Source organism: Spinacia oleracea, chromosome 2, assembly GCF_020520425.1.
Source record: "Spinacia oleracea cultivar Varoflay chromosome 2, BTI_SOV_V1, whole genome shotgun sequence".
Classification (NCBI taxonomy): Eukaryota; Viridiplantae; Streptophyta; class Magnoliopsida; order Caryophyllales; family Amaranthaceae; genus Spinacia; species Spinacia oleracea.
This window is the reverse complement of record NC_079488.1, coordinates 72,836,987-72,954,059: the sequence shown is the minus strand read 5'-3', so window position 1 is coordinate 72,954,059 and position 117,073 is coordinate 72,836,987. Positions and strand designations below refer to the sequence as shown.

Here is a 117,073-nt window from a genome sequence, read left to right as displayed (position 1 = left end):
TACTTGAGACCAAATATGATCATCAATGATTGTGTGTTGTAATTTCACAATCTAGGTCCATAAGATATGGCATATCTTAGTTGGAATAATCGAAGTCAATTAGTACTTGATTCGATCCATGATGGATCATAAAGACTTTTCCTATAATTTCTAAAACAAAATGCTCAACTACCACCAAACTAAACCAAATTCGTCAAAGCTATTGAAAAGTAATTTCAGAATAACTTTTCATAAAATATATCTAGAGAGTTGCAAAACTCAGTGGGAGCTTAGTGTTTGTCATTCGACAAACTAAGGCTCAAGTATAGATATATGTTTCATTATGATTTATTCAAATGAAACACAAGGGTATTGTTTCTACCACGAATTTTTGAGAACATAATGTTTGTTTGCTCGAAACAATGTCCTTTTTGGAAATTCGTTTCCAAAATGACAAGTGGGAGAAAATAGACCTCGAAAGTCTTCGAGGCGAACAACAAACATAAACGGACATTCCGGAGGCTTTTCGAAGTGCTTCAGAAAATCCGAACTTATTCTTTAAGGACTTTAGAAGTGGCTTTAAAGAATAGACATCTCTTAGAAGACTTTACAAGTGCTTCAAGGAGAACAGAATATTCAAAGGACTTTCAAGTGGCTATTGATATTCTATTGTTTGATGTTCTATACCCTAGTAGTCATAGAGTTCAAGTCACTGGAACTATGAGTTTTTGAGAGCAAAATTCAGTCATACAATTGCCTATAAAGTGCCGAAAATTCTAAGTACCTTAAGGGCGATTCTAGTTGGTCAATCTTAAGGCGGATCCGGACGTGCTGTGGACTATCTACGGAGGGACGACACTTGGAGTCCTAAAGACTTGTTCTTTTTCGGTTCGGGCGCAGCTAGGGAGGGCACGCAACAAAGAGTATGCATCTAAACTATGCTAAATGATTATGTGTAAATAATATGTTTTCCTGGCTTTATGATTTTTCCGCATGATTTATGAATTGTCATATGTATCATAACCTAACAGTGGTATCACGAGCCTCTTATTATTTTCATAATCTAAATTGCATGAACATGGTTAAATATTACAAATTTGCAAGAATTAAAAGGGGTGATTAATTTTCGTAATTGTTAATTAATTGCAAATTGCGTTTATTTAATTATACGTACGCAGTTTTTTCGGCAGTTTCTTCGTTACTCATCCAAATCGAGTGATTTTTGTGTCAATTCCGCATGTAAAAGGCATTCTAAAATTCGAAGCCTAACTATGATTTTTCGGAGGTTTTAGTTTTTCGAATGCAAAATTTCGTAAATTTAAGATGTTAAATTAAATATTTGCGATTCTTGTTGATAAATCTTGAATTTTTTATTGACCTACTGTATATGTTTAACAAGTTTGAATGCCTAGCCTTGTTAATTATGCAATCTAATTTGTAATTATGATTAATTTGTTGAAAATTAGAATAATTTAGAATTAATTTGATTTTCATAATTAATTATAATTTAATTAGATACCTATGATTAAAAACCACCATAAAAATTGTAAATTTATGTTAAATTTTAAATTTTTATGACCTAGACTTGAATCCATGTTAATCGGAAATCAATTGAATAATAAATTTTCAATTTTTCGCCCTAAAATTATGAAATTAATATTATTTATTAATTTGTCATTAATTTTAAATATAAATTTTTTAAATTTTATGCGATTCGCTCATATAACTTGCACGCACAAAGCAATGGACGCTACGTGTTACCCTTAAGGGGTGTTGTATAGTGCGGGCATGTGACGACGAGCAAGGGAGCTCGTCGCCCATGCGGCACGAATGCAATGAGCAAGGCCACGGTGCACGAGCACAAGGCAGCAGCCCTGCCTTGTGTCGTGGGCTGTGAGCAATGGACGAATGGGCGAGGGCGAAAGCAAGGCACAGCAGTCGCGTGTGGGCAGCAAGCGAGCTGCGCCACAGCGCGCACTGCCTCGCGCAAGCGTGCGGAGCCTCGCGCGCAGCGAGCGCAAGCTCGCGTGCCACGAGTGCTACGCCCAGCGTCGATGCCTCGCGCAGCGAGCGATGGCTCGCAGGATCGAGCGCTGGCAAGCGCGCGCAGCGAGCAATGGCCCGCATAAAGCGAGCGCTGGCTCGCATGAAGCGAGCGCTGGCGAGCGAGCGCTGGCGAGCGAGCGCAGCGAGCGATGGCTCCCGTGCATCGAGTGCTGGCGCGCGCAGCGAGCACCAGCTCGCGTGATGCCTTGCGAAGGAGAGCAGCAGCAGCGATGCGACGCAGCGCATGGGTTGCGCGCACATGGCCAGCGATGGCTGTGTGCGTGTGGCCCATGGGCGTGCGTTGCGTGGGGTTGTTGCGTTGCGATTGGATCGTTTTGAAATTTTAATTTGAAATTTTCAGTTTACGTAATTTTAATTAATTTTAAAATTAATAATTTAAATTATTTTCTTGGATTTTAATTTTGAATATTGTAATTATAATAAATTTTATTTATTCTAATTATTTTAGTAAAATTAAAATCATGAATTAATTTAAATACGACTGAAATTAAATTAAATTTTTTGGATTCAATTATAAATTTATATGAGCTTTAAATTTTAATTAAATTTGTATGTTTCCGGTTAGACTAGAAATACATTTTTATTTTTAAAATTAGTAAAGCATATGAATTTATTGGTTTAAGTGGGAGCCTTTTTAGTCATAAACTCTTGATTAGGTCTACAAATCCTTAAGGTTAAAACAACTTGATTAGAATTAATAAGGACTGAATAATTGGTAGATTATTGGTGCCCTTGATTAATTGCTGCAAATGTTTACGTGATGCATAATGTGTTTTACTAACCAGCTATGTGGGCCATTCATGATAATGAATGGGTGAATGGTATATATTGTATATGTACTGTTTTGCAGGTTATGAAGTGACTAGTATGGCCCAAATAGGATAGAAAATATGGTCTGCGTACCATTAATTTGAATGTAATTGGTCTAAAGTACCAAAGTTGTTTTTCAATTCAAATATGGTCTGCGTACCATCAAATAGTTGTAATTAGTTTTGATTATAGCTTATCCTATTTGAAGAAAATGGTGCCTCCCACGGAGATTTTCAAGACGGACTTTGAAGTTAAAGCTTCAAGATGAAGTCGGGCCATACTAGATCACATTTATCTTATGCATGTTTTAAGTTATTTATTGCCTTTAAATATGTCTTAAAATGCATGAGATCAAAAGCTTGATTATGTTGCATGATTAAGGATTTTAGTTCACTTAAAATCTAACCAACATAGTAAGAGCCTTAAGTTCCAAACTTAAAAATTGAGTTAAAAGGTGCCATGCCAAAATATACACTTGCTTGGATATCATTTACATCAATCTAGTAATAGTTTTCGCTCAGCGAGGTGTTACTTATTGGTCCTAAAGGGGCAAGGTACACAAATAATTGTGAGTACATGTTAGTTTTGGTGAAACTCAACGATATAAGTAAGGAGTCCTTTTATGTCGTGGCAAAATCGATAGGTTTACCTAATAAGTTCTTAGACGTACCTATCAACCAAGAATAGTTTCTAGACTATTAGCAAAAGGCTTTTGCTTACCTAAGATATTTTAGGATTAAGTCGACAAACTGTGCTTAGTTCTTCAATGATTTTAGGGTCTTGGAATCATTTTATTCACACCTGCCGGAACACATAATTCGAATAAAATGCTAATGACTTGTTTAAATTGCATGATTGCTTTCATTTTCAAGTTATTATTCATGATAAATGTTTAGACTTTGCATGCTTCAATGTATGTTTTAATTATTGTTTATAATTAAATATCTTGCACTGCAATAAATCCTTTTAGAAAGGTAACAGTAAATTTCCTCGATTGGTAGTGAATCCAAGAACGATTCACGGAAATGAGAGAGAATGAGCGATTTAAAATGTACGTTTCTTTTAGCGACTTTTATGGTTGTTTTCGAGTATCAAAGTCGAATGGCGAACCGATTGGTGCTTGTGAATTCAAAATACAATGTAGTTTTGAGATCATAAAGCATTGAGTTTAAACGCTCAGCTTTACCAATGGTTAACAACCTAATATCTTTGTCCATTTAATTCTCGAATGAGTCTAGTTCCTAGACATTCGAATAGATCGATACTTAGAGAACTTTAGAAGCTTCTGGTAAGATCATCTAGTTGAAACAGAATGTTCAACATAAATTAAATGGAAAGAACCTTGTTGGTGACATTGGACATGTCTAACAAAGTATAAAAGTCAACACTGAAGAATTCAATTCTTAAGACTATAAGAAAGGGTACAAGAAATAGGAAAACGAGGAACATATGAAAGGAATTTACGATTCCGTTTCTACCTATAAGTTTATGTTTAAAGAGAAGTGACCTAGCAATCAAACTTCCTTGGTATCATATACCGCTTGAGGTTCTTACTTCGGTAATAACTCAAACAATGGAAGCTAGGATACACTAATGACCTACAAGTGGGAAATGAAGCATGGCAATGCTACATTAGTTGTAGGGTCATCTAGTTTGTTTTAAGTCCTTTCAAAGGCTGGAACTTAATGGCTATTTTGTTCCATAATCAACATACCTAAATTTCTGTTTTCAAACACAGAAAGACTCACTTTCAAGAAAAACAAAAACAATGTTTGTTTGTTTATTTGAATGAAATGGTCAATTACAGGTTGAGTCAATATGCTTGATTAAAACAAACAACTCTTTAAAGAACTTTACTAGGTTCAAATCAACCCCTTGATTTGAGTTCCACTAATCTTTGGCATTGTTGCTTAGACCATATCAATAAGTTAAACTTCAAAAGCTCTATTTTGATGGACTTTTGAAAGTTCATTGATTTCTAGATCAATTTAAGACGACTAGTCTTACTTGTTGAAAGTAACAAAAGATATGAACTATTGTTAGAACGCCTAGACAATAGAGTTCAAAGCTAAAGAAAGATTTTATGACTTTATTATTTCACATGGATTTGAGTGAATATAGGTTTATTTACTCAAATGTGATATAAGTTGAATCTGTTTGTGAAGGAAATAATGCCCTTGGTCCAAGTATGCATTCTATGTTAAGTCTAATAAATGCGGTTCAGTATTAATTAACAAGTTAATAATTCAGTGAGATCAAGTGAGCTGAATGCCTAGCTAGAGGCCGCTTCAGTTCAAGTGGAATTAATGATATTAATCCACAGCTTACTCTTGACTGAACCCGTAGGGTCACACAAATAGTACGTAAACGGATCAAGTATTTAATGGCATTAAATACTCCATCTATGAATATTCGGAACCGACGGATCTTGGTTTCAGTGGGAGCTAAGATCGTCACAGGCAAGAAATGAATACTCCGGAAACGATGATATTGCCGGAAACGGAAATATGGATCGTATCGGAAATATGAATATTATCCAAGTCGTAGATGTTACCGGAAACGGAAACATGGTACGTATCGGAAAATATTATTGGAAATGGAAATATTACCAGAATCGGAAATATTGCCGGAAACGGAAATATTGTCAGAATCGGAAATATTGCCGGAATCGGAAAATAATTCCGAAAACGGAAATATTAAATATTTGTTCGAAACGGAAATTAATTCCGGAATCGGAAATATTAAATATTGTTCGTATCGGAAATAGATTCCGGAAATGGAAATTTAATCGGAAGCGTATCGTACGAATTAGCATCGGACGAGGCCTGCCGGACGAAGGCCCAGCACGAAGCCAGGCCATCGCCCAGCAAGCACGCACGCCACAGCCCAGCGCGCACAAGGCCACGCATGCGTGGGCCGCGCTGCGTGGGCTGCTGCTCGCATGCGTGGGCAGCCCTTGTGGCTGCCGTGTGTGTGTGAGTTTGAGCTCATGCGAGATTCCTGAATCTGCAAGAGTCAGTGTATGATTAAATGTCTATTCCTATTGGATAAATTGATTAAGTAGAATTCATGTAGAATTCTAATTCCAATTAATTCGCATCCTACTAGGATTACGATTCCTTTTCCATAACTCTATAAATAAAGGCCTAGGGGTCATAATTTATACATAAGTTTCAAAGTATTCAAAAGTGAGGTTTTTGAGAGAAAATTCAAACACCCATCTTGCCCCAAAAGTGCCGAATTTTCTGAGTACCTTAAGGGCGATTCTAGTTGGTCAATCTTAAGGCGGATCCGGACGTGCTGTGGACTTTCTACGGAGGGACGACACTTGGAGTCCTAAAAGACTTGTTCTTGTTCGGTTCGGGCGCAGCTAGGGAAGGCACGCAACAAAGAGTATGCATCTAATTATGCTATATGATTATGTGTAAATAATATGTTTCCTGGGTTAATGGTTGTTTCCGCATGATCTATGTAAATGTCATATGTATCATAACCTAACAGTGGTATCACGAGCCCCTTATTATTTTCATAATCTAAATTGCATGAACATGGTTAAATATTACAAATTTGCAAGAATTAAAAGGGGTGATTAATTTTCGTAATTGTTAATTAATTGCAAATTGCGTTTATTTAAATATATGTACGCAGTTTTTCGGCAGTTTCTTCATTACTCATCCGAATTGAGTGATTTTTGTGTCAATTCCGTATGTAAAAGGCATTCTAAAATTTTGACAAAAATAGTATTTTTCTGCCGAACCCAGAATTCTCAAATTCGAAGCCTAACTATGACTTTTCGAAGGTTTTAGTTTTTCGGATGCAAAATTTCGTAAATTTAAGATGTTAAATTAAATATTTGCGATTCCTGTTGATAAATCTTGAATTTTTGATTGACCTACTGCATATGTTTAACAAGTTTGAATGCCTAGTCTTGTTAATTATGCAATCTAATTTGTAATTATGATTAATTTGTTGAAAATTAGAATAATTTAGAATTAATTTGATTTTCATAATTAATTGTAATTTAATTAGAAACCTATGATTAAAAACCACCATAAAAATTGTAAATTTACGATAAATTTTAAATTTTTATGACCTAGACTTGAATCCATATCAATCGGAAATCAATTGGATAATAAATTTTCGATTTTTTCGCCCTAAGATTATGAAATTAATAATATTTATTAATTTGTCATTAATTTTAAATATAAATTTTAAATTTTATGCGATTCGTTCAAATAACTTGCACGCACGAAGCAATGGACGCTTCGTGTTACCCTTAAGGGGTGTTGTATAATGCGGGCATGCGACGACGAGCAAGGGAGCTCGTCGCCCGTGCGGCACGAATGCAATGAGCAAGGGCGTAGTGCACGAGCACAAGGCAGCAGCCCTGCCTTGTGTCGTGTGCCACGAGCAATGAACGGATGGGCATGGGCGAGGGGCGAGCCAAGGCAGTCGCGTGTGGGCAGCAAGCGAGCTGCGCCACAGCGCGCGCTGCCTCGCACAACAGCGCGCAGCCTCGTGCGCAGCGAGCGCAAGCTCGCGTGCCACGAGCGCTGCGCACAGCATCACTCGCGCGCACAGCGCGCGACGTCGCCCGCCCAGCGAGCGATGTCGCGCACCAGCGAGCGATGGCTCGCGCGCGCGCAGCGAGCGATGGCTCGCGCGCACCAGCGAGCGATCTCGCGCGCCAGCGAGCGATCTCGCGCGCCAGCGAGCGAACCAGCGCGCCCAGCGAGCGATCTCGCGCGCGCACTGCGAGCGATAGCTCGCGTGCGATGGGGCGCTGTGCGGAGGCTTGCGTATGGGACAGCAGCAGCTATGCAACGAGCGCATGGGCTGCGCGCACATGGCCAGCAATGGCTGTGTGCGTACAGCCCATGGGCGTGCAACGCGTAGGGTGTTTGCGTTTCGATTAGATCGTTTTGAATGTTTAAATTTGAAAATTTCAGTTCACGTAATTTTAATTAATTTTAAAATTAATAATTTGAATTAATTTCTTGGATTTTAATTTTGAATATTATAATTATAATAAATGGAATTTATTCTAATTATTTTACTAAAATTAAAATCATGAATTAATTTAAATGCGACTGAAATTAAATTAAATTTTGGATTCAATTATAAATTTATATGAGCTTTAAATTTTAATTAAATTTGTATGTTTCCGGTTAGACTAGAAATACAATTTTATGTTTAAAATTAGTAAAGCATATGAATTTATTGGTTTGAGTGGGAGCACTTTTTAGTCATAAACTCTTGATTAGGTCTACAAATCCTTAAGGTTAAAACAACTCGATTAGAATTAATAAGGACTGAATAATTGGTAGATTATTGGTGCCCTTGATTAATTGCTGCAAATGTTTACGTGATGCATAATGTGTTTAACTAACCAGCTATGTGGGCCATTCATGATAATGAATGGGTGAATGGTATATATTTTATATGTACTGTTTTGCAGGTTATGAAGTGACTAGTATGGCCCAAATAGGATAGAAAATATGGTCTGCGTACCATTAATTTGAATGTAATTGGTCTAAAGTACCAAAGTTGTTTTTCAATTCAAATATGGTCTGCGTACCATCAAATAGTTGTAATTAGTTATAACTTATCCTATTTGAAGAAAATGGTGCCTCCCACGGAGATTTTCAAGACGGACTTTGAAGTCAAAGCTTCAAGATGAAGTCGGGCCATACTAGATCACAAATATCTTATGCATGTTTTAAGTTATTTATTGCTTTAAATATGTCTTAAAATGCATGAGATCAAAAGCTTGATTATGTTGCATGATTAAGGATTTTAGTTCACTTAAAATCTAACCAACATAGTAAGAGCCTTAAGTTCCAAACTTAAAAATTGAGTTAAAAGGTGCCATGCCAAAATATACACTTGCTTGGATATCCTTTACATCAATCTAGTAATAGTTTTCGCTCAGCGAGGTGTTACTTATTGGTCCTAAAGGGGCAAGGTACACAAATAATTGTGAGTACATGTTAGTTTTGGTGAAACTCAACGATATAAGTAAGGAGTCCTTTTATGTCGTGGCAAATTCGATAGGTTTACCTAATAAGTTCTTAGACGTACCTATCAACCAAGAATAGTTTCTAGACTATTAGCAAAAGGCTTTTGCTTACCTAAGATGTTCTAGGATTAAGTCGACAAACTGTGCTTAGTTCTTCAATGATTTTAGGATCTTGGAATCATTTTATTCACACCTGCCGGAACACATAACTTGAATAAAATTCTTAATAAACATTGAATTATGCATGAATGCTAGAATTTAAGTTTATTAAGAGAAACTGTGAATGGTTATTTATTTGTTTATTCTTTTCAATTGTAGTTTTTAATATGGCAAACAACAATTCATTCAACATTCGATCAATTCTCGAAAAGGAGAAGTTGAACGGGAAAAACTTCCTTGACTGGCAAAGGAACTTGCAAATAGTTCTTATGCAGGAAGAAAAGGAGTATGTCCTAGATGAGGCGATGCCCGAAGCTCCAGGCGACGGGATCACTCAGGCAGCCCTCAATCGTTGGATTGATGCCAACAAGGATGTGAAATGTCTAATGCTCGCCACCATGAGTGCGGATCTGCAGAAAACGTTCATCAACTCAGATGCTTTCACAATCATCAGTGAGTTGAAGAACATGTTCCAAGATCTGGCTCGAGTCGAAAGATTCGAGACTCATAGGCAAATTCTTGAGACCAAGCTTAAGAAAGGCGAGCCCGTAAGTCCACATGTTCTCAAAATGATTGGACTCATTGAGAATATGAGTCGGCTGGATCAGCAATTTTCTCAGGAAATGGCTATAGACACCATCCTCCATTCTCTTCATAGCGGGTATGATCAGTTCAAACTGAACTACAGTATGAATAGTCTGGACAAAACGCTCACTGAGCTTCACGGTATGCTGAAGACCGCTGAAAAGACGCTCAAAAGTGATAAGCAAGATGTGCTTATGGTGCGTGGGGGCAAGTTCAAGAAATCTGGAAAGAAGAGGAATGCTAAGAAAGGTGGCAACAAGGCCAGCCCAACTAAGCAAACTGGCGCCAAATCTGCAAAGAGGAAGGTCAGTCAACCCACTTCTGAATCCGAATGCTTCTACTGCAAGAAGAAGGGGCATTGGAAGAGAGATTGCTTGAAGCTAAAGGAAGATCAGAAGAACGGAACAGTCGTTCCATCTTCAGGTATTTTCGTTATAGACTGTATACTTGCTAATTCAACTTCTTGGGTATTAGATACAGGTTGTGGCTCACACTTATGTTCCAATCCACAGGGACTAAGAAGAAGTAGAAAGTTAAGCAAAGGTGAAGTCGACCTACGAGTGGGAAATGGAGCACGGATTGCTGCATTAGCTGTAGGAACTTACTATTTGTCGTTGCCCTCCGGGCTAGTTTTGGAACTGGAAGAATGTTTCCATGTTCCAAGTCTTACTAAAAACATCATTTCAGTTTCTTGCTTAGATGCTAAGGGATTTTCCTTTATAATAAAAGACAATAGTTGTTCGTTTTATTTTAAAGAGATGTTTTATGGATCTGCTAGATTAGTCAATGGACTCTATTTATTAGATCACGACAAACAAGTATATAACATAAATACCAAAAAGGCCAAAAAGGATGATTCAGATCTCACCTATCTGTGGCATTGCCGATTAGGCCATATAAACTTGAAACGCTTAGAAAGACTTCAAAGGGAAGGAATTCTAGAACCATTTGACTTAGAGGATTATGGTAAATGCGAATCATGTTTACTTGGCAAAATGACAAAGCAACCTTTCTCTAAAGTTGGAGAAAGAGCAAATGAACTATTGGGTTTAATCCATACAGATGTATGTGGACCAATGAGTACAAATGCTAGAGGTGGTTTCAGCTACTTTATCACTTTCACTGATGACTTCAGTAGGTATGGTTATGTCTACCTAATGAAGCATAAGTCTGAATCCTTTGACAAATTCAAGGAATTTCAGAGTGAAGTAGAGAATCAATTAGGCAAGAAGATCAAGGCACTGCGGTCTGATAGAGGCGGTGAATATCTGAGCCATGAATTTGATGACCATCTGAAAGAATGTGGAATTCTATCAGAATTGACTCCTCCTGGAACACCACAATGGAACGGTGTGTCAGAACGGAGGAACAGAACCTTGCTAGACATGGTCAGGTCAATGATGGGTCAGGCCGAACTTCCATTAGAATTTTGGGGACATGCACTAAATACAGCTGCACTCACTATAAACAGAGCTCCGTCTAAAGCTGTCGAAAAGACTCCATACGAATTATGGTTTGGAAAGCCTCCAAATGTGTCTTTTCTTAAGATTTGGGGATGTGAAGTATACGTCAAACGATTAATTTCAGACAAACTTCATCCAAAATCTGACAAATGTATCCTTGTGGGCTATCCAAAGGAAACAAAGGGGTATTACTTCTACAATACATCTGAGAACAAAGTGTTTGTTGCTCGAGATGGTGTCTTTTTGGAGAAAGATCACATTTCCAAAATGACAAGTGGGAGAAAAGTAGACCTCGAAGAAATTCGAGTCGAACAACAAACTCTAGAGAATGCTCAAGATGACATTCAGGATGAAACTCAGAGATCTTTAGAAGAATCTGGTGAGAATCATGGTCAATCTAGAAATGTTACCCCGCGTAGATCGCAAAGATATAGATCTCAACCGGAAAGGTACTTAGGTATTTTGACGAACGAGAGCTATGACGTTCTATTACTTGAAAGTGATGAACCTGCGACTTACAAGCAAGCTATGACGAGCCCTAGCTCCAAGCAATGGCAAGAAGCCATGCAATCTGAATTAGACTCCATGTCTGAAAACCAAGTATGGGATTTGGTCGATTTGCCAGATGGCTACCAAGCCATTGGAAGCAAATGGGTTTTCAAACTGAAAAAGGACAAGGATGGGAAACTTGAAGTATTCAAAGCTAGATTGGTTGCGAAAGGTTACAGGCAAGTCCACGGTGTGGATTACGATGAAACCTTTTCACCAGTTGCAATGCTAAAGTCTATTCGGATAATGTTAGCAATCGCTGCATATTACGATTACGAAATATGGCAGATGGATGTCAAAACTGCTTTCTTAAACGGCGTTTTAACAGAAACTGTGTTTATGACACAGCCTGAAGGTTTTGAGGATCCAAAGAATGCTAAAAAGGTATGCAAGCTAAAGAAGTCAATCTACGGATTGAAGCAGGCATCCAGGAGCTGGAATATACGTTTTGATGAAGCAGTCAGTGACTTTGGTTTCATCAAGAACGCGGACGAATCTTGTGTATACAAGAAGGTCAGTGGGAGCAAAATTGCTTTCCTAGTATTATATGTCGACGACATATTGCTTATCGGAAATGACATTCCTATGTTGAACTCTGTCAAGATTTGGCTTGGGAAATGTTTTTCGATGAAGGATCTAGGGGAAGCACAGTACATATTGGGCATCAAGATTTACAGAGATAGATCTAAAAAGATGATTGGACTTAGTCAAAGCACTTATATCAATAAGGTGCTTGATAGGTTCAAGATGGCGGACTCCAAGCGAGGCTACCTACCCATGTCTCATGGAATGACTCTAAGCAAGACTCAGTGCCCAAAAACACTTGATGAGCGTAGACGAATGAATGGGATTCCATATGCATCATTGATTGGTTCAATAATGTATGCTATGATATGTACACGCCCGGATGTTGCGTACGCACTCAGTGCTACGAGCAGATACCAGTCAGACCCAGGAGAGGCGCATTGGACTGCTGCCAAGAACATTCTGAAGTACCTGAAAAGGCACAAAGATGACTTCCTGGTCTATGGTGGAGATGATGAATTAATTGTTAAAGGCTATACGGACGCAAGTTTCCAAACCGACAAAGATGATTTCAGATCACAGTCTGGGTTTGTCTTCTGCCTCAACGGAGGAGCAGTAAGCTGGAAAAGTGCTAAGCAAAGCACCATTGCGGATTCTACAACTGAAGCGGAGTACATTGCTGCACATGAAGCAGCAAAGGAAGCTATATGGCTAAGGAAGTTCATAGGAGAACTTGGTGTAGTCCCCTCCATTAAAGGACCAATAGCCCTGTATTGTGATAATAACGGAGCTATTGCACAGGCAAAAGAGCCTAGACACCACCAGAGAGTCAAGCATGTACTTCGTAGATTTCACCTTCTACGAGAGTTCGTTGAAAGAAAAGAAGTCGAGATAAGCAAAATTGGAACTGATGACAACATATCAGATCCATTAACTAAACCTCTGCCGCAAGCGAAGCACAACTCGCACACTGCAGCTATGGGAATCAAGCATATTGGAGAATGGCTTTGATGTCTCTGTTTAATGTTTTAAAGTTTTAGAGTTTAAATCTTTGTAAAACATTATTGGTTAATCATTCACAATAAATGAAAGAAATTCATTTTTCCATTTAATTTGTGGTTTATTAAATGATGAGTCCCTTCAACTTGACGATATATTCAAGATAGACTGTCAGGACCAGTCCTGTGACTAAGAAATGTCTATCAAGTGAACTTGAATGTCAAAGGTTGAAAATGGTCCCTAGTCGGAGTTTTCTATAAAATTGGACGCATAGAAAACGTTAGACGATTAGAATGCAAGATGACTAGTAGTTCTGTTTCTTGAACTATGTGGACATGGCAATGTCATAATCATTTGCATAGATACTTACTTTGGGAAGACTAGTATCGGACAAGACCTATGAAACTTTACTGTAAGAGATGAAAGTCTGTCATAAGTAAATTTCATTAAATTATTAGACACTAAATCCTCAATACCTGAGTGATTTGAGATTACTTGTTTGAGAACTGGTTGCTTTGACGTTGACCAACCGTCGCACCGTAAAAGGAGGCTATAAAGGCAACGCTCAGGTAATCACCTATCAAACGAAGTCTAATCTCAAGATCGCAAGATTGGGATTGTCCTCCCATAAATCGGGATGAGATGCTTAAAAGTTGTACAAGGCCACTCGGAGAGCTAGAAACTGTGAAATGCATGGCCGTGCTCGGATGAATCATAGGCTATGATTATCTGTTTATTTGATCAGTTGAACTCTGAAACCGAGGAACACCTCTGGACATAATAAGGATGACAACTCTTACCTTATGTTCAAGAGCAAGCATCGAGCGACAAAGGAATTAGGAAATGCACACTTGTCCCTAAGGACAAGTGGGAGACTGAAGGAAATAATGCCCTTGGTCCAAGTATGCATTCTATGTTAAGTCTAATAAATGCGGTTCAGTATTAATTAACAAGTTAATAATTCAGTGAGATCAAGTGAGCTGAATGCCTAGCTAGAGGCCGCTTCAGTTCAAGTGGAATTAATGATATTAATCCACAGCTTACTCTTGACTGAACCCGTAGGGTCACACAAATAGTACGTAAACGGATCAAGTATTTAATGGCATTAAATACTCCATCTATGAATATTCGGAACCGACGGATCTTGGTTTCAGTGGGAGCTAAGATCGTCACAGGCAAGAAATGAATACTCCGGAAACGATGATATTGCCGGAAACGGAAATATGGATCGTATCGGAAATATGAATATTATCCAAGTCGTAGATGTTACCGGAAACGGAAACATGGTACGTATCGGAAAATATTATTGGAAATGGAAATATTACCAGAATCGGAAATATTGCCGGAAACGGAAATATTGTCAGAATCGGAAATATTGCCGGAATCGGAAAATAATTCCGAAAACGGAAATATTAAATATTTGTTCGAAACGGAAATTAATTCCGGAATCGGAAATATTAAATATTGTTCGTATCGGAAATAGATTCCGGAAATGGAAATTTAATCGGAAGCGTATCGTACGAATTAGCATCGGACGAGGCCTGCCGGACGAAGGCCCAGCACGAAGCCAGGCCATCGCCCAGCAAGCACGCACGCCACAGCCCAGCGCGCACAAGGCCACGCATGCGTGGGCCGCGCTGCGTGGGCTGCTGCTCGCATGCGTGGGCAGCCCTTGTGGCTGCCGTGTGTGTGTGAGTTTGAGCTCATGCGAGATTCCTGAATCTGCAAGAGTCAGTGTATGATTAAATGTCTATTCCTATTGGATAAATTGATTAAGTAGAATTCATGTAGAATTCTAATTCCAATTAATTCGCATCCTACTAGGATTACGATTCCTTTTCCATAACTCTATAAATAAAGGCCTAGGGGTCATAATTTATACATAAGTTTCAAAGTATTCAAAAGTGAGGTTTTTGAGAGAAAATTCAAACACCCATCTTGCCCCAAAAGTGCCGAATTTTCTGAGTACCTTAAGGGCGATTCTAGTTGGTCAATCTTAAGGCGGATCCGGACGTGCTGTGGACTTTCTACGGAGGGACGACACTTGGAGTCCTAAAAGACTTGTTCTTGTTCGGTTCGGGCGCAGCTAGGGAAGGCACGCAACAAAGAGTATGCATCTAATTATGCTATATGATTATGTGTAAATAATATGTTTCCTGGGTTAATGGTTGTTTCCGCATGATCTATGTAAATGTCATATGTATCATAACCTAACAGTTTGGCTAGTTCAAAGATTCAGAAGTATAAAATCCACTTAGCAAGAAATCATAAAGATCTAGGTTAGATCATGTTGATGATTACTTGAGACCAAATATGATCATCAATGATTGTGTGTTGTAATTTCACAATCTAGCTCTATAAGATATGGCATATCTACGTTGGAATGATCGAAGTCAATTAGTACTTGATTCGATCAATGATGAATCATAAAGACTTTTCCTATAATTTCTAAAACAAAATGCTCAACTACCACCAAACTAAACCAAATTCGTCAAAGCTATTGAAAAGTAATTTCAGAATATCTTTTCATAATATATCTAAAGAGTTCCTAAACTCAGTGGGAGCTTAGTGTTTGTTATTCAACAAACTAAGGCCCAAGTATAGATATACGTTTCATTGTGATTTATTCAAATGAGACACAAGGGTATTGTTTCTACCACGAATTTTTGAGAACATAATGTTTGTTTGCTCGAAATAATGTCCTTTTGGAGATTCGTTTCCAAAATGACAAGTGGGAGAAAATAGACCTCGAAAGTCTTCGAGGCGAACAACAAACATAAATGGACATTCCGGAGGCTTTTCGAAGTGCTTCACAAAATCCGAACTTATTCTTTAAGGACTTTAGAAGTGGCTTTAAAGAATAGACATCTCTTAGAAGACTTTACAAGTGCTTCAAGGAGAACAGAATATTCAAAGGACTTTCAAGTGGCTATTGATATTCTATTGTTTGATGTTCTATACCCTAGTAGGCATAGAGTTCAAGTCACTGGAACTATGAGATTCTTCTATTAGATAGTGAAGAAACATGGAGTTCAGGTCATTGAAGCTATGCGATTCTTCCATTAGATAGTGAAGATACCTACAACTTGCAGTCAAACTATTATCATGTAGATTAATGAGTTTGTGACCTGTAAGAAAGCTATGACGAAACCCAGATTCCCTAAAATGGTTAGAGGCCATATATAGACTCAAATGTTTTAGATGGTTAAAGGCCATAAAACATAACCAATGTTTTGATGACAAAATTGAAATTTTGTTGATTTGCAAGAATAGTTTCACACCTATTGGTTGCAAGTTTGTTTTAAGGATAAAAACCGTCAAACATGGAATTGTGTTCACACACAAAGCTACACAAAGCTAGATTAGTTGCTAAAGGTTACAAGCAAATTCACGACGTGGATTGTGTTAAAACCTCATGCATAATCGTAATGCTCAAGTCTATAATTCAAGCAATGATTGCATATTGGTACATATGGCAATTGGATGACAAAACGTATTCCTCAATCAAATGTTGGAATAAACTATGTACATGGCATGTCATAGGATTTGTGGATCCAAATAATGCTTGAAAAGGAAAGCTAGCTTATGAAATCTAAGTACAGATTTAAGCAAGCAATTGGGAATAAGAAATGTATTTTAGTGAAGCTATTAAGTATTATAGTTTCATAAAATATACATGATTCTTATAGATATATAAGAAGTTTAGTGGGAGTACATAAAAACTTAATTGGTCCTACGTGTATCACACACATATCTCTCTATTGTAAATTAACATTCAAATGCTAATGACTTAGATTTGAGATTATTCATCAATGATAGACCATGGCGAAACTTAGTACATACTGGGTATTAAGATCTATTTACAAAGATCTTATGATATTGTTTTGGATTAAGTAATGGCATTTACTAAATCAAACACGAAATACTCCATTGGAGACATTCGACCCATATGAATAAATCTAAGTAAAGAATGTTTGAACTATGTATAAGCATTTACTAAGTTAAAACATCAGAGGATCTAAGTGAGATTCTTAACCTATATTATATGTCAAAGAATTTAGCTGGATTCAGTATCTACTGAAATTGAATGAGCTAAAGTTACATGAATAGAATTCAATTGGGAATTATTCTGCAAAAGAATTTATCATGTATGATATAATATGAGGATCGCCAAAAACGTATCGTATGGCTTTAGGCATGACGAAAATATACCAGTCTCTATTGATCTAAGTAAAGATCAACTAGATTGAGATCAAGAAAAACTTATGGTACTTAAAAAGGTACATAGGAATAGTTCTTGATTCAAGGAAATAAAGATATGCTAAATATTGATGCTACACGCATAAAACACTGGCAAAGGATCAAGCAAGATCCCCTTGGAGTTATCCATTGACAAGGACGAGCTAAAGAGCATCGTGTTTCGAAATGGCAACATGGATTGGAGACCATGAGTTGTTGCGTGGGAAATTAAAATATTAATTTCTATGTTCTAAGATACAGCTGGAAAGTCTTCCACATGTCTGTGAACTGTTTGGATAAGTAAATCCAAACAAAGCATCACTAGCAACTTAAACAGTTGAAGTAAAAGTACTTATTGCCTAAGAAGCAATAAAACAGAGTTGTTTATATTAATGAGTTCTTCATTGAACTTGGCTGGATCACATGTCTGCTGACTTGATGGTTCTTCATTGCAAAATGCGTAGAACCACTATTTAAGTAAGAAAGACTAGATCACAAAATAAACATACTCAAAAGATCTTATCATCATATCTCGAAGAACATTCGATGAAAAGGATATTAAGATTGGCAAAGCGTGATAACTAAACCTATGCAACAAGTGAGAAGCAACACTCACATTGTAGCACTGGAAATCAAGCATAGCTTTGAACTCCAGGAAATGTTTTAAAGATGGGTTAGAGGCCCATGGTTGTAAAACGTTGGGGTTGAACATTTATCATATATGAAATGTATTATTCATATTCCATTTAATCTTGGTTTAGTATTAAATGATGAGTCCCTTCAATTTGACAATATATTCAAGATAGACTGTCAGGACCAGTCCTGTGACTAAGAAATGTCTATCAAGTGAACTTGAATGTCAAAGGTTGAAAATGGTCCCTAGTCGGAGTTTTCTATAAAATTGGACGCATAGAAAACGTTAGACGATTAGAATGCAAGATGACTAGTAGTTCTGTTTCTTGAACTATGTGGACATGGCAATGTCATAATCATTTGCATAGATACTTACTTTGGGAAGACTAGTATCGGACAAGACCTATGAAACTTTGCTGTAAAAGATGAAAATCTGTCATAAGTAAATTTCATTAAAATTATTAGACACTAAATCCTCAATACCTGAGTGATTTGAGATTACTTGTTTGAGAACTGGTTACTTTGACGTTGACCAACCGTCGCACCGTAAAAGGAGGCTATAAAGGCAATGCTCAGGTAATCACCTATCAAACGAAGTCTAATCTCAAGATCACAAGATTGGGATTGTCCTCCCATAAATCGGGATGAGATGCTTAAAAGTTGTACAAGGCCACTCGGAGAGCTAGAAACTGTGAAATGCATGGCCGTGCTCGGATGAATCATAGGCTATGATTATCTGTTTATTTGATCAGTTGAACTCTGAAACCGAGGAACACCTTTGGACATAATAAGGATGACGACTCTTACCTTATGTTCAAGAGCAAGCATCGAGCGACAAAGGAATTAGGAAATGCACACTTGTCCCTAAGGACAAGTGGGAGACTGAAGGAAATAATGCCCTTGGTCCAAGTATGCATTCTATGTTAAGTCTAATAAATGTGGTTCAGTATTAATTAACAAGTTAATAATTCAGTGAGATCAAGTGAGCTGAATGCCTAGCTAGAGGCCGCTTCAGTTCAAGTGGAATTAATGATATTAATCCACAGCTTACTCTTGACTGAACCCGTAGGGTCACACAAATAGTACGTAAACGGATCAAGTATTTAATGGCATTAGATACTCCATCTATGGATATTCGGAATCGACGGATCTTGGTTTCAGTGGGAGCTGAGATCGTCACAGGCAAGAAATGAATACTCCGGAAACGATGATATTGCCGGAAACGGAAATATGGATCGTATCGGAAATATAAATATTATCCAAGTCGTAGATGTTGCCGGAAACGGAAACATGGTACGTATCGGAAAATATTATCGGAAATGGAAATATTGCCAGAATCGGAAATATTGCCGGAAACGGAAATATTGTCAGAATCGGAAATATTATCGGAATCGGAAAATAATTCCGGAAACGAAAATATTAAATATTTGTTCGAAACGGAAATTGATTCCGGAATCGGAAATATTAAATATTGTTCGTATCGGAAATGAATTCCGGAACCGGGAATTTAATCGGAAGCGTATCGTACGAATTAGCATCGGACGAGGCCTGCCGGACGAAGGCCCAGCACGAAGTCGGGCCATCGCCCAGCAAGCCAAACGCGCGCCACAAGCCCAGCCAAGGCAGCGCCCAGGCCCACCGCAAGGCAGGCCCAGCGCGCGCCAAGGCCACGCCAGCGTGTGGGCTTGCGGCAGTGGGCTGCGAGCTCGCGGGCTGCGAGCTCGCGGGCTGCGCGCGCGCGCATGGCGCCCCTCGTGGGCTGCGCGCGCGAGCATGGCACCCACATGCCGCTTGATATCGCCCGCATCCGGGAACAATCCGCATCGAGTTTCGGAAAATATTACCACACCAAAGCCAAAAGGGACAAGAGGACCACATCAAAGCCAAAAGCTCCCATCAACAATAGTACCCGTTCCTGGTTTGCTCGAAGGAACGACGACGAGATTTAGTATGCGCCTGTGTGCTGCTTAGTCCGTTGCCCGCACACTAGAACACACCGAATCCGATCATCGATTCCCAAGCTCCCCTACAATACCTACGAGGTTTGTTCGAAAGACGACGTCAACTAGATTTTAGTCCGCGCTCGTAGGCTGCTTTGTCCGCTGCCCGCAAAAACAGACCGCATCCGGTCGACAAGTCCCAAACTCCCCTCCGCTAAATTCCCTCAATGCATACCCGGATTTTGTTTCCGATCAACGAAAACTCGAGGTCAAGTCGGTACTATGGCCGTGCCGCAGGCCAATTCCACTACCGTCATCCCCCGAAACACTCCGTCAAACGAGCCGTAAAAACTCGTGGTCAAGTCGGGATTTCTTCCGTATAGCGGGCCGAATCCACCACCGTCATCCCACGAATTCTTAAAGCCAACAACAAAATCCGTCACAATTCCTACGAGGTTTGTTCGAAGGACGACGTCAACTAGATTTTAGTCCGCGCTCGTAGGCTGCTCGTTCCGCTGCCCGCAAGAACAGACCGCATCCGGTCGACAAGTCCCAAACTCCCCTCCGCTAACCCATCCGAGAGACGACCGTGGGACCATTGCAGCACACGAAAAACCGAGGTCAAGTCGGGACGTTAGCCGTATTGCGGGCCAAATCCACCACCGTCATCCCCCGAATTTACGGAGCCGAAAAATTCCCTCAATGCATCGTTGGATTTTGTTTCCGACCAACGAAAACTCGAGGTCAAGTCGGTACTATGGCCGTGTCGCAGGCCAATTCCACTACCGTCATCCCCCGAAAACTCCGTCAATCGAGCCGTAAAAACTCGTGGTCAAGTCGGGCCTTTTTCCGTATAGCGGGCCGAATCCACCACCGTCATCCCACAAATTCTTATAGCCAACAACAAAATCCGTCAATGCTTTGTGGGTATTTTTTATCAAAAAAAAAAATCCGGGTCAAGTCGGGTCTCGGGCCATATCTCGGGCACCCGGTCCACCACCGTCATCCCCGAAAAATTTTCCATCCCTCGAATAATCCCACCGTCGTCCCTCGAATGCGATGGGCATGTGTAGTGTCGTAGGGGGCCGACCATGCCCATCGCTGCCCACAAGAGAGTGCCCAAGCGTACCAGCGCCCAGCCATCCTTCCACTCTCACCCTCCCCCTATAGAGGTTTCATTCCTCATCAAAAAATGGATCCTCTCTTCCATTTCAACAACAATGAGGACTCCTTTTTTGAGGAGAGAGAGTGCTAAGAGGAGGGTGAATCCTCTTTGTTATTCATGCTCTGATGGGAGTGGTCTCACACCTTTTTTTTTCGTCCATCCCAGATTAGTACTTCTCAGGGGCGGACCCATGTAGACCTCAAGAGATCCACAGGGGCCCCCATTATTTTAAAATAAAAAACAGAAAGTAAAGACAAAATTAAAATCGCAGCTAAATATCTGGAATTCTGAAGTAATACTACTTAGTATTGTATTGTGTATAGGGAAAAGGTAAAGTAGGAACCAACCCAAGAAGCATATTGCACGTGAAACTGTAAAAGTGGGAAGAATAAATAAAATATACGGTAAATAAATAAATAAAAGTAAAAGGCTAAAAGTGAAAAACTGTCATTTCTCTCTCTTCCATACATGTTCGTCGGATCCGCCATTGCTAAGTTGCTGCAACCTTGGAAGCTTGTCGCTACTGAAGTACCGATTTGTGCCTCCATCACCTCTTTAGTCTTTAATGTTCAAGTAAACAATTGAATCAAAATTTTTAATTGAAATTTGGGTGATTTCAATTTCCAGATAACATCATTGAGTTTTGTGGTGTTTGAGTTCAAATAATATACAGAGTAATTGATTTATTCTTTTAATGTTTGAGTCAATGAGTCATTGAGTGGTTGCCTGATTTGATTTGTATTTTTTTTTGTACATACGATTTCTAGTTGTTGCAAAAAGTTTCTATTGATTTAATTTTTTTTATCATACGTAGTATGATTTATGGTTTATGTCCCTTTGTGGTAAAACGTCTTTGTGTTGTTGTTTTGATCCTAGTTAGCTTGTCAAAACTTTCAATTTCGAATGAACTCATGACTACAGTGATTTTCTACATTTTAATTAGTCCGTCGTATCTTTGAACACATGAACAGTTAGTTATTTTAGTTTTGGGAATTAGAAACGGAAGAAACATTTAAGATCGTTTTTTTAGCAAGGTGGTACAGAATATATCATCAAATATTCAATATGATTTCACAAGATCTAGTTTTGTTCAAATAACGGATTCTAGGCAATTGATAAAATCTTCTGTTCAATCTAGAGATTGTTCGGATTCTATTATTACAAGGCTGTTAACAAGGAGAGCCTACTCACAGTTCAACAAAGCTCGGTCAATTTATTTCTAACATGTTTCTTAATTTAAACTTCATTAATCAAGTTCGTACTCGAGGCCATTTCCCAAGCTCGACAAGTTTAAAGCTAAAGCCTTTATAGGCTCGGTACCGTTCATTAACACCCCAAATAGTACTCAATACAATCAAACAATACAGTAAACAACAAGTTCTTTCCCTCTTACTTAGAGAAGAAAACCAGACAGTTCTTCACCACGAACTGATTGGCAGATCCCTAAACAGATTCAACGTGACCGAACAGATTGACTCTTGTAGAGCCAACGAACCAGTTACCCAATCCAATGGACCAACTCACAATCCCTAAACAGATTCTCTAGAGATCCCTCCCCATTGCTGCAACACTTACACATATCATCCAACTCCACTCCTATTGATTTGAGGTCCTTCCAAACCGAACTACTCATGGGTTGTACCCCTTGGAGAAAAGAATACGTACATGACAGTGAGGGATACCAGTAGATTATGGTATCAAAATTTCTCCACACTATTAAAAGGAATGCCATTGGTAAGGTAGGTTTAGTACCATTTGTGTTTCCACGTACCGAGCCACAGCTTCAAATGTTTTACTCTTCGTTAAATGCACTGTTTGAAAGTCCTCTTGATAAGCAACCCCGTAACAGTTTAAGATCTTTAATCAAGAAGCGACTTTGGTACAACAAATTAACAAACTTTGACACACTCAGTCTACACAAACGATGAGCCAAAGTACACAAAATAGTTTGAAAAGCCAATTTCAAACACTGTGTTAGATATTAAAATTAATTTGTACTTGAGCGTTACTAGAACTGCGTCATTAACAAAATCTCAGCAGGTCTCAAGAGCCAAAGAATTTATCTACGGGTAGAATAACACCTCCCTTATCAATTATTTTTTGCTAGGGGGCTGCCTGAATAACTACTCGATGTTACAAACAATGTTAATCAAAACCAATTAAAAACAAATTAAGGCTCAGAATATTGCATAATCTGCTCAGCGAACCACCTATATTCAATTTAAGCACTTCTCATACAAGAGGTGTCAGAAATAAAGCGAACCAAATTGATCAAAAAGTTGTAAAAATTATTGGAAATTGAAGAAATGAGGTCATCAGATAGGAGCGAAAGACTATTTGATTAACGTTAATCATTGATTTATTCATATCAACTATGCAATTTAAAATCATCCTACGACCTCTTAAAATTTGTTAATTTCAAAATCTAAGTTAGTAACGTTTATGTAATCTCAGAAGGAAGGCAGTAATGTTTATGTAATCATTTGGTTCTTCATACACTGACACATCATCACATATCGTCATAGACAAATTCCGATTAAATAATAACAGCTAATTTGAAGAAAGTCTCAAAGAGAAGATTAGGTGTTCAACATGTATAATTCAGACATAATTATCTGTTTTATTTATAATATAAGCATTGGCCAAAAATAAAAATAAAAATCAAACATCGTACATCGTACATATCGAAGAACAATTGAAAAAAATGAACCTAAAACTAGAGAAGAGGACTCGGCTTATGGGTGGTGATATAAGAATGGTCATCAAGGCAAATTGAATTGCTCTTATGACGAACGAGACCAATACATCTTCGTCATCGCCCTCGTTATTTGACTGAATCACAAGCAAGACGCCAAATGCAGTTTCGATTTGTTATCAATGTCAAAATCAAGTCACAGTTCAGTTTTAATGATCAGGTCAGACTTAATTAGTTAGTTTAGGTCACATCAGTTAATGTCATGCCAATAACAAATTCTATCGAATTAGATATCGGTTTCAGAAACTGACGGGCAAATTACAAAATGGAGATTCAACCCGGCTAAATAGAGTATACTTGAGCGTTACTAGAGCTGCGTCATTACACATATCAGCAGATCTGAAGAGCCAAAGAAACAATTTACGAGTAGAATAACACCTCCCTTATCAATTGGTTTTTGATAGGGGGCTGCCTGAATAACTACTCATAATTCCATAAATAATCAATTTAAATTATTAGTAGATGAGATCATCAGATAGGAGCGAAAGACTATTTGAATTACGTTAATCATAGATACAATCATATGAACTATGCATTTAAAATCATCACACGACCTCATCTGAATACATTTAAATTAGTAATAACTTTTATTATTACCAAGTAACAATTAAATTGTGTGTTTCTATAAGGCCTCATAGAATAGATTGTCAACATTTTAAGATTCGGACATATGCTTGTCTTTATTCAATTAAAATTAATCATAGGCCAGTATATAAAATCGATTACTCATAAATACACAAATTACTCAATTACTTCGTATCAACAACTAAATAAATTAGACAAAAATTAAGCAGCCATTAAAGTACGAAACTAATTTAAGCCTCACAGAATAAATTGTCAACAAAATTTGATTCGGACATATGCTTGTCTTTATCCAATGAAATTAATCATAGGCCATTAAATATCCAACGTAATAATAAAAAGAGCTAAAATTGGTTAAAACATTTAAAGTTTTAAAGTGCAGTGAAAAGGACTCGGAAATGGTTAAAATTATCGGCAAGGCGAAATTATCGCTCTTACGACGAACGAGACCTTAATATTTCATTCGTCATTGTCCTCTTCAATCAGCTGAACTATTCAGATTTATATAAAACTACACTAGCCACCCAGTAATCTACTCTATTGTGTAGTGTAACACCAAATCACATCCAACCTATCTCAATAGAACTATTGTAGAATTGAAATTAAAATCAATGTACTTTAGCGTTACTAGAACTGCGTCATTAACAAAATCTCAGCAGGTCTGAAGAGCCAAAGAATTCATCTACGAGTAGAATAACACCTCCCTTATCAATTGCTTTTTGCTAGGGGGCTGCCTGAAAGACTACTCGATATCATAACGAATATTAATCTAAACTAATTACAATCAATTGTTAAAATTAACACAAATTAAGGCTCAGAATGTTGCATAATCTGCTCAGTGAAGTACCTAAGTACTTCTCATACAAGAGGTGTCAGAAATAAAGCGTTAATCATCTTGGCCAATTAACTCAAATGGATTCAAAATTGTTAAAAAAAAATTGGAAATTTTTGAAAGCTTGGAAATTGAGGTCATCAGATAGGAGCGAAAGACTATTTGGTTAACGTTAATCACAGATTTATTCATATGAACTATGCATTTAAAATCATCATACGACCTCTTTGCTCTTTGAAAATGTTGATTTTCAAAAATAAAATTTTAAAATAGTCTCAGAAGGAAGGCAGTAATGTTTATGTAATCATTTAATTGTTCATACATTGACACATCATTACATATCATCACTGACAAATAAAGAAGATTAGGTATTTAAGCCAAAAACTAACGATTAATTTGACAAAAAATAAGTTTTGATTAGGAAAAAAAATTGGCCTCATAGAGAAGATTAGGTATTCAACATGTATGATTCAGACATATGCTTGTCTATTTTTTAAAATTTAATCATCGGCCAAAAACCAAAATCAAACAACAAAAATTGAAGAACAATCAGAAGGGGGGGGAAAATAACCTATAAATTGGAGATTGGGGAAGAGGACTCGGCTTATGGGTGGTGATATAAGAATGGTCATCAAGGCGAATTGAATCGCTCTTATGACGAACGAGACCAATATATCTTCGTCATCGCCCTCTTATTTATTCGATTGAACCGACGAACAAATTGAAAATCTGATGAGAGACAAAAACCCTAGATGAGACTGAATTGGGGATATGGGGGAATAGGAGGAGGAGGAGGAGGAGATTGTGACTGATGAGAAATGGATTGTGGCGGGTTTGTTTATAAGGGGGTGAGGAAAGAGGGGTTTGTTAGGGTTTTGTGTTTTAAACGGGCTTTTTATGTGATTAGCTTGTATTTTGAGAAGTATTTGGCCCATATGTAATTCAGCAAAGGTTTGAGTTCTTCCGTAGGCTAAAAGCTCTCTTGTGTTCGATCTACTTTGAGTACGAGGGTTTCAGATAAAATAAGTTTAGATAAATTCAGATAAGTTCACTTACCTGTTCGGCAAAATTAGCGGTAGCGGGTAGCGGTTAGCGGTTAAGTAGCGGGTAGCGGTTAAAGTAACGAGTAGCGGTGAATAGTAGCGGGTAACGGTTAGCTGTCAAAGTAGCGGTAACTAATATGAGTGTTCGGTAAAAATAGCGGTTGATATTATAAAAATAAAAATAAAAGCAAGAATATTATTTAAAACTTTATTATAAATTTGTCAAACGCTACCCGCTACCTTAAACGCTACTAATTTTAACGTTTGATAAAAGCTACCCAACCGCTACCTCAACCGCTAACCGCTACCTAAATCGCTACTTTACCAAACACTTACAAATTTTACAAGTAGCGTCTTGACTAGGTCAAAACGCTACCCGCTACCTCAAACGCTACCGCCGAACACGCCCTTAATGTAAGTTTAGGAAAAAAAAAATTAAGTCGAATATAACGGAACATGAACCAAATCTATCTATTTATGTACTTCCTCCGTTTTTTTTATACTCACAATGTTTGAAGTTTTACCACTATTCACATTTTTTACTTTGACTATTGTCGGTGATTTATATGAAAGATAAAATATAGTAATGTCTGATAGATTCGTCTCAATGTTTATTTTCAAAGTATCAACGTTCTATACTTTTTCTTAAATATAATTGAAGATATTAATGATCAAACTTGTGCATTAGCATGCGTGAAATAGACCAATCTTGCGAGTAAAAATGAACGTTTGAAGTACTATACAGCACTATTGCGTTAAAAAAAAAATCAATGTGGTAATAACAAATGTCACTTTATGATTAGCCTCTTTTTTAATCTATTTATTACATTATATTAAAACGGACACCGAAAATGACACATGTCACTTCATAGTGTGAAATTTTCTCGCCAATAACCCTTTTCCTAAAAATAACATATTTACTTTTTATTCTTTTATTCTCTCTCCTTTTATATAAACTGTTTATGTATGTATGACAAAAGAAAGAGGCTAATTATAAAATATGACAAAAATTAGATGATTTTGTTAATATTTTAGTCAATCATCATATCAATAATATAAAAAATATCTACTCAATATTTTGGTCAATTTAACTTAGTAACTAGTCATATCGGATATTTTAGTCAAATATTATATTAAAACATATGTAGTACTACGTATAAAATATATAATACTACGTATGTAGTAAGGAGGAAATTGCATATCTATACTAAATTGCATATCTATACTAATACATTAAAAAAACGTACATATGTAGTACTATGTATATATTAAAGCCCTTACTGCTGGTATGGGGGAGTTCTTGGAGACGGAGGATGATGTTATGGGTCTTGATCGATATCGGCGAATTAGAAGAATTATTGATATTAGCAAAACGTTGAGGAGAAAACAACGTGCAAAAGACAAACGTGTAACGAGATAAAAGTCCAATATAAGTATGAACGGTTACGTTACTTTTGTCTAGCGTGTGGAATTATTGGTCACTCTGAACGTGATTGTGTGAATGTCTCGGAGGAAGATGAGAAGAAGTTGGGATGGGGGTTATGTCTACGGGCGTCACCACGTAAAGGGATGGCTAAGGAGGCAGAGGAATTGGCAGCCATTACCTCAAGTCGTAGACAACTGTTTGTAACAAAAGGTGAGTGCTTAAGCGGAAGTATTGGGCACAAAGTGGATGTGAATATGCGCATCAATGGTACGAAGAAGGCTGTGAAGGTGGGTGGGGTTGCGGGCATAAGGGAGGAGGAAAATGTGCTGACTGGAGAGATGGTTACTGGGGTTAATAGTGTGAGGGGGGAGTTAATTGATGGAGAGATGAATACGGGTGCAGGGAGTAAATGGTGGGTGAGGAGAAGGTTGTGAGAGTGGGGAAGGAGCAAGGGGACTTGGCATATGATAAAGGTGTGAATATAAATGGGGCACATAAGGGGCTTATGGAGAATGGAGGTGGGGATGGGTTTGAACTGGTAGGGCTGGCCAGGGGGGTGGACTCAGAAGTTAATGCAATGCCCTTTTTATTTAATATAGGGGTAAATCACCAAGTTCCTCCTAATAAAGGTGTGAAGAAATTTAGGAGAGTAAGAAGGGAAGGGGCGAATGTGGAGGGTAATACTGATGCTGGCCAGGAGGATGCAACATGTGGAAAGAGGAAGGATAAGATGGATATTGACGGCGAGGAAGATGGGGGAAAGAGAACGAAGCAGACAAGTTGTGTAAGGAGCGTACAAGTAGCGGAGGTTGGTGTTGCCCAACCCCGCGAACAACAATGAAAATCATAACCTGGAACTGTTATGGGCTTGGCAACCCACTAACAGTTAAAGCCGTCCAGGACTGGTGATGGAGGGATAGGCCAGACATTGTTTTCGTCATGGAAACAAAAATTGATGCGGGGAGACTTGAATTGATTCGTAATCGATGTGGTTTTTTACAAGGAATGTGTTTGAATAGTTATGGGAGATCGGGTGGTCTAGGCTTTTGGTGGAGGGAGGACCTTAATGTGAGTGTGTGTTCTTTTTCCACGCACCACGTTATGGAAGAGGTTAGTGATGGTGTAGATGCGCCTAAATGGAGAGCAGTTGGGATTTATGGGTGGCCTGAAGTGGAAAATAAATACCATACTTGGAGTCAACGCTTTCTGGGATCTTCGATGTTCACTTTGTGTTCCAAGCTTTCGTTAATTTGGAAATTCCTTTTCTCTTGGTGTATTCATAATCGCCGCTTGTGGGGGATAAATTGGAGGGAGGTTTTCTCGGTGGTTGCTACTGCTGCTGCTTCAATTGCACCAGGGTCGTCTGTTTCCCTCTTTATTACTACTAAGAATGAATGTGTGGCCCGGACTCAGGCCATGTTTTTGTATTGGCGTCAACGATGTAAGGTTAAATGGGATGCATTTGGTGATACTCATTCTAAGCTTCTTTTTGCTTCGGTTCAGTCTAGGAAGAGGAGGAATTATATTCATAGCCTGCAAGATAGTGCAGGTCTCACTGTACGTGATGGTCCTCAGCTTTGCCACCTTATTTCGGAGTTCTATCTTGATCTTTTTGAAGTTCACAAACCTCCATATGATCCTCTTGTGTATTACTGGAGTTCTCTTCACTTGCCTTCTTTGTCATTTGTGAATCAGACCCTTATTATGGTTCCTTTTTCGGCTGAGGATATTCGCCATGCCATGTTTCATATTTTTGATAACAAGTCCCCGGGCCCTGATGGGTTCTTTGCCGCTTTTTTTAAACTTCATTGGAATGTTGTTGGTAGCCATGTGGTCCATGCAATTCAGTTTTCTTCTCTCCTAAGTGGGATAGGTTTTATGCTTAGGGATTGGAACCGCACCTTCCTGATTCTCCTTCCAAAAGTGCTTCATCCGAAGTTCGTCTCTCAATTTCGTCCGATTTGACTTTGTAATGTCATTTATAAGTGCATTGCCAAATGTATCACCTATAGGATGCGTCTGGTTTTTCCTTCCTTGATTAGCGATATGCAGAATGCCTTTGTTCCAGGTCGTTTAATGTCAGATGAATGTCTTGTATCCCATGAACTCATGTCTTTCGTGAATAGGGCTAAAGCGAGGAAGAAGTTCTTTGCTGCGGTGAAGCTGGACATGAATAAGGCATATGACAGAGTTCGTTGGGATTTTCTGTTCCAAGCGTTGCATGAATTTGGTTTTCCTCCTTACTGGGTTAACATTATCCGCCAGTGTGTTACAACGGTTTCCTATCAAGTCTTGGTCGATGGGGAGCCCACTCGGGCCTTCCTTCCCAAGTGTGGCTTGCGGCAAGGGGATCTTTTGTCTCCTTTTTTATTCGTCTTATGCATGGAAGTTTTTTCGGCTTTATTGCGTCGTGCTGGGCACCAACGCCTTATTCAGGGTATCTCGGTATGCAGGGGTGCTCCCGCGATTTCTCATTTGTTCTTCGCTGATGATTCTCTCCTTTTCTTTCGGGTTTCTCCGGAGGTTTGTGACCAGGTTATTTTGATCCTTGAAGAGTTCAGCTCTTTATCAGGCCAAGTGATCAATTATCATAAGTCCTTTGTCAAGTTTAGTCCCAACACTCCTCAGGATTATCGTGACTATTTGGCGGCCACTTTGCGTCTTGGCCAACGCCCTTCCCTTGGTTCTTATTTGGGTGTTCCGGTTGACTTGGGTCGTTCGAAGTGCTCTGCGTTCTTTGGCCCGGTGGATACTATAGCTCGTAAATTGGAGAACTTTTCGTCGCTTCACTTATCGGCGGCGGCAAAGTTGGTGGTCATCGACTCTGTGTTGATCTTCTTCTTTAGTTTTAGTTAACAACATTTGATTTACCTTGGCCTCAAAATAAGTAATAGTAGCATCCGTCACGCATACATTGGCAACAAGTACCAAAGAACATTCCTTTGTCGAACTAACTTGATCATTAACGGTAAAAACTCTTCAAATAACAACATATTTCACGGGCTAAATCTTGAGCAACCTCGAATGCAATTTTGGAATCAAGAGCATCCACAACTTTGGAACCCATGTAATTTTCCATACTTTTGTTTACGTCATCGTAAAAGACAAGGGATGGCTTGAAGTCAACCTTAAATCTATGGTTGAATTGTTGGATTAACTCGGTTAGGGTTCCGGGTTCACCCGTGTGGAAGGTGCTCTGTATTTTTAACAAGAACAGTTCATTTTCTTCATCGCACTTGAATAATCTTACATTTTTAAGACCAGTTAGTTTCTCTTACTATTTTCTCTTCCTTCATCCTTAATCTACTTGAAAAATTATACGGAGTACCAAGTAACTTTTTTGTGCAAATTGAAGTATAATCGGTAATTTTTTTTTGATGCAATTATAATCTGTAATTTAATTGTATTTATTTATAATCGCTAAAACAAAACCTAATATGTTTAGAACTAGGGAATTAATCCGCCGCCTACCAATTACTACGTGTAATATTGTTAAAACTTTCCTTAAAAAAACCCAAATAAAATTGATAAAACTTTCCCAAAAAATAAACAACTAAATTTTGATAAAACTTACCAAAAATAAAATCCCAAAAATTTGTTGATAAAACTTTACTTGAAAGAAACCCAAATAAAATTTGATAAAACTTTCCTAATTATAATTATTCAAATTAAACCGACTAGAAATTTAACTTAAAAGAAGCAGGCTGTCTTTAAATACCAACACAATCAGACATAAACCTTCATATATAATTCTTGCAAAAATCCTCAGAAAAAGTACAAGTATTTTTTCACAACTTTCATATTTTGTTCTGAAATACAAACGTAACTAATAGAGTCTATAAGTTGTCATAATTTCGAACAACCTTCATATACTAAGGATATTTAACACCAATGTCTATAAGTTGTCATAATTTCGAACAACTCCATCAACCAAATTACTTGTTATCCTGGTGTTATTCCTATACCTCTTATTCCTGCACCCATTCTCGTACATCCGTATAATAATTATAGTCCTACCATGGTGCAGCCGTACTATCATAATATGCTCCCATATTGTCCTATTCCTCAGCCTCTAATCGTCGACAACAACGGCGTTAAGTATTACAGTCAAGATAGTGATCAATTCATGACCAAGATGCCGCCTTGTTGAAGAAGAAGAAGAAGAAGAAGAAGAAGAAAGAACCTAAGAAAAAGGTTACTCGAGGTTTAATTACTTAAACTAGATTAAATGTCAAGATCACGATTTAGTTTAACTGATGCATGCAGATGCAGTATTAGAAATCTGTTTATGGTATCATTAGTGCAACTGCACAAGCTGTTAGCTGTGATGTGGATATTTTTTTGTAACGTAGATTTTCCTGTTTAGTTCATCAAGTACTTTCTTTGCCAGTTTCGTTAATATATTTTCGTATCTGTTTCTAATGCACATATTTAATCATCAATGTCTTACATCACTGTAAAAATTACTCCGTATAAAAAAGTTGATTTTTTGAAATTAAACCCTATACTATCACGTATCTAACATGATCTCATGTGATGCTACAAAAATAAACAAAGTTAACCAATGTCAAAAACAGAACAGTGGTAATAAGCTGCACAAAGATATGGATCGTTTTGGCAACTTCTGTACGTAGTATCTGATATCATTAACTTCACTCTCCCTAATACGGTAATGTTAGAAAAACTACCCGTAGAACATATGCTAATTTAACAAGTCATTTGATAAGAGTCTTGCCTTAAACCCTAGATGCTTAATTAGGGGTAGGTTTCCCTTAAGTGATACGTAGTACTCCGTAGCTTATAATACCCCGGAAGAGTACCAGAAAAGCTACCAAGCTTCACTGACAAAACACAAGCCACACCAGAACTAGACTTACTACTTCAAAACTCATACCCTTGACTTTCAACAAGGGATCCAAACAGACGCGCTATTTAACAAGAATTATATTGTACGGAGTAGTTCTGTGCTCTTTCAGTCCCTCTGTAACTAAATAATGCCAACTACTTTCTCATGTACTGAGGATAAATGGGTCAAACTGTTACTGCAAGTTACGAGTAATTCTCAAGGGAACAGGGGAAAAGTTGGTGATAAACATACTGGACATAAACAGAAACCTGTATTCATGTAACATCGTGCTTCTGATTTTGAACAACGCTACTACATCTACATTGTACAAGAAATTCCATAATATATATCGTAACCAAAAAAAAGAAGCAAACAACTTCAAAAATAATTAACACTAATGATTGGTCTTGACAAAGATGAATATAAACAGGTTGCATTGCGTAGTACTTTTCTCCACAAATTGAGACTTCTGGTTAACTATATCTACTTAACAGCCAATCTATAACCTAAAATTACCATCAGTCTCAGCTTCTGTTGGATCTTATTCTGTCAATATGTCCGATACGTGTATCCAACGTTGAGAGGATCTGTGGCATAGACATGCCACCAGACACTACGATTTCTGCAAGAACAAAACCCATAAACAACATATGTCGTTATGGTGAATCACATTCACAGCTCAAACCTTTCAAAGGTTAAATCATACTCCCTCCTGTCTGTAAATAATAGCCTGTGTTATTGGAGGTCCTTTTTTCAGTTATCCTTCATCATTTTTTCATCTCCACTGTACTAATGTAGTTTTTCTTACGTATGATTAATTTGTTAAGAGTATCATTAAGGGTGATTGGAAATATTTAAAGTTCAACTAACAAATTTAGAAATTAGTCAACTTATTTGAGACGGCCTAAAACAAAATGTGACCTACGGATTTTTTTTATTTTATTTTTAAGGACAGAGGGGGGAATACTTTGTGCAGAGAAAGTTCTCAATAGTAAATCCATAGTGATAAGGTGTTGCAATTCCAATTTAGAGAATAACAGAACTAATATACGTCATTCTACTGAAAACTGATCCTTTTTTTTCTTCATTATTGCTACAGAAAATCATCTCCAGAAAAAGCTAGAATTGGAAATTACGCAAAAGCACTCACCAATTCCTTCACGAACTGACAGGTTTGGTCTGATTACATCATTTGAGTTGACCAGAAAGATATCACCAATATACAGATGGTTGGTGGGAACATAAACACAGCATAGATCCTCCTCCCCTGAATAATTCTGCCATATTTACACAAGAGAAACCATACATCAACATGCAAGAACCATTATAACTCTTTAACTTTTCAAATAGGAGTGTAATGGCGACAGATAGCACAGCAAATTGGTAATCAAACATCAAAATTCTAATCCCCGAGGTTAACATGACTCGTATTAATCAAGTATTCTTTTGTCAGCAGAACCGAATAATCATCATCCCTATGTAATGGAAAATGTTTCTCTATCATTGTGCAATGGAAAATGTGCTAAAAGAAAAGAGAAAGGGACTCCAGAACAGGCACAAGCAATGCCTGTATCCAGCTATGCCTTGGCCCGTGGCTCTTGAGTAAGTTCGAGCATATGACACGTTAAACCATATATAGTAGCATATTCATCACTCATAGGTCATACCCAAAAGAAAGCAACTTTTCAAATACACACTACATCACTTGCAGACAGACTTCATCATTCAGCTTACAAGAAACACGAAGTTTTTGGCATATATATACATTCTGCGGAACAATAACTCTCGCGCTTCCAACTCCACGCACAGATTGTGGCTTAAGCAACAGAGAGTAAGGACTATAAAGTGAACATTGCAAGTGGCATGGAGAAGATTGTTTTTTATTATTTGAGGGGAAGGAGAAGATTATTTAAAGCAATGAGCTCCTTTTATTTTTTTAACTTGTGTACCTGCAGGGTAACAGACGATGTGATGAACCCAAAAGCATATTCCCCAATTCTCGGATGTCTAATGATGGCAACTTCTTTAAAGGCCTGTGTGTTCTGGTCTGAATAAAGACGAGAATCTTCATCAGTGTGCTTACTGAAATAATTTACACATAAATGAAAAAAGGAATTCAATAAGAAGTGTACCTGGTGATATTGCAGAACTAATTTGCTTTGAGGCATTGTAGATGTGACGGACAAAAGGCATCCTCTTAATAAACCATTCACCAAGGCCTAAAACTGATGCTCCCAACCATGACGACATGAACACACCCACCAAGAATATGAATGCTATTGAAGTTATGAATCCCAGGCCTAGTAAGAGGCAAAAAAAAAAAAGCATAAGAAAATTAGAATTCAAGTGTTTGATCTGACCAAGTGTGTCCAAACATCCTTATCGTTCATGTATTGACGCTGAAACATTGTGAAGCATATTGACATCAAGCAATACAATTGAACTGCAAAGTCGAGCAATCCAGAAGGCATAATCTGATAGTATTATCTTAAAATGCAAAATTTACAAAAACCTTCATGTATTGTGAGCCAACAAACTTCACTAACGATGCTTCCTAGTAATGGCAGAATGTACTCAACATACAGGGAATTCTGCAGCATTTTACTCTGAAGTTGTGCAAATGCAAATAGTACAGACTTGCAAAAAAACAAATGAAGCTTTTGCAAAGACAAAAATGAACTAGAAGCAACAAACAATTGGATTTCATGTTAAAATCGAATGAAAATTGTATAGAGAGGTCCTATAGAAACTGGCAAGTGACTTAATTCAATCTTCTGAAACCACTGGGATCGAGAAAGTGTGGCCTTTGTCACCAAGACACACCCTTTTCTCATACATACAGACAATCTTATGGAGTTACAAACATACAGAGTAGATAGATAGAGGGATGTTGGATTATGTGCAAAGGTAGCTTAATGAGCAAAGAAGGAATGAAAGCCACTGGATCAACACAATCCAAGGGCAATAGTTTTCAACCATGGATAAAAGTATGTGCATTAGTAGTGAAATGAGCATTTTGATGAGCATATTTAAGTAGTGAAAGTAAACCTGTGCACGAAAGTAAATGAACATTTATTCGCAGTCCGATAAGCATATGTAAACACGCATCGAGAAACAAAGCGAGATTCAGATCATGTAAAAAGGAACCTTAACGTACAAAGTAGGAACAAATAAGAACCAGAATCAACACAATCCAGATATTAGAGTTCGAATCATGATTTAATGGGAACCCATAGGTAGTGAAATGAGCATTTATTAATTAGCAGATCAAAGTAGTGAAACGTAACTGATCATTTCAGAAGAAGTGCAATAAGTAGAAGTGAATGTGAATCAAGTATCAAGTATCAAGTATCAAGTATCAAGTATCAAGTGTGCATTTACAAGCACTGAAATGAACTTTTCAATGAACAAAGAAGCAATGAGAAATCAGGTGCGTTTCTTAATCATAGGATAGAACTTCTTCCTCTGTGTGTTAAAAATCCTTCTTCGAACCCTTCCGTTTTATGGTGTGTATGGATACGTATGTATGTATGCACACACATGCTCACTCATGCGCACACACATGCACATGCACATGCACACATACATGTATAAGTTTGTTTATCAACTTATATACGAAGTATATTATATAATTATTATATGTAAATATGCACGTCAGGGGATAGATAACGTGGTTTTGAAAGAATGATATTAATCTATTACAGATGATCTAAAACATAACATCAATGCAAAAACACAGACCTATGACATCACTTGAACAGTTGAATTGAAACTCAACATGGCAAGAAACATTTAATAGAGGGCCAAGTGAAGGGTAACTAGACTAATATAAAAAGCAATCCTGCATCCCAGTCGTAAATGCGAAACCTAGCTTTCAATAAGAGAATTATTTACCACAGACCCAACGTCATTTTCACTTCAGAAACAGAAAATTGTGAAACAGAGGCTATAACTAAGGTCAAACGGTTGCAATTGCAGTTTCCGAAGATTAAGACAAAGGAATAGTGCGAAACAAGCATAAAAACTCACCAAAAATGTCAATTCCAAGTTGAGCATAGATAGGAGAAAAAAATCCGTCAACAAAATGTATGAACCACCAGGTTACGTAGAAAGTGACAGCTATTGGAAAAAGGATGACACTGCAAGTAAGAGAAACAAGTAATAACATAAATACTAGAAGACAGCAAGAAGCAGGGTCAATGAGATTCAACTAACTACACATACAAATACTTTAAAGAGATAATGAGACAAACATTATGCTAAATATTTTCTGCAAATAGTCACCGGCTTGAAATTTTGAAATCACAGCTATTCAAAAATTGTATAGTTAAACAACGTATGTGACAGAATTCTTCCAGAGCTAGTGACATGCAACAAGGTTCTACTCCACACAAGGCATAGTTTGACAATCCAATGCTCAAGTGTATGGCTCAGAAATCATAAGAAAAAAAATCACAATACACAAGGGCTCATGGATTGCATAGGTGTTTATGCATAATTTCTTCACTTGAGCATCCTATTCAACATTCTTAGAAATCATCGACTGCGGAATATCCATTAGCAAGTCCTATGTCTCTGTCTCCTCTCAGAATTCAATCTATGTCAAAGCAGACACATCCAAGAGTTCCAACTCGCCCAAGGTTTTAAGAAGCATGAAATTCCAGAGCCCTAAAGCCAACGCATATGTCTTCTTACATTCATAAAAAGGGCCACCATTTTAACTCTATATTCACACGGAATCTTGGAGCCAAACAACATCAACACAACTCCAATTCCTAACCCTAACAAGCTAAGAGGGACAGCCTTAGCAATGAAGTAAACAAACTACAATCAAGAATAAGGCTAGGAAAGTAAGCTATAGGTATCCAGCAAGAAATAAAGACTTAATCCAAAGAATATCCTTGGTGATGAGTTATGATTTTAACGCCTTTTAGATAATAACTAAAAGATCTACATAAAATGATTGAACAAGAAACAACGCAGGTAACTTCATTCCAGTTGAGTATAATAGTATTTATTGAGATAAGGCAGGACAACTTACCATCCAGTCATAAACTTCTTTGAAGCCCAACTTCGGATTATTTTAGAAAAAGTCTGTGAAATTAAAATCATAAGGTGTTAATTTTATAAGATCGATAAGAAGATCATGTGACCCTATGGAATCAGACAGAAGACAACAAAGGTAAGAAGGTTAGTACATCAGCAGACCTATTCTCATATGCACTAAGTCCAATAACAACTTCATTATAACATAAAGGAAAACTAGACATAGAATAGGTTTACAGAATGTTAAGTATACCCCTTAAACCAAAACATTTTACCATAAAGCAGCACTGTCAATATTACACAGTAACTCACTGATTCCTACTATCACCTTCTCCCAACAACCGTAACTCAAGATGAAACCATCAAGTTCTTTCAATATGAGCTTACAACAATAACTAGCTTCCTAAACCAACCACTGGGTCACAGCCCTTTTATATATACACATAAGTCATGGCCATAGGTGATCATCATTTAATCCACCAATCCTGGTGTGCATTTCCATAACTGTGACTTGTGAGGAACCAAAAGACTGTTTTTAGTCCCAAAAACCGTCAATTACAGTCAATAAACAACACCGTCTCCAAGCAAAAAAAAAAAAGCTGTGAATGTGAAGCAAAGACAAACCACGAACTATTACCCAAATAATTAAGCTATTAGATAGAGAGTGCAGGCACCCTTGCAAATTTCTTTCTATATTCACCCCTTCTCAAACACAGGTGGGAATCCAAACATTATCGACTTGAAAATTCCATCTCTCTCTCCTATGCGGCTCTACGTCCATTTGCTTCCCCTTTCTCTCCAAACATACCTAATAATGTATCTATATCACAAGCAATTATCTGCGCTAATTTGGCTATAGCAGCCAAAGGAAAAGTATGACAGAAAGGAATTAGAGGGAATAAATGGGAGTAGAAATAAACACCACGTCCCTAATAAATGGTGAAGTAAGTCAAATAGCAGAAAGTATTAGAATTGGAGAACACTTCCCATGGTAGCTCTTATCAAAATTCAAGGTAGCAAAAGTGGAGCTCTTATCAAAATTCAAGGTAGCAAAAGTGAAGCTCTTATCAAAATTCAAAGTAGTAAAAGTCAAGCTCTTATCAAAATTCAAGATAGTAAAAGCCGAGCTCTTATCAAAATTCAAGATAGTAAAAGCCGAGCTCTTATCAAAAGTCAAGGTAGTAAAAGTCGAGGTAGCAACAAAAGTCACCACGAGGACTCTGAACAGCTAAATGCCATTATATGCCTATACGATGATGAAATCTTGAAACTACTTAACCACCACACTGTAAGCCAAGGTTGTACAATATTTGAAATATGGTTTAAGTCAAGTCAAGATTTCACCATTGGTTCCCTTTAACAAATGTCAGTATGCCACTATATGGTGATGAAATCACTACACTTCAAAGAGCTCATACATTCTAACTGATGTTTGTACAAATCCCACATTTACCCTATATTGTTTCCCTTTAGTACCGCTTTAACGAATGTCATTCACTCTACCGGTATCCTAACCAATTGCACCAGTTTCAATGAAAACTAGCTAAGATAACCCAATTATAAGCAGAAATTCCCTATCAGTGATTGTATTAAAGATCAAACGCACCTTGTAAGTTAACTATACCAACAGAACAAACCATATAGTATATCAATCAATCAAAGAAAGAAAGCAAAAAGGAAAACAACAGTCAGATCAAAATTTATTCTCCAATATAGTATCCTTCCTTATATAATACTACTATGACGGTTTAATCCCACAATCTAATAATCCCCAAATCAACAAACTAGCAGCAGAAATCCAAGAACAACCAATAGCAAGTTTAAATAATAATAAAATACTAATTAAATATAAAAAAAAAATCAAAATACACCAAAATTCCCAAAGGCAAATGACAAATTGAAAGAAACCCAGAAAAATTAAAGAATACCCCAGATAGATCGAACAAGAAAGAGAGAGAAAGAATGACCTCTCGCCCAGAATGGTGGGAAGAAGAAACAGAAGGGCTAGGTTTAGCAGAATCGTCATGGCTACCGGAAGAGTCAGCGACTGGTATGAGAAGTTCCCGATCTCTTTCTCTACTGCTATTTCCCATCACCATCGCCGTTGATTTATCATCTCCCATCATCAAATTTGCAGAGTTCTGCAGCAACTGCAAGGTCTGCAACCCCCACCTCAATTGGAGCTGTTCTTATTGTTCTTCTTCAATGAATTGACTGAGTTGAGGAGAGAGAAAGTGATGAAATGAGAGAGATGGGTGCTTCAATTTAGCAAAGTCAGTTCCTAATCTCCTTGTCGCTTTTCCTTTTCTTTCTTTTTTTTTTTAAAAAATAAACTTTATTTATTTTGGGTTGTTCTTGTTTCTTGTGTGGCTACATAGTCTACGGAGGGAGGCTACATCGCTGGTAACCAGCGGCACAATTACCTCATACCCGGGGTAAAATGGTAATTTCGTCTCATGAGTTGAAAAGCCAAACAAAGTACTACATATGGACAACAATGACAGTAATTAGTACAACAATGACAGTATTTTAATACAACAATGACAGTATTTATGCAAACGATGACAATACTTATATAACACTTGTATACATACTTTTATCCATTCATTTAATATGCAACACTTTTATCCATTCATTTAAGTGGTCTCTTTACTTTTTATATTTCATTACAGTTGTATACATAATTTTCTTTTTTTGGGTGATTGTGACAGTATTTTAATACAACAATGACAGTATATATACAACAATGACAATACTTATATTAGAAATGACGGTATATAACAAGTTAACAACACTTATACACATTTATTTAAAGGTGGGCCATGTTTCCAATTTTTTTTATTTTTTAAAGTGGGTATGGAGTCCTTATTTCGCTGGTTACCAGCGATGTAGACAACCTCCTACGTGCCTTGTTGCCTTAGCAACAAAATAAAATAATCTTTTTTATGTATTGTTTCATGACTATAATCTAAAATGATGAAATTAAGGATTATGACATTATGATAAGCCAAAAATAATGGGCTTGTTTGGTAATTGATTTTTTGGTAGCTTTTTTATTGGCTTTTGGATTTTTATGTGGTCAAACAACCAATATACTGTTTGGTAAGTGGTTTTTTTTCTTGGTTAACAAATCGTCTTTTCCTCCAAAAATCCAAAAGTAGTAAGAATAGCTTTTTTACATTGGTCGTTGATTTTTCCTTTTACTAATTACATTTTGTATCAAACAACTAGTAGCTATTGAGAATAACATGTCATTTATAGTAACATCTACACCTAGGATAGTTGTTAGGGGGGAAAATACCCTCTTGGTGACGTGGACAGAAATGGCAAGTGGAGCTTATGTGGCTGCCAACAAGGCATGTTGTAGCGACCTTCGAACTTGCTCTCAACGGCTAAGAGGAATGTAGCGGTTACAAACCGATGATAAGCAAGCCATCATTACTCATTTAATGTCTAAATTATGTACAATTAAGTGTAGACGTTACACTCTTATTGCGGAAAGCCTATAAAATGGCTTAGTTATGTTAGTTTGTATATACGATATATCAAGCAATAACAATACTCTCATTCCATGCTCTTACAACTTGCTCTCGTTACCTTAAATTATCTAGCTCAATCGATTGTTAGCACCATCATCAAGGCAAGTTCGTCTCTAAGTAGAATTTGCCCAAAACAATTTGGAGCCCACCATGGGGCTGACAATCAAAAACATCTTGATAATACCATTTCAATCACCATGGCCGGAAATGCTAGCTCATCCGATGATATCACTCGTCGCTTTGAAGCCATGGAGCAGCGCATCAACATCCTTCAAAACGAAAACGAAGCGTTTCACTCCCAGGTCAGATCCAACGCCTCCATCGCCACCGGATCTAGGTTCCAGTACCGGCGAGATACCTCTGGTCTGAGCCGCCGCTTAGATCTTGACGTCGCCCCGGATCATCCCCTCCATGTACCCTTTGGCGAACCTGGAGGCCCAATCCTCGAACAGATCCGCGAGTTCGAGCCGCTGCCAAGTCAGCCCCGTTCTAATCCGAGTTGGCTCCCTCCCCCTCCAACTCAAACATCTTCTGCAGGTACATCAGCGATCGCCGCCGCCGCAACGGCTGCTCAAGTCGCTTCATCCCGAGTCGGCGCGACGACATCCACCATGATGTCGGCTCCCGCCTCCAACCCGGTATCTCGTCCGTTACCACCCCAATGGTAACCATGTCGATGCCTTTACCCGTCTCGGTCCCGGCGCAAAGACCAACACCGACGACTCAAATGCCATGGGATCAACTCTTCTCTCAGCAAGTTGTTCAGCCTGTCGTCAACCTCGTTACCTCGGCACCAGGAGCACCCTCCCAGATGATGGCGGTTCCCCTAACCAGTCAAGCACCGCAAGCAGTGTTCCCAAACACCCTGATGCGCCCAGATTCTTCCCGAAACTATTCTCTATACACTACTCATAACAGGTCAGTCGGTCCGATTAGTCAAGGTTTCGTAACTCCTTTCCCTTATGTTGCAGGTACCTAGGCTGCCCAAGGAACGCTTCCCTACATGCAACAAGTTGTACCGCAATTCACTCCTCACCAACCTCACAACATATACCCACAAAACACCTATTACCAACATCTCCAAGCCAGCCTTCCTGAAACATTCAGCCCCCTCGTCCCAGTTCTCAACAGCATCTGTGAAAACACTAACCATCAGCTCCAACAAATCATGACCATGATAAATAAAATTCCAGGGGTACCAACACCAATCAAAGAAGCCAGCCTAGATAGCTATGCCGACTCACCGTATGCCGACCCCATCGACGCAATCGATATTCCGAAGCGGTTTAGCCCACCCAATATGCCCATGTACGACGAAACGATCGATCCAAGGGAGCATATCTTGACCTACAAGCAGCGGATGATGACGATCCCGGTTCCCAAACACATGAGGGAGGCTAGTCTTTGCAAAGGGTTTGGTTCGACACTGATTGGACCAGCCTTGAAGTGGTTAACCAGCCTGCCAAACGGATGCATCACTTCCTTTACTCACCTCGACAACATGTTTAATCAACAGTTCGCCAGCAGCAGGTGTTTGGAGAAGCAAACAAGCGACCTGTACCGTGTGGTTCAACGACCAGACGAACCCCTGAAGGATTACATAGCTCGGTTCATCAGGGAGAAAGTAACTTTACCCGAGTGTGATATCCCGACAGCGATCGAAGCGTCCAGGAAAGGATTATATGGAGAAACTGATCTATGGAGGGATCTGATCAAATACCCCTGCAAGGCGTTCGAGGACGCCCAAGACAAAGCAATGGCTCAAGTCAGGTTGGAAGAAACTCTATATTCCAGAAAGGGAGCTAATGACTACACCAAGACGGACAGACGACTACCTTATCCCAAGAGAAGCAATGATCGCCCTGCCCCTTATTCCCGACCTCAGCATGTAGCAGTGGTGGAAGAAGACGACGAATTCGACTGGAAGAACAGCCCAGACCTGCCCCCCAGGATTTACGAATATTCTTTTTGTGTTGACACTGTAGGTCTGATGAACCACCTCTCGAAGATGGGGAAAGCAGTGCAGTGGCCACCAAAGTCCAGTAAGCCCGAGTCGAAGAAGGATCCCTCAAAATGGTGTGATTTCCATGCCGACATCGGTCACACCACCAACGATTACGTGGCGTTAAGAAGAGAAGTGGCCTACTTACTGAAGAACAGATACCTCAAGGACGTGATGTCAGATAAAGCTCGTGGGGTCGTCAACAAAGACAACTCCAATTCTTCATCTCGACCCCCTCCACCTCCTCCTCATACTAAAACTGTAAATTTTATTGCTGGAGGTTCTGACATTTGTGGTTTGACTTATTCTGCAGCGAAGAGGCACGCTCGAGAAAATGAGATAGACAGGCCAGCCCGAGCCATAGCCGCAAAATATCTAACCCCTATATCTTTCGATGAATCTGATGCAAGGGACATCTCGGATAAGCATCACGATGGCCTAGTAATATCCATCCCTGTGGGAAACTGCATGATCAAACGAGTCCTAGTCGAAAACGGTAGCTCTACCAACGTCATGATGCTCGACGCCCTCAAGGAGATGGGGCTCAATCCAGATACAGACGGCGTCAAAAAATCCACTGTGTTGATAGGATTCAGCGGCGAGGAGAAGACCACCTTTGGAGAAGTCACCCTACCTGTTTACGCCCAAGGAATCAACCAACAGGTAAAGTTTTGTGTTATTGATTGCCCTTCGTATTACAACATTATCTTGGGCAGGCCTTGGATTCACGACATGAAGGCCATCCCATCGACATACCATCAAACCATCAAATTCCCAACTCGATGTGGGGTTCAGGAAATCAAAGGAGATTAGCAAGAACCCAAAGAATGTTACAAGGCAGCTCTAAAGCCCTCAGTCACCAATAAATCCTCATTATAGCAACTACAGTCCAGTTCCGACCCAGCAGGCTACAAAGAGCCCAAGTCCGAGCAGCTTGATGAAGTCATCTTAGATCATGCGAAGCTAGAACAAGTCATTTTCATTGGATGCGACGTACCCGACGATATCAGGTCGGAACTTATCACGTTTCTCAAAGCCAACACAGACTGTTTCGCATGGTCCCACGAAGATATGCCAGGTATTAGTCCCAAAGTTATCACTCACAAACTAAGTGTTGATCCGCATCACAAGCCCGTCAAACAGAAACGACGGAAGTTCGCTCCAGAACGCAACCAATTAAATCATCAACGACGAGGTTCAACAACTATTAGACACCGGAAAGATTAGAGAAGTCAAATATCTAGATTGGTTGGCCAATGTCGTTGTAGTCAGAAAGAAGAACGGGAAAGGGCGTGTTTGCATAGACTTCACCGACATCAACAAAGCATGCCCCAAAGATTCCTTTCCCTTACCCCACATCGACGCCATGGTTGATGCTACTGTAGGGCATGAAATGCTCACATTTATGTATGCATTCAGTGGGTACAACCAGATTCTGATGCACCCGGAAGATCAGGAGAAGACCGCCTTCATCACGGAACGTGGAACTTACTGTTACAAGTCATGCCATTTGGATTAAGAAATGCTGGTGCCACCTATCAACGCCTAGTCAACAAAATGTTTAGAAAACAGCTAGGCGACACGATGGAAGTCTATATCGACGACATGTTGGTAAAATCCAAGAAAGCCTCAGATCACATCTCGCATCTACAACAAGCCTTCGACGTCCTACGAGAATACAACATGTAGCTCAACCCCACCAAGTGCTCATTTGGAGTCTCCTCTGGAAAATTCCTGGGTTACATGGTTACTCGGAGAGGCATCGAAGCTAGTCCCGACCAGATCCGCGCAATCATCAACCTACAATCACCTCGAAACCAAAAGGACGTGCAAAAGTTAACAGGCAGAGTGGTTGCCCTCAACCGCTTTATCTGCAGGTCGTCCGACAAATGTAAATTATTCTATGACATCCTCAGGAAGAACGAGAAGTTCAGTTGGACCGAACAACACGAAGCTGCACTACAACAACTCAAAAAGTACCTGTCGAACCCTCCGCTACTGTCCAAACCAAAGGACAATGAGGAACTACAGATATACCTTGTAGTTACAGAGTCGACCATCAGTGCAGTGCTAGTACGAGAAGAAGACGGCAGGCAGTTACCTGTTTATTACGTCAGTAAGTCTTAGCGCCGAAACGAGGTACTCCCATCTTGAAAAACTTGTCCTTGCATTAGTTGTTGCTTCTATTAAATTACGCCCTTATTTCGAATGTCATCCTATAACTGTTAGAACTAACTATCCCATGAAGTCAATCATGAGGAAACCCAAGTTGTCTGACAGGATGTCCAAATGGGCAATACAGTTAGGTTGTTATGATATCAGGTATGAACCTCGCACAGCCATCAAGTCGCAGGCTCTAGCAGATTTTGTGGCTGACTTCAGCCCAAGCCTTCAGCATGAAGTCGACAAAGAAGTCTACGTACTAACCGATGATGGACTCTCATCGACATGGACTCTGCATATCGACGGCTCCTCCAACATACGGGGGACAGGTCTAGGCATCGTGCTAAAGTCTCCACAAGGGGATACCATAGTGCAGTCTGTCTGTTGCGAGTTCAAAGCTACCAACAACGAGGCGGAATACGAGGCCTTGATCTTAGGATTATCACTAGCACTCGACATGAGTATTCGCCGACTCGAGGTACGCTGTGATTCATTATTGATTATCAGTCAAATTAACGGTTCGTATGCAGAAAAGGACTCTAAGATGCAAGCCTACCTGGAAATAGCGAAAAGGCTCGTCAACAAGTTCGACTCATGCACCCTACAACAAATACCAAGAGATCAGAACACCCAGGCCGATGCCTTAGCCAATCTTGGCTCAAACATAAAACCCAAGCTCACCTTCATCCCCGTAGTCCACTTGATGTACCCAGCCATCACCAAAGACAACCTACCCATCACCGAACAAACTCCACCACCTCAAATGCCCTCATCATGGCGCGACCCCTATACGCACTGGCTCAAACACCATACCATCCCACCTGGAATCAACCACGAAAAATCCTTCCGCGTGAAAGCTTCCAGATTCATCTTAATCCACGGGGTATTATTCAGGAAATCAGTTGCAGGACCATACCTGAGATGCTTAGATCACGACGAGATCGAATCCACACTTTTTTTTGGCAAATAAAGATTATTATTAACCAAAAGAGGAACAACCAAACATCACAGCATCACCACCAACTCAGGACAGCCCCCAAGTTTTACACAACTCAATATCTATCCTGCCTACTGTGAGGGGGTCGAAAAAGCACGAGGCTAATGCGTGACCTCGTCCCTCGTGGGTGTGACGATTCTTTTATTCAATCAAGTGTAATTGGATTTCCTATGAGTATACACCCAATTGACTAGTAATATAGGACTCGCCATTCAGTTTTTAACAACAATGAGAAAAACTGACAAAACCCGGTTATCGTGACATAAAGGGAGTGCAATTATGTTTGACCACGACGGCCGAAGGTTCCCTTGTGATCCCTGGTGTGGGGATCTCTCAACATACACCCGCAAGGTAGAGATTGAGGGTTCGGGGGACTGTAACTACCGAGAGGAGTACTTCGCTCGTCGATAACTCCAGAGGCAGGATATCCTTACTAGCTCAGCATAAATAATTGAAGGGACATGCGTTAACTATTAAACTAATCTGAGTTGATTTTAGCAATATGCAACATATAATACTAGATCGATCGTGATTATCTGATTTAGATTGCATTAAGGGACCTAGGATGATAATCCAATTTCCCAAAAATATTATATTTGTTAGGCGTGGTAGAACAATCAGATTTAGTTAGTTTAACAGTTCATAAAAAGGGCGAGGAAAGCAATTAAATCATCGAAAAGGGACACATTACGACGCACCCTTGAGAGATGCGTCACGGTTCTCAGAAAACTAACCACTTTGACTTTGCTATTTCTCCTTTTTATTTAACGAATCTCAAATTATTGGACAGGATACGTTCTGTTCGATTTATGGATCGATTGCGACAGAACGCGTGAACAATTTCGCAGCGTGAGGCTTAGGCTAAGGGTTGGAGTCAATACTCAGAATATGAATTGTGTGTGTGTGTGTGTGTGATTTCACGTCGAACTTAGGGCCCTATTTATAGAAAAGAGTTCGTGGAAAGATAGAATTGCAGAGTTCTAATCCACAAAGAATTAGGAAAAAACACGTACCCAGGTATTTTCAGCGCCCAGGCCTGGGCGTCAAAGATTTCGGCGCCCAGCTCTGGGCGTTGAAAATAGGATCCAGGCAATTTCAGCGCCCAGGGCTGGGCGTTGAAATTGCTGTTTGGGCCGTTTCTTTGTCAGATTCGGACTCTTAGAATCCGGAGTGTATGAGACTTAATTGAGTCTTTTAGTGCGTATTAATTTCATGACGGAATGCGTCTGGGCCCGTTACGAACTCTAGGCTCGTTAGGATTTTAATTAATACGTAACTCTTACTTTCGAATCATATTAGGAATAGGATTCTTGCAGTTTTCTATCTCATTTAAGATTTATGTTGGAGTGCAACACCTAATTCTGACAGGTTTCTATCTTTTATGACTTGCCACTTTTAGAAGCTACCCTTTACGGCAGTTACTATTTTTAGTAGGTTTCCATAAATAGCAGGTTTCGGGTGAAATGAACGGGGGAATTTGAGATTTGTTATTTTATAGGAGATGCGTTGTCAAGTGGAGATTTACGTTTTCATCATCGAACCTTCCCTTTCGGGAATGGGGACAAAAGTAGGTGTCTACAGTTAGCCCCCACTTTGAATGAGTCTCGGGATGAGACGATGGTCAAAGTATTAGACGGAGTGCGTCACACAAGCCATGGTGTATGTGACCTGTTTTGCGAGGGTCTCACGAGCCCCCGAGTGATAACATTTGACTTAAGGGTCATCACTTGAAATGTCGACATATCCCTCACGTGTCATTGGGATTTGTCAACGGATAGTATAGAATACTCCCTCACTTTGTCATTGGAAGTATCTAAAGAGGCGTAGAAACTCCCTCACTTTGTCATTGGGAGTAGCTACAGATGTTTTCGAAATCAAAGCTATAAAGTGTAATTGGGCCTGGCCAAGCCCAACCACGAGGTAAAAATGTTTTTTTAAAGATTCTCATTTTCAGGGCTAGCTAAACGAGAAAACCCCCTTGTTTTTATGGGACGTAAAACGAAGGAAAATCCAGCACATCGCTCTTTTTTGGAAAAAACGGAAAACCAATCCTTTTAATTTTTGGAAAAGGGAAAACCCGAAAAGTTATCGCTGCAGCGACTAAGGACCTGCGCGGTTAGTGACGCAGACCCCGCCGGCTAAAGATGGCGAGCCTGTCCGCTAAGGGTGGACACCGCGTCCGATAGAAGTGGACGAATCTGTTTTTGAAATTTGAAAATAAGGACCTACGCGGTTTGTGACGTAGACCCCGCCGGCTGAAGATGGCGAGCCTGTCCGCTAAGGGTGGACACCCCGTCCGATAGAGGTGGACGAATCTGTTTTTGAAATTTGAAAATAAGGACCTACGCGGTTTGTGACGTAGACCCCGCCGACTAAAGATGGCGAACCTGTCCGCTAAGGGTGGACACCCCGTCCGAAAAACTGGACGAATCTATTTTGAAATTTGTTTTGTGTTTTTTTTGAAAATAAGGACCTACGTGGTTTGCGACGTAGACCCCGCCGGCTGAAGATGGCGAGCCTGTTTCATTTTGTTTTTGAAGACTTCATTTTTGGAAAACTGAGGACCTGCGCAGCTAGTGACGCAGACCCCGCCCGCTGAAGGTGGGCGAGCCCTGTCCGCTAAGGGTGGACGTCCCTGAATTCGTTTTTTCGATTTGGGAACTCGCGCGGTTCGTGGCGCGATCTTGCCCGATTGAGGTGGGCAAGTCCCTATTTGTTCTTGTGATTTCTTTGAGAATTTCTTTTCTTATTTATTCTTATAGGAGCGAATTCTTCCGAGGGATGCTCGGATTTAGTTGCAACCTGAAGGTGGGTTGACAATGTGTTTAGATGGACCATAGTCTCGTGGTCACCACCTTTTCATGGTTTTGAGCTAGTCTTTTCGGCTCAATTTTGCCATTACCTGGGTCCTTGATTAGGGGACTATGTATAAGTATCAACGGCGACCTTTGTCTTGAGATCGTAAACTGGTTTTATTTTTTGAGACATCCAAACACGGGACTTCGTACAGCGTAGTCTGGGAATATTGTTTTTACTTTGCATAATATATATTTTCTTTCGAGCCCCCAAGCACTCGTGCTTGGCGGTCAGTTCTTGTCAAAGAGGTTCTTTGGGGATACGCATTCTGTAATGTCCTTGATCGTGTTTGGGATCGTGCTCGTAAGTGCGAGCGATCTTTGTAGTGGTGTGCTACTCTTAACAAAGCTGTGAGATGCGACTTTTAGTAAAGGAATCGGCAATTTTCAAGTCGAATAAATATGGCAGGGCCCTATAGAAGCAAGAGCTGTTCTTTGGGTCTGGAATCATTTTCGGCGCCCATGCCTGGGCGTTAATGATTTCGGCGCCCAGCGCTGGGCGCTAAAAATAACTTCTAGCGAAGTTTCTTGATGACACAGCCGGCCTCTTGTTCGTTCGTTCGTTTATTTCACTTGGAAGTTCTATGTGTTTTTCTTTTGTTTTTTTTTTCTTTATTTTAGAACGTGATGATTTTCTCGAGAAGCCGTAGCCGATTGGTGGACTACGGTGCTTGTCTCTTTGGGGCGATTATTTTAAGGAACTATTGCTCTTAAGGCGTACAGTTATCGCGGTAGTTGGGCGAGTCTATATGGCCCGAGGAACATACCTTGAGGCGTAAGACTTTGACCGCTCTTGTTGTTGTATATTTTTCCTTTTTGAACGCTTTCGTGAATGTTCGATACTTAGAATGATGATATGTATGTGCGAACGAGCGTTCATAGAATGGCCGTTGTGTGCGGTCCATTAATCAGTTTGCTTGAATCATTTTTTTGAGCAATGACTGATTTTGAATAGTTTGCTTAGAAGCTTGATAGGGTTCAGGCCCATTCACGAGGTGGGCTCAAACATCGTGCCCTTTCGATTGTTCAAACATGTGCTTCGAGATTTTTTTATTTTGCTATGGTTGTTTCGTAGCTTGGAGCCCCCAAGTATGCATGTTGGGATGCTTCCTTTTTGGCGTACGATTTTTGTAGGTTCTTTCGAGAAAGATGCCCTGGGGTTCCGCTCGTGTAGGTGCGAGCTATCCCTTTCGTGGTAGGTAATATTTTGCTACTTTCAATCCTTAATGTAGAAGTCGTGTGGCTTGTATTTTGAATTTGGGTGATAAGTAGTCTTTGCCTCTTTTATACGTGCTCTTGGTCGTGCCTACATTAGTGCAATATGCCTTACTCTTTTTTAGACTTGTACCATGGGACGGTTGAACTTATGGTGCAATCGTAGGCTTGTGTGGCCTAACGGCGTGTCTTAGAACATTCCTCCAGGCGTTTGGGATATCATTATTATTTTTGCATGGGAGTACTTCATCGTGCCTCGTTCAGGTGTTTGAACAAGTGTAGCACCTTCTGCGTGGGTTTGCACGGCTTATTACTTCGTTCGATGCAAGGATTCATAGGTGTTTCTTTCTTATTTTTATATCTGGGCAAAACTTGGCTAGCAGAAAGATTCAGCGCCCAGGCTGGGGCGTTAAAGATATCGGCGCCCAGCTCTGGGCGTTGAAAATGATTTATGGGTATATTTTGACAGTTCTTATCCTTGATTTTTTTTCTTTCGCTTTTGCTTTGGAACGAGGTAGACTGTGTAACGGGCGCTTGTAGGGCGAGCGTTATGTGCAGTAGTTTGATCGGAGTTTTGGTGACTCACGATTTTCAGTTACCCTTGTTAGTGGAGCGACTTTATATATTCTAAGTAGTGCTTAGAATTTGGGAGGGGTTGTAGCCATCCTAAGGTTCGTTTTATATGATCAAAGCTTAGGATTGTGCCCCTATGATGTATGTATAGCATTAGCGTCGAGAATTTGCGATAAAATCGTCATTTCGAGCATTTTTAGAGTGTTTTTCTCAAGCCCCCCAATTGTAGCTACGGGATTGGCTTGGTGCTATAATGCTTTGCATACGTCCTTATGCATTCATGATGACACGGATCATGAATAGTTTGAACCAGACTCGTTTAGTGCAAGGTATGTTCGAGTAGTGATCTGCTACTTCTCTTGTAAATGTCGTATTGTGCGACATTGCCATGGTCAAGGTAATCACATGTTGAAGTGTGCCTTGACCAAAAGCTAGGTGCCTTTCTTTACCCATAATCATATTTAGAAATCTTTTTGACTCACTTGCAACATCGGGATAAACGCATACTTAGATTAAACCAACGACACTTTATTATGTTCGAAAAAGTCTTTGAAAATTATTTGAAAATTATTTAAAATCCGAATCCTACTGTGTACAATCCGAGGTGTCCTAAGTAAGTTGACTTATAGAAGGGTTCGTACAGGATTACACGAGTGAATCAAAAATACTGTTACGATTTTTGGAATGCTGTCTAAGGATTTGCTGGAAGCCAGGGTGCAGGCGTCAAGATATACTTGTGCCCGTTTGGCATATGCTTTAGGCTTTTAGGGCCATCTTTTCCAAATTTGCGGGAATATAAACCGTTTTCAAATAGACTTAGATTTACTTGGTGTATGTCTGCACAAAAGGTCAAGGTATACTTAGTTCTTTCCCTAGCTCTTTCATTTCAATTTTTAGCCCCCAGTTGTTGTTATGTCTCCCCATTAATGATGCTTTCAGATTTCGATTTTAGATGCCCGTGTCATATGTCTGAGTAGGGCGAGCCTTGGTTAGGTGCCAAGTCCTATTGACAATGTCTGATTTTTTTCAAAGGGGATTAGCAAGCATTCGAATTACCATGAACGGGTGCCCTGAGTTCGAAGGAACGATGGGGTGATGCCGTAGAACAATCCTCTTTATTGCAAGCTTACTGTTTTTACTACTTTTTGGCGACTATGACTGTGTCTAGTGGTGAAAGAAGGTCTTTAAGCGAACGACTATGTCTAGTGGTAAAAGAAGGTCTTTAAGTGAGTTAGTTCGCTTTAGGGAGGGTCAAGTCGAGTACTTTAGAGGTCATGGACCACTAGAGGAAAAATCGACATGTGCTTCCTTTCAAGTGCGGCTCATTTATTAAATTGGCAGCACTTGATAGCACACAAAAAAAAAAAACATTTTCACAAGTGCGGGCTCATTTTAGAAAATTGGCAGCACTTAACTTCAAGTGCGGGCTCATTAAAACGAGCCGCACAAAATTTCACGATTTTTTTTTTCATTTCCATTTTCATTTCCTCGCTCCTCTCTTTCCCCTTCTCTGCTTCTTATTTCTCTGGATCTTCTCTAACATGTCGCTCCTACTCTTCCTCTGCGACGCATAACCTCTCCTCCTCCTTCTGCGTCGCTCTCCTTCTCTAACACGTCGTCGTTGCTCTTCCTCTCCTCCTCCTTTCGCGTCGCTCCTCTTTCCCCCACCGCCGTCGAGCTCTACCTTCTTCCAAATCGAACTAATTCAGGTTTGTTCTTCGATTTTTTTATATTTTTGGCGATTCATATTTCTGTTATGTTGTTTGCATTGAAAAAGTTCGATTCTAGTGTAATTATTGTTAATTTCTCTTAGTTTTTGATTTTTTTTAGGTTTTTTTATTGTTTGAATTGTGATTGTGTTCACTGGTGATGTATGCAGGGTTCGGATTGTTTAATTTGGAATTTGTTGATGGTTTGGATTTGAATGGATTTTGTTAGCTGTACATGAATTTTATCTAAATCATATTTAAATATTATGAATTATGAAATTTAGCATAGTGGTTGAGCTTGTTTGATTAAGTCTGTTATGTTGCATTTCGGTGATTTAATGGATGTAGGAAGTCTTCTATGTTGGAATTTGTCGAAAAAGCTTGTCTTATTTGTTTCACATTCAATGCTTGTTCATCTATATAATTGTTATCTTCATTCAGTTTAGTTTCCCTCTTTTCTGCAGGAAAGAGGTAAAATTTCTCCTCTATCCTTTTATTACTGTATTTATACAGTCCCTAGAGGATGCAGAGATCAGAGCAGCTTGTGTTCGATCAGGTTGTCTTGTTCTTAACTACATGTCATCTAAAGTTTGTGATTGTTTCTTATGTGCATGATCTTCTAAAAACCTTATTCACTTCTGTTATAAAAGAATCTCAACAGGTAACAAGGTTGTTTTTTCCTCAATGATTTATATGATGGTTCAATATATTGATTTATTCGTATTCCTGGCACCGTACAAAAATATGATTCTTAGGTTATAATAGTCTATAAAAAACACTGTAACAACTGCAGATTATTGTAGGATGGCATAAGGAAAGTGAAAGTGTTAAAGAGAAACTAATATTAATTTTCTTCCATGCTCCATGTCTACTGCTAGTGATTTAATGATGTTGCCTACTCCTTTTTTGGCACCCCCTTCACTTCTTAACCTCTATAGCGCATGTATTTCTTGGTAGGAATTTCTTCTTGCCTTCATTTTTTCTCTCCGAAGAGGTATTGGTTGTTATAACTCTTATGGTTGATGAAAATATGCAATTAGGTTTCTTTTCTTAGGAAAATATGCAATTAGGTTTCTTTTCTTAGGAAAATATGGGACAGCCGAACGGGGGGCTAGGTAAAAGACTCTTCGAATCATAAGCAGGCTGTTCTAATGAAAGCATAACTTATAAATTGCCTGTGTTCGAATAATTCTAGTCTTTGTACAAGAATTTTCATATTTCAATTGCATATACTTCATTAAGAACTCTATAGATTTTGTTTTGGCCTCTGGTGGAGATATTCATGAACTTTTTTATTTAATTGATTTTTAGGACCAAATGGTAGGGGCCATGCTAATGGAAGCTCTTATGGACAGGGATGATACTGTGATTAAAGCATTTCAGGGAGATTAATGAAGACACGATCCATTTCGTTAAATGTATGTACTTTTGATCCTTTACCCTAACTGATACAAGGTGTGAAATCCCTTGAACAGTCAAGTTATCATATTAAAAAAGACAATAGAGCTAGTAGCTACTCGACGTCCAACACTCCAGCAGTCAACTTGATTATTCGAAACAAACAAATAATAGAGAATAGCTGGAGAATAGCTACTTTGAATCAACGTCCACTTCAAGGAGAATAGCTGCTTTAAATTCAGTTGAGGAAACAAGATGTAAGTACTGCAAAATATTTGCTACAAACGTGGAAACAAGTAAGATACAATCTGACTTCCAACAGCATGCTGAGTGAATTGACTGTGAATAAAGTAATTGGTGAATGTCTCTGCATTCTGTGAATTTCGTATCAATAGGCAACTCACTTTTATTTTATTTAATTGCAGGTCACAGACAACAGTTGCTCCTCTAGAACGGTTGAAAAGTACGTACTTTACTGAAGATAATTGTGTTGCAGTGGATGATCGCCTTGTCGAGATTGCTGTATCAACAAATCAAGAACTTCGTTTTCTTTCTATGCAAGGTAGATGTTTCCAACCAGTTATCATATTTCGTAAAGCGCAAAGCATGCATGTTCAATAAATTGAAAAAGTTCCAACTTGACACTTCTGTTTTTTTAATGTACTTTGCTTTTGGTTGGTAACATCTTACTCTTTTTTCTCACGGGTTCTATAGGTGTTTGCATGACATCTTCGCTATTTGGTAAATATGAAGATGGGGACATCGTGAATAAGTTACAAGAGATGTATGAGGTATATGGAATTTATCTATATCTATTTAGGTAAAAGGTTTAGAATATCTATTTAGATTCATTCGTTAAGAGTTAAGAGCGAAAAACGACAATTTTAGTCAAAATAATGACATATAACAATCAAACGACCCTTAAATGTGCATAACTTGACCAAATTAGGTAATAATGAGAATTATAAACATAAACCTAAGTATATTAAACATGTAAAAGGTTTAGAATATCTATTTAAATTCATTAGTTAAGAGCTAGGAGCAAAAACGACAATTTTAGTCAAAATATGACATATAACGATTAAACGACCCTTACATGTGTATAGTTAAACTAAGTAAGAATGAGACTTAGAAACATAAAACCAGGTATGTTAAACATGTATATGGTTTCAAATACCTTTTTAGGTTCATTAGTTAAGAGTTAGGAAAGAAAACGACAATTTTAGTCAAAATATGACATATAACGATCAAAGGACCCTTAAATGTGCATAACTTGACCAAACTAGGTAAGAGTTAGACTTAGAAACTTAAAACCATATATCTTAAACATTTATATGGTTTGGAATACCTTTTTAGGTTCATTAGTTAAGAGTTAGGAGCGAAAACGACAATTTTAGTCAAAATATGACATATAACGATCAAACGACCCTTAAATGTGCATAACTTGACCAAAATAGGTAATAATGGTACTTATAAACATAAAAACAAGTATGTTAAACATGTATATGGTTTCAAATACTTTTTTAGGTTCATTAGTTAAGAATTAGGAGCGAAAACGACAATTTTAGTCAAAATATGACATATAAGAATCAAACGACCCTTAAATGTGCATAACTTGACCAAAATAGGTAAGAATCAGACTTAGAAACATAAAAAAAAGTATGTTAAACATGTATATGGTTTCAAATACCTTTTTAGATTCATTAGTTAAGAGTTAGGAGCGAAAACTACAATTTTAGTCAAAATATGACATATAACAATCAAATGACCCTTAAATGTGCATAACTTGACCAAAATAGGTAGGAATAAGACTTAGAAACATAAAACAAGTATGTTAAACATGTATATGGTATTTTTTAGGTTCATTAGTTAAGAGTTAGGAGCAAAAACGATAATTTTAGTCAAAATATGACATATAAGGATCAAACGACCCTTAAATGTGCATTACTTGACCAAAATAGGTAAGAATCAGACTTAGAAACATAAAATCAAGTATGTTAAACATGTATATGGTTTCAAATACCTTTTTAGATTCATTAGTTAAGAGTTAGGAGCGAAAACTACAATTTTAGTCAAAATATGACATATAACAATCAAACGACCCTTAAATGTGCATAACTTGACCAAAATAGGTATGAATGAGACTTAGAAACATAAAACAAGTATGTTAAACATGTATATGGTTTCAAATACCTTTTTAGGTCCATTAGTTAAGAATTAGGAGCAAAAACGACAATTTTAGTCAAAATATGACATATAAGGATCAAACGACCCTTAAATGTGCATTACTTGACCAAAATAGGTAAGAATGAGACTTAGAAACATAAAACCAAGCATGTTAAACATGTATATGGTTTAAAATACCTTTTTAGGCCCATTAGTTAAGAATTAGGAGCGAAAACGACAATTTTAGTTAAAATATGACATATAAGGATCAAAAGACCCTTAAATGTGCATAACTTGACCAAAATAGGTAAGAATGAGACTTAGAAACATAAAAACAAGTATGTTAACCATGTATATGGCTTCAAAGTTAAAATACCTTTTTAGGTTCATTAGTTAAGAGTTAGGAGCGAAAACGACAATTTTAGTCAAAATATGACATATAACGATCAAACGACTCTTAAATATGCATTACTTGACCAAACTAGGGAAGAATGAAACTTAGAAACATAAAACCAAGTATGTTAAACACTTATATGGTTTGGAATACCTTTTTAGGTTCATTAGTTAAAAGTTAGGAGCAAAAACGACAATGTTAGTAAAATTATTACATATAACGATCAAACGACCCTTAATTGTGCATAACTTGACCAAATTAGGTAATAATGAGACTTATAAACATAAAAACAATATGTTAAACATGTAAAAGGTTTAGAATATCTATATAGGTTCATTAGTTAAGAGTTTGGATCGAAAACGACAATTTTATTCTTCATTTCATTGGTATGAGCAAATTAAGTCTTACTTTATTTTACGATACAATATTTATAATATAACTAACTAAAGTATACATATATATTTTTTTTATTGTCGATCTTCGTAAGGTACTCAAAAATTCGAGGGAGGAGCCTTTCACGATTGAAGAGATAAATGAAGTTCGAGAAAAGTTGGCAAACTTCATTTCGAGTGATTGTCTTTGATATTTTCTTGTAGTGAATTTTAGTATTGTTTTTGATATTTCCTTGTAATGAATTTTAGGTTACTGATGCTAGTTTTTTATGACTGTTATGTAATCGAGTTTTCAACTGTACAATTTAATTATCTATATAATTGGGTACTTTTTTATATGATGTATGGAGGTTAACTAGTGGCGTGGTCCAATTATATAAAATATGTGGCAGGAAAATAGGATATATAACAAATACGGCTCGTTTATAGGCTCGTATATATATCACAAGTGCGGGCTCATTCCCAAAATTGGCAGCACAAAAGTTGTCAAGTGCGGGCTCATTTACAAAATTGTCAGCACAAAGTTTGTCAAGTGCGGGCTCATTTTAAAAATTGGCAGCACAAAAGTTGTCAAGTGCGGGCACATTTAAAAAATTGGCAGCACAAAGTTTGTCAAGTGCGGGCACGTATTCGAAAATTGGCAGCACAAACTTTGTCAAGTGCGGGCACGTATTCGAAAATTGGCAGCACAAAGTTGTCAAGTGCGGGCACATTTTCTAAATTGGCAGCACAAAAATAGTTTTGTGCGGGCTCATATATTGGCAGCACTTGAGAAATGCCAAGTGCGGGCAGGCCATGTGCTGCACATGTAAAAGCCCGCACTAAACCCCTTAAAATGAGCCCGCACTTGAGGTTTTTTCGATGAGCCCGCACTTGCGCTAGCCCCCATTCAATTGAGGCAAAGCGATCCTTTTTTTTGAGTCTTGGCTAAGTGCCTAGGAGTGTGAGTGCTCCTTCTGGAAAGGGTACGTGCCCTTATTATTTTTCGATGTGTGCTCATTTATTTTGGCATCTTGATGACTTGGATTCTTCTTTTAACTTAAGTTTTTCTTTCGACTTGGATTGCAAGTAATTAAATTTCAATAAGGGACTTCTATTTTTATTCTTGTTTTTCTATAGGCTTTAATATTGGTTGGACCGAATCATGGATTGCCTGCGTATCCGCCTTAAATAGATTTAATTTGGAATCAGGTCTTGCGTAGTTCTTAGCCTAGAAAATGGTTTCTTAGAATGCCGATTTTAAACAAGTACGTTCTGAGGTGGAAACATATTATTTGAAACGGTAGAATAAGTGAAGTTTATTATTATTTTAATCTGCTGCCTTGCCGTAAGCCAAAACTTGTTTTATATATTTTTTGAGTACATGTATTTTTTGGTGGTATGTATTTTTTTTTGTGGTACGTATTGTACCCCCCAAGTGTTCGTTATTTTTCCGTGCATGTGCGGATAAAATGACGAGCACTTCTGGACAAGATTTGGCAAGCAGAGGGAATCAGCGCCGAGACTGGGGCGCTAAAGATTCCGGCGCCCAGCTCTGGGCGCTGAAAATGGTTTCTGGGCGGATTTTTTTTGGTGCGCTAAATGCTTTTTTTTTCTTTTTAGACTAACTTTAGAGGCGCTTTGCAAAGTTTGCTTTTTTATTATTTATTCCCTTTTTTTGTACTTTTCATTTGTTTCCTTTTTTATTCGTGACTCGAGACGGTTTGATAGGATAATTTGTATTGGTCAAGCATGAGGATTACATCTGCTAGGACTCACAATTTGCAGCCTCAAGCTAGGGTCACGAGTTTACATCAACCAAGGCTAATGAGTAGCATGGGGACGGCTCAAAGGTATATCAACAGGATGTATCCAAACAAGTTATATGGTCATTATGCTAATGGTGGTGTAAGAGCAGGTTTGGACTTTGGAAATGATGGGCATGACGCACGTGTCAATGGCCGTGCGTGGTTTGCGGTTGATAACAAGTTCAAAAACAAGAGTTGAGGTAATGGTTTCTTGGGTTATGGCAATGAGAACATGGATGGGTTAAATGAGCTGAACAGGGACCCCAGAGCGAAGGCGTCTAAGAGCATAAGGATTGGAAAGGGTAGACATCGTAGAATTTTATGATTTGGATTGGTTGACTCAATTCGTTTCCTTCGTTTACTTGGGTAGATTTCGCACTTTGGGAGGTACGGGCTAAGTATTTCATGGCTCTTTTCGCTCTCCCTTTTCTCTTTCTCTTTTTTTCTTTTTGCTTGGGATTTCTCCCCAACATAAATCCTTCAATCAATTTTTTTGTTTGGGCTAAAAGGTAGATGGTTGTGGTCTTTGAGTCACGAGGCGAGACTGAGTGAGCCTCGTTTGGTAGGCCTATAGTGGACCTTTAATTTTAGTAGGCCTAGGGTGGACCTTTTAAATTGTCTTACTTTGCAAGCGTATTTAGTCGTTTCTTAAAATGTGCAAATAGCGTAGATTCAAAATGTTATTTTTACCTTATTGAAATTTAACGAAAGAATTACATCGAAAATATTTTTTTTTGCTTCTTTTCAGATTCCAGTTTTCGGGATTTAATTGGAAGTTGTGATTTAGACTCGAACTTTCATTAACTTTTCTGATTATAACCCGTGTATGAATACAAGGAGGTGGCCTAGACTCAAAATAATGACGTGGCGTAAGCCTATAATACTTGACCAAGCAACTCTCAGACTTAGGCTAATTGGACCATAACTTTCGTTGGTTGACACTTCAGATTTTAACCCTTGGGTGTTCATTTGTCATGCGCCATTTTGCTTAATGTTGGCAAGGTAGTTAATTGGGGAGATCGAATTTTTATTTTTGCAAGGCTAGAATCATTAGTGCGGCTTCCCTCTTAGTGTGTATTGCTTTACCCCAATGGTAGCCTTATGGTATGCCGATTTGGGTATTTTCATGGTTGGTCATGTTGCATTCATGGAAAATATTTTAGTCCGTACTTAGGAGTATTTAAAGGAGCGAGTGGCTCGAGAGGACTGTGATAGTCGTGACCCAATGTGATCATAAGCCTTGAGGCCATTAATTTTTTGCTAATGGTATTGACACCTTAGGTTCACTTTGGGGGTTGTGCGACTATGGGGGAATGATTTCCAGAATGTGACCGTTTCCATTTTGCAAATACTATAATATATTCTTTTTATTGGTGAGAGAGTATTGAGGCCGTGGATTCCTAGCAAGGGATGACAATTACATATGGGTGCTTATTGATTTAAATGTTAGGAAGGGAGACTCAATATGGTTTTAACCTTTTTATTTGCAGAAAGACACCAAGCATTAGGACCGATTCTATGGATAAGACAACTAAGACTTAGGATTTTAGATTGTACTTTGGCATAGCCTATTCTAGACTCGGATTTATTTTTTTTATTCGAAAATTATTTTTCTTGAAAACTTCATTTGAACATTATTTTTTTTGAATACTTTGCCCATGTGACATTCAAGGTCGTTTAATTAGCATGCTCGGTTTTGGTGCCGAGCGTTGTCGTCGTAGGAGGCCTAACAACGACACAAAGAGTTATTTATTTTTATTTTTTAGTCGCTTTTAGAATCGAGTGCTTTTTCATACGCCCTCGTAGCAATTTTTTTCACGAAAAGTTTTTTTTTTTTTTTGCTACGTATTTTCTTCATGCGTGGGCACCGAGGCTGCTGTGCCTGACCCAAAGGCCAGGCAGCAACTTCAGCGCCCAACCTAGGGCGTGAGAAATTTCAGCGCCCAGCCAGGGGCGTTGAAAATGCGTCCCTAGCTGGTTCTCGTTTTCAGCTTTCGCCTACTTTTGTTTTTGCGACTTTAATTTTGCGTGCTTGCCTTATAACGTCCTTTACGCGTTGTGCAGCGTTTGTGGGATTCGTTACGGCCATCCCGAGCGTCGCTTATTTTTTGTGGCGATCGTTCGGGCTTGCGGAACACGTATTTTGGTATAACTCTTTGGCCAATTGGTTCATGAATGATTGGGCAATTTTTAAGGTCGTTGGTTTTCTAGCATTATTTGTCTAGCATTATTCGTACGCACAATCATAACATAGTCACATAGTTCGCTACACATAACTACATTACAAACATGGATTTGAAAATTAAGTATGTCACGTAATTTATGATAGGCTTCTATGGGTAGTTATTTGCGCCTGGCTTGGTACCGCTTCTATCGTAGATCCAACACATGCCCCGGTCGAGGTAGTGTCTTCAACAGACGAATTTCGCTCAAGAGGCCAACCCGCAAGTGCAAGCCAAGGGGGCATGCAGGCGAGAGGGACCTAATGAGCGAGCGATTGGGTTCGGGATAGGTGTACTACCTGCACAAGTACCGAGTGGGCAACATGCGCAGCGTATGCACCCCCCTATTGGCGAAAAAAGGTATCCTTAGTCCTAACTCCCGAGGGAGCCGAGATTCGTTATGCGGTTCTGCCCGTTCACATTAATATGCTGATTTTCAGGTCGTCCCAACTTGATGGGAAAATAAACGCGGGGTAGGATCGTTTCACCCTTCGGCTATTTTGGTTACCTACAAGCACGAGTATTTCCTTCACTATCCCCAGCGGAGTCGCCACTGTGAGGGGGTCGAAAGAGCACGAGGCTAATGCGTGACCTCGTCCCTCGTGGGTGTGACGATTCTTTTATTCAATCAAGTGTAATTGGATTTCCTGTGAGTATACACCCAATTGACTAGTAATATAGGAGTCGCCATTCAGTTTTTAACAACAATGAGAAAAACTGACAAAACTCGGTTATCGTGACATAAAAGGAGTGCAATTATGTTGGACCACGACGGCCGTAGGTTCCCTTGTGATCCCTGGTGTGGGGATCTCTCAACATACACCCGCAAGGTAGAGATTGAGGGTTCGGGGGACTGTAACTACCGAGAGGAGTACTTCGCTCGTCGATAACTCCAGAGGCAGGATATCCTTACTAGCTCAGCATAAATAATTGAAGGGACATGCGTTAACTATTAAACTAATCTGAGTTGATTTTAGCAATATGCAACATATAATACTAGATCGATCGTGATTATCTGATTTAGATTGCATTAAGGGACCTAGCATGATAATCCAATTTCCCAAAAATATTATATTTGTTAGGCGTGGTAGAACAATCAGATTTAGTTAGTTTAACAGTTCATAAAAAGGGCGAGGAAAGCAATTAAATCATCGAAAAGGGACACATTACGACGCACCCTTGAGAGGTGCGTCACGGTTCTCAGAAAACTAACCACTTTGACTTTGCTATTTCTCCTTTTTATTTAACGAATCTCAAATTATGGGACAGGATACGTTCTGTTCGATTTATGGATCGATTGCGACAGAACGCGTGAACAATTTCGCAGCGTGAGGCTTAGGCTAAGGGTTGGAGTCAATACTCAGAATATGAATTGTGTGTGTGTGTGTGTGATTTCACGTCGAACTTAGGGCCCTATATATAGAAAAGAGTTCGTGGAAAGATAGAATTGCAGAGTTCTAATCCACAAAGAATTAGGAAAAAACACGTACCCAGGTATTTTCAGCGCCCAGGCCTGGGCGTCAAAGATTTCGGCGCCCAGCTCTGGGCGTTGAAAATAGGATCCAGGCAATTTCAGCGCCCAGGGCTGGGCGTTGAAATTGCTGTTTGGGCCGTTTCTTTGTCAGATTCGGACTCTTAGAATCCGGAGTGTATGAGACTTAATTGAGTCTTTTAGTGCGTATTAATTTCATGACGGAATGCGTCTGGGCCCGTTACGAACTCTAGGCTCGTTAGGATTTTAATTAATACGTAACTCTTACTTTCGAATCATATTAGGAATAGGATTCTTGCAGTTTTCTATCTCATTTAGGATTTATGTTGGAGTGCAACACCTAATTCTGACAGGTTTCTATCTTTTATGACTTGCCACTTTTAGAAGCTACCCTTTATGGCAGTTACTATTTTTATCAGGTTTCCATAAATAGCAGGTTTCGGGTGAAATGAACGGGGGAATTTGAGATTCGTTATTTTATAGGAGATGCGTTGTCAAGTGGAGATTTACGTTTTCATCATCGAACCTTCCCTTTCGGGAATGGGGACAAAAGTAGGTGTCTACAGTTAGCCCCCACTTTGAATGAGTCTCGGGATGAGACGATGGTCAAAGTATTAGACGGAGTGCGTCACACAAGCCATGGTGTATGTGACCTGTTTTGCGAGGGTCTCACGAGCCCCCGAGTGATAACATTTGACTTAAGGGTCATCACTTGAAATGTCGACATATCCCTCACGTGTCATTGGGATTTGTCAACGGATAGTATAGAAACTCCCTCACTTTGTCATTGGAAGTATCTAAAGAGGCGTAGAAACTCCCTCACTTTGTCTTGTGGTGAGAGGAACACCCAGATATTTGAAGGGAAAAGCCCCCCTCAAGATACCTAGTTCAGCAGAGAGCTCAGCAAAGGAATCTGATACTCCTGCAACATATACTTCACTTTTTTGCAAGTTTGCCACCAGACCAAAAGCTTCTGAGAATTTTGTGAAGGCACTAAACATGGCCATAACAGAGGGATTGTCAGCTCTGGAAAACATAAAAAGGTCATCTACAAACATCATATGTGTGATCCCTAATCTCTTACACTTAAGGTGATGTTTAAAAAACAGGTCCAAGGGAAGAAAGACATCTTGAGAGATACTCCATTCCAATGGAAAAAAGAAAGGGTGGCATGGGGTCTCCTTGCCTGAGTCCCTTCTTAGCTTGAATAGGGGTAGAAGGAGAGCCATTAACTAGGATAGAGTATGACACAGTGTTTAAACATTGCATTATCCACTTCAAAAATTTATCAGGGAACCCCAATTCAGACATCATGCTCTGAGAAAAGGCCACTCAATTGAGTCATAGGCCTTCTTAAGATCCACTTTAATCATACACCTAGGAGAGATGTGTTTTCTAGAGTAGCATTTTATGAGTTCAGAGGCCAGCAAAATGTTATCTGAAATGTTCCTGCCAGGTATAAAACCAGATTGAGCTGAATCCACAACTTCACCTACTACTGAGTGCATCCTATCAGTAAGGATCTTTGAGATGAGCTTGTATACAACTGAACAACAGGCTATAGGCCTGAAGTCTTTAACACTGGATGCATTAGGCACTTTAGGAATGAGGGTGACAACAGTGTTATTCACCTGTTTTAAGAGGATTCCAGTCTCAAAAAATTCCTGAATTGCTGTGTACACATCATCTTTCAAAATCCCCATGCTTTTTAAAAAAAGAAGCTATGCAGACCATCTAAGCCAGGTGCTTTGTTCACATCTATGAATTTCAAAGCCTTATCTATCTCTGCAGTTGTCACTGGTCTAATCAAACTTTCAGCAGCATCAGGTGAAAGTTGATTCCCCCTCCTAACCACCTCAACATCAATACCAACAATAGAAGGAGCTGCAGTACCAATCAGTGCTGTATAAAAGCTCCTGATTTCTTCTGTAATCTCTTTATTGGTACTCAGTTTCTGTCCTGCACTATCAAACAGCTCATCAATACTATTCCTGGAATTTCTCTCCTTCATAGCACTAAAGAAGAACTTGGAATTTGAATCACCCAGTTTAAGCCATTGAATTCTGGATTTTTGTTTAAATGCACTCTCCTGGATTAGGAGGAACTTCTTCAGTTTGGATCTCAATTCTTTTTTCATCATTCTGCAGTTGGCTATCAGTGTGGTCAATAGCTAGAAATTAATTTTTAATTTCCCACGCAACAACTCATGGTCTTCAATCCATGTTGCCATTTCAAAACACGGTGCTCTATAGCTCGTTCTTGCCAATGGTTAACTCCAAAGGGATCTTGCTTGATCCTTTTCCAGTGTTTATGCGTGTAGCATAAATATTTAGCATATCTTTATTTCCTTGAATCAAGAACTATTCTTATGTACCTTTTCAAGTGCCATAAGTTTTTCTTGATCTCAATCTAGTTGATCTTCACTTAGATCAATAGAGATTGGTATATGTTCGTCATGCCTAAAGTCATACGATACGTTTTTGGCGACCCTCATATTATATCATACATGATAAATTCTTTTGCAGAATTATTCCCACTTGAATTCTATTCATGTAACTTTAGCTATCCAATTTCAGTAGATACTGAATCCAACTAAATTCTCGGACATATAATATAGGTTAAGAATCTCATCTAGAATCTTTGATGTTTAACTTAGTAAAGGCTTATACACAGTTCAAACATTCATTATTTAGATTTATTCATATGGGTCGAAATATCTCCAATGGAGTCTTTCGTGTTTGATTTAGTAAATGCCATTACTTAATCTAAAACAATATTATAAGATCTTTGTAAATAGATCTTAATACCCAGTATGTACTAAGTTTCGCCTTGATCCATAATTGATGAATAATTTTCAAATCTAAGTCATTAGCATTTGAGTGTTATTTCACAATAGAGAGATATGTATGTGATACACATAGGACCAATTAAGTTTTATGTACTCCCACTAAACAACTTATATATCTATAAGAATCATGTACATTTTATGAAACTAAAAAACTTATTAGCTTCACTAAAATACAGTTCCAATTCCCAATTGCTTGCTTAAATCCATACTTAGATTTCTTAAGCTAGCATTCATTTCAAGCATTATTTTGATCCACAAATCCCTATGACATGGCATGTACATAGTTTATTCCAACATTTTATTTAGGAATACGTTTTGTCATCCAATTGCCATATGTACCAATATGCAATCATTGCTTGATTTATAGACTTGAGCATTACGATTATGCATGAGGTTTCAACACAATCCACCCCTTGAATTTGCTTGTAACCTTTAGCAACTAATCCAGCTTTGTGATGACACAATTTCATGTTTTGATGGTTTTTATCCTTAAAACCAACTTGCAACCAATAGGTGTGAAACTATTCTTACAAATCAACAAAATGTCAATTTTATCATCAAAACATTGATTCTGTTTTATGGACTTTAACCATCTAAAATATTTGAGTCTATATATGGCCTCTAACCATTTTAGGGAATCTAGGTTTCGTCATAGCTTTCTTACAGGTCACAAACTCATTAATCTTCGTGATAATAGTTTGACTGTAAGTTGTAGGTTTCTTCACTATCTAATAAAAGATTCTCATAGTTTCAGTGACATGGACTCTATATTTCTTCACTATCTAATAGAAGAATCTCATAGTTTCAGTGACTTGAACACTATGCCTACATGGGTTTAGAACATCAAACAATAGAATATCAATAGCCACTTGAAAGTCCTTTGAATATTCTGTTCTCCTTGAATCACTTGTAAAGTCTTCCAAGAGATGTTTATTCTTTAAAGCCACTTCTAAAGTCCTTGAAGAATAAGTGTTCGGATTTTCTGAAGAACTTCGAAAAGCCTCCGGAATGCCCGTTTATGTTTGTTGTTTGCCTCAAATATTTTCGAGGTCTATTTTCTCCCACTTGTCATTTTGGAAACGAATCTCCAAAAGGACATTATTTCGAGCAAACAAACATAATGTTCTCAAAAATTCGTGGTAGAAACAATACCCTTGTGTCTCATTTGAATAAATCACAATGAAACATATATCTATACTTGGGCCTTAATTTGTTGAATAACAAACACTAAGCTCCCACTGAGTTTAGAAGCTCTTTAGATATATATATTATTGAAAAGATATTCTGAAATTACTTTTCAACAGCTTTGACGAATTTGGTTTATTTTGGTGGTAGTTGAGCATTTTGTTTTAGAAATTATAGGAAAAATCTTTATGATTCATCATTGATCGAATCAAGTACCAATTGACTTCGATCATTCCAACGTAGATATGCCATATCTTATGGAGCTAGATCGTGAAATTACAACACACAATCATTGACGATCATTTTGGTCTTAAAGTAATCATCAACATGATCTAACCTAGATCTTTATGATTTCTTGCCAAGTGGTGAATTTATACTTTTCTATGAATCTTTGAACTAGCCAAACAAATTCAAACTTATATCACTTTAAGTAAATAAACCATATTCACTCAAAACATGTGAAATAATAAAGTCATAAAATCTTTCTTTAGCTTTGAACTCTATTGTCTAGGCGTTCTAACAATAGTTCATATCTTTGTTACTTTCAACAAGTAAGACTAGCTTGTCTTGAATGATCTAGAAATCAATTAACTTTCAAAAGTCCATCAAAATAGAGCTTTTGAATGTTAACTTGTTGATATGGTCTAAGCAACAATGCTAAAGGTTTGTGGAACTCAAATCAAGAGATTGATTTGAACCTAGTAAAGTTGTTATTGTTAAAGAGTTGTTTGTTTTAATCAAGCATACATGGCTCAACCCGTAAATGACCATTTCATTCAAATAAACAAACAAACATTGTTTTTGTTTTTCTGAATGTGAGTCTTTTTGTGTTTGAAAACAGAAATTTGGGTATGCTGATTTGTGGAACAAAATAGCCATTAAGTTCCAGCCTTTGAAAGGACTTAAAAAACAAACTAGATGACCCTACAACTAATGTAGCAATGCCATGCTTCATTTCCCACTTGTAGGTCATTAGTGCATCCTAGCTTCCATTGTTTGAGTTATTACCGACGTAAGAACCTCAAGCGGTATATGATACCAAGGATGTTTGATTGCTAGGTCACTTCTCTTTAAACATAAACTTATAGGTAGAAACGGAATCGTAAATTCCTTTCATTTGTTCCTTGTTTTCCTATTTCTTGTACCCTTTCTTATAGTCTTAAGAATTGAATTCTTTAGTGTTGACTTTTATACTTTGTTTAGACATGTCCAATGTCAATCCAACAAAGTTCTTACCATTTAATGTATGTTGAATATTTTGTTTCAACTAGTTGATCTTACCAGAAGCTTCTAAAGTTCTCTAAGCATCGATCTATTCGAATGTCTAGGGACTAGACTCATTCGAGAATTTAAATGGACAAAGATATGCGGTTGTTAACCATTGGTAAGGCTGAGCGTTTAAACTCAATGCTTTATGATCTCAAAACTACATTGTATTTTGAATCTACAAGCATCAATTGGTTTGCCATTCGACTTTGATACTCGAAAACAACCATAAAAGTCGCTAAAAGAAACGTACATTTTAATTTGCTCATTTCTCTCATTTCCGTGAATCGTTCTTGGATTCACTACCAATTGAGAAAATTTACTGTTACCTTCCTAAAAGGATTTACTGCAGTGCAAGATATTTAATTATAAACGTTAATTAAAACATACATTGAAGCATGCAAAGTCTAAACATTTATCATGAGTAATAACTTGAAAATTTAAAGCAATCATGCAATTTAAACAAGTCATTGACATTTTATTCGAATTTATTGTTCTGGCAGGTTTGAATAAAATGAATCCAAGATCCTAAAATCATCGAAGAATTAAGCACATTATGTATTTAGACTCAATTCTAAAATATTTTAGGTAAGCAAAGCCTTTGCTAATAGTCTAGAAACTATTCTTGGTTGATAGGTACGTCTAAGGACTTATTAGGTAAACCTATCTCATTTGCCACGACATAAAAGGACTCCTTACTTATATCGTTGTGTTTCACCAAAACTAACATGTACTCACAATTATTTGTGTACCTTACCCCTTTAGGATCAATAAGTAACACCTCGCTGAGCGTAAAACTATTACTAAGATTGATGTAAAGGTTATCCAAGTAAGTGTTATTTTGGCATGGCACCTTTTAACTCAATTATAAAGTTTGGAACTTAAGGCTCTTACTATGTTGGTTAGATTTTAAGTGAACTAAAAATCCTTAATCATGCAACATAATCAAGCCATAATCTCATGCATATTTAAGACATATTTAAAAGAAATAAATAACTTAAAGCATGCATAAGATATAATTTTGATCTAGTATGGCCCGACTTCATCTTGAAGCTTCAACTTCAAATTCCGTCTTGAAAATGGATTGGAAATTCCGTCTTGAATTTCACCATGGGAGGCGTCATTTTCTTCAAATAGGATAAGCTATAATTTAAACTAATTACAACTATTTGATGGTACGCAAACCATATTTAAATAAAAAACTTTGGTGCATTAGACCAATTTTACATTCAAATTAATGGTACGCAGACCATATTTTCTATCCTATTTGGGCCATACTAGTCACTTTCCATAACCTGCAAAATAGAACATTTACAATATTCCATTCACCCATTCATTTATCAATGAATGGCCCACTTAGCTGGTTAGTTGAACATATTATGCATCACATAAATATTTGCAGCAATTAATCAAGGGTTCCAATAATCTACCAATTATTCAATCCTTATTAATTCTAATCAAGTTGTTTTAAACTTAAAGGATTGTAGAACTAATCAAGAGTTTATGACTAAGAACGCTCCCACTTAAACCAATAAATTTACATGCTTTACTAATTTTAAACATAAAATTGTATTTCCTAGTCTAACAGGAAACATACAAATTTAATTAAAATTTAAAGCTCATATAAATTAATATTTGAATCCTTTAATTTATTTTCAGTTTATTAAATAATTAATTTAATTATAATCAAGGTTTTAATTTTAGTAAAATAATTAGTATAAATAAAATTTATAATAATTAAATTATTCAAAATTAAACTCCGAGAAAAATTAACGAATTTTAAAATTAATTAAAATCGGGTCTGAACTGAAAATTCAAAATTAAATTCAAAACGCATCAATCGGAACAAGACGAGGCCATGGGCTTGCGCCCATGCCCCGTCGAGTGCACGAGGCATCAACGCCCCTCGACTGATCGCATGGCAAGGCACGAGCAGCAACCACACCTAGACACAGCAAGCCGAGCCACGCCTAGGCGCAGCAGCAACTCGCTCGCTTCGTAGCACAGCAGTTGTTTGGCGAGGCATCGCTCGCTGTGAGCGAGCCATCACGCGCTGGGCGAGGCATCGCTCGCTGGCGCGAGCCATCGCTCTCTGGCGCGGAGCAGCGCTCGCTGGTCGAGCCGGCTCTCGCTCTCGCGCGCGCGCGCCTTGTCTGGCTGTGCCTTGCCTCATCGCCCATCGCCCATGCGCGCAACACACACGCCCATGCATCACAGCCTTGCGCGCGCGCCACGCTTGGTGCTCGCTGCATTCGTACCGCATGGGCGACGAGCTCCCTTGCTCGTCGTCGCATGCCCGCACTATACAACACCCTTAAGGGTAACACGTAGCGTCCATTGCTTTGTGCGTGCAACTTTCATGAGCGATTCATATAAAAATTAATTTTTTTTTTAATTCAACTTTATAGACAAATTAATAAATCATATTAATTTCATAAATTTAGGGCGAAAAATCGAAAATTTATTAATCAATTAATTTCCGATTATCATGGATTCAAATCTAGGTCATAAAAATTTAAAATTTATCAAAAATTAACAATTTTTATTGTGGTTTTTAATCATGGATGCCTAATTAAATTGTCAATTAATTATGAAAATCAAATCAAATTCTAAATTATTCTAATTTCAACAAATTAATTACAATTACAAATTAGGTTGCATAATTTCCAAGCTTAGGCATTCAAATTTGTTAAACATATACAGTAGGTCAATCTAAAATTCAAGATTTAACAACAAGAAGCGCAAATATTTAATTTAACATCTTAAAAATTACAAATTTTGCGTTCGAAAAACTAAAACCTCCGAAAAGTCATAGTTAGGCTTCGAATTTTGGAATTCCGGGTTCGGACGAAAAAGAGTTTTTTTGTCAAAATTTTAGAATGCCTTTTACATACAAAATTGAGACAAAAATCACTCGATTTCGTTAAGAAACGAAGAAACTTCCGAAAAACTTGCGAACATATAATTAAATAATCGCAAATTTGCAATTAATTACAATTACGAAAATAATCACCCCTTTTACTTCCTTGCAAATTTATAAATTTAACCATGTTAACTAATTATTATGGAATTAATTAGAGGCTCGTGATACCACTGTTAGGTTATGATACATATAATGGAATATAAATCATGCGGAAAAACCATTAAGCCAGGAATCCAAATTAATTGCCACATAACAATTAGCATAATTTAGGATGCATACTCTTTGTAGCGTGCCCTCCCTAGCTGCGCCCGAACCGAACAAGAACAATTCTAGGACTCCAAATGTCGTCCCTCCGTAGAAAGTCCACAGCACGTCCGGATCCGCCTTAGATTTAATTAACTAGAATTGCACCTAAGGTTCTATGAATGTTTTCGGATTTTATAGCAAATAAAAATCTGAGTTTTAAGCCTAAAACTTATGAATACTTAATTGTGATATGTTGTATAAATTGTGAAATATGATCACCTATTCATAGGGTATTAATATGGAATCGGAATTTCACTAGGACTCAAGAATCCTAACTCTATTTGAATTAGAGTTCCATTAGAACTAGAAAATCAGAAAATTAATCTAATCCTAATCACTTAAGGATTCAAAGTATGCACAAACTCCAACACGCACACGAGCACGGCCCACATGCGAGCAGGCCATGACCGCGCGCGCGCAGCCTCACTGCTCGCAGCCCACGAGCGCAGCCCGCGTGCTGCCTCGCAGCCCATGGCGCTCGCAGCCTTGGCGCGCTGGGCCTGGCCTTGCGCTGGGCCTGGCGTGCCTCTGACTGCTTGCGTCGCGCGCTGGGCTTGCTGGACATGGGCCTGGCTTCGTGCTGGGCCTTCGTCTAGCAAGCTCGTCCGATGCTTATTCGTACGATGCGCTTCCGATTAATTTTCCGATTCCGGAATTCATTTCCGATTCGAGCAATATTTAATGTTTCCGATTCCGGAATTAATTTCCGTTTCGAACAAATATTTAATATTTCCGATTCCGGAATTATTTTCCGATTCCGATAATAATTCCGATTCAGACAATATTTCCGTTTCAGGCAATATTTCCGATTCCGGAAATATTTCCATTTCCAATAATATTTTCCGATACGTACCATGTTTCCGTTTCCGGCAACATCTACGACTTGGATAATATTTATATTTCCGATACGATCTATATTTCCGTTTCCGGCAATATCATCGTTTCCTGAGTATTCATAATTTGCCTTTGACGATTTCAGCTCCCACTGGAACCGAGATCCGTCGATTTCGAATATCCATAGATGGAGTATTTAATTCCTTTAAATATTTGTGTGACCCTACGGGTTCAGTCAAGAGTAAGCTGTGGATTAATATTATTAATTCCACTCGAACTGAAGCGGCCTCTAGCTAGGCATACAGTTCACTTAGTAACTTGTATAATTAACACTGAACCGCATTTATTAGAATTACCATTAAATTCATACTTGGACCAAGGGCATTATTTCCTTCACCAACATGGTTGATTCCAATAGCTGCAGTGTGCGAGTTGTGCTTCGCTTGCGGCAGAGGTTTAGTCAATAGATCTGAGATGTTGTCGTCAGTTCCAATCTTGCTTATCTCGACTTCTTTTCTTTCCACGAACTCTCGTAGTGTAATCCCCCGTAAATTTATAAATTTTATTAATATATTTTAACGTATATTATTTATATTTAAATAGAATTTATGAATTTTAAGTAATAAATATATAATTAACGTATATTTATTTTATTTTAAGTACGTTCTAAATATTTAACGATTTTAGAACTTTATTATATATTTAATGTATATTTAATTTTATTTAAATATATTCTAAATATTTTAACGGTTTGTGCAATCAAGAATAATTTTAGAATTTTAAGTTAAAAAGAATTTGAATTTAGAAAATCGATTGAATTTAGAAAACGATCTTATTTCGGTTTTGGAGTCGAATCTTAAAATTAAACTCCTAATTCTAGCCCAATTGGCAAAGCCCAAATAATAAGACCCAAAACACTTTACTCCTTTCCTTCTCTTTCAATTCACGTAATAAGCAAAAAAAAAAAAAAGAAACAAGAAACACCCAAAACCCTTTTCGTTCTCATCATTCACGTGAAGTTGCAAGCCCTCAACCTCTCAGCCGTTTTCTCTCCTCCTTCACGTCGTTGCTCAGCCACCAGCCAATGTCACTTCAGGCCGGACCACCATCGTCCTCGCCGCCGGTAAATCTCTTATCTCGTTCGTCCTCCTTCTTCTCTCTTTGTTTCGTTTCTTGCTCTCCCCTTAACTTCTGTTTGTGTGTTCGACCAGCCTCCACTGACGCTGCTGTTGCGCTGCCTTGCTGCGCCGCTGCCTCCGTCGCCCACACCATCAGCCACCGCGTCTCAGTCAGGCCGGTGCTCCCCTTTTCCTCCCTCTCGTTTTTCTATTCTCTTTCGACCTCCTCCTTGCTTGCTGCACAAGTCCACCTCGCCAACCACCAGCAACCACCGTGCGCAGCACCTGACCCGACCAGTGCCGCCGCCCAGTACCACCGCTGTCCCCGCCGTGCCCTAGTCACCGCTGGCCATCACTCCTCCTCTCCTTTGGTTATTTCCAAACCCTTAAAACTAATTAATGTTTTAATTACGTTTTAATAATTTAATTTATGTTCTTGAATTAAATTTATAATCTTTATGGTTTGAATATGATTTTCAGATTTGGTGTTGATATTATAAACTAATTATTTTCAGTTTTGGTTGATTAAAATATAAGTTAGGGTTTAATCATGTTTTATTAATTCGAATTATGTTTTCTTGAATTAAAGTTATAGTTTTTATGATTTAAATTATATATTTCAGATTATACGAATTATATAATAAAGTTACTAATTTTCAGATTATATTATATTGGTTAAATTAGTGCCTTTAAGTAGTAAAGTGTGACTTTTGAGGTTTTAATGGCTTTAAATCATAATAGAACGATTATATATTATTAAAGCTATTATTTTTATGATTCTAAGAATGTTAATTATGTTTTGGAGTAGTTTGAAATTAGTTATATTGCTGAAAATTTAAAGTACGATGTTTGCAAAGAGTTTTCAATGAATTTCAATCACTAATTCAATAATTATGATGCTAGGAAATCAAAGGTTTAAGTTTTGATATTGGGGAATGTTCTAAATATGTTTAGGATGCATTTAGAATTCTTTGTTATGGTTGCCAATGATTAGGAATTGATTTGGGTACGTTTCTTGATTATTTTAGGCGGAGAATTCTTTGTGGGTGACTTTTGAATTCTTTAAAGTGGCCTATCAGTTTGTTTACACAAGGTACGTACATACCGTGTGCTTGGATGTGTGTTGTATTGAGAATATGATGAATATATTTATGAACTTGTTTATGTTGGAATTTCATGTTCAACGTCGTTGAATTAATGCGTTGAACATAGAACTTTATTTATAAGAATTGAATCATGTTAGCATGGAATATTGATGCAAGCATGTTGGTTTTGTGGAACTTTATATTATTTAATATTGGTTTAGATCTTTATTGATCGTTGTTCCTCTTTAGATTTTCACTACTTTATAAGGGCCGAGGACCTTGTTTGGTGGTTGAACCTTATACCTAATAAAGGTTTTTAAATATGGATAAAGGAAGGATTAAAATAGTTGGAATTGGCTCTTGGTTGAATGTTGTGATCACTGGTTTAATTCAAAGATAAAAGAAGTTGTGTTTACTTGTTGAATATAATATTTATGTTTAATGAGTCATAACCAAGTATTAAAAGTTAAGTCATGTAAAGTGAAAATGAGTAGCAATAGCTTTAGACTGTGCACGTCTAAAGTGACGGACAATCAGGAGTTGGGGTCATGGGTAGCCTATGGCTTTTTCTGGGGCCGGATTGATCACCGGTTCTATTTTTATTTAAAAAGTCCCTCAATATCGCAGGTCATTGGGGTTTACGGAGTCGCGCCCGTACCTCGTCTTCCTTAGTGAAGAAGAAGAAGTTTCTAGTAGACAACTCAGTCCATTGACTATTTCAATTAAAATAATGTTAATGATACAAAGGTCTAGTTGAGTCAAGTATAGTCTTCAAGTCAATATATCTTGATTATCCTGCTTATGTTTTATTTAGTACCATGTTAGGATTGTTCGTTTAATAGAATCATGTTAGGATTATTATTGATTTAGTATGTAGTACTCAGCTTTGCTGATTACGTGCTTTTGCTTGTGCATGTTGATCATGGCTATGCCTTATTGATCCTGTGATGACCCAATCTTTGGTGAGCAGTCTCTAAGGATCAATAAGCATTGTCCATCTGCAGGTTTGAAGATGTTGCATCATTGGGATCGGGAATAGAGAGCTTGTATTTAGTTTTGATTTGCTAAGTTAACTTGGGTTTGTTAATTGGGACTTTAAACTTGTCGTACTATTTATATTTCCTTATTTTCGTTGGATGATTTTTGGGATTAAATCTGTAATAGATTGTTTATAAACCTAAAGTTAGTTTTATGTTTTCCGCTGCAAAATTCTGAGTAAGCCGTTACGTTTTCACACGGGCGTTAATGCCTTGATAATTCTCTACGTTTTATATTAAAAGATTATTTTAGAAAAGAGAGAATTGTCGGGGTGTTACAAAGTGGTATCTAGAAGCTAAGGTTTTACTTTAATTAATTTTTAGGCGCCTAACTATCTAGTTATTTAAAATAAATTTCTAAAAAAATCGAGCTTCTACGTATTATAGTGTTCAAAAATTGGTACTTTTTTTTGGGGGGCCGATTTCCTTTTATCTTGTTTGAAAGTATACGATATTCCTTATTTACGTTCGAAATCAGATTATTTTTCCAAGTTAAAGTGATACTTTCGACATTTTTATTTTTCTTATTATTTCTTATTCAAACAAATACATAAAATTAATATGAATACATTTTTTTTAAAAAAAAAAAAAAAAAAAGGAGTTCAATTTTTTTTAAGTTGTTTCAAGAGTTAGAATTCGTTAATTAGGAAATATAAATCTTTTCGAATTAATAACTTTATCCTCGAATTTATTCGCTATTCATTTTCTTAACTTATTTCACTTTATTTATTTTATATTTTATTTATGTTATTATTCTATGTTATAATTTTATTATATTTTCGTTCTTTTATTTCGTTATATAAATGATCCTAATGCTTTAGTTTATGAGAGATGGGTAGTATAAGAAGGGCATATAAGATAGAATTATATGTGCATTAGTAGCTAGTCAATGATAAGAAATTGATTGTTATGTATGTGCATGTGCTAATTGTTCAAGTGTTACATTTACATGTGCATAAAGAATTGTTTGATTCCACATAACTTATTGATTATTGAACCTTGTTTATGTTTTGGCTGGAAAATCGTTAGTGAGACCTTGAATTGTTTATTTCAGGAATAAAATGTTTCTTTCCAAGTATACCAACATAGGATCCTTCGAGAAACTTGATATAGAAACCCCTGATATTTACGTGAAGAAAATTGTGTTTGGATGTGAATATTATGCTAAAGTTCAAGGGCAACCTATCTTAATGAGAAAGGATATCATAGCAGCCACTATCATTAATTGCTTACCTAACAAATTTCCATACCTAGAACTCAAGGAAAAGTTTAAAGACATGCATTCTGATAATGGAACTCCAAACTTGGCTAAGTATGGAACTTGGGATGGTAGATGGAAATATGATTCAGAAATTCTGACCACCATTATTGAAGCGGCAGAAAGTGGGTTTAGAGACGGTAAAATCGTAGGGAGTCATGTTGGAGATTCAGTTACAGAAGAACCTATGGGAATAAGTGTAAATAATGACCTAGAGGAAAATGATGTAGTTGTGGAGAATGAGAATGTAGGTGTTGAGGCAGAGAATCCTAACCCAGCGGCTCATGAGCCAACCATTGAGATCTCTAGTGATTCGGATGCAGAGCTCGAAAGTGAACAGGAGATGGCAAGTGAGCCTAATCAAGATGAAGACATAGGTGAAGATGCAAACCTTGAGGAAGACCCCGATGAAGAACCTGAAGAAGAGTTCGATGATCTTGAGATCTAAATTTCACTCCACAAGTTTCAGGAACAATGGATAGGCAAAAGGCCACAAATATTTTGAAGTCATAAATAGTTAATTAGCTCTTTTATGTTTTAAAGAATAAGTAGCAAAGCTACAACTGTTTAAGGCTTAAGTTTATTGAAGTTTGAAATATTCTTTATTATTTTCAAGGATGTAATAAATCTCTATGGAGTTAGCAATAAAAGTTAAAGTTTTCAAGGAATTGTTCTTTATTCTATTTTGAGGATTCCATAATACCCCAACCTCTAGGTAGTACGTCGTGGATTAATCTTCCTATTGGTTGCATACTCAGTGTGAATTGTGGATCAATTCAATTTCCACAAAAATATTAAATGATTTGAGTACATAAAGGAAGTGAGGGCCAATCTAGACCCTCATGACCAATATGATTCAAAATGTTATGCCTTATGTATAGTGTGTAAATGTCTTTCGTGAATTATTCAGGATGATTATTTTTCAATGATTATTGCATCTTATAGACGATCGTTGCACCTTCGTAAACGATTGTCGTGCATTCGTAAATGATGTGTATTAATGTGAACATTGTTGGTTGAGGCGATCTTTATGGTCAATTCAAGTATTAAATTGTATGGGATAACGTAAGTGATGTTTCAAACCTAAAGTAGAATATACTAATTGCAGGTCGCATTCTAGAATGGCCAACAACAATGATCTAGCTGCTGTGATTCGCCTCTTGGCGGAAAAGCTAACCCAAGAGAGAACTGAGCGCCCCGACTCTGCAGGGGAAATGTTTGAAAGACTTTCTAAGGTTAAGCCACCGTATTTCAAGGGGCAAGCCGACCCAACCTTCCTGGAAAACTGGATTAGGGAGTTTGAGAAACTATTTGAGGCTGTGAGTTGCCCTGGGAGTATGAGAGTAAGTCAAGCTGTCCTTTACCTGAAAGATGAGGCTGGCCTTTGGTGGAAGGAAAATGGAACTAGACTAAGTGCTGTTGAGGGATTCAATTGGGATTCATTTATTGTTGCATTGAGGGGGAAGTTTTATCCTCCTTTTATGAGAAAGCAGAAAGCGCAGGAGTTCATCAACCTTAGGATGGGGAATATGACTATCGCTGAATACTATAGCAAGTTTATAGCTTTATCGAGGTTTGCACCTAAAGTGGTAGTTACTGAGGAGCTAAAGGCTCAAAGGTTTGAGCAAGGACTGACTGATGAAATTCAATTGGGATTAGGTGGAGAAACTTTTACATCCTTAGACATAGTGTACGGGAGAGCTGCTCATATTTATGGTCTGCAGTCTAGAAGGGAAAAGAAAACTGTGGTAATTGGGGAAAAGAGGAAAGATTTTAATGCTGGGGGTAACCAAGAAAACTTTAAAAGGAATAGAAACGGAAATGGGAATGGAAATGGAAATTTCCATGGAGGAAACAATCAGGGGCACCACAATAACTCGAACCCGTCTGAGAGAGTGCATCATTGCAAGATGTGCAGTAACAATCACCCTGGTAAGAACTGCAAAGGAGAATTAGTGACCTGCAACTATTGTCAGAAAAGGGGACATAGGGAGTATGAGTGCTTCACTAAGCACAGAAAGGAACAAAATAGTAATGGAGGTGGAAACCAAGTGAAGTTTAACCAGTCTGGAGGTCAAAATTCAAAGCCTGGAGGGGCACAAAACAATCAAGAGAACTATAATAAGCCTGCAAATGATAACAACAACCCGAATAAGGCTCCGGGAAAGTTGTACATGATGAATCAGAATGAGGATGAACGATCTGCCGATATAGATTCTGGTACTTTTCTATTAACTTCGTGCTAGTTAAAACATTATTTGATTCGGTAGAAACTTATTATTTCGTTTTGTCATTTGTTGTTAAGAGTCTAAAGTTAGTAGTTTTAGTGATATAGGAATTTTGAGGATAGAATTCGTCAAAAGAGAATTTTGGTTAGTTATTCCCTGAGGTGAGTCACGAGGGCGTAACTCGTTTTCTTTAAGGGGGGTAGAATGCGATAGAAATTCGCGCCTTTTACCTATTTTGTGGCATTTTTGTGCTTATTTTAGCAAATTTTACAAGTTGATGCAAAGCTAATAGATTCTCCGCATAAGAAAAGGTGTTCATGAGTAACACAAATAGCTTTGAGTTGGCAAAAGAGTGCACGTAGGTGGCACAAGTACTTCTCTAGTAAGAATAAGTTAAAAGTTTTGGGGAAAATGTGGGAAATTTCGTGTCAAGTTTCGGGACGAAACTTCTTTTAAGAGGGGTAGATTGTAATCCCCCGTAAATTTATAAATTTTATTAATATATTTTAACGTATATTATTTATATTTAAATAGAATTTATGAATTTTAAGTAATAAATATATAATTAACGTATATTTATTTTATTTTAAGTACGTTCTAAATATTTAACGATTTTAGAACTTTATTATATATTTAATGTATATTTAATTTTATTTAAATATATTCTAAATATTTTAACGGTTTGTGCAATCAAGAATAATTTTAGAATTTTAAGTTAAAAAGAATTTGAATTAAGAAAATCGATTGAATTTAGAAAACGATCTTATTTCGGTTTTGGATTCGAATCCTAAAATTAAACTCCTAATTCTAGCCCAATTGGCAAAGCCCAAATAATAAGACCCAAAACACTTTACTCCTTTCCTTCTCTTTCAATTCACGTAAAAAGCAAAAAAAAAGAAAAAGAAACAAGAAACACCCAAAACCCTTTTCGTTCTCATCATTCACGTGAAGTTGCAAGCCCTCAACCTCTCAGCCGTTTTCTCTCCTCCTTCACGTCGTTGCTTAGCCACCAGCCACTGTCACTTCAGGCCGGACCACCATCGTCCTCGCCGCCGGTAAATCTCTTATCTCGTTCGTCCTCCTTCTTCTCTCTTTGTTTCGTTTCTTGCTCTCCCCTTAACTTCTGTTTGTGTGTTCGACCAGCCTCCACTGACGCTGCTGTTGCGCTGCCTTGCTGCGCCGCTGCCTCCGTCGCCCACACCATCAGCCACCGCGTCTCAGTCAGGCCGGTGCTCCCCTTTTCCTCCCTCTCGTTTTTCTATTCTCTTTCGACCTCCTCCTTGCTTGCTGCACAAGTCCACCTCGCCAACCACCAGCAACCATCGTGCGCAGCACCTGACCCGACCAGTGCCGCCGCCCAGTACCACCGCTGTCCCCGCCGTGCCCTAGTCACCGCCGGCCATCACTCCTCCTCTCCTTTGGTTATTTCCAAACCCTTAAAACTAATTAATGTTTTAATTACGTTTTAATAATTTAATTTATGTTCTTGAATTAAATTTATAATCTTTATGGTTTGAATATGATTTTCAGATTTGGTGTTGATATTATAAACTAATTATTTTCAGTTTTGGTTGATTAAAATATAAGTTAGGGTTTAATCATGTTTTATTAATTCGAATTATGTTTTCTTGAATTAAAGTTATAGTTTTTATGATTTAAATTATATATTTCAGATTATACGAATTATATAATAAAGTTACTAATTTTCAGATTATATTATATTGGTTAAATTAGTGCCTTTAAGTAGTAAAGTGTGACTTTTGAGGTTTTAATGGCTTTAAATCATAATAGAACGATTATATATTATTAAAGCTATTATTTTTATGATTCTAAGAATGTTAATTATGTTTTGGAGTAGTTTGAAATTAGTTATATTGCTGAAAATTTAAAGTACGATGTTTGCAAAGAGTTTTCAATGAATTTCAATCACTAATTCAATAATTATGATGCTAGGAAATCAAAGGTTTAAGTTTTGATATTGGGGAATGTTCTAAATATGTTTAGGATGCATTTAGAATTCTTTGTTATGGTTGCCAATGATTAGGAATTGATTTGGGTACGTTTCTTGATTATTTTAGGCGGAGAATTCTTTGTGGGTGACTTTTGAATTCGTTAAAGTGTCCTATCAGTTTGTTTACACAAGGTACGTACATACCGTGTGCTTGGATGTGTGTTGTATTGAGAATATGATGAATATATTTATGTTTAATGAGTCATAACCAAGTATTAAAAGTTAAGTCATGTAAAGTGAAAATGAGTAGCAATAGCTTTAGACTGTGCACGTCTAAAGTGACGGACAATCAGGAGTTGGGGTCATGGGTAGCCTATGGCTTTTTCTGGGGCCGGATTGATCACCGGTTCTATTTTTATTTAAAAAGTCCCTCAATATCGCAGGTCATTGGGGTTTACGGAGTCGCGCCCGTACCTCGTCTTCCTTAGTGAAGAAGAAGAAGTTTCTAGTAGACAACTCAGTCCATTGACTATTTCAATTAAAATAATGTTAATGATACAAAGGTCTAGTTGAGTCAAGTATAGTCTTCAAGTCAATATATCTTGATTATCCTGCTTATGTTTTATTTAGTACCATGTTAGGATTGTTCGTTTAATAGAATCATGTTAGGATTATTATTGATTTAGTATGTAGTACTCAGCTTTGCTGATTACGTGCTTTTGCTTGTGCATGTTGATCATGGCTATGCCTTATTGATCCTGTGATGACCCAATCTTTGGTGAGCAGTCTCTAAGGATCAATAAGCATTGTCCATCTGCAGGTTTGAAGATGTTGCATCATTGGGATCGGGAATAGAGAGCTTGTATTTAGTTTTGATTTGCTAAGTTAACTTGGGTTTGTTAATTGGGACTTTAAACTTGTCGTACTATTTATATTTCCTTATTTTCGTTGGATGATTTTTGGGATTAAATCTGTAATAGATTGTTTATAAACCTAAAGTTAGTTTTATGTTTTCCGCTGCAAAATTCTGAGTAAGCCGTTACGTTTTCACACGGGCGTTAATGCCTTGATAATTCTCTACGTTTTATATTAAAAGATTATTTTAGAAAAGAGAGAATTGTCGGGGTGTTACACGTAGAAGGTGAAATCTATGAAGTACATGCTTGACTCTCTTGGTGGTGTCTAGGCTCCTTTGCTTGTGCAAAAGCTCTGTTATTGTCACAAGATATAGCTATTGGTCCTTTAATGGAGGGGACTATACCAAGTTAACCTATGAACTTTCTTAGCCAAAAAGCTTCCTTTGCTTCTTCATGTGCAGCAATGTACTCCGCTTCAGTTTTAGAATCCGCAATCGTGCTCTGTTTAGCAGTTTTCCAACTTACAACACCTCCGTTGAGGCAGAAGACAAACCCAGACTGTGATCTGAAATCATCTTTGTCGATTTGGAAACTTGCGTTCGTATAGCCTTTAACAATTAATTCATCATCTCCACCATAGACCAGGAAATCATCTTTGTGCCTTTTCAAGGACTTCTGAATATTCTTGGCAGAAATCCAATGTGCCTCTCCTAGGTCTGAATGGTATCTGCTCGTAGCACTGAGTGCGTACGCAACATCTGGGCGTGTACATATCATAGCATTCATTATTGAACTAATCAACGATTCATATGGAATCCCATTTATTTGTCTACGCTCATCCAGTGGTTTTGGGAACTGAGTCTTGCTTAGAATCATTCCATGAGACATGGTTAGGTAGCCTCACTTGGAGTCAGCCATATTGAACCTTTCAAGCACCTTATTGATATAAGTGCTTTGACTAAGTCTAATCATCCTTTTAGATCTATCCACTAGTAGAAAAAACCCTTATTGCAGCGGGCTTTTAGACCCCTGTTGCAGCGTACATCGTATGCTGCAACTGGGGGGCCTGCAACAAGTCTGAACTTGTTGCAGCGTACAATGTTCGCTGCTAAAAGGGGTTTTTTGCAGCGTACATATGTATGTACGCTGCAACAAGTGCCAAAAAATTGGCAAAAATTTGGACTTGTTGCAGCGTACATATATATGTACGCTGCAAAAGACTCAACTTTTTGCAGCGTACATTTATTTGTACGCTGCAACAAGTCTGGAATTTTGCGAAATTTTTTTCCCTTGTTGCAGCGTACAATATATATGTACGCTGCAAAAAAGCACTTTTGGCGGGAAAATTCTAATTTTGTTTAGGGATACCTAGAGTGCCTTGCACCAAATATAGAAACATGTCAAAACAATAATAGAATAACGCAACCTGTATAACAAATATAAAAACAACAACTGGAGTTTTGTATACTATATATCCCAAAACCAAAGTGCACATATTACATTTAAATATATGTTCCAATTTCAACATAAACATACATTTTAATATAAAATTTATTCTATAACAACTAAACCAACCCGATCAAGCGCGCTAAAGCCAATAATAAATACTTGCTGGTAAAAAACTTAGCCCATTGCTCACGAACCACATCAAATTCCTCGCATAAGGCGCAATCCTCGGAGTGTAGACCTTTACAAAAACAGAAATTTAAATTAAACATTAGATTAAATACAAATTAAATATCACATTTTTTTGTAGTGTATGTGCGTGGCACATTGCTCTACCGTTTGAGCTAATAGGCTTTCAAGAAGAATTAATGGTAGTACTACTTGAAATACTTGGCTGAAAAATGTGTATCCGTTGGTTGACGGTAAAAGTAAAAGTGGATGCTGGCCTGAAAATCATTCGCCTAATGCAGAAATAGAAACAAGAGAACTAAAAACCACCAAAGGAAAGAGTAGGATATACCTTCCCCCTTGTAATTTGATATTCATTATTGTTCAACCCTGTCACAAATGTTGAGCTGCCAAAAATTAAACAATTCTCCAACAATAATAATAAAGGTTAACAAATAAAAAGAAAATGAAAAGGTCAGAATTTCCAGACATTTATCTTTATATTACACAGAATAAATCCATCTATGTGACAATAAATAAAAAAGGTTATCAGATAAACCAAATGTAAAAAAAGAAAAGATCAGAACTTTCAAGACATTTATGATTTATCTTTATAGTAAACAGAATATTCGAACCATATACAATCAGCTGGTCCTACACAACACTTACAACAACGCCTGTATGATTGGTTCAACAATGCGAAATTGGCAGATACCGAGTAAAACACTACTTTGCAATCTGCATAACAAACTTGACACTTGCCTTACAACATAGATGTGTGTGTCTTGACATGAAAGCAATCACACAATAACATGTAGTACCAAACTAAGACTTCATAACTTCACTGTAGAACACCAACATGATTATCAACAGTGTTTATTGATAGTACAAAATATTTGATATGCAATGCAAAGAACATATAGTTTTTCTAAAAGAGACAAACTCACAAGACCTGAGATCTAAAGAACAAGAATATAACAATTCGTCCATTGAACTTGTAGCGATACATGTCAAGGATCGTACCTGAATCTAGAAATTTCCCTGAATGGTCCTCCAATACCACATCCTACATCCTACATCCAACACCTGAGGAATGTCAAACACACAAATATCAGGAAAACACTGAGATTAAATCTTATAGTGCTGAAATTAGTCCCTCACATACCCCAAAAGAAAAGAGAAAACAACCTTCTGTCCAGGTTTTAGTTTTAGTTACAAAGCAAGGAAGTGCTCATGGCGTTTCATGCTTTCACGCAGAGATTATCCATTCCATCTGTAAGCACAGAATTACATGCAATTCCAATATTCCATTCCCACAAAAATGTAAGCTGGAGAAACATGCTAACAACATAATTACATGAAAGAGTTTTAGAAACACAAAGGCGAACCTGTGAGCAAAATGAAAAGACTCTCCCCGGCCAAACTAGTAGAAACTAGTAACCAGGTCATAATACTGGTTAACCTGTCATAAGATTACATCGAAATATAAACTCATTCAGTAAAATTGAAGGAAAAGAATAATCAAAACAATCAAACTCATTCAGCATTAGAAATTGATGATCATCAGTTTAGTTATATACTAAAGCTAGGAGATAACTCAGACAGTGACATCAAATTTACTAATCATGATACAAATTTTAGCCTTCAGCATTCCAGGCCAATAGAGTAAATGACATAGCTTGACTGTCTCATCTTGTCTCCTTTTGTTTAAAGCTCGCTTTAAAGCTCATGTTCTATTATAAAAAAAGCAAAAGAGAAGTAGAGAGGTAGTCAGACTTACTAGTTCCTCAACATGTTTAATTGCATGGCTATTCCAATTCAATGTGATGTTAATGTAACGGCGGTGATGTTCCTGTAAAAACAGTGATGTTCCTATAACAACAGTGATGTTCATTTAGTTTTCCACATGATATTTTGGTTGTTAAAGTCACAGCAACACCAGCTACCCCTACAAAGAGTTATCTTCTACTGATACATAGAGAAAAAAAGGAGATGATAAAAAAAGTTATAAGTCGGAAAGGGTTTAACCAAAAGATATCATCACCCATACACACACAAAAATACACACGGACTGATGGAAGCAGATTAACTTCAGAGAAACAGAATACGTGAGAATAAATTAACTCATGAATTAACAAAGAAAACATTAAGAATAAGAAGAGTTTATCTCTTGAAAAAGCCAGTACTAAGAGTGTAATATGAAGAATTTGCCAAAAATTAAAAAACAGAACCTTAATCCCCAAAATAAAGGTACAATGAAGCTAAGCATGCAAATTCACCCGAATATATAAATATTTAACTATTTTACCTATTTTCCTGATGGAAGTTATCATACTCTTTCTAAACTAGAGATGTTTGTCTTCTGTTTGTGATTCTCCACTACGAAATTAAGTGTAGCAGCTAAGAGAATTCCACCTTTAGCTAACCTCTTCTCCCGGATTTGCAGTCGCGAAAGAAAATATTCATCTATGACAAACAAAATGAAGTATACCAGTTTAGGATGCGAAACAGTGCAATATTTTTCGCTATCAAAGATGTAATATAGTGCCAAATACTTAGATTTTTCACATTCTCATATAGTCATACCGAAAAATACTCTCTTCGTTCCACAATGAATGTTCTATCTACTTTTGTATACTCATCTAATCATCTTCTACTATTCTGAAAACATTGGGTGAAATATTGCTCAAAAGTTCCAGTTCTTAAACAAGGGAAGAATATAGAAATCCAAGAATCTATACCTTCAAGTATCTTCCTGGGCTAGTGTTCTTGTATGCGTATTACAAGAACACTATTTGCTATCCTCATAAATAAGGGATCCACCCATTGCTGTCTCAACCCACAAATCTTCTGCCAATTTCACACAAATGTACCAATCTGTCACGAAATTCAGTAAAAGAAAACAAAAACTAGATCAAATCGTCCTACAAAAATTAGATTAAATCAACAACTCTCAAACGAACTGGACAGAACAAATATTACACATAACACATTTCCACAAATCACGATCGTGCATCTATGATTAAAACCCCAAAAAAATCATTTGGAAGTATCTTATACTTAACAAACCCAAAAAAACCCCAATCATTCGAACAGACCCTAAAAGAACTCAATCATTCGAACAAACCCTAAAAAAAACCAATCATTTCCCCCAAACAATTAACGAAATGGACCAAAAATAATAGGTATACACCAACATACAAAAAATTGCTAAATCAACTCCAGATCTGGCGATTTGAACCATACACAAACCCCAACACCACAGACATGTTAATTGACAAATAGATTAGAAATATACCTGTGCAATCGACGACGTTTCTTACGAATTGAGATAGCAAAGACAAACGAACTATAGGAGGAGATAGAGTCTGGATATAGCTTAGTTTTCCGAGCAGGGAATGACTTCGCCGGTTGTTTTTTCGAGTAGGGAACCACCAGTGAGAGGCGAGGAAATTAAATAGACTCTTGCTGGAGTACCACCGGCGACGGGCGAGACCCAGCGGCGACGACCACTGGTGAGAACCACCGGCGAGAAGTAGGGTAAGCCGAGAGAAGAAGAAGGGAGTACTGAGAGTACGTGGGATATTCGCTGCTATGAGGTTTGAGATAGAAATGTTTGGTCTGAGTTAAAGTTGCAGCGAAAAAAATTTACAAATATGTTATTGCAGGGGGCTTTTACCATGTACGCTGCAAAATAAAAGGCCTATTGCAGGGGGCTTTTATTATGTACGCTGCAAAAATCTCTTTTGCAGGGGGCAATTAATTTGTACGCTGCAATAACCCTTTAAAGGGTTTGACCCGCGTTGACCGACTGGTTGTTGAAGCGTATTAATACTTGTATGCTGCAACAAGGGGGTTGCAACAAGGGTTTTTTCTACTAGTGATCTCTGTAGATCTTGATGCCCAGTATGTACTGTGCTTCTCCTAGATCCTTCATCAAAAAACATTTCCCAAGCCAAATCTTGACAGAGTTCAACATAGGAATGTCATTTCCGATAAGTAATATGTCGTCGACATATAATACAAGCATTTTTGCTCCCACTGACTTTCTTGTATCACAAGATTCGTCTGTGTTCTTGACGAAGCCAAAGTCAATGACTGTTTCATCAAAGCGTATATTCCCGCTTCTTGATGCTTGTTTTGGGGCGAGTATCTTCTGAAAGACGAGAAATTTCGAGGGGATTTCTCTATCAGTTCTGCTTTCAAGGCCAGACTTGATGCTTCAGCCACAGACCACACAGTCTGCAAGCCCATCTTCTCTTGCAGAGAACCCTTCAAGCCACTAACATACCGAGCCACTTTCTGACTCTCAGATTCTCCCAACTCATTGCGCTCTGAAAAACGCAAGAGCTCTGTTGTGTATTCTGTCACAGTTCTCTTTCCTGAACACACTCAATATACATTTTGTATAAGATCTGCTCATAGTCCTCGGGCAAAAACCTCTCCAGCATCAACTGTTTTATCCTTCGCCAAGTCTTGGCTGGCCCCTTCCGTTGCCTCTGCCTCTGCACAACCAACTTATTCCACCAAACAGCAGCAGTACTTTTTAATCTAATCGCCACCATCTTAACTTGCTTATTTTCAGGAACTTCCATGACATCGAAAAACCTATCAACATCAATCTGCCAATCTAGAAACTCCTCCACCCCCATGGTTCCGTAGAACAATGGAATATCAGCCTTCACCCGATAATCATGTTTATGATGATTATTTCCATCGTCACTTATTTCATCCTCGAGGGGTTCTTCTTCCTCGGAACTCGAACTATCAGCAGTGATATTACGTCGGTTCCTCTGCGGTGCCCTAGTCGGACTCCCTCTCCCGTTCCTCCGCTGATTCACATTATTCTGCACAGCGTTCAACTGCGTTGTTAACGCTTTCATCTGATTAGTCAAAGCAGTTAGGGCCGTGGTAAAAGCCACGGTAACCTCCTCAAGATCTGCTCTGGTCACTGGTTCTCCCATGGCTAATCAAGATACGACAAGAAACCGGAGAAAGTCTGCTCTGATACCACTTGACGCAGTCGGAATTACCAAAGAAAAGCAAGCGCTAATCTTTAGAACGAACGAACAGATTTACGAGCAATAAATCTGTAAAAGCTCTGGAATCCACCAGAAAAGAGATAAACTCTCAGAATTTTATTATCAAAAGAATAGTTGTCTTCTATTGACGAAAATAAAGTGTTTAAATAGTTAACACAAAACCCTAATACGAAACGGAATTAAAAACAAAAGTCGAAAATAATTAAACTGCAGTTTTCGAGCCCTAAACGAACTCGTGGGCCCGTTTCCTTTCCAAAAACATATTCTATTAAGCAATCGGACACCGGAGGCTCGACTAGTAGAAATCATTTCAGCAATTTTGGGCAATTTGCTTCTTTGTCGAATCGTGCAGCCATCCTTCCTACGTCACAACCTCACTTGTGTGTCTCTCTCTTAATTCTGAAAATCTCATTACATTTGGTATTTATAGTGTTAGACATCAAACCAATCTAAGGGACAAGAAAAGGCCACGTCGATTGAACCTTGCGGAGAAGAAAACAGTTTACCCGCAAAGTTCGGCCGAACCCGGGCGAACCTCCAAAATCACAGTTCCTGATTCTCTTCAGGTTCGGCCGAACTATCTAAGAGTTCGGCCGGACTTCCAGCAGGTTCGGCCGAACTTCCCCTGCTGCATGACAGCTTCTCGTAAAATAGTCATAACTCCCTCATTTCTCATCCAAAATGAGCTTATGACCAGGCGTTGGAAAGCTATTGAGCCAAGCTTTCACCTCCAACTTGAATAAACTCCATCTAATGAGTAGATCATGAGATATGTCCATTTGAATTCAGACCTTCCACTATAACACCCCTAACATCCTTCAAGGAAGGTTCGAGGCACACATAACATGGATAAGTTACTTGTTTAAAATGCCAAAATCACTGCCCTTAAAGTTATTGCCCTCCTGGTGTAACATCAAAATTAGGAGAGGAAAAGGAGTCTCAATGTCTCGTATGACGACTTTTACCAGAGAGAATACTTGTTACTGTTAATCAAGATGAAATCCCAAATCAAATCCTTATTTACATGTACTGATTTCTAGCATACATGTGTTGACATGAGACTGTCTCTGACACTGATTTTGGTTTGTGATACTATCAAGTATCAACTGTGTCAAGGTCCTGTCAATGAGTAAACTGTAAGTTTTTGGCATTAGACAGCTTACTCAAGAAATGGGAGCTTCCTGGGGTTGTAAGTATGCTTGAAAATTCACCACAGTTGCCAGTTGGAGCATCGATCGTATCTAATCAGCAATGCTCAGGTTGGTTTTAACTCTGAAACAAATCATTTTATTACTTGTTTTTTTTTATATTTGTGATGCATAATTGTTCTGTACTGTGGTTTTGCAGTTTGGATACGATCTGTCCTTGATTTACACTAACAGTTTTGGAGGCACAAATCACGATTTTGGTCAATCATATAACCAGCAACCAGAACAGTCCCTGAAAAATGTCAAGGGGGTACAGATTCTCGATTCAAGGGTTCGGCGATACAAAGATGAATTTGTATCTGCATTTACATGTTTTCTGTTAAGGCATAAGGTCTCCCCATGGAAGATCACAGTAAGAAGAGCAGAATAGGAAGGGTCGAATATCGTTAAGGTCCCTTGTTTCTCCAAATTTTGTCTCTTATCTGCTTTCTCTTTGCCATTGCTGAGCTTTTAAAGGTAATGCATATTTTGACTGTATAATTTTAATCTGGAAGCTTATGTTGGTACAATTGGTATGGCAAAGCTTCTTTGTGCATAGACTATCAAGTATAAAGTTGTTGCCTTGTTTTTTACATCATTACTGCACTATTTAGTCATTTGACAACATCAGTAGTACTCGTATTCTTTGGACCTGAGTCGGAGAGGTTTGCACAAATAAGTGCATGTGACAGAAGATTTGTATCCAGGTCCTATTTGGGATGTTTTCCATCTATATATCTGGGGGTGAACAACACCCGATACCCTATCAAAATTCAAAAGGGGTAAATTAATTGATTTTATCAAGACTCATAGTATCACAAATTCTTGTAAAACACCGTCAGACCACATGCTATATCACCAATCTCCTACACATTGTCACACTATTAGGAGTAATCTGACAGTTAAAGTAAGTGTTAGACTGTGTGACGTGAGACTAGTTAGGGCAATATTAATAAAATCTAAAACAAAAGTTTTATCACCAGAATAACTCAGTTAAAGCAAAATTTTAGACAAAGTATAAAGAATAAAGTATAAAGAATCATTCAATAATTATTTAGGTGGTAATAACCTTAATCTCCTCAGTTAAAGCAAAATATCTGGGAAAAGTCCCCTTTGCTTGGCCAACCACCTGTTCTATCAACAATTATGATGCTTAATTACAAACTTTAGTGTATAATTATAAATATATACCCTATTTCTAAAAATAAACTCATAAAGGTTAATTGGGAAACTATATAGTATATACTATAGCATGAAATCTAAAACAACCTCCTCAATCAACTTGTTTAACACAAACTTATCAACCTCACCTATTACTTGCTCAACTTCATCTAGAGTAAACATACTCCTCCAACCGACTCCCCATGTTCCGCTCTTGCACTTCAAATCTCGGTCTAGTAAATCATAGATATCATCCGATGGTAAGTCATCACTCACCGGGTTTGAATAGAGTCGTAAGTCTTCAATTTCGTTGCATACTTCCTCTAACAGCCGATCCAAGGAGAGAAAACTTTGTGTTTTCGTTGCGTAGACCCATGGAAGAGGCAGACGTGCTTTTAAGAACTGCGAGCTTTTAAGTTCCAAGACTTCTTTTGCACAATCTATCAGTAATAAAGTGCTTTCAGAGTCTTGATCATTGTCATCAACCATACATGGAACTGAATCTGGATTAAGTTGGATATTGAAGAGCTCCTCTACATGGATCATAAACAATGAGTTGCTTTGAAGCAATGCTTTTAGCTTCGTTCTGGGAGTGAGACATTGTCTCGAAGTCTCATCATCGAGGCTTTTAGTTCTTTCTTGACTAGGAGAATGATGAACTGCAACACCATTTTCATGGGTTGTAATTAAGGTAACTTCATGCAGAGTACTCTGAGTCTCACTGAGCTGATCCACGTTGCAATATTCGCTGGTAGATACTGATGTTATTTCAGAATAACAACTTTGACTGTCATCACAATGTGAAATCTTCTTGTCATTCGGAAGATAAGGAATTCGTTCTGGGATATCTAACAGCTTTATCTGACTGTCAATATCACAATCTGCAATCACCAAATTAAACCAAAAAATGCTTTATCAATAAACAAATACAGAGTATCTTCTTACATCACCCAGAAACTCGATATTATCACAGAATAAGATGTTTCAACAGCAAAATTTCTTTACGAGGAGATGATCATACGAAAATATAGAGATCAGACAGAAAACTCGAGTGTATCAGAAGACATATCAGTAGACTGAATGAACATCAGTACATATAGAAAGGAAGGTGTATTACCTTGGATCTGAATTTGACATCTTTCACTGTCATTGTTTTCATCAGTTAAGCTGTTGACTGCAGGGGAATCAGAAGTACGGTCACCTGTTGAATCAATAATCTCTTCATATAAGATTTTGATTTCCTTGTTTTCACCTTTGCAAATCCGCTTTTCCTCCATCTGCATCATAAGAAACTCATGTTATTCATATTTGTGACTGGTAATTAACTAACAGACATCAAGGACCACAGTTTTCAACTCAAAAAACTTACCACTAAGGCTGAATGTCTGTTCTTTCTTCGCTCAAGTGTTCCCCGGTTCTTGTGATCTAACACAGAAGTAGAAGTAGTCCTCTGTTGACTAGAAGTCTGGGTTTTGGACATAGATTTACCAACTTTTTGTCTTCTAATCTTTGCTGTAGAAGTTTTTTCCTGATTCCCAGAAATCAATTGCTCACTTGGTTTTGCATCTTTCCTCTCTTCAATTTTCCTTCTAGTAGGAGTCGCCTTTGCAACTTCACTTGCTGTTTTAACATCTGTTTGATTCTTCTGTGATTTCTGTTGCAGGTTGGCAGAACCTTTAACCTTAGCAGATGCAACTTTTGTCATGGACTTAGTTTTTTCTTCACTGTCAACTCTTCCTGCTAATTCATTCTTCTGACTGAAATTTACAGCTTCATTTCTGACAATTTCTTGAGCCGATCCTCCACTGTATCTCGGCCTCATGCCTCTTTCTCCCCAATACTTAGGCATGTTTAGCTCATCTAGATCTAGGCAGGGATAGCGCACAGGTTTCATTAGAACAATAGGAGGTCTTTCGCCATCCCAACTATTTTTGGAGGAGAAGAAATCAGACTCTGAGGAATCAATCGTCAGACCATCCACAGAACTGTTTCTAAGAACACCCTTGAATTTCAAATTCTCGAGTATTTCTTCCATACTTCTTTGCTTCACACCCACCTCTTGAGCACCAAATTGAGGTCTTTTGGCCCTCAGGGAATCAATATCGTACATAGGCTTTGCCAAGTTCAGTAATTTCTCCCTCTCTGCGTGTTTCCTTGGACTCGAAGGGAATGATTCTAAACCCATTAGTCTAACAATCACATTTGAGTCTTTTCCTTTTTTCCTGTGAGAAGCCATTGATGATGAAACAGAAGAGTCTGAGGGAACGAAATTACTCGAATAGACCATCGAGGATTGAGTACTCGTACTTGTAGAAGGCAACATATCAGGAGAAGCTGAAGCCAAAGCCATAGCCATAGTCATCTTTCTATGATCATAATGCTCCTCAAATACAGGATTTGTTATCATATTCTGCCTAAGAAGACTATCTCTAACAACATTCTTCATCTCATCAACCGATTTCCTCGGATAGGCATCTACATGATGAATCATAGCCCTTGGAAACCCTCTCACTCCACTAACCATTCCATCGAAGGTACCATCCTCGAGTTTTTGCTTCTGTTTTCGCGATACACCCAACATATAACTCGAAGCTTCTTGTAGTTTACCTAGCATGACTAACGAATCTTGAAGATCAAGAGCTCCTTTCAACAAATTTGTGGCAATACTAGTATCATTTTTGTTCTTCTTCTTCTTCAACAACAACTTGTCATTACTACTAGACCAAGAATCAATCACATGATTCAGCTTCTGAGCTTCTTTAGAGACTTCTAGTAGCTGAAAAGAAACCGGGTTTTCGAGCCCGGCCCTTGTGATCCCTCTAACTCCCATCTCCTTTTTGTTATCTCTCTCTTCCTTATTAATAACAGAAGAAGCTACAACTACAGAAGATGTGTTGTTTTGATGATGATTTCTTTGCTTTCTGTCAGCTTCAACCTTATTAATACAATCTTGCTCCTTTTTTTGAGAATTATTATTCATCTTTGATCTTCTAATTGCCCCACATTCAACACCTTTTGGATCATCACATGTCACAAATGATCTATAACTAATTGATCTTCTTTTGTCCTGAGGCATATTCTTCAACCCCACCAACACACAAATCAGTGAGCCAAATGGAAAGCAAACCAAAATCCACAAAAGAAAAAAAAATCCCCTTGAAATTTAGTTAAAACTTACATTTGTGACTTATAATTGAACCAAATTATGCAAAGTTTGTCAACATCAGATCACTGTAAACACTTCTTCAGCACTGTCAAGAACAAAAAAACACAGAATAAAAATCAGAACTTTCTTCCAAAAAAACAGAGAAGAAAAATGGGATCTTTTTTTCTTTCTTTTTTTGGCTTGAGAAGTTTAGATTGGGAACTACTAACTACCTCAACTTGAGGTGAGTTCAACTGCATACTCTGCATTTTCTGGGAGAGCTTTTCTCCGAGTCTGGTGCAGATAACTCGAAGTCTAGTAGGCTCTGGATTACCGGGTTAGGTACCCTACAGAACAAATTCTTCTCCATTGATCAAACCCAATTCTTCCTTTCCATTCTACCTAAATCAGCATTTACCCATTACTCAAAATTTAAAATTTAGGATTGAAATTCAATAAAAATAAAAATAAATTAGAAAAAAACAGTGAAGAAGAATTAAGTTTCCTGACTCTGCTGACCTGCAAAACTAGGAGAGAGAAGGAGAGAGTGTGTGACTGAGATCCACAGAAGAAGGGCTAAAAATGAAAATTATATTCAAAATTGACTTAAAAGGGTGTCCAACTACCTACTCAGAAAATTCAATGAAGATGAATACAAAGAACAAAATAAAACAAATAAATAAATAAATTTTGAAAAAAAATGCAAAAAAAATGGAGCAGAGAAGTATGGACTATGGAGGAAGAAGAATAAGAATATGAAGGAGTTAGATTTGGTGGGGTTTTTGTCTACTTTATTTTTATATTAAGGAAAAAATTAAATTAAATTAAATTAAATTAAATGTAGATGAGAAAAATGTGAGATTGAAAGAGAGACAAGAAAATCTTTTTTATTTAACAATAAAGTTTGGAGGAATTAATTAATTATTTGAGTATGATTAAAAAATAAAGGGATGGTTGCATATTGATTGTTGCTTGAGGGTGGGTCCAGGGACATGTTATAGTAGTGAATTAAAAGTATGAAATAAACTTAAGTATGATCATTATCAAAACATTTTGGGAGGGAAATTAATTGAGGTTTAACAAGAATTTGAAGGTGATCAGTTGATCACTGACACCCATGTAGTTGTAATTGTGCAGAGTTATGAGGTGAACTACCATGAAAGCAAGAGTTTGAGTATAGTTTAAGTTCATGAACTTGTACTTAATGTGAGTAAAAGACAGTTTTTTTTGCTCTCATTACTCATTAGTTTTTTTTTGGTGTATCACCCGATTCACCTTTACGGCTAATCAGGATTCGGGGGAAAGTTTTGAGTAGCAGTCCCCTCCCAATTGTTGTTGTGGGGGGATCAAACACGGGTCATCCCTACCAAGTTCAGTCTCAATCACCACTGCACCAACATGTAATTGATTGCTCTCGTTAGTGAGTGTGCCAAAATTACTTCAAAAGGTTATTATCCGAGTAATTCATAATCGGTTGGGCATTCGGGTCAATGCGGCACAAATATATACGTGACTGATTTTGAATGACTCGACGTATATTGTGTAATTTAGACCCCTTTAGTCTTTGGATTACTTGATTCCGTTTTACTAGGTTTAAGCTAGTTTTTTTTTTTTAGATAACCGTGGTTGGCGCGACTAGTTATCAAAATACCACCTCTAGGCTCCAACAAACTAATATGAGTGTTAAAAAGGTGATTGGTGCTACTAAAATGTTACAAAGTACTGAGTACCTTATTTTTCTTCATAGTGTAAACCCTAGAAACACGCATTTCATACTTAATACATAATTGTTGGATTTCATATGACATCTCATTCCTCTCGGGATGGGTTCTCGCGCGTCTGAAATCAGGAGACCAGTTAGATCGACCAGTTTACGAAAAAAAAATTAAGTTAGGGAACTTCGCAACCTAGGTTCTACACATATAGAATCCACTTATGGGTGAATTGATAAATGAAGAATGTTTTTTATTTTTTTTAAAGTTTGAACCTAGGCACTAAGGAAACAATAGGGGGTGTGCCTTTATCAATGTGTTCTATTTGGTACCCCAAAAACAGGGGAACAAAGAAGTAAATTGTTTAAAAATTGAATACAATCATACTAAATGTAGTACATGAAAATTACATAGGGATTGATAGACAAGCCTTTTGGAGTTGAAGGCAAATCAAGACTCATAATCAACCAATTCGGGTAATCATTCAGGTAATTTGAATTGTATACTCGTAAAGAAGTGCTTTATTTCATCAGGTGATTGGTGATGTGGTCCAGTATAATGTTCAACAGATTCTTGGTAACGTACTCCGTACTAGCGTAGTCCAATCTTGGCACTATTGAATCCTCTAACTACCGTGAAAAATGTAATACGATACGAGCATACGACTACTTCGGATTTGGTTGTTGCATTGTTAGAGCTCTTATAAGCAGTTTTCGTCTTGGCTTAGAGCATGAATAACAAAGAGGATCCACCTTCCTCTTAGCACTCTCTCTCCTTAAAAAGGACTCTTCATTGTTGTTGAAATAGAAGAGATGATCCATTTCTTGATGAGGAATGGTCTTCATCCTCTATAGGAAGAGGATAGCTCATGTGCCCAAGAAGAACCTTTGACCAGTTAAATTTCGTCACTTGTCACATTAATATTGGCTGTCAAATTTACATATGTTTCTAATGGTTATAATTATTTAAACGGTAATAAAATTAAAACGAAAACATATTCTTTTTAAAAAAGAACACCAACGACCATATAAAAAAATTATCTATAAAATAAACCTAATTTTTACCTATTTTCATACTATATGCTTTATTTTTATCGTAAGGTATATCTATTATCATATTTAATTATTTATTATATGTATGATGGTCATTTTATTTACTAATGAATTGATTTCAATTATCATTAATATTTAAATTTCTGTATAAATATTGAATAATTATCATAATTTGATTTTAATAATTTTAAAATAATTTAAATTATCTCTAATTTTAATAAGTTGACATATTGAAAATTAAATCATTTAATGTACTTCCTCCGTATTTATTTAAGAGATACACTTGGCCGGGCACGTGTATTAAGAAAAAGAATTGAATTAATTAAAATAATAAAGCAAGTGGGGTTGGGTAGATATTTTAATAAGTAAACAAGTGGGGACCATATCGTTTTGCGCAAATTGGATGGTACAGGTGTGTGCACGAAGCTCTAGGTGCACCGGGATCAAAACGACCAACATTAAACATAAAACGCGCGTTTTTATTAAATTCCCAGAAAAAAGAACAATGCCCTTGAACAAAAGAACAATTCCCCTAAACAAAAGAACATTAAAGGCTCTGTTCTTTTCAGCTATGTTTATCGCGTTTTTATTTGATTCGTTGTTATTTTTGCGATATATATTCTTCTGGGTTTTATATTTTGAATTCAAACTATGAAGAGGAGAGAGAAAGTGTGAACTAGGTTTTCTTAAATGGGTTTTAGAGAGAGAAAGTAATGAAAATCCCCAAAAATTCGTTGATTTTTCTGCTTCAACATCAAATTAAATTGATTTTTCTTCTTCAAACCTGAATTCTGCAGCTGGTAATCTGATTTTGGGAGGTAATTTTTCAATTTTGTAATAATAAATGGTATGTTTTGATGATTTTGATTTTGTAATAATTGTGTTTTTGATGATTTTGACTATGTTGATGATTTTGATTGTGTAATAATCGTGTTTTGATGAATGTGATGATTTAAATGAATCAAATTATGTAATAACACGTTGATTTTGTTGAAATCGTTGATTTTGAAGATTTTGATTACGTAATTACGATTTTTTTCCCAGAAAAGAACATTTTTACCTATTAAAGGAACATATGTTCGTATTAAAAGAACAGTTTCATTATGCTCGTATTAAAAGAACAGTTTCATTATAGTAGAAAAATAGACCATTTGCGTTTCATAATTTGTTCTTTTATTTTACTGTGTTCTTCTTTTTTATTATTTTCAATTTTATTTGCGTCTCATAACTTGTTCTTTTTATTTTATTGTGTTATTTTTCTTGTTACTTTTTATTTATCCTTTGTTTCTTTGATTGCGTTCTTTTTCTTGTTTTTATACATGTTAACCTATTATTTTTTTCAGATATTAAGAATAATGTGCTTGATAATTCATAACAGAATGATGAAAATGATGATTCCGAATCATATGTTATTGTGGGACAAAGTACTTGACTTGTTCCTTTTAGTCTCTATATTTGTTCTTTTAGTCTTTTCATTTGTTCTTTTTATAATACTCTGTTAAAATAACAAAATAAAAACACGTGCACAGTTCTCATTATGCACTCTTTAACAATTTTTCCTTTCTCCTTCTTTGTTCTTCAATTATTTGATTCTACTTCCTATTTGTTCATTTTCTATTTTTCAGCAACTATATATATAATAATTGTACTTATGAGTCATAACCATTAGTCATTTTATAAATACATTTTAGAGAGAGAAAGAAAAGATGATTTATATTCTCTTAACATAAGAGAGATTTTTTGAAAGAGAAAGAGTTAGATGGTGAGTGATAGAGTAAAAAAAACAGTTTCTCCTTATTCTCTCTTTAAAATTCCTTCTGAATGTTTCTTGTTTGTTGAAAATGAGTGAATTAAGAAAAAACACTAGTTCAATTTGGTTAGTTTTCGAAGCAAGAGAATCTCTGGAGAGCGTGATATTTTCCGAGGATTGAGATCAGTTTTTTAAGATTTATTAAAAGACATTGATGTTCCTGATACATGTTGATCAAGTGATTAAGGTTCGTTTCCTTGTTCTTTCCTTTAATGTTCTTTTTCAAGTTGTTATGTTCTTTTCACAACTTTACTTTTACTGTGTCATCAACATAGTTTGTTCTTTTAAATCAACATAGTTTGTTCTTTTATATCAACGTACATAGATTGTTAAAAAAGAACATAGAATGGTTTGAAAAGAACAAATAACACTTAAAAAAGAACATAGTCCGATTTGTGGTAAAAGAACAAAAAATACTTTTAAAAAAAATATAGATTTAGTTTTATGTGCATCAAAAAATCTTCGTTTCGTCTTTTTAATTAGAACATAAAATCGTTTGAATAGAACAAATAACACTTAATAAAAGAACATAGTTCTGATGCGTGGGATAAGAACAAAAATACATTTAAATAAAAATATAGATCTAGTTTTAAGTACATCAAAATATCGTCGTTTTCGTCTTTTTAATTAGAACACTAAGTGGTTTGAAAAGAACAAATACAACTAATAAAAGAACATAGATTTGTTGTTCTTTTCGTCCCTTTCATTCTGTTCTTTTGTTTGATAAGGAAAAAAGAAAGTGTTGTTCTTTTCCATGTGTTTTGTTCTTTTTTCTTCTGTTTTGTAAAAAAGTTGTTGTTCTTTTTTTAATTATTTTGTGTTCTTTTTAACTTATTTATGTTTTTTAATATTTAATAACATTATCGATAATATTTTTTTTTTTTTCTGTTGTATTTTTCACACGATGTTCTTTTTGAAAAATAATTGTTCTTTTTATAGTTTATCAGGAGAGAGAATATGTTATTTTCATTTTTGTATATTTTCTTTAGTTTTTTAGCATTAGTGTTCTTTTCAGGTTTTAGTTAATGTTCTTTTCGTTTACTTTATTATGTTCTTTCTGTTTAGTTTGTTATGTTCTTTTTCGTTTTCTTTTAATGTTTTTGCGTTTTGGTGCAGGTGCACGTAGATCTACGTGCAGGCCCCTGCACCATCCACGCGTTGATCATTTTGGGGGTGGGAGGTGGGGTGAGTAAATTAGATGTATTATTTAATTAGATGGTGGAGTTGATAAATTACTAAAAATGGCAAGTGTATCTCTTAAATAAATACGGCCGAAAAAGGCAAGTGTATCTATTAAATAAATACGGAGGGAGTAATAGAATATGTGGTGGGGTATATATATGTATGAAGAGACAGGATACTCTTGGTTGTGGGACAAATTGAAGAAAGAGAAAGAGGAACTGAGGAAGAGGAAGAGGAAAGAGATAGTGAGAAATTTTGTGAAGGGAGAATGTGATGTGTCAAAAGAAGAAGAGGAGAGATAAGAAATAAGAGGAAGATAACCTCTTCTTTGTTAAACATGCTCTTATTGGGTAAAACTAACGGTATAACACGGCCAACTAACAAGGGTACTGTTATTTGCTGCTGTATTCCTCTAATGGCTATGGAGTATTCAAATATTCTACCTGTACCACTTGTTAACAACCAACGTGCTAGACTGTTAGGAGAACTTGGTTGTCGAGTAACTGTTTATACGTGTATAGCTAAAAATTATTCTCAAAAACTAAAAGCTTCTGAACATTCGAGTATTTTACCCTAAGGTTAAGACCTTGTTTGGCAATCGTAGGTTAGTTTCTGCATTCAGTGGCGGAACTAGCCTTGTGTATGGTGGGTCACAGGACCCACCATTCCTCGGGAAAAACTCAAATGTAATTAGCCTGGATAAAGTATCACATTTATTCTTCTGCTTCAGTGGTTTCTTACACAATTCCATTATCGTTAACCGTCCCAGCCGGAACCTGGGTTCGACTCATCAATACTTGCATCTTTTTGCTACTTTTTATTAACCTCTCTTATTCACTCCGTATGTCTTGCTCATTGGGTAGTTTGGTTTGATTGTAATATCAACATTGTACGGTTGTACCCCTTATTTTTTCCTCTCTATTTTATTTTTGTGCTGCAAAACCTTTAAAAAGTAAATAGGTTTATGGTGAACTATGTTTTTCGTATCAAATTATATATACCACGAGTTTAATTTAAACAATGTATATGATTTTAGGTTACATTAATATGCTTCGGATTATTTTTTTACACAAACTAAAATTGAGAGGGCGTCAAAATAGTGTATTGAATATGAACTACCAAGTTTTAAATCATGGGATTGACCGTATGACCGTAGGACTTGGATATGTATCCCTTGGAAAGAGTATCGAAAGACATACCGATATACCATAATACCGATATGACAAGAAACATAAAGTGTAAAAATAAAAACCATGTATTATGTGAATTTTCTATGATGTTCACTCTGTTTGTATGTTTATTTTTGTTTTTGTTTAATACGCGGTTTATTGTGACCTACCATTTCTAAAATCCTGGATCCGCCACTGTCTGCATTAACCGTCAACTAAAGATGGCACTGGAATGGGTCAACCCAAGGCACGACACAACACCGGCATGAATAAATCGTGTCGAGACACATACCTCATTCTTTTGGAAAAAGCACGAGACACCACACGACCTAACATTAAAACAACACGATACGGAGTCATGGGCCTAACTCGGGTCACATTATTTTTGGAAAAAGCACGACACATGCCAACAAAATATATTAATAGGCTTAGGTATAGCACGACACAAGGCCAGTGGGGCTACTGGACTAGGGTCGTGATTGGAATGCCCTTTTGAAATTTCGGCATGACAAGAAAGCAGTGGTCTTGGTGTGGGGCGGATCTACTTATGCCTAAGACACGAGCGACTCACAACCATTTTTACTGTCAACTTTTAACAACGATAATTATAGTGAAAGAATTTTTGACAATCCATGATAGGTTACTCCCTCGGTCCCTTTTTATTCTCTACTTTTGATATTATACACGCGATTAAATATTGATAAAGATTCCTTCCTTTTTTTATTTAAACAATGCAAATTACGTTTATTGATACATAATGTTTTCTTTTTTGTATCCAAATTAAATATGGCATTGAGATAGTGTGAGAGATTTAACATCTCAATGAGAAAGTGCAAAATATGTTTAGTGCCCCAATAAATTTAAGTGATTAAAATAATCACTTGCACGATTTTGACATAATATTGAACATTTATGCTACAATATAAAAATAAAATATTTAAAACATAAAGATTAAAATGGAAAACCCAAAACGAAAAACGTTAAAAACAAAAAAGAACAGAGGAATCAGTAAATTTGAGCAAATTTAAGATAGCGTATTCATCTCATACAAAAAAAAACTCCTACATTCAACTTTTTGGTCTCAAACCTCTCTTCAATATTTTCTCAGGCAATAAGCAGTAAGCACCGTACCGTAGCCCAAGTTTCTCCGACCAAACATTAGTGACGAACATGTTCTAGTGTTCTACAATTAATTAGTATGAGTAGTACTACTAACGTAACACTTAAAACAGTAGTCAAATATTGCAACTTGGTAAAAAACAGAGGTGGTAAAATGAATAATGTCACAGGACACTTGCAGTTGTTTAACGGTATAGAAGTAAATACTGTTTAGTTATATTTTTGGTGCCTCTAATTAATGCAACATGCAATAACTGGTTCCCTTTTTTCCCGTTGCTGATAATTGTTGAGTAAATGTAGGGCTCCAAATGTAGATTTTAGGAAGCTAGCTTAGCTTCATTAAGAAGTTGACATTACAATTTGGAAATCAAATATTCTGTTGTTGTTTTTATATGAAATCTGAGTCGTTTTAGACAGCATTCTCTTTCCCTTAAAAAAAAGGTTTCAGGCTCTAATAAATTCACGTAGTGTCAAGTTGCAATCAGATCCTACTATGTCAACAAGTTTTAATCAGTTCTCATAAGTTGACTCTCTTAAATTTACTCTCTTGCAATTAGGTTTGATCGGGTTCAATAGGTTTCAATCAAGTTTGATCATGTCTTATCAAGTCAATCAGGTTTAATTTGTTCTAATAAGTTCAGTAAGTTCAGCTTTTATCAGGTGAAGAGAACGCCTACTTATTTTGACCTGGCCTTATTTTTTCTAATCTAATATGATCTTATTCTTCCTAGTGTCATTTGAACTTTTTTTTTTTATTTAATTTGATTCAATCTAATTTTTTTTTAAATCAACAAGTAATACGGTCATAAGATAAGGTGAACTAAACAGAACCTGAGAAACACAGAAGTATCCATGATAACAAAAAAAAATATGAAACCCCCTAACCCCCTTTCTCTCCCACCTACCCCACTCCCCCAGCCATAGAAATTTCGGAATCCTCCTTAGTGATCTCCAACAACAACCAGTTCAGTGATAACAACGTATCGGCAACCTTACCAACAACAATTCACACCATCACAGCCACGACTCAAAACCTTACCCCACCCTTAGTTTCATCAGCAGACCACATGAACATTGATTTCCCTCAGAAAACCAAAACCAAATTCTCATTCAAGAATATCTTAGCCTCAGACATCCAAACCACCACCTCACCCTCAACCCCCAACCTAAACAACCTTAACCTTCGGGGCTTTGACAAGAACACTGATGTGATTGTTCCAACTTCTGAAGAGGTTGTACAAGCTATCCAAAAGCAATGAAAATCGATAATTATCCTAAAAGTAGTGAGAAAGTCCTTTTCTGTTGAGTTTCTATCCGGGCAGTTGAAGAAGTTGTGGAATTTGAAACTAAATCCAACCCTAAATGGTATGGGGAAGGGGTTTTACTCCCTCAAGCTCCCCACAATTGCAGGAGAAAATTCTGGTTGAAGATCGACCTTAATTAGTTTGTAAATGGTTTCTATGTAGCAATCAGACTATGGGAACCTGAGTTCCGACCATCCACAACCGCAATCCAATCAGTGCCCAAATGGTTTGACTTGTTCAAATTTTACCTGTGGAATTCCACATAATGGATGTGCTGAAATCGATAGCGAATGCAATCGGGAAATTTTCTAAGGCGGACCTAAAAGGGGCAGAACTTAATAGAGCTTCCTTTGCGATGATTTGCTGTCAGGTGAATGAAAACTCTCTCATCCCCACGTCGATGTGGATTGGGAGATGCAAACAACCTATAATTGCATCCTCTTCCCAATTTCAATGCCCAATCTATCTTAAGTCGAACACCCCAAACCACCCATGTCAGAAACCAACGAACCCTGGCTCGGAAAAGTCAATCTCACCTACAACAGGGAATGATCAACGGTCAGATCTCGTAGGGGATACCTCACTGGAAAGCAAAGGCCGGAAGTTGGTGACAAAAAAGAGGGGAAAAAAAAGAGAAATAAACCAAAAGTGGAAACAAAAACACAATATGTCAAATTGGCGGGAAAATTCCAAAAAAGGAAAAACGGGCAATTAGATCTCAAACAACTGTCCAAGTAGAAGAAATATGTGGCTCACCCAAGAACCTCTCAACCCCCTTTCATCAGTCCACTGTTGTGGAAAACCTAGACCTGGTCAAAAGGTGGGTCGGGTTGGGTTCGAGTCGGGCCGAGGACATTAAAATCTATCCACTACGTCGGGTCGGGCCGGGCTGGTCCAAACTTCGAGCCAATTATTTTTCCCAAATTGCTATTTCGGGTCAAAAATAGCGGGTTTTTTGGGTCATTTTTGGGCCGCGCCAAATTTATAATTAAAATTGTGGTTTTATGTTGCCCAAAACCCGCAATTTTTTAAAAACGTTCCGGTCGGGCCAAGACAGGCTCAAAAGCGGGCCGAAATATTCTGCCCGTAACCCGGTAATTTTCGGACCGGGTCGGGTCGGACCCATGTTGATCAGCTCTAGGAAAACCCCATCTTACCCCTAATTTCAAATGCTCCCTTCACTTTCTCTTCAGAGGACCAAAACCAACACCAATCTAACCTAGCCTACCAACGACCACCTCCCTCGACCCCAAAGCTAACCATTCCTCAATTCTCCACATTCAATCCTTCATTCCCCTCTCAAAACCATCAAATGGATGACCATCATTCCAACCTGCTATGGGACCCAACAAGATACAACCTTCATCCACCCCAACACCAGATCTACAACCTAAGACTCCCTCCACCACCTCTAAATCCTCTGAACCCAATCCACATCCATTTCTCAAGAGAACAGGACATAATGTATTTCACTTTAGCCCCTCTATGGACGCTATATCTGAATTTTCCCCAAACGAAGTCCATTATTACCTCCCTCAAAAGAATCCCCGCCTACTCCCCAAAAAAATCAACCCAATTGTGATTCGTCGAGTTCTGAGGGAATGTTGAAAATCCTAGTGAGAATACAAAAGAAAATGAGTGGGAAATGAGAAAGTGTGGGAATATGAAAAGTCCCACATGGGAAAAACACAAACCACATTCAATGTTTATATTTGGGGACTTGAGGGAAACACTTGTTGAAAGCATGAGAGTGGCATGTGTGGACACACAACACACACGCGCGCGCGCGCACACGGGCCGGGCCGTGGGGTGGGTTTTGTGGTCCGGGTCTTTCTTTTTTGTCAGTGGTGGGTTTAATTAATTCTAATGGGCAGAAAGAATTAATCAAACCACTAATTCCGTAACTGTCCCATTAACTCCACTAATACCCATTAATTACCCAGTAAATGTGGTAACCTCCCACTACTCCACTACTTGTCGTTTATGGCTGTTGCAGCTCTTCTATAAATATCTCCCTTCTGTTTTCCATAAATCATCAATCACAGAAACAGTTCTCTGCATTCTTTCTCAAAATTCTCAAACATTGTTCTCGTTTTTCTGGGCAAATATTCTGGTCTCCAACTGAGGCTTGTGAGTGCACACAAACGTTGGTGTCGTGTTAACCTTGGAGGGCAACCGCAAGTGATCTACTGCATCAGAGGTAGCGCGGAATTGTCTTTTAGAGCAGTGGTTCGGCCACGGCGCGACAAGTGTTCAGTTCGTACATACGTATTATCCAGCTAAGTTGTTCCAATTATTTATTTAGCTAACACCGCATTCAACATGAAGGGGTAGATATAAGGAGGGGTAATTGTGACACTTAATAGGCGGGTGAGTATTTATGAGGTAGGGTTTAGTAAGCCCCAAAAAATGAGGAGAAATTCATGGTGGATCATCATAATTATCCTTGGTCATTAGAAACACTATTAAGCGACAATGGAAGGTTCCTTGGACGATTTTCAACATCATTGCCGATGTGGAGAAGGAAGTTTCGAAGTTTGAGTCGATCTCTTTTCACCACTATTTCCGGGAGGCAAATCAGGCGGCAGATTTTATGGCTAATCATGGCCATAACTACCCTACCATGCTTTATTGGTTCAACTCTTGTAATGATTTGTTCTTTTCCATCATCCGAAAGGATAAGTTAGGTTAGTCCTATGTTAAGCACTAATCTAGTTTTTATTTCCTTATAATAAAAAAAAATTAGAATCATAACATTTCTTTTTTTTTATATATAAAGAAGAAACCACGATGTTTTGGTACATAAAAGACATCAACCTAGTAAAGCACTAGGCTTCCACTTTTGGAAAGCTTACTAGATTCTTTCCCCTTTGATTACGCATAATTATGTAGGTAGTCTAGCTAGTAGCTAAAGATCAGGCACTACATACTACTCTCTCCGACCTTTTTTATGCTTTACGTTTTATATCATTCAAGCAAATTAAGAATAATCATGCAAGTAGTCTAGCTAGTAACTAGTGGTAGTTAATCACGCATGCTAATCTTTGCAAATTGCAAAGAATCTTTAATGACCATCTCGCGTAGAATTCGTTCCACAATCCACACCCACCCATGTCAAAACGATAGTGTTCCCTCCGTCCAATAATATTTGTCAAGCTAATATCGTAATAATCAAATTCACCCGTGTCACATTGGTGACAATTGACAACCTTAGGTTATAATTATTAGGGTTTTATTTGGTGAACTTTTCTAAATTTCTGTTTTACGATACCCAAATTCTTCTTACGTTGCGTTGGTTGTCGGTAAAAAATAGAGTAAATGGAAATGAATTTGTATGTAAATTTGTAAGAAAAATCAATATTAATTCTCATCATAATTGTTAGTTCAAATAAAATTATCTACTTTTAAAAAGAAGGCTCGGTTGAGTGCAAACCCCTAGAACTAAGTCGCAGTTAAATCTTTAACACAAGTCTGATAATCAATAGAGCCAACATTTTGATTGGTGCTTTTATTTTACTAATCGTATTTAACAAATATTTGACTGATGATAGAGGTCATGGCCCCGCCAACCCCCCAATCCACACCTACAAACAATATAATAACTTTGTGTTAATATACTTATATAGTTATAGAGTTGCAAGTTGCAAGTTGCGTAGCATGTCAAAACATTAATGGGAAGGATCCCCTCAAAAAAAAAACATTAATGGGAAAGAAGACCAAAGGCTAAATCACTGAGGTTCAATATAGTGAAACTTTATCATATCGACATGCATATCCAAGTAGTTAAGTCACACAATATTGTTAGGTGTGTAATTATAATACCCAATGTTGCAAGATAATGACCCTAAATTCACCAAAAATTGGCCGGTGTTACCATATTTCTTTATTTATATATCTTCGATCACAATCACATCAAGATCGATATCATGGTGTACGTACATTCTCATTAATCATTAACGGGCCTTATTGTTTTAAACATAACTGCAAGTACGTTGAATCGGTATCATTTTACTTATATAGTAGTATTAAAGTGAATAAAACTTAGAAAAACGCAAACTTAGAAAGGAAATTAAAGTACGATATTTGGCTTAGGATAATTTCGGGGAAATAATGCTATGGCACATAATTTTCAACCTTATTTTAAGATGGGGCAGAATAAGCTTAAATGTGTGTTTCATGCACCGTCGAAATTCAATTCATGCATGTTTGGGATACTAATTAATTACTAATAATTGTCAAGTTTTAACGATGTCGATGTCAACGTGTACGTACTTCATTGGTGGACCAGAGAGGGGAGGCTAATTATATCATAATAAATTACGCTAATAAAATGATGTACAAATTAAAGGAAGTATATTAGGTAATTTCGTGCTTGTATAACGAATAAACAAGAAGAAACGTACGAGTATTAAATGACTATACAGCTTGATTAGGCTCCAATATAAGTACTTATAAGTTATAACTGTTGGAAGTTCTTGTTAGGAAATGCAAAAGAAAAGAGTGTAAAAATGTGAATGTTGTTTTTGTCCCACATTGAAACTATAACTCATTTCCTCTTTGTTTATATATTGGGTTGAAGGTGTAACTCTTGTTTGAGAAAGTGTGAGAGTGGTATGGGTGGACACATAGCACACTCACGTGCGCGCGTGTCGGCTGGCCGGGTTGGGTCAGGCCATGGGCCTTGGGCTCTTGGGAATGTGATGCGCGGGCGTGGGGTGGGTTTTGTGGGCCTTACATATTCTTTTCGTACCGGGTTGTTTCGGTTAAAACATTGTTACGGGAATCTATATTGATTACGTAACCGTTGGTTTAATTAGCCTTAATGGCGGCCGTTACAATCTTTATTATTCTAGCCGTTTTTGGTCTCTTGCTTTTCCTAAAGTTTGATTATTTAATCAAACTTTGTACCTTCCAAAAAAGATATACGTAATACACAATTCCAGAAAAACCAAACACATGCTTTCTCTCCCAAATTGCTCTTGGTTTTGGGCATATGTTCTGACTCCATTCGGGTTTGTGCGTGCACACAAATTCGGAGTTGTGTTAATCCTGGAGGGCGACCGCTTTTGTTCTACTGCACCAGGAGGTAGTGCGGAATCGTCTTTTAGGACAGTGGTATCCCACGGCACAGCAATTGTTTGTTATATGTTTATCCGATTATTCGCATCTACCAGATAAGTATATTCTATCTACATTCTTATAGCAACATTATTATTATTATATTGTGCTAATTTGCAACAATCTAAAAGACGATTGATCAATGTTGCGTATGTTTTTTATGGTGTTGGTATAAATGTTGATTTCCTTAATTGGTCGGACCTTTAAGACGATCTGAAAATATACGAAATCGGAAATGACGAAAATGTTGTTGGTATTGCTTGGCCTTGCATCAGAGTGCTATTACTAAGGGAATTTTCTAATTTCTACTCATATTAATGACACCGCATAATCTGTTGTTGGTATATGTGAAAGGAATTCGGTAATTAATTCGATCAAGTTTATTCTTGTTCCATTTTTTGGCATTTCGGAAACTGTGTTATGGAGCTTTTATGCATTTGTTATAAAATTGTTGTGCCTGGTTATGTATGATTCGTTATTGGATCTTTAATACGGAGTATTACGCATGTTAGTATTTTTTCGTTATTGCTACGGAGTATTGCTTCACTATTGTGGATTATTTATTTAGCATAAATGGGCTATATTAGAATTGTTTATAGTCTGTTTGTGGCCTTTGGAAATCACTTGGAATGTAAACCTGTCTGAACCAAATGTCACAACCTTGGATCGGGAGCTTTTTTTTTTCCGACTGAGATCATGTGATCAATATCATCAGAGCAATGCAATTTTACAATGATACGGTATACTCCGTATATGGTTATGCAAAGCGGTTCTCAGCATCTTGATAAGTCATACGTTTTGTATACTGCATTTATTTTCAGCCGGTTTGGTTTTTTGTTTGACTGGCATTTGGTTTTTATTAAGTTACCATTAATTTGGTCAATCATATATGATATATCGTGGTAGTCGTACATTGTGATTAGCTAAGTTTTAGCCTCAAATTACGTTAGTGTCTTTGTACATAAATGGTTCAAGGATCTTTTAATTTCTCATAACTCTTCGTGAATTATGCCGCCTTAATTACATTGGTTCTCCGTGAAACTCAAAGGACTTGTGTGTTGTGTTTATGGTGTTTTATGTAATTCTTGAGATAAGACGCCAAACAAGAGGAGTTTTATTTATTGCGGTTAGAGAAGTGTTCTCTGAATTCTTTCTCCTCGGACAAATAAATGTTGTTGTAATACTCATATAGTACTACCAGTATGTCCTACTCTTTCTGGTTCTTTGTCTAATGTAATACGAAGTAGGAGTACGTGTAGGAGTCATCCCCTTTTCTATTAAGTAGTCTTGATAGTTGGTTTTTATTTTTTTTGTGTTCCTTGTTGGGGCATGAACTCCTCATCCCTCGAGATGGTTATCCTTCTTTATGGGCATAGCAATTAGCGACTCATATTGGGAGGCAGCAGCATGGATTAGACTTGTTGATGTTGTATGAGTTTTTTCAAATGCGTTATAAACTTATAATGTTACGGTCAACTAAATTTTTATTGTTGATTATTAATTTAGTTTTTCTTGTTTGACCTTTGTAACTATTTAATTCATTTTCCTCATACTTTTCTAAGTTAGAACTTGGGGGTAAGGATTGTTATTGTTATGGAATTAAAAGACAAACTTGACCAGCTAATGGAGTTCTTTGGTCTGGTTTTAAGAATCAGATGTCGTACTAATTACCTTTACTTTGGAGGTTTCGAAACGGTCGAGTGAATTTTTATTTATTGAGTGATGTAGTTATTTCTCAATTTATTATCATTTTATAACTTATTTACATATTTTAGTTTATGTACCCTCTCATAGGCTCATGTTGGGTATTTTTTTGTTTTTTTTTTTTTAACTCTCTATCAGCTAGACTATGTGGGGGTTGGAGTTAAAATTTGAGCCCTAACGAGTAAGTAAGTTATGGTGCGAAATTGGTCGCTAGTAAGATTATAAGTGTGCTAAATGTACTCACAGTTGTCATGACTACTTTCCTGCGATGCTATCAATACTAATGAGGTTACTCATATTCTACTCGGCGAACAGGTGCAGTGATGGTAGCACACCCATCGAGCACGTTAGTAAGGAGGTCTTTAATCGCTTTCTAATATATGAATATTATTATATGTTTTACTTGTACCCCGTTTATGCATAATATTTATTTTGGTAAATAGTTTTGCAATGTGGGGGTAAGCTAGTATTTGAGACTAACTAATAAGTTAGTTGCAAACCTAGTTATGTTGAGTATGTTTGTAAACCTACGAAAGAATCGTTGCAACCACCTAAATACAAAAGTCATATGAGAAGTTTTATTCTTTTCTTGGGTTATAACGTTTGGGATTTATTGCATGTATGTAGCCTAAATTTTAGCTTTGAGTGTGCCAATATGGATTGAGGTAATCATGTTGTTGGCTCTCACACGCTATAATGATGTTGGTGAGACTAATGTTTTTAATGTCTTAAGCCAAGATGAAGGTTCGCGGTAAATTATATGATACTTGATGGCTTGGTAAGGCAAATGAGTTGGTACATGTACATTTAATCTTATTCTCACCTCATGGAAAGTGTTTGGTAATCGTCAATTACCTAATGTACACTCGTTGTAGTTCTAGCATATTATTGTTAAATTTTGAGAAAGAACCCTCAAAATATTATGCTAATGTGTTTGTAAGTATAATGCGGTGCCCACTTACTCTTGATTGTTGTTGCTTTACAGTTGGGACGATCATATCATTACTAGTAAATTTGTTCTTCACCAGGTGATAGTGTGTAATGTTATGAAAAGATGCAAAGCATAAGTATATTGCACTTTACAATATGAAGCTGAGCTCATAGGGCTGATTTCAAGATGTCAAAAGAACAAGGTCTGTAAGTTGGTTAAGTCATACGTTGAAAGACTTAAGCAAGCTCCTAAATGACGGTATTACAAGTTTGACAAGACTATGTCTGGTAATGTTTTCATGTCATTGAAGGTGACGCTTGTGTTTATTCTAAGCATGATTCTCTTGATTGTGTTTGTCTTTACGTGGATGATATAACAATGTTTGACACTAACTTGAATCGAATAAATGAGATAAAAGATTTTTTTTTAATTCGGAATTTTGAAATGATAAACCATGGATGAGGCAAATATGATTTTGGGAGTAAAATTTATAAGGACTCCAAATGGCGTTTTTCTTGGTCTGTCTCACTAAGCTGGAAAAAATGTTTAAACGTTTTTCTCATTTAATGTCGATCAAGTTAGGACTCCTTTTGATCCAAACATCCACTTAAGGATAAAAGTGGTCTAGTTTGTCAAATCTGAATATGCTAAGATTGTTAGTAGTATTATGTTTCGTATGAACTACACTACGCTTGACATTGATTATTATGTGAGTGGTTTGAGCAGGTACAATCATAGCCCAAGTAATGATTATTGGGATGCTATAAGGTGATTGCTTCGGTACCATGTAGGTACCATGAATTGGAGTTTGCACTACTCCAAATTTCCAGGAGTGATTGGAGGGATCATGTGATTTCTATTTGGTATCTGTTAATTATAAAGTCCACTCCAATAGTCGTTGTTCTTCACCCTAGGGGGTGGAGCTGTATCTTGGAAATCTTGCAAGCAATCTTGTATAGACTGTTATGACTAATATGGAATATGAATTTATTGCTATTGATCGAATTGGCAGGTTATGAGGCAAAATGGTTGAGGAATGTGCTTGCAGATATTCCAGTGTGGGGGAAGCCAGCTCCTTGGCAATTGTTGTTGCAAAGAACCATGCCTATAATGGAAGATAGACACATTAGTTTGAGGTATAAAGCCGTCAAAGATATGTTGTCTATTGAGTAAATATTTACTGTGTAAAGTCTGAAATGAATAAAGCGGATCCGTAAACGAAAAGGCCTATAATGAAAACTAGTTCTGGAAACATTGGAAGGGATGGACTTGAGGCCCATTGAATGAATTGTAAAATAATGAACTCCTACTCACAGAGTTCAAAGGACGACATTATGTTATAATTCGGAAGCACAAAATTTTATTTTTTGTCCATCCCCTAAATGTTATAATGTGCTTGCTACAATCGGAAAGAGGTTGAGCATACGGCTCTTAATGAACCCATACCATATGTTTGGTGGTGTGAATGTAGCTCACACTTGATGGGATTCACCTACGTAGGTGTGGAAGTGTGGCCGCTTCCTATGAGAATTGCGATATGGGCTATTCTCTAGAGCACCTATGAGCATATCCAGGTCGGACGTATGGCCAGTATAAGGCGTCACTTTATTCGCGGAGTTAGAATATCATACATATTCAGTTGTGTGCTTTGAGTGACGGGTTTCTAACCCCCTATCAAGTTCAATACGAAAGTCACTTGGTAGGAAAGACATCATAGCTCAAATGTCACTAAGTGTTAATTCAAGTCGAAAGACATTGGCACCTATTCAATTGGTATGTTTTGTCCAAAACCAATTCATTCTTTTCTTTCTTTTTCTCATCTTCGAACCTGTGGGGGATTGTTGGAAGTTCTTGTTAGGAAATGCAAAAGAAAAGAGTGTAAAAATGTGAATGTTGTTTTTGTCCCACATTGAAACTATAACTCATTTCCTCTTTGTTTATATATTGGGTTGAAGGTGTAACTCTTGTTTGAGAAAGTGTGAGAGTGGTATGGGTGGACACATAGCACACTCACGTGCGCGCGTGTCGGCTGGCCGGGTTGGGTCAGGCCATGGGCCTTGGGCTCTTGGGAATGTGATGCGCGGGCGTGGGGTGGGTTTTGTGGGCCTTACATATTCTTTTCGTACCGGGTTGTTTCGGTTAAAACATTGTTACGGGAATCTATATTGATTACGTAACCGTTGGTTTAATTAGCCTTAATGGCGGCCGTTACAATCTTTATTATTCTAGCCGTTTTTGGTCTCTTGCTTTTCCTAAAGTTTGATTATTTAATCAAACTTTGTACCTTCCAAAAAAGATATACGTAATACACAATTCCAGAAAAACCAAACACATGCTTTCTCTCCCAAATTGCTCTTGGTTTTGGGCATATGTTCTGACTCCATTCGGGTTTGTGCGTGCACACAAATTCGGAGTTGTGTTAATCCTGGAGGGCGACCGCTTTTGTTCTACTGCACCAGGAGGTAGTGCGGAATCGTCTTTTAGGACAGTGGTATCCCACGGCACAGCAATTGTTTGTTATATGTTTATCCGATTATTCGCATCTACCAGATAAGTATATTCTATCTACATTCTTATAGCAACATTATTATTATTATATTGTGCTAATTTGCAACAATAACTTCCTACAGTGCAACTTGTTAACATGTTCTTGAATCTTCATGTGTCCTTTTTCCATTTAACTTGTTGCAGAATTAGCGATTTTGCGCAGTCTCGTTATAGAATAGTTTTGTGTAAAATTGTCTTGTACTCATAAGATTGTTGAGTGCTGCACAAAAATCATAATTGTTACCACGAAATCTTAAACTATTAACACAAAAATCATCATCTTTTAAGGTTTCGTTTTTTGTTAATCTTATACATGTTGCACAATTGATCAGCTTGGGCATTAGTTCAGTACGTACTACATTGTAGTGCATGAGAGTTGCCACGCTAGCACTTTCAGTTAGTATAGCTTCCTTATTTCTAGGAGTTAGTTGTAACAGATTTCAATAGCTTCTAGAATGTATTAAGCTATAAAAGGCCTTCATTACTGTAATAATTATTCATTAGTTTTTTATCATCAATACAAACTCTCTCTCTTTTGATCACATTTTGTCATGGTATCAGAGCAGAATCAAAGATTCTTGGCTCAATTTTTCTGAAATTCCGCAAGATTTTCCTGTTTTTCTTCGAAATTTTTTGCCACAAATTCTTTCTGATTCACAGATTGTGTTGATTTTCTCAATTTCTCTGTTCTTCTTCTACTGTTTTTGATCCAAAACTCTTTCTGAAAAATGGCTGCTGAAGATTTTGATTCCAATGAAGAGACTTCGAGGCGCAATTCCACACTTCCTCCTAATCAAGATCCTGCAAGCATCTATTATATTCATCCTTCGGATGCGAATTCCACTCAACTGGTCACGTTCAAGTTCAATTGTGAAGGATTCACCAGTTGGAAGATATCAATGCTGCTTGCTTTCTCAGCTAAGAATAAAATTGGCTTCATTGATGGAAGCTATACTAAACCTGATCCTGGTTCAGTGGAGAGTAAGGCTTGGGAAAGGTGCAATGACTTGGTATGTTCTTTGATTTTAGGCAATCTGGATGATAAAATTGCTAAGAGTGTGATGTTTTTGAAGTCAGCTAGAGATGTCTGGACTGATTTAGAGGAGAGGTTTGGCTTTGCATCTTTGGCTCATATCTATTCTCTTGAACAAAAGCTAGCTGAAATTGTTCAAGGAGATAAGAGTATTTCAGAATTTTTCACTGAGATCAAGTCAGTTTGGGATGCAATTGAGGAAGCTCATCCACTTCCATATTGCACTTGTAACAATTGTACTTGTAATGTTACTAAAAAGTTCTTTGACAGACAACAAGAGAAGATGGTGATGCAATTTATGATGAAACTTTCTGATCAGTTTGCTACCATTAGAGGAAATATATTGATGGTGCCTGCTTTACCCAAAGTATCTGAGACATACAGATTGTTTGCTCAAGAAGAGAGACACAGAGAAGTTTCTCAGTCTAACAAACAACTGGAAACATTAGCTTTTGCAGCTGAAAAGAGGCGTTTTGGAGGAGATCATTGGAATAACAACAACAACAAAACTTTCAGAACACAGCAGAATGGTGGTTTTCAATCTGGCAACACCAACAAATATAGAAGAACAGGTTCCAGTTATTTTTGTACACATTGTCAAGTGCAAGGGCACAGTGTGGATAGGTGTTTCAAGATTCATGGCTATCCACCAGGTTTCAAAGGTTCCAGAGATTCCAAAGTAGCTGCATTCTCTTCTGGCGCCAAATCTGATATTGAAACATCTGGTATGCAACAAACTGTTACTGCTCCCACTATAACAACAGAACAATATCAGCAGCTCTTGGATATGATGGCTAAGCAACAACAACCAGCTTCTGGAAATCAGCCTAGCCTTGCTATGATGGCAGGTATATGCTTACTCTCACAATCTAATTCTAAATGGTTGTTAGATAGTGGTGCATCAGACCATTTCTGTCATGATTTGTCCCAATTCTCTACTTGCAAACCAGTTGACATACCCAACACATACATAACCATACCAGATGGCAGCAAAATTCCTGTAACACATGTTGGCACTGTGGATTTGAATGCTGACATTACTCTACAGAATGTCCTATATGTGCCAAATTTCAAATATAATCTCATATCTGTTCACAAGCTGTGTCAAGATTTGAAGTGTGAAATTCGATTTACTCATGATAAGTGCTTTGTTTATTGTCAGAAAGGGAATTTGATTCCTCTTGGTGATGTGAGGTCAGGTCTTTACAATGTGGCAGAATTGCAGAAGAAGAAACAGGAACATGTTTGTAATACAGTCTGTTCTAGCTCTGTAGACAATGCTAAACTTTGGCATTTAAGACTAGGACATCTTCCCTTTAGTCAGTTGAGATTAATAAACCCTAAGTGTGAGGTGACTACTTGTATACAGGATACAATATGTCAAGTGTGTCCTGCAGCTAAGCAAACTAGAGTTAGCTTTCCTCATAGTAGCATCAAAACCACTGCTCCTTTTGAGTTGGTTCACCTTGATGTATGGGGTCCTCATTCTGTAAAAACACCTTCTGGATGTAATCAGTTCTTGACAATTGTAGATGATTACAGCAGGTTCACTTGGATACACTTGTTAAGAAATAAGAATGATTCTGTTGCTGTTATGACTAATTAATTTCTTCAATATGGTTCAGACACAATTTGGTGTTATGGTTAAATGCATTAGATCTGATAATGCTAAAGAGTTGTGTGAAGGAGATATGAAAAAGCTGTTTCTGAAATTTGGAATCCTAAATCAAACCAGCTGTAGTGATACACCACAACAGAATGGGGTGGTAGAAAGAAAACACAAACATCTTTTAGAAACAGCAAGGGCTTTGTACATTCAATCTAAGGTACCAGCCAGATTTTGGGGTGAGTGTGTGCTATGTGCTGCATATTTGATCAACAGGATGCCATTGCAATCAATCAATCTTGATTCTCCATATTTTAGACTGCACAAAAAGACTACTGACTTATCTCATCTGAGAACATTTGGCTGTCTTTGTTATGTGTCCACATCTAGAGTAGGAAGAACCAAACTGAACCATAGAGCAACACCATGTGTTTTTATGGGATACTCTACTTCTCAGAAGGGGTACAAGGTTTTAGAACTTGATACAAATAGATTCTTTGTATCAAGGGATGTTCATTTCCATGAAAAACATTTTCCCCTTCATCTCTATCACAAACACAATTCTCCAAACAATTCTTATACACATGCCATCTACTTACCTGCTATTTCCTCTCCTGTAATCTTTGATACACCTGATTTCTCTTCCCCAGACACAATATTCCCATCAACAAACTCACTCTCCACTCCTCAGGAAGAATCTCCCTCACAAGACACTATATTTCCTTCCCCAAATTCATCTCCAAACTCACCCTCCACTCACACTCAATCCATTTCTTCACCTATTTCTGGAGATGTTGATTCCACTCCACCTACTCCTCATGAACATGTTACATCTGAGAATACCCCTACAAACTTTCCACCTAGACAATCCACTAGAACACACAGAAAACCAGCTTATCTAGATTCTTATCAATGTTACTCATCTATCCTAAATTCAGAACCAATCTCTCCAGCTCAGTTCACTCAGCATTGGTGCAATTTAGTGTCTTATGACACTTATCCTGAAGAGTTCCAAGCTCTCCTATCACATCTTTGTGACATCACAGAACCCCTCACTTATGATGAAGCAGCTAAACAACCACTATGGGTGGAAGCTATGCAGAAAGAGCTCGATGCACTTGATCAGAATTTTACTTGGGAATTGGTAAAACTACCTAAAGGAAAAAAGGCTATAG

At 37.5% G+C, this 117,073-nt stretch overlaps 3 protein-coding genes, 2 long non-coding RNA genes and 12 other non-coding genes across 17 annotated transcripts; 1 reads left to right on the top strand and 16 right to left on the bottom strand.

Annotated features, from left to right (window-relative positions):
* Positions 1-23,123: 23,123 nt before the first annotated feature.
* On the bottom strand, positions 23,124-23,249 carry LOC130468392 (small nucleolar RNA snoR77). Its single transcript, XR_008928780.1, has one exon. It is a non-coding gene; the product is annotated as a small nucleolar RNA snoR77 (small nucleolar RNA).
* A 57-nt stretch (positions 23,250-23,306) lies between these two features.
* Positions 23,307-23,396, bottom strand: LOC130468369 (small nucleolar RNA snoR1). The gene has a single exon (XR_008928757.1). It is a non-coding gene; the product is annotated as a small nucleolar RNA snoR1 (small nucleolar RNA).
* A 43-nt stretch (positions 23,397-23,439) lies between these two features.
* LOC130468358 (small nucleolar RNA snR60/Z15/Z230/Z193/J17) lies at positions 23,440-23,535 on the bottom strand. The gene has a single exon (XR_008928746.1). It is a non-coding gene; the product is annotated as a small nucleolar RNA snR60/Z15/Z230/Z193/J17 (small nucleolar RNA).
* A 323-nt stretch (positions 23,536-23,858) lies between these two features.
* Positions 23,859-23,953, bottom strand: LOC130468361 (small nucleolar RNA Z43). Its single transcript, XR_008928749.1, has one exon. It is a non-coding gene; the product is annotated as a small nucleolar RNA Z43 (small nucleolar RNA).
* A 224-nt stretch (positions 23,954-24,177) lies between these two features.
* On the bottom strand, positions 24,178-24,301 carry LOC130468393 (small nucleolar RNA snoR77). The gene has a single exon (XR_008928782.1). It is a non-coding gene; the product is annotated as a small nucleolar RNA snoR77 (small nucleolar RNA).
* A 49-nt stretch (positions 24,302-24,350) lies between these two features.
* On the bottom strand, positions 24,351-24,445 carry LOC130468357 (small nucleolar RNA snR60/Z15/Z230/Z193/J17). Its single transcript, XR_008928745.1, has one exon. It is a non-coding gene; the product is annotated as a small nucleolar RNA snR60/Z15/Z230/Z193/J17 (small nucleolar RNA).
* A 412-nt stretch (positions 24,446-24,857) lies between these two features.
* Positions 24,858-24,944, bottom strand: LOC130468363 (small nucleolar RNA Z43). The gene has a single exon (XR_008928751.1). It is a non-coding gene; the product is annotated as a small nucleolar RNA Z43 (small nucleolar RNA).
* A 135-nt stretch (positions 24,945-25,079) lies between these two features.
* Positions 25,080-25,205, bottom strand: LOC130468391 (small nucleolar RNA snoR77). The gene has a single exon (XR_008928779.1). It is a non-coding gene; the product is annotated as a small nucleolar RNA snoR77 (small nucleolar RNA).
* A 75-nt stretch (positions 25,206-25,280) lies between these two features.
* On the bottom strand, positions 25,281-25,370 carry LOC130468368 (small nucleolar RNA snoR1). The gene has a single exon (XR_008928756.1). It is a non-coding gene; the product is annotated as a small nucleolar RNA snoR1 (small nucleolar RNA).
* A 63-nt stretch (positions 25,371-25,433) lies between these two features.
* Positions 25,434-25,528, bottom strand: LOC130468356 (small nucleolar RNA snR60/Z15/Z230/Z193/J17). The gene has a single exon (XR_008928744.1). It is a non-coding gene; the product is annotated as a small nucleolar RNA snR60/Z15/Z230/Z193/J17 (small nucleolar RNA).
* A 44-nt stretch (positions 25,529-25,572) lies between these two features.
* LOC130468378 (small nucleolar RNA U83) lies at positions 25,573-25,654 on the bottom strand. The gene has a single exon (XR_008928766.1). It is a non-coding gene; the product is annotated as a small nucleolar RNA U83 (small nucleolar RNA).
* A 242-nt stretch (positions 25,655-25,896) lies between these two features.
* Positions 25,897-25,991, bottom strand: LOC130468362 (small nucleolar RNA Z43). Its single transcript, XR_008928750.1, has one exon. It is a non-coding gene; the product is annotated as a small nucleolar RNA Z43 (small nucleolar RNA).
* Positions 25,992-32,868: 6,877 nt separating this feature from the next.
* LOC110801274 (protein LIKE COV 1) lies at positions 32,869-40,007 on the bottom strand. The gene is made up of 7 exons (XM_022006622.2): positions 39,630-40,007; positions 37,658-37,710; positions 36,646-36,755; positions 34,749-34,916; positions 34,566-34,663; positions 33,767-33,893; positions 32,869-33,238 (listed from the first exon to the last, which is right to left on the bottom strand). The coding sequence occupies exons 1-7, from the start codon at positions 39,786-39,788 to the stop codon at positions 33,141-33,143; spliced, it is 813 nt and encodes a 270-aa protein (XP_021862314.1). The 5' UTR covers positions 39,789-40,007; the 3' UTR covers positions 32,869-33,140.
* A 14,603-nt stretch (positions 40,008-54,610) lies between these two features.
* On the top strand, positions 54,611-57,408 carry LOC110801291 (uncharacterized). The gene is made up of 3 exons (XR_008927153.1): positions 54,611-54,675; positions 54,828-54,904; positions 57,161-57,408. It is a non-coding gene; the product is annotated as an uncharacterized lncRNA (long non-coding RNA).
* Positions 57,409-64,274: 6,866 nt separating this feature from the next.
* Positions 64,275-84,970, bottom strand: LOC110801293 (uncharacterized). The gene is made up of 7 exons (XM_056836053.1): positions 84,857-84,970; positions 84,518-84,538; positions 84,330-84,404; positions 84,137-84,162; positions 83,429-83,483; positions 83,299-83,369; positions 64,275-64,707 (listed from the first exon to the last, which is right to left on the bottom strand). Exons 1-7 carry the CDS (start codon positions 84,968-84,970, stop codon positions 64,275-64,277), a joined length of 795 nt encoding a protein of 264 aa, XP_056692031.1.
* A 268-nt stretch (positions 84,971-85,238) lies between these two features.
* On the bottom strand, positions 85,239-85,943 carry LOC130466993 (uncharacterized). The gene is made up of 2 exons (XR_008927152.1): positions 85,818-85,943; positions 85,239-85,542 (listed from the first exon to the last, which is right to left on the bottom strand). It is a non-coding gene; the product is annotated as an uncharacterized lncRNA (long non-coding RNA).
* Positions 85,944-90,323: 4,380 nt separating this feature from the next.
* On the bottom strand, positions 90,324-94,415 carry LOC110801277 (uncharacterized). Its single transcript, XM_022006624.2, has 6 exons — positions 94,131-94,415; positions 93,845-94,013; positions 93,645-93,717; positions 91,836-93,545; positions 91,584-91,743; positions 90,324-91,347 (listed from the first exon to the last, which is right to left on the bottom strand). Exons 4-6 carry the CDS (start codon positions 93,540-93,542, stop codon positions 90,551-90,553), a joined length of 2,664 nt encoding a protein of 887 aa, XP_021862316.2. The 5' UTR covers positions 93,543-93,545; positions 93,645-93,717; positions 93,845-94,013; positions 94,131-94,415; the 3' UTR covers positions 90,324-90,550.
* Between the last annotated feature and the right edge of the window lie 22,658 nt (positions 94,416-117,073).

Excerpts from the sequence above, each read along its gene's own strand:
- LOC110801274 (XM_022006622.2), bottom strand. The coding sequence starts at position 39,788 with ATGATGGGAGATGATAAATCAACGGCGATGGTGATGGGAAATAGCAGT. Across the intron at positions 34,917-36,645 it reads ACTTGGAATTGACATTTTTG|GCCTGGGATTCATAACTTCA; the intron begins GTGAGTTTTTAT and ends GCCTCTTACTAG. Across the intron at positions 34,664-34,748 it reads TAGTTCTGCAATATCACCAG|ACCAGAACACACAGGCCTTT; the intron begins GTACACTTCTTA and ends GTCTTTATTCAG.
- LOC110801293 (XM_056836053.1), bottom strand. The coding sequence starts at position 84,970 with ATGAACATCACTGTTGTTATAGGAACATCACTGTTTTTACAGGAACAT. Across the intron at positions 84,405-84,517 it reads TTAACCAGTATTATGACCTG|CTTACATTTTTGTGGGAATG; the intron begins GTTACTAGTTTC and ends ATGTTTCTCCAG. Across the intron at positions 64,708-83,298 it reads GATACACATTTTTCAGCCAA|AATGATGAAAAAAGAATTGA; the intron begins GTATTTCAAGTA and ends AGCCAACTGCAG.
- LOC110801277 (XM_022006624.2), bottom strand. The coding sequence starts at position 93,542 with ATGCCTCAGGACAAAAGAAGATCAATTAGTTATAGATCATTTGTGACA. Across the intron at positions 91,744-91,835 it reads ACAGACATTCAGCCTTAGTG|ATGGAGGAAAAGCGGATTTG; the intron begins GTAAGTTTTTTG and ends CTTATGATGCAG. Across the intron at positions 91,348-91,583 it reads ATGTCAAATTCAGATCCAAG|ATTGTGATATTGACAGTCAG; the intron begins GTAATACACCTT and ends TGGTGATTGCAG.